This window comes from Arachis hypogaea, chromosome 15 (genome assembly GCF_003086295.3).
Source record: "Arachis hypogaea cultivar Tifrunner chromosome 15, arahy.Tifrunner.gnm2.J5K5, whole genome shotgun sequence".
NCBI lineage: Eukaryota > Viridiplantae > Streptophyta > Magnoliopsida > Fabales > Fabaceae > Arachis > Arachis hypogaea.
In genome coordinates this window covers 142,089,026-142,233,204 of record NC_092050.1, presented here as the reverse complement: position 1 = coordinate 142,233,204, position 144,179 = coordinate 142,089,026, and the positions used below count along the sequence as shown (strand labels likewise).

Genomic DNA, 144,179 nt, shown 5'->3' with positions numbered 1-144,179 from the left:
AGTTTGTTTAATTTGTAGCCCAAGGAAAAAATTAAGTTCACCCATCATACTCATATCAAATTTACTTGTCATGAGTTTTCCAAATTCAGAACAAAGAGATTCATTGGCTGATCCAAAAATAATGTCATCAACATATATTTGGACTAGAATGAAAGAATCATTAGAATTCTTGATAAATAGTGTAGTGCCTATGGTGCCTCTTTGAAAACCATTTTTTGAAAGAAAAGAGCTAAGTCTCTCATACCAAGCTCTAGGAGCTTGTCTCAAACCATAGAGAGCTTTTGATAATTTGAAAACATGGTTAGAAAGCTCTTTATTTTCAAAACCAAGTGGCTGCTCCACATACACTTCTCTATCTATCACACCATTCAAAAATGTACATTTCACATCCATTTGATATAATTTAAAACCACAAAAAATAGCATAAGCTAAGAGAAGTCTTATGGCTTCCATTCGGGCAATAGGGGCAAAGGATTCATCAAAGTCTATTCCTTCTTCTTGGTCATATCCTTGTGCCACTAGCCTTGCTTTGTTTCTTGCAATGCTACCATCCTCTCTTAGCTTGTTCCAAAATATCCACTTGGTGCTGGTCACTTTCTTTCCATTCGGCCTTGGAACCAATGTCCACACTTGGTTCTTCTCAAATTCAAGAAGCTCATCTTCCATTGCCTTTACCCAAGAAGGGTCGTTAAGGGCTTCTTTGACATTCTGAGGCTCCATTTGAGAGAGAAGGGCAATGTTTGTTTCTTTATTTGCCTTTCTAGATGAAGACCGAGTTTTAACCCCATGAGAGACATCCCCAATGACAAATTCTTTAGGATAATTCTTCAAGAATCTCCATTCACGAGGTCTGGTGGACTTGGAGGCAGATTCAGTTACCAAGGAATTCTGGGTACTGCTGGTTTCAAGATCTCTTTTAGATTCATGAGACAAAATAGAATTGTCTCTTAAATTTTTAGCAACTATAGTTTCAAGTTCAGGTTGACCAGAAGTTTCATTTTCATGATTTTGTGCAGTTTCACTATCCTTTTGAACTTGATTCCCTGCATCACAGTCTTCCAAAATACTTTGAACCAAGTTAGTTGATGAGCGGATATTTTATACGCTTTTTGGGGTTAATTTCATATAGTTTTTAGTATATTCTAGTTAGTTTTTAGTTTATTTCCATTAGTTTTTAGGAAAAATTCATATTTCTGGACTTTGCTATGAGTTGTGTGATTTTCTGTAATTTCAGGTATTTTTCTGGCTGAAATTGAGGGAGCTGAGTAAAAATCTAATTCAGGCTGAAAAAGGACTGCTAATGCTGTTGGATTCTGACCTCCCTGCACTCAAAGTGGGTTTTCTGGAGCTACAGAACTCGAAATGGCGCGCTTCCAATTGCGTTGGAAAGTAGACATCTAGAGCTTTCCAGCAATATATAATAGTCCATACTTTGCTCAAGGATAGACGACATAAACTGGCGTTCAACGCCAGTTCTCTGCCTAATTCTGGCGTCCAGCGCCAGAAAAGGATTAAAAGCTGGAGTTCAACGCCAGAAATGGATCCAAACCTGGCGTTGAATGCCCAAAACAGCCTTATGCACGTGAATTGTTTAAGTCTCAGCCCCAGCACACACCAAGTGGGCCCCAGAAGTGGATCTCTGCACCATCCGTCATAGTTTACTCACTTTTTGTAAACCTAGGCCACTAGTTTAGTATTTAAACAACTTTTAGAGACTTATTTTGTATCTCATGACATTTTCAGATCAAAAACTTTGTATTCTTTGACGGCATGAGTCTCTAAACTCCATTGTTGGGGGTGAGGAGCTCTGCTGTGTCTCGATGAATTAATGCAAGTATTTCTGTTTTCTATTCAAATATGCGTGTTCCTCTCTAAGATATCCATTCGCGCCTAACTGTGGAGAAGGTGATGATCAGTGACACTCATCACCTTCCTCAAACCATGAACGTGTGCCTGACAACCACCTCCGTTCTACATCAGATTGAATGAATGTCTCTTAGATTTCTTAATCGGAATCTTCGTGATGTAAGCTAGAATGATGGCGGCATTCAAGAGAATCCGGAAAGTCTAAACCTTGTCTATGGTATTCCGAGTAGGATTCAGTGATTGAATGACTGTGACGAGCTTCAAACTCGCGAGTGCTGGGCGTTAGTGACAGATGCAAAAGGAGGGTGAATCCTATTCCAGCATGATCGAGAACCGACAGATGAATAGCCGTGCCGTGACAGGGTGCGTTGACCATTTTCACTGAGAGGAGGGGATGTAGCCACTGACAATGGTGATGCCCTTGCATAAAGCCAGCCATAGGAGGACGTGCATGCATGAATCAAAAGACAGAGGAAAGCAGAGATTCAGAACACAAAGCATCTCCAAAACTCCAACATATTCTCCATTACTGCATAACAAGTAACCTTTAATTCATGCTCTCTCGTTTATTCGCAATTCAACTGATAAACATAATTGACTTCCTGACTAAGATTTACAAGATAACCATAAATTGCTTCAAACCAACAATCTCCGTGGGATTCGACCCTTACTCACGTAAGGTATTACTTGGACGACCCAGTGCACTTGCTGGTTAGTAGTACGCGTTGTGAAAAGTGTGATTCACAATTCGTGCACCAAGTTTTTGGCGCCGTTGCCGGGGATTGTTCGTGTTTAAACAACTGACGGTTTATTTTGTTGCTTAGATTAGGAAAATTTTTCTTTTTGGTTTAGAGTCTCTTATTATTGTTCTTGATTAAAAATATCCTTCTTCAAAACAAGTGTTACATTTACTGCCCAATTTGCTAGAGCGTTGGTCTAAGTCCGTGGTAGTTTGGTACACTCTTTTTAAAACCTTTTTCAAAAATAATATTTTCTCTATTAAATTTTGTGCCAAACTTTAAGTTAGGTGTTTTCTTGTGATTTCCCTTGATTTTCGAAAATTTTGGTTTGGTTTTCTAAAAATTTTAAGTTTGGTGTTCCTTCTTCATGATCTTGTGAGCCTTCAAAGTGTTCTTGAGTTTTTCTTGTGTCTTGATCTTAATATTTTTAAGTTTGGTGTTCCTTGGTGTTTTTCCTCCAAATTTTTCGAAAACAAGGAGCATTAGATCTAAAAATTTTAAATCTTGTGCTATTTTATTGTTTTTCTCTTTCCTCACTAAATTCAAAAATATCTTTTCTCTCTAATTTTAAAACAAATTTTCGAAAATTATTTTTAAAAATTCAAATTTTTTTCAAAAATTTAAAATCTTTTCCAAATCATATCTTTTTCAAAACTTTCTTACCACTTTCTCTCCCCTCATTTTTTTTTCGAAAATCTTCACCTATTTTTATTTATTTTGTTAATTTATTTTATTTTCGAAATAAATAAATAAAAAAAATATTTTCTCTATTTTACATCATCTCCCTTTCTCCATCATGGACCTAAGCGAAAATGAACAGTCTAGGAGGACTCTGGGGTCATATTCTAACCCCTCTACTGCTTCATATGGGAGTAGCATCTGCATACCCTCCATTGGAGTCAGTAGCTTTGAGTTGAATCCTCAGCTCATTATCATGGTGCAGCAAAGTTGCCAGTATTCCGGTCTTCCACAGGAAGAACCTACAGAGTCTCTGGCACAGTTTCTACAGATTGCTGACACAGTACATGATAAAGAAATAGATCAAGATGTCTACAGACTATTACTGTTTCCATTTGCTGTAAAAGATCAAGCTAAGAGGTGGTTGAATAACCAACCTAAGGCCAGCATAAGGACATGGAAACAGCTGACAAAAAAAATTCCTGAATCAATACTTTCCCCTAAAACGGATGACACAGCTAAGGCTGGACATCCAAGGCTTTAAACAAGGAGATAATGAATCTCTTTATGATGCTTGGGAGAGATACAGAGAGATGCTACGAAAATGCCGCTCTGAAATGTTTTCAGAGTGAGTTCAGTTAGACATCTTCTACTATGGGCTTGCAGAAGGAGCTTAGATGTCTCTAGATTACTCAGCTGGTGGATCTATCCACATGAGAAAGACAATTGAAGAGGCTCAAGAGCTCATTGATACAGTTGCCAGGAATCAGCATCTGTACCTAAGCAGTGACCCTTCCATGAAAGAAGAGGTTAAAACAGTAACTGCTGAACTCAGTCCTGTAAAACAAGCTGCTGAATTCAACCAGCAATTGGACTTTCTAACTAAGCAGCTAGCCGAATTTAAAGATAGGCTACAAGAGACAAGAGTGGCTAATATGCATATAGAAGAACAGTTTAGGCAAACAAAGCAGCAGCTGTCAAGACAAATAACAGAAGAATGCCAAGCAGTTCAATTAAGAAGTGAGAAAACATTAAATACCCCACCTCAAGGCAGCAAAAAGCCAAGAAATGAGCAAACCACCCAAAATTTACCTGAGGACAGTAAGAGCCCAGGGAAAAATAACTCTAGCGCTAAAACGCCAGAAATTTGGTGGAAGGCTGGCGCTGAACGCCCAGACCATGCCCAAGACTGGCGTTCAACGCCAGAAACAAGCAAGAACTGGCGTTCAACGCCAGAAATGGGCAAGGATCTAGCGCTGAACGCCCAAAATGGGCAGGATCTGGCGCTGAACGCACAAAATGGGCACAGTTCTGGCGTTCAGATGCCAGGAACAGACAAGGAGTTGGCATCTAACGTCACTCCAGTTTCTAACTCTGGCACTCAATTGCCAGTGAGGGATCAGACACACACAAGTGCTGATAACAACCCCTCTAAAAAGGCTTCTTTAACCACTAAGGTTGAGGAATATAAAGCCAAGATACCTTATCCTCAAAAACTCCAGAAAGAGGAGCAGGATAAGCAATTTGCTCGCTTTGCAGATTATCTTAGGACTCTTGAAATAAAGATTCCATTTGCAGAGGCACTTGAGCAAATACCTTCTTATGCCAAGTTCATGAAAGAGATCTTGAGTCATAAAAAGGATTGGAGAGAAACAGAAAGAGTTCTCCTCACTAAAGAATGCAGTGCAGTCATTCTGAAGAGCTTTCCTGAAAAGCTTAAAGACCCTGGGAGTTTTCTGATACCATGCACATTAGAAGGTAATTGCACCAAGACAGCTTTATGTGATCTTGGGGCAAGCATCAACCTAATACCTGCATCCACTATCAGAAAGCTTGGTTTAACTGAAGAAGTTAAACCAACCCGGATATGTCTTCAACTTGCTGATGACTCCACTAAATACCCATCAGGCGTGATTGAAGACATGATTGTCAGGGTTGGGCCATTCGCCTTTCCCACTGACTTTGTTGTGCTGGAAATAGAGGAGCACAAGAGTGCTACTCTCATTCTAGGAAGACCCTTCCTAGCAACTGGACGATCCCTCATTGACGTCCAACAGGGGAAAATAACCCTGAGAGTCAATGATGATGAGTTTAAGTTGAACGCTGTCAAAGCCATGCAGCATCCAGACACATCAACGGACTGCATGAAAGTTGATCTTATTGACTCCTTGGTGGAAGAGATCAACATGGCTGAGAGTCTCGAATCAGAGTTGGAAAATATCTTTAAAGATGTTCAGTCTGATTTAGAGGATTCAGAGGACACGAAAGAGCCTCTGAATTTCTTCTGGAAGAGGAAAAACCTCCTAAACCCGAGCTCAAGCCATTACCACCATCCTTGAAATATGCATTTCTGGGAGAAGGTGACACTTTTCCAGTGATCATAAGCTCTGCTTTAAATTCACAGGAAGAGGAAGCACTTATTCAAGTGTTAAGGACACACAAGACAGCTCTTGGGTGGTCCATAGGTGACCTTAAGGGCATAAGCCCAGCTAGATGCATGCACAAAATCTTATTGGAGGATAATGCTAAACCAGTGGTTCAACCACAGAGGCGGCTAAATCCAGCCATGAAAGAAGTGGTGCAGAAAGAGGTCACCAAACTACTAGAGGCTGGGATTATTTATCCTATTTCTGATAGCCCCTGGGTGAGCCCTATCCAAGTCGTCCCAAAAAAGGGAGGCATGACAGTGATTCATAATGAAAAAAATGAACTGGTTCCTACAAGAACAGTTACAGGGTGGCGCATGTGTATTGACTACAGAAGACTCAATACAGCCACCAGAAAGGATCATTTTCCTTTACCATTCATAGACCAGATGCTAGAAAGACTGGCAGGTCATGATTATTATTGCTTTTTGAATGGCTACTCAGGCTATAACCAGATTGCAGTAGATCCTCAGGATCAAGAGAAAACAGCATTCACATGTCCATCTGGAGTGTTTGCTTATAGAAGGATGCCATTTGGGCTGTGTAATGCGCCTGCAACCTTCCAGAGATGCATGCTCTCTATTTTCTCTGATATGGTGGAAAAATTTCTGGAAGTCTTCATGGATGACTTCTCAGTATATGGAGACTCATTCAGCTCCTGTCTTGATCACCTAAAACTTGTTCTGAAGAGATGCCAAGAGACCAACCTAGTTTTAAACTGGGAAAAATGTCACTTCATGGTGACTGAGGGGATTGTCCTTAGGCATAAAATCTCTAACAAGGGAATAGAGGTGGATCAAGCAAAAATAGAGGTAATTGAAAAATTACCACCACCTGCCAATGTTAAGGCAATCAGAAGCTTTCTGGGGCATGCAGGATTCTATAGAAGGTTTATAAAGGATTTTTCAAAAATCGCAAAATCTCTAAGCAATCTGCTGGCTGCTAACACGCCATTTGTGTTTGACACAGAGTGCCTGCATGCGTTTGAAACGCTGAAAGCTAAGGTGGTCACAGCACCAGTTATTTTTGCACCAGACTGGATATTACCATTTGAGCTAATGTGTGATGCCAGTGATCACGCCATTGGTGCAGTACTGGGACAGAGGCATGACAAGCTTCTGTATGTCATTTATTATGCTAGTCGCATTTTAAATGATGCCCAGAAAAATTACACAACCACAGAAAAAGAATTACTTGCAGTGGTTTACGCCATTGACAAGTTCAGATCATACTTAGTAGGATCAAAAGTGATTGTGTATACTGACCATGCTGCTCTTAAATATCTACTCACAAAGCAGGATTCAAAACCCAGGCTCATCAGATGGGTGTTGCTTATGCAAGAGTTTGATATAGAAATAAGAGACAGAAAAGGGACAGAGAACCAAGTGGCTGATCATCTGTCCCAGATAGAGCCAGCAGAAGGGACGCCCCTCCCCTCTCTTGAGATCTCTGAGACTTTTCCGGATGAGCATTTATTTGCCATTCAGGAAACACCATGGTTTGCCGATATTGCAAACTATAAAGCTGCAAGGTTCATACCCAAGGAGTACAACAGGATACAAAAGAAGAAATTAATTACTGATGTAAACTACTACTTGTGGGATGAACCCTATCTCTTTAAGAGATGTGCAGACGGAATAATCCGTAGGTGTGTGCCTAGAGAAGAAGCACAAAGGATCCTATGGCATTGCCATGGATCTCAATATGGAGGCCATTTCGGAGGTGAGCGAACAGCCACCAAGGTCCTCCAATGTGGCTTCTATTGGCCCACACTCTATAAAGATTCCCGAGAGTTTGTACGTAACTGCGACAGTTGCCAAAGAGCTGGTAATCTGCCTCATGGTTACGCCATGCCTCAACAAGGAATCTTGGAGATTGAGTTGTTTGACGTATGGGGAATTGACTTCATGGGACCTTTCCCACCGTCATTCTCAAACACTTATATTCTGGTGGCAGTTGACTATGTATCAAAATGGGTTGAGGCCATTGCCACACCCACCAGTGATACTAAAACAGTGCTGAAGTTCCTCCAGAAATATATCTTCAGCAGGTTTGGGGTCCCTAGAGTACTAATCAGTGATGGGGGCACTCAATTCTGCAACAAACAGCTTTACTCTGCCATGGTCCGGTATGGGATTCGCCACAAGGTGGCGACCCCATATCATCCACAGACTAATGGACAAGCTGAAGTCTCTAACAGAGAACTAAAAAGAATCCTAGAATGGACTGTAAATACCCGTAGAAATGATTGGGCAAGAAGCTTGGATGATGCTCTGTGGGCATACAGAACAGCATTCAACACTCCGATAGGGACCTCTCTATACCAACTGGTCTATGGTAAGGCATGTCACCTGCCCGTGGAACTGGAACATAAGGCCTACTGGGCAACCAGATTCCTAAATTTTGATGCCAAATTAGCAGGAGAAAAAAGATTGCTCCAGCTAAATGAGCTAGAGGAATTCAGATTCACAGCTTTCGAAAATGCCAAGCTTTATAAAGAAAAATAAAAAAAGTGGCATGACAGAAAGCTGTCATCTAGAATCTTTGAACCAGGACAGAAGGTTCTGCTGTTTAACTCTAGACTCAGGCTATTCCCCGGGAAATTGAAATCCCGGTGGAGGGGACCATACGTGATTACAAGTGTATCACCATATGGTTATGTGGAGCTTCAAGATATTGATTCTGATAAAAGGTTCATTGTCAATGGACAGAGAGTCAAGCACTACCTTGAAGGCAACGTTGAGCAAAACTGCTCAAGGCTGAAGCTAGATTAAAAGCTCAGCAAGGTCCAGCTAAAGACAATAAAGAAGCGCTTGCTGGGAGGCAACCCAGCCATGGGGCATCAATCCTCTAAGCATTTTGTCCTATTTTTATTTTTATTTGTTTATATAGAGTTCATTGATAACAAGGTAAATAATCAATTGCATAAGTTCACAGGGTTACAGAAGGAATCTGCACACAAAACAGAGAAAAAGAGCTCACTGGCAAGAAAACGCCAGTAAGGATAGCAATCTGGCGTTCAACGCCAGAAAAGGGCAACAACTGGGCGTTGAACGCCCAGGAGAGCAGCATTTGGGCGTTGAACGCCCAAAATAGGCAGTGTTTGGGCGTTCAAACGCCAGGATGATGGGGAGGAGGTAAAATCATTTTTCTTCATATTTTTCATTTTAAATTTTGATTTTCATGTTTCAATTCATGATTTTTTTTAAATATATCTTAATCCATAAGCACAAACCCTCTTTGCAAATTCAATCCAACTCTTTTCAAATCTTTTTAAAAACAAATCTATCTTTTCAACTCATCAATATCTTTTTCAAAATCTCCAATTTATCTTTTTCAAAATCTAGATCTATCTTTTTCAAAAATCTTTCATATCTTTTCAATTTTAAACTATATCCTCTCTTCTATCTTATCTTTTCCAAATCAATTTTTTTATCATATCTTCATCTCTTTTTTCGAAAACCCACCCTCCCTCCCTTTAAATTTGGGTTCGGCCTCCCTCCCCTTCCATCAACAATTGCACCTAGCCCTCCTTCTTTCCATCTCCTTTCTTTTCTTTTGCTTGAGGACAAGCAAACCTCTAAGTTTGGTGTGTTTATCCGCGATCACTAAGATCATGGCTCCTAAAGGAAAACAACCCACTCCAAGAGGAAAGAAAGAGAGCGTTCCAAAACCACTTTGGAATCAAGAGAAGTTCTTATCTAAAGAACATTCAGACCATTATAACAAAATAATGGGTCTGAGATCAGTGATCCCGGAAGTTAGATTCGATCTGAAAGAAGATGAATATCCGGAGATCCAGGAGCAAATTCGAATCAGGAACTGGGAAGTCCTAGCTAATCCTGAAACGAAGGTGGGAAGGAATATGATCCAGGAGTTCTATGCTAATATGTGGCAGACTGACAAGCAAAAACTATCTGGAACTGCTTTCTATGAATATCGGACCATGGTCAGAGGAAAGATTGTTCATACCACCCCTGACAAGATCAGAGAGATCTTAAAGCTACCTCAGCTGAAAGATGATCCAGACTCCTTCAACAGGAGAATGATGAGAACAAACAAAGGTTTGGATAAGATTCTAGAGGACATATGTATCCCTGGAGCCAGGTGGACCACCAACACAAAGGGTGTCCCAAATCAACTCAAAAGAGAAGATCTCACACCAGTCGCCAGAGGATGGCTGGACTTCATTGGGCATTCTCTGTTGCCCACTAGCAACCGTTCTGAAAGTCACTATTAAAAGAGCAGTGATGATCCATTGCATCATGATGGGAAAAGAAGTGGAAGTTCATCAGCTGATCTCAGCTGAACTCTACAAAATTGCTAACAAAAATTCTAAAGAGGTCAGGTTGGCTTATCCAAGCGTGATTTCTCTGCTCTGCAAGGACGCTGGAGTAAGGATGGGAATAACTGAGTATATCTCAGTTGAGAAACCAATCACCAAAGCATCAATGGACAAACAACAAGCACAAGATGATCCCATCAAGAAGAAAATGCAGGAATTTCTCCCAGAAATCCCTCAATCTAAATACTGGGAGTATCTCGAGACGTCTGTTACCAAGATACGGGAAGCTATGGAACAAATAATAAAAGAACAAAAGGAACACAGTCAAATTCTTGCCTATATGTTTAAAGAACAAGAGGAGCAAGGGCGTGACTGATAAACCCCATTTTTAGGGTTTATCTTGTATTGAATTTAGAGTATTTTGATGACCTTTTCCCGCATTTAACCTGTGAATTAGCATGGTTTTGTTATCTCTCCCGTATTTGTGCTTAAGTGTAAAAACATGCTTCTTAGGCCTTATTTTGATGAATTTTGATTTCTCCTTGATTCCATAAGAGGCCTTGATGTGTTTGCTAGTAATTCCAGGATTGAAATAGGCCAGGCATGGATCAAAGGAAGCAAGGAAGGAAGCATGCAAGTGGAGAGAAGCACAAAAAAAGCCAAAGAATTGATTACGGCCAAGCACGCGCACGCGCACAAGGCGCACGCGTGCACATTGCGGAATCAGCCAGGGACGCGCACGCGTACCGTACGCGCACGCGTCAATGTCTGCACATGACTTCATTAAGGCAACACGTGCCTGGCGATTTTGAGAGGTTTCTGAACCCATTTTTGGCGCCAATTGCTGATAGAAAGGAATAAAAGGATCAAGGCCTAAAGGGAAAAGAGAACAATGAAATTGGAAGTTAGTGATAGCTTTAGTTTTAAGTAGTTTTAGAGAGAGAAGCTCTCACTTCTCTCTAGGATTAGGATTAGATTTAGGTTAATATCCCTTCTTAGATCTAGGTTTAATTCATGCCTTAATTCAATTCTCCTTTGCCAATTCTTAATCTTCTCCTCTTCCTCTCCCTAGTTATGTACTTTAATTCTTGTAATTCTTCACTTTGTTTTGGATAGATTGTTGTTTCTTTTATTCCCCTTTAATAATGCCATTTGAGGTAATTTATGAAAATTGTGATTTCCTTGATTGTTGTTGTTGATTCTTTACATTCAATTGTAGTTAGAATTCATTCTTGTTGTGATTGACTATACTTTTCTTTTGTGCCTTCCAAGTGTTTGATTAAATGCTTGGTTGGATTTTTGTATAGATCTTGCTCCTCTTGGCCTAGGTAGAGTGATTAGTGACTCTTGAGTTATCTAATTCCTTTGTTGATTGATAGTTAGAGATTGCTAATTGATTTGAATGCCTCTAAAGCTAGTCTCTCCTTTAGGAGTTAATTAGGACTTGAGGAATCAAATTGATTCATCCACTTGACCTTCCGCCATGGTTAGAGGTTAACTAAGTGGAAGCAATGAACAATTCTCATCACAATTGAGAAGGATAACTAGGATAGGACTTCTAATTTTCATACCTTGCCAAGAGCCTTTTATAGTTGTTAGTTTATTTTCATTGTCATTTACATTTCATGTCTCTTATCCCAAAACCCCAAAATACAATCCATAACCAATAACAAGACACTTCATTACAATTCCTAGGGAGAACGACCCGAGGTTTAAATACTTCGGTTTATAGATTTTAGGGGTTTGTACTAGTGACAAACAAATTTTTGCATGAAAGGATTATTGTTGGTTTAGAAACTATACTTTACAATGAGATTTCATTTGAGAAATTCTAAACCCAACAATAATCCAATCATCAGTGACTTAAGGGACTTGAAGCGCCAGAAGTTATCTCTTGAAGGACCAAGCACTCCAAAGATCCGAGGAACACCCGTTCCCCAGAACAAAGGTTGTTAAATTCCAATTTCTGCTTTAACTCTTTGATAGTGTCATTATAGAAGTTTACCTTAGGAGTCATATAGTAGTAATTAGTATCTATTTTGATTTTATCTCCAATTAAGTTATAATTTATTTTTCTCATCATCAGCAAACATGAATAAAATAGTAGATCTTTTGAATAAGAGGCAATAAAATTTTGAGTTTTTAATAAGAAAAATTCTAATTAGTTACATGTGGTGGCAATGCTTTCTGTCTTCTGAATGAATGCTTGAACAGTGCATATGTCTTTTGAATTTGTTGTTTAAGACTGTTAAATATGTTGGCTCTTGAAAGAATGATGAACATGAGACATGTTATTGATAGTCTAAAAAATCATAAAATGATTCTTGAAGCAAGAAAAAGCAGCAAAAAAAAAAAAAAGCAGAAAAAGTCAATAACCCTTAAAACCAAAAGGCAAGGGTAATAAAAAGGATCCCAAGGCTTTGAGCATCAGTGGATAGGAGGGCCTAAGGGAATAAAATCCTGGCCTAAGCGGCTAAACCAAGCTGTCCCTAACCATGTGCTTGTGGCGTGAAGGTGTCAAGTGAAAACTTGAGACTGAGCGGTTAAAGTCAAGGTCCAAAGCAAAAAGAAGAGTATGCTTAAGAACTCTGGACACCTCTAATTGGGGACTTTAGCAAAGCTGAGTCACAATCTAAAAGGTTCACCCAATTATGTGTCTGTGGCATTTATGTATCCGGTGGTAATACTGGAAAACAAAGTGCTTAGGGCCACGGCCAAGACTCATGAAATAGCTGTGTTCAAGAATCATCATACTGAAATAGGAGAATCAATAACACTATCTGAATTCTAAGTTCCTATAGATGCCAATCACTCTGAGCTTCAATGGATAAAGCGAGATGCCAAAACTGTTCGGAAGCAAAAAGCTACTAGTCCCGCTCATCTAATTAGAATCTGAGCTTCACTCGAAAACTCTGAGATATTATTGCTTCTCAACCTATTAGTCTTCTATTTTATTTGTCTAGTTGCTTGAGGACAAGCAACAGTTTAAGTTTGGTGTTGTGATGAGCGGATATTTTATACGCTTTTTGGGGTTAATTTCATATAGTTTTTAGTATATTCTAGTTAGTTTTTAGTTTATTTCCATTAGTTTTTAGGAAAAATTCATATTTCTGGACTTTACTATGAGTTGTGTGATTTTCTGTAATTTTAGGTATTTTTCTGGCTGAAATTAAGGGAGCTGAGTAAAAATCTAATTCAGGCTAAAAAAGGACTGCTGATGCTGTTGGATTCTGACCTTCCTGCACTCAAAGTGGATTTTCTGGAGCTACAGAACTCGAAATGGCGCGCTTCCAATTGCGTTGGAAAGTAGACATCCAGGATTTCCAGCAATATATAATAGTCTATACTTTGCTCAAGGATAGATGACGTAAACTGGCGTTCAACGCCAGTTCTCTGCCCAATTCTGGCGTCCAGCGCCAGAAAAGGATTAAAAGCTGGAGTTCAACGCCAGAAATGGATCCAAACCTGGCGTTGAACGCCCAAAACAGCCTTATGCACGTGAATTGTTTAAGTCTCAGCCCCAGCACACACCAAGTGGGCCCCAGAAGTGGATCTCTGCACCATCCGTCATAGTCTACTCACTTTTTGTAAACCTAGGCCATTAGTTTAGTATTTAAACAACTTTTAGAGACTTATTTTGTATCTCATGACATTTTCAGATCAAAAACTTTGTATTCTTTGACGGCATGAGTCTCTAAACTCCATTGTTGGGGGTGAGGAGCTTTGCTGTGTCTCGATGAATTAATGCAAGTATTTCTGTTTTCTATTCAAATATGCGTGTTCCTCTCTAAGATATCCATTCGCGCCTAACTGTGGAGAAGGTGATGATCAGTGACACTCATCACCTTCCTCAAACCATGAACGTGTGCCTGACAACCACCTCCGTTCTACATCAGATTGAATGAATGTCTCTTAGATTTCTTAATCGGAATCTTCGTGGTGTAAGCTAGAATGATGGCGGCATTCAAGAGAATCCGGAAAGTCTAAACCTTGTCTGTGGTATTCTAAGTAGGATTCAGTGATTGAATGACTGTGACGAGCTTCAAACTCGCGAGTGCTGGGCGTTAGTGACAGACGCAAAAGGAGGGTGAATCCTATTCCAACATGATCGAGAACCGACAGATGAATAGCCGTGCCGTGACAGGGTGCGTTGACCATTTTCACTGAGAGGAGGGGATGTAGCCACTGACAGCGGTGATGCCCTTGCATAAAGCCAGCCATAGGAGGACGTGCATGCATGAATCAGAAGACAGAGGAAAGCAGAGATTCAGAACACAAAGCATCTCCAAAACTCCAACATATTCTCCATTACTGCATAACAAGTAACCTTTAATTCATGCTCTCTCGTTTATTCGCAATTCAACTGATAAACATAATTGACTTCCTGACTAAGATTTACAAGATAACCATAAATTGCTTCAAACCAATAATCTCCGTGGGATTCGACCCTTACTCACGTAAGGTATTACTTGGACGACCCAGTGCACTTGCTGGTTAGTAGTACGCGTTGTGAAAAGTGTGATTCACAATTCGTGCACCATTAGTATCATAAAATTTAACATGTATGGACTCCTCAATAATCCTATCATCTTGATGATAAACTCTATATGCTTTACTAGTTATGGAATATCCTACAAACAAGCACTCATACGCCTTTGGATCAAATTTACCCAAATTATCCTTGTTATTAAGAATAAAACATTTGCATCCAAAGATGTGCAAGTAATCCAAGTTTGGTGGGTAACCTTTCCAAAGCTCATAAGGGATTTTCTTCAAAAATTTCCCTATGATATTTCTATTCAAAATATGGCAAGCTGTGTTAACCGCTTCAGCCCAAAGGAATTTTGAAACATTGCTCTCACAAAGCATAGCTCTTGTCATTTCTTGTATGCTTCTATTTCTTCTTTCCACAACACCATTTTGTTGTGGTGTCCTTGGACAAGAGAAGTTCTGAGATATTCCAAATTCCTCACAAAATGATTCAAACAAATTGTTTTCAAATTCGGTTCCATGATCACTTCTTATAGAAGATATCTTTAAATCTTTTTCATTTTGAATTTTCTTGCAAAAGATTTCAAAGGCCGAAAAAGCTTCATTTTTGTGTGCAAGAAATAAAACCCAATCAAACCTAGAATAGTCATCCATAATCACTAAACCATAATGTTTACCACCTAGGCTTTGAGTTCTTGTTGGACCAAATAAATCAATGTGTAGCAACTCAAGTGGCCTTTTAGTAGAGATGTCTTCCTTTGGTTTAAAAGAACTTTTTGTTTGTTTTCCCATTTGGCAAGCATCACAAGTGATGTCTTTGTCAAACCTTATCAAAGGAAGACCTCTTACTAACCCTTTCTTTACAAGTTTGTTTATTTGAAACATACTTGCATGGCCTAATCTCTTGTGCCATAGCCACTTTTCAGATTCTTTAGAGTGAAAGCAAGTTACATTTTGATTCTTTAGTTCATCAAGGGTAAGTCCACACACATTATTGCAACGCTTGGCAACAAAAAGTACTTCATTAGTCTTTTCATTTACAACACAGCATTCAAGTCTTTTGAAAGTTACTAAATATCCTAAGTCACACAGCTGACTTATACTCAAAAGATTGTGCTTCAACCCACATACCAAAAATACATCATCAATGAAAGTAGAGTGTTCATTACCTACTTTTCCAACAGCCACTATTTTACCTTTTCCATCATCTCCAAAGGTCACAAAACCTCCATCATACTTGTTTAGTTTGATGAAGTAAGTTGACCTTCCAGTCATGTTCCTTGAGCATCCACTATCCAAGTACCACATATCTCTTTTATTCTTGGATGCTAGGCGAATCTGCATGAAAAACTTCAAGTAACCTTAGGTATCCAAATTAATTTGGATCCCTTGAAGTTAATCCATCTTGGTTGCCCAAGTGCATTGAAGTCACAAACAACATTGTAAATTTGGTTTCCCACAATTCACTTTTCAATGAAACATTGTAGATGTGAGTGACCAACTTTCTTGCTGTTAAAACAATAATTTTCTGGTGCATATTGCTAAAATTGAGGTGATTTGTTGTGCTAGAAGTGATTAAAGGACTGGAATTTTCTGGTTTTTGGAAGAGGTGCTTTCCTTTTGACAAACTGATTTTTGTTGAAATTGTTCCTCTTTGCAAAAGTGTTCCAACCAAAATTTTTTGAAACATTTGGACTTTTTGAATATGAGGTTTTGTTGTAAAATGGAAGATTTTTGAAAGCAACCTCATTATTCGAAATGTATCGCAGACCTGGCCTGTTTGATGAGGTTTCGATTTTTGAAAATGGCTCAGTTTCACTAGTGCAAAATTCATCAAATTCCTCCTCATGTGTGGGAGCATTTTCAAGACCAAATTTGTTGGAAGTGGATTTAATTTTTGATGAAGATGCCACAAATTTTATAGAGGAATCATTAAAAACTGCACTTTTCTTGGTTACATAACCTAAACTAGATTTTTCGAACAATGGTCTTTGACTTGCAAGTAATTTGTCCAAGTTACTAGAACTTTGAGCAAATTTTGTTAAGTCACCGTTCAGCCTCTTAATCATTTCGTTTAGTCTTTCATTTTCAGCAATAAGTTCATAAGAATGATCCATAATGTGCTTTCCTTTTAATTTTTCAAGTTCAGATTTTAGAAATCTGTTTTCTTCAATGATTTCTCTCAAAAAATCATTTTCAGCTTTCAACACTTCTTTTTCAGATTTACACTTAGTGTATTTATCCAACAGTTTTGAGGTGTTTAGTGTAAGATCATCAATTATAGCATGTAAATTATCTATAGATAAGTCATAGTAATTTACCTCATCAAGATGATTATTTCCAGCCATGAAGCAGTTTTATCTTCACCTTCAGAGTCTTCTTCCTCATTGGAGTCGTTCTCAAGATCCTCCCAAGTTGCCATGAGCATTCTCTTCTTTTCTTTCTTTTCTTTGTCCTCTTTCTTGAGTTTTGGACAGTTTTGCTTGAAATGTCCAGCCTCCTTGCAATGATGGCACGTCACCTTGCTCAAGTCCATCTTGTGTTCCTTTGAGCTTGAACCCTTATACTTGCCCTTATTCTTCATCATCCTTCTAAATCTCCTAACAAAAAACATAAGCTCATCATCTGAAATACCATCACTAGACTCACTCTCTTTTAATTCTATTTTTGACTTGAGGGTTATTCCCTTTTTCTTTGAGTCCGGGTTTGTGTGTGTGGTTTCATAGGTAAGGAGTTTTCCTCTCAGCTCATCATAGGTTATAGGGCTTAGCTTATTGCTCTTGGCTAGAACAATGGCAGTGGTTTCCCATTCTTTTGTGAGGCTTCTAAAAAGTTTTCTCACTAGGGTTTTGGTGCACGAAATTGTGATGTTCAGGCTCGAACAATCCCTGGTAATGGCTCCAAAGCTTGGTGCTTTGATCTTAATTCATAATTGTCACAACTTCGATACAACTAACCAGCAAGTGCACTGGGTCGTCCAAGTAATACCTTACGTGAGTAAGGGTCGAATCCCACGGAGATTGTTGGTATGAAGCAAGCTATGGTCACCTTGTAAATCTCAGTCAGGCAGATATAAAGTGATAATGGTGTTTTCGAATTTAATATAATAAAATAGGGGTAGAGATACTTATGTAAATCATTGGTAGGAATTTCAGATAAGCGAATGGAGACGCTTTTCGTTCCTCTGAACCTCTGCTTTCCTGCTATCTTCATCCAATCAGTCTTACTCCTTTCCATGGCTGGCTGTATGCAAGGGCATCACCGTTGTCAGTGGCTACATCCCCTCCTCTCAGTGAATAATATGCTCACACACCCTGTCACGGCACGACTATTCATCTGTCAATTCTCGATCATGCTGGAATAGGATTCACCCTCCTTTTGCGTCTGTCACTAACGCCCAGCACTCGCGAGTTTGAAGCTCGTCACAGTCATTCAATCACAGAATCCTACTCAGAATACCACAGACAAGGTTTAGACCTTCCGGATTCTCTTGAATGCCGCTATCATTCTAGCTTACGCCACGAAGATTCTGGTTAGGAGATCTAAGAGATATTCATTCTAGCTTAATTCATGTAGAACAGAAGTGTTTGTCAGGCACGCGTTCATAAGGGAGAAGGATGATGAGCGTCACACATAATCATCACCTTCATCACGTTCTTGGGTGCGAATGGATATCTTAGAAGCGAAATAAGAAGAATTGAATAGAAAACAGTAGTACTTTGCATTAATCTTTGAAGAACAGCAGAGCTCCACACCTTAATCTATGGAGTGTAGAAACTCTACCGTTGAAAATACATAAGTGAAGGTCCAGGCATGGCCGAGATGGCCAGCCCCCTAAAACGTGATCAAAGGATCATAAGGTAATCCAAAGATGGTCTAAAAGACGCCTAATACACTAGTAAGAGGTCCTATTTATAATAGACTAGTCACTAGGGTTTACATGAGTAAGTAATTGATGAATAAATCCACTTCCGGGGCCCACTTGGTGTGTGTTTGGGCTGAGCCTGAGTGTTGTACGTGCAGAGGCCATTTGTGGAGTTGAACGCCAGTTTCTGTGCCAGTTTGGGCGTTCAACTCTGGTTTTGGATCCTTTTCTGGCGCTGGACGCTAGATTTGGGCAGAAGGTTGACGTTGAACACCAGTTTACGTCGTCAATTCTTGGCCAAAGTATGAACTATTATATATTGCTGGAAAGCCCTGGATGTCTACTTTCCAACGCAATTGGAAGCGCGTCATTTCGAGTTCTGTAGCTCCAGAAAATCTACTTTGAGTGCAGGGAGGTCAGAATCCAACAGCATCAGCAGTCCTTCTTCAACCTCTGAATCTGATTTCTGCTCAAGTCCCTCAATTTCAGCCAGAAAATACCTGAAATCACAGAAAAACACACAAACTCATAGTAAAGTCCAGAAATGTGAATTTATCATAAAAACTAATGAAAACATCCCTAAAAGTAGCTAGATTCTACTAAAAACATACTAAAAGCAATGCCAAAAAGCGTATAAATTATCCGCTCATCACAACACCAAACTTAAATTGTTGCTTGTCCCCAAGCAACTGAAAATCAAATAGGATAAAAGGAAGAGAATATACTATAAATTCCAAACTATCAATGAAACATAGTTTCAATCATATGAGCGGGACTTATAGCTTTTTGCTTCTTGAATAGTTTTGGCATCTCACTTTATCCATTGAAGTTTAGAATGATTGGCATCTATAGGAGCTTCAGATTTCGAATAGTGTTATTGACTCTCCTAGTTCAATATGATGATTCTTGAACACAGCTTCTTTATGAGTCTTGGCCGTGGCCCTAAGCACTTTGTTTTCCAGTATTACCACCGGATACATAAATGCCACAGACACATAATTGGGTGAACCTTTTCAGATTGTGACTCAGCTTTGCTAAAGTCCCCAATTAGAGGTGTCCAGGGTTCTTAAGCACACTCTTTTTTTGCTTTTGGACCTTGACTTTAACCGCTCAGTCTCAAGTTTTCACTTGACACCTACACGCCACAAGCACATGGTTAGGAACAGCTTGGTTTAGCCGCTTAGACCAGGATTTTATTCCTTTAGGCCCTCCTATCCACTGATGCTCAAAGCCTTGGGATCCTTTTTATTTGCCCTTGCCTTTTGATTTTAAGGGTTATTGGCTTTTTGCTCTTGCCTCTTGGTTTTAAGAGCTTTTGGCTTTTTCTGCTTGCTTTTTCTCTTTATTTATTTATTATTTTTTTTTTCGCCTATTTTTTTTTCTGCAAGCTTTGTTCTTTGCTGCTTTTTCTTGCTTCAAGAATCATTTTTATGATTTTTCAGATTATCAAATAACATGTCTCCTAGTCATCATTCTTTCAAGAGCCAACATATTTAACATTCTTAAACAACAACTTCAAAAGACATATGCACTGTTCAAGCATACATTCAGAAAACAAGAAGCATTGTCACCACATCAATATAATTAAACTAAGTTCAAGGATAAATTCGAAACTCATGTACTTCTTGTTCTTTTGAATTAAAACAGTTTTAATTTAAGAGAGGTGATGGATTCATAGGACATTCATAACTTTAAGACATAGTTACTACTACTAATGATCATGTAATGAAGACACAAACATAGATAGGCACATAACATAGAAAACGAAAAACAGAAGAAAGAAGAACAAGGAATGAATCCACCTTAGTGATGGTGGCGTTTCCTTCTTGAGGAACCAATGATGTCCTTTAGCTCTTCTATGTCTCTTCCTTGTCTTTGTTGCTCCTCCCTCATTGCTTTTTGATCTTCTCTTATTTCATGAAGCATGATGGAGTGCTCTTGATGTTCCACCCTTAGTTGTCCCATATTGGAACTCAATTCTTCTAGGGAGGTGTTGATGTGCTCCCAATAGTTTTGTGGAGGAAAGTGCATTTGAGGCATCTCAGGGATCTCATGGAAATGAGCTTCTTGCGCCTCTTGAGCTCCATGACTGGGCTCTCTTGCTTGCTCCATCTTTTTCTTAGTGATGGGCTTGTCCTCTTTGATGAGGATATCTCCCTCTATGTCAATCCCAGCTGAATTGCATAGGTGGCAAATGAGGTGAGGAAAGGCTAACCTTGCCATAGTGGAGGACTTGTCAGCCACCTTGTAGAGTTCTTGAGGTATAATCTCATGAACTTCCACCTCTTCTCCAATCATGATGCTATGGATCATGATGGCCCGGTCTATAGTAACTTCAGACCGGTTGCTAGTGGGAATGATTGAGCATTGAATAAACTCCAACCATCCTCTAGCTATAGGCTTGAGGTCCAATCTTCTTAGTTGAACCGGCTTGCCTTTGGAGTCAATCTTCCATTGAGCTCCTTCTACACATATGTCCATAAGGACTTGGTCCAACCTTTGATCAAAGTTGACTCTCCTTGTGTAGGGGCGTGCGTTTTCTTCCATGTATGGCAAGTTGAACGCCAACCTCACATTCTCCGGACTAAAATCTAAGTATTTCCCCCGAACCATTGTAACATAGTTCTTTGGATCCGGGTTCTTACTTTGATCATGGTTCTTGGTGATCCATGCATTGGCATAGAACTCTTGAACCATTAGGATGCCGACTTGTTGGATGGGATTTGTTAGAACTTCCCAACCTCTTCTTTGAATTTCATGTCGGATCTCCGGATACTCATTTCTTTTGAGTTTAAAAGGGACCTCAGGGATCACCTTCTTCTTGGCCACAACATCATAGAAGTGGTCTTGATGGGCTTTAGAGATGAACCTTTCCATCTCCCATGACTCGGATGTGGAAGCTTTTGTCTTCCCTTTCCCTCTTCTAGAGGATTCTCCGGTCTTAGATGCCATCAATGGTAATGGAAAAACAAAAAAAGCTATGCTTTTACCACACCAAACTTAGAATATTGCTCGCCCTCGAGCAATAAACAAAAGAATAGAAGAAGAAGAAGAAGAAATATGGAGAGGGAGAGGGAGATGTGGTTTCGGCCAAGAAGAATGTAGAGGGGTGTGTTGTGTGAATTTGATGAAGAATGGAGGTCTTTATATAGGGAAGGGAGGGGGGTTAAGGTTCGACCATATGGGTGGGTTTGGGTGGGAAATTGGTTTTGAATTTTGAAGGTAGGTGGAGTTTTATGAGGTAGGTTTATGGGAAAGAGGAGATGGATGTGAGTGGTGAAGGTTTAGTGGGGAAGAGAGATTGAGGTGATTGGTGAGGGGTTTTTAAGGAAGAGTGTTTGTGGGGTTGTGTGAAAGAGAGTGGTGAGAAGGAGTGAGTGGAGGTAGGTGGGGATCCTGTGGGGTCCACAGATCCTGAGGTGTCAAGGCATTTACATCCCTGCATCCATTAGGCATGTAAAAATGCCTTTGTACCCAACTCTGGGCGTTCAGCGCCAGGTTGGTGGCCATTTTGGGCGTTCAACGCCCATTTGTGTGCCATTTCTGGCATTGAACGCCAGAACCATGCCTGTTCTGGCGTTCAGCGCCCAGAAGCTACCCATTTTGGGCGTTCAGCGCCAGAACCATGCTCTGTTCTGGCGCTGAACGCCAGACAGATGCTCCTCCAGGGTGTAATTTTTCTTCTGCTGTTTTTGATTCCGTTTTCAATTTTTTTTTTATTTATTTTGTGACTCCACATGATCATGAACCTAAGAAAACATGAAAAACAATAAAAATAAGAATTAGATAAACATTGGGTTGCCTCCCAACAAGCGCTTCTTTAATGTCAATAGCTTGACAGTGGGCTCTCATGGAGCCTCACAGATGTGCAGAGCTTTGTTGAGACTCTCTAACACCAAACTTAGAGTTTGGATATGGGAGTTCAACACCAAACTTAGAGTTTGGTTGTGGCCTCCCAACACCAAACTTAGAGTTTGACTGTGGGGGCTCTGGTTGACTCTGCTTGGAGAGAAGCTTTTTCTGCTTCCTCTCCATGGTTGCAGAGGGAGATCCTTGAGTTTTGAACACAAGGGAGTCCTCATTCCATTGAAGGACTATTTCACCTCTGTCAACATCAATCACAGCTCTTGTTGTGGCTAGGAAAGGTCTTCCCAGGATGATGGATTCATCCTCTTCCTTTCCAGTATCCAGGACTATGAAATCAGCAGGGATGTAAAGGCCTTCAACCTTTACTAATACATCTTCTACTTGTCCATAAGCCTGTTTTCTTGAGCTGTCTGCCATCTCTAGTGAGATTTTAGCAGCTTGTACCCCATAGATTCCCAGTTTCTCTATTACAGAGAGGGGCATGAGGTTTATCCCTGAACCAAGGTCACACAAAGCCTTAAAGATCATGGTACCTATGGTACAAGGGATTATGAACTTTCCAGGATCCTGTCTCTTCTGAGGCAATGTCAGTTGATCCAGATCACTTAGTTCATTGATGAACAAGGGAGGTTCAACTTCCCTAGCATCAATGCCAAATAATTTGGCATTCAGCTTCATGATTGCACCAAGAAACTTGGCAGTTTGCTCTTCAGTAACATCCTCATTCTCTTCAGAAGAGGAATACTCATCAGAGCTCATGAAGGGCATAAGGAGGGTTAATGGAATCTCTATGGTCTCTAGATGAGTCTCAGATTCCTTTGGTTCCTCAGAGGGAAGCTCCTTATTGATCACTGGACGTCCCAGGAGGTCTTCCTCCTTGGGATTCATGTCCTCTCCTCTCCTCACAGGTTCGGCCATGGCGCTTATGTCAATGGCCTTGCACTCTCCTTTTGGGTTCTCTTCTGTATTGCTTGGGAGAGTACTAGGAGGGATTTCAGTGATCCTTTTACTCAGCTGGCCCACTTGTGCTTCCAGATTTCTAATGGAAGACCTTGTTTCATTCATGAAACTTACAGTGGCCTTAGATAGATCAGAGACTAGATTTGCTAAATTAGAAGCATTTTGTTCAGAGTTCTCTGTCTGTTGCTGAGTTGATGATGGAAAAGGTTTGCTATTGCTAAACCTATTTCTTCCACCATTATTAAAGCCTTGTTGGGGCTTTTGATCCTTCCATGAGAAATTTGGATGATTTCTCCATGTTGAGTTATAGGTGCTTCCATAAGGTTCACCTAAGTAATTTACCTCTGCTATTGCAGGGTTCTCAGGATCATACGCTTCTTCTTCAGAAGATGCCTCTTGAGTACTGTTGGATGCAGCTTGCATTCCATTCAAACTCTGAGAAATCATATTGACTTGCTGAGTCAATATTTTATTCTGAGCCAATATGGCATTCAGAGTATCAACTTCAAGAACTCCCTTCTTCATAGGCGTCCCATTGCTCACAGGATTCCTTTCAGAAGTGTACATGAACTGGTTATTAGCAACCATGTCAATGAGTTCTTGAGCTTCTGCAGGCGTTTTCTTTAGGTGAATGGATCCACCTGCAGAAGTGTCCTGTGACATCTTTGATAGCTCAAATAAACCATCATAGAATATATCCAGGATGGTCCATTCTGAAAGCATGTCAGAAGGACACTTTTTGGTCAACTGTTTGTATCTTTCCCAAGCTTCATAGAGGGATTCACCTTCTTTCTGTCTGAAGGTTTGAACATCAGCTCTAAGCTTGCTCAGCTTTTGAGGAGGAAAGTACTTGGCTAAGAAAGCCGTGACCAGCTTATCCCAAGAGTTCAGGCTATCTTTAGGTTGAGAATCCAACCATAATCTAGCTCTGTCTCTTACAGCAAAAGGGAAAAGCATGAGCCTGTAGACTTCAGGATCTACTCCATTAGTCTTAACAGTATCACATATCTGCAAGAATTCAGTTAAGAACTGAAAAGGATCTTCAGATGGAAGTCCATGAAACTTGCAGTTCTGCTGCATCAGAGAAACTAATTGAGGTTTCAGCTCAAATTTGTTTGCTCCAATGGCAGGAATGGAGATGCTTCTTCCATGTAAATTGGAATTAGGTGCAGTAAAGTCACCAAGCATCTTCCTTACATTATTATTATTTTCGGCTGCCATCTCTTCTGCCTGTTCGAAAATTTCTGAAAGGTTATCTCTGGATTGTTGTATTTTAGCTTCTCTTAATTTTCTCTTCAGAGTTCTTTCAGGTTCTGGATCTGCTTCCACAAGAATGTTCTTATCCTTGCTCCTGCTCATATGACAAAGAAGAAGGCACAGAAAAATAATAATAATAATGGAGATCCTTTATACCACAGTATAGGGATTCCTGTGTGAGTGGAAGAAGAGGGGGAGACAAAGAATGTAATATAATGGAAGAAACACAACTGTGAGGATGGAAGAGAGGTGAGATGAGATGTTAGGATATGAATGAATAAATAGAATGAGATGGGGGAGGGATAATTTTTGAAAATTATTTTGAAAAAGAGTTAGTGATTTTCGAAAATGGTTTTTGAAAAATGTTAGTAATTTTCGAAAATTTTTGAAATCAAAAATAGAAAATAAAAATAATTAGTTAATTAAAAAGAAATTTTTGAAAAAGAGGGAAGATATTTTCGAAAATGAGAGAGAGAGAGTTAGTTAGGTGGTTTTGAAAAAGTTAAGAAACAAACAAAAAGTTAGTTAGTTAGTTGAAACAAATTTTGAAAAGATAGGAAGTTAGGAAGTTAGAGAAGATATTTTGAAAAGATATTTTTGAAAAAGATAAGATAAAAAGATATTTTAGAAAAGATATGATAAAATTAGTTTTGAAAAAGATTTGATTTTTAAAAAAATTTTGAAAAAGATAAGATTTTCAAATTGAAAATTTGATTTGACTCATGAGAAACAACTTGATTTTAAAAACTTTTGAAAAAGTCAACTCAATTTTCGAATTTGATGAGAGAAAAAGGGAAAGATATTTTTTTGATTTTTGAATTTTTTATGAAAAACATGAAAAATATGCAATGCATGAAATTTTTAGATCAAAACATGTGATGCATGCAAGAATGCTATGAATGTCAAGATGAACACCAAGAACACTATGAATGTCAAGATGAACATCATAGACACAATTTTGAAAAATTTTTAATGCAAAGAAAACATGCAAGACACCAAACTTAGAATTCTTTAATGCTTAAGCACTAAGAATTCAAGAATGCATATGATAAACATGAAAAGACACAAAACAAAAAATCATCAAGATCAAACTAGAAGACTTACCAAGAACAACTTGAAGATCATGAAGAACACTATGAATGCATGAAATTTTCGAAAAAATGCAAGATGCATATGCAATTGACACCAAACTTATAACATGACTCAAGACTCAAACAAGAAACATAAAGATATTTTTTATTTTTATGATTTTCTAATTTTTTTTGGATTTTTTTTTTCGAAAATTAATTGAAAAGGGAAAATAAGGATTCCAAAATTTTTAATATGAATTCCAGGAATCTTGCATTCTTAGTCTAAAGCTTCAGTCCAGGAATTAGACATGGCTCACTAGCCAGCCAAGCTTCCAAAGAAAGCTCCAGTCCAAAACACTAGACATGGCCAATGGCCAGCCAAGCTTCAGCATTTATGGATACTTTTCAAGTATAGAACAACTAAGTGTGTGAGAATCTCTTCTTTTGTGATGGTAAGTTGAAACCCCAGTCCAAAAGATTAGACATGGCTTACAGCCAGCCAGGATTCAACAAATCATCATGAAACACTAGAATTCATTCTTAAAAATTTTGAATAAAATTTTTTGAAAACATTTTTTTTTTTCGAAAACAATTGAGAAAATTTTAGAAATATTTTTGAAAAACTTTTGAAAATAAAATAAAAAGAAAATTACCTAATCTGAGCAACAAGATGAACCGTCAGTTGTCCAAACTCGAACGATCCCCGGCAACGGCGCCAAAAACTTGGTGTTGTTGCCGGATCAAAACTTGGAACTGGGCACTGTTGTTGCTGGACCAAAAGAGAATTTGGCACTGATGTTACCGGACCAAAAGCTTGCCGAAAACTCGAACAATCCCCGGCAACGGCGCCAAAAACTTGGTGCACGAAATTGTGATGTCCAGGCTCGAACAATCCCTGGTAATGGCTCCAAAGCTTGGTGCTTTGATCTTAATTCATAATTGTCACAACTTCGATACAACTAACCAGCAAGTGCACTGGGTCGTCCAAGTAATACCTTACGTGAGTAAGGGTCGAATCCCACGGAGATTGTTGGTATGAAGCAAGCTATGGTCACCTTGTAAATCTCAGTCAGGCAGATATAAAGTGATAATGGTGTTTTCGAATTTAATATAATAAAATAGGGGTAGAGATACTTATGTAAATCATTGGTAGGAATTTCAGATAAGCGAATGGAGACGCTTTTCGTTCCTCTGAACCTCTGCTTTCCTGCTATCTTCATCCAATCAGTCTTACTCCTTTCCATGGCTGGCTGTATGCAAGGGCATCACCGTTGTCAGTGGCTACATCCCCTCCTCTCAGTGAATAATATGCTCACACACCCTGTCACGGCACGGCTATTCATCTGTCGATTCTCGATCATGCTGGAATAGGATTCACCCTCCTTTTGCGTCTGTCACTAACGCCCAGCACTCGCGAGTTTGAAGCTCGTCACAGTCATTCAATCACAGAATCCTACTCAGAATACCACAGACAAGGTTTAGACCTTCCGGATTCTCTTGAATGCCGCTATCATTCTAGCTTACGCCACGAAGATTCTGGTTAGGAGATCTAAGAGATATTCATTCTAGCTTAATTCATGTAGAACAGAAGTGTTTGTCAGGCACGCGTTCATAAGGGAGAAGGATGATGAGTGTCACACATAATCATCACCTTCATCACGTTCTTGGGTGCGAATGGATATTTTAGAAGCGAAATAAGAAGAATTGAATAGAAAACAGTAGTACTTTGCATTAATCTTTGAAGAACAGCAGAGCTCCACACCTTAATCTATGGAGTGTAGAAACTCTACCGTTGAAAATACATAAGTGAAGGTCCAGGCATGGCCGAGATGGCCAGCCCCCTAAAACGTGATCAAAGGATCATAAGGTAATCCAAAGATGGTCTAAAAGACGCCTAATACACTAGTAAGAGGTCCTATTTATAATAGACTAGTCACTAGGGTTTACATGAGTAAGTAATTGATGAATAAATCCACTTTCGGGGCCCACTTGGTGTGTGTTTGGGCTGAGCCTGAGTGTTGTACGTGCAGAGGCCATTTGTGGAGTTGAACGCCAGTTTCTGTGCCAGTTTGGGCGTTCAACTCTGGTTTTGGATCCTTTTCTGGCGCTGGACGCTAGATTTGGGCAGAAGGCTGGCGTTGAACGCCAGTTTACGTCGTCAATTCTTGGCCAAAGTATGAACTATTATATATTTCTGGAAAGCCCTGGATGTCTACTTTCCAACGCAATTGGAAGCGCGTCATTTCGAGTTCTGTAGCTCCAGAAAATCCACTTTGAGTGCAGGGAGGTCAGAATCCAACAGCATCAGCAGTCCTTCTTCAACCTCTGAATCTGATTTCTGCTCAAGTCCCTCAATTTCAGCCAGAAAATACCTGAAATCACAGAAAAACACACAAACTTATAGTAAAGTCCAGAAATGTGAATTTATCATAAAAACTAATGAAAACATCCCTAAAAGTAGCTAGATTCTACTAAAAACATACTAAAAGCAATGCCAAAAAGCGTATAAATTATCCGCTCATCAGGTTTGTTCTAAGTAATTTGTACCCATAGCATCAAGGTTGTTGATTATGATTGAGAATCTCTCAAACACTTCATCAATGCTTTCTCCATCCTTCGTATTAAACATCTCGTACTCTTTTCGCAGCATATCAATCCTCGTTTCTTTGACCTGTTTAGTGCCTTCGTGTGTAACCTGGAGTTTCTCCCAGATTTCTTTGGCTGTCTTGCATCTAGACACCTTTCTTCTTATCGTCTTCATTCCATTCAGCTTCTTCTTTTGGAGTCACCACTCCATCAGCACTTGTTTTTGTTGAAATCTTGGGACCGCTTACAATAATCTTCTAAATGTTGTAGCCAATGGATTGGATGAAGATCCTCATCCTCTCTTTCCAGTAGGCATAGTTCTTCTCGTTGAAGAAAGGGGGCCGGTTGTTTGACTATCATTCAGTGAGGGTGTAGGCAACTGTGGTTGTGCCCAAGTTGTTCGCCATTGGATCTTTGCTCCAAGCAGTGAAGCATGATTCTTGAGACCTTAGCTCCTGATACCAATTGAAGGTTGTAGAAGGCTTAGAGAATGGGGTTGAATCTATGACATTCTTTTATGTTACTGAATTAACACTTTTAAGACAGACTTTCAATCTGAATCTGTTTGAACTTAGCAATGAAAAATTTATGAGACAATTTCATTTTGTCTCATGAATATCAGAAAATAGAACAGAGCAGAGAAGGAAGAAGCTAACACCACCATGTATCCTGGTTCGGTTGCCTTGTGCAATACAACCTACATTCAGTCTCCACCACAATAGTGGTGGAATTTCCACTATAGTCAAAGTATTACATACACCAATTCACAGGATTGACACAATCCTTTCACACTCAAGTTCTAACCTAACTTGACTTGGCTATGCTAATACCTAACTCTTCACTCTTAGTGCTAACCCAACTAAGAAATGGATACCTCACTGGTACAAGATACAAGACACTTAATCATCCTAAAGAAATCTGAAATAACTCTAGGCTTTTCACTCATGTGTATCTCTCTGCCTTTTTCCACTCTTAGGCTCTTTCAATGACTCTCTCATTCAGTCTTTTACCTCAACAAATTACAGAAAGATAAGCATTGAAAAGAAAAATACAATCTGTAAAACATGAAGGAGATTGATGCTTCAACAGCCTCTTTGCTATGTGATAAACCAGATTTGCTAGCCTCTGATTCAGTTCTTCATTCTAGCGGAATGCTCCTTTGACTAGGAAGCACTGTCCAAATGGATGAACTTCTTCAGAGAGCTCTTCTCAGAACATACACCTCTAGAACACTGGTTATCTCTCCTTGGCTTCTGAAGGATGAAAATTCTTCTTTTGTATCTCCTTGCATGTTGCTGAATTGCTCTTTCCTAGGTCAACTTCTTGAGCTGTGTGCTTTACCATCCTATCCTTTCACATTCTTCTATTTACCTCTAAAAATGGAATGCTAGAACAGACCTTTTTTTGCTTGACCGAAAGCCTTAGATCAGCAAAGATACAAGTTTCAAAGGTAAACTTGAATCTGATCCATTGAGCAAGTGATTTGTCCTCAAGAAACAATTTTTAGCCTTTGATTCACAGCAGTGATTATCAGAGAACACTTTTCCCATTTATCCAAAAATGGTAAAGTAGAAGATTTGAGATGAAGTGAAGAAAGTAAGTTGCATGCAAATAGAAATAAATCACCTTTTAATTTCTGACTTAGTTTAATATGGATTTATGTGGGTGATTAGACATTTGCTTTCTGAATAAGCTTTCTCTTTCTTTCTTCTCTGTTGAAATGAGTAGGAAGGACGATCTCTCTTTCTTGCGTTTTGTTGCTGACCGAAGCAATAAGAGAGAGTGAAGACTTCAATCTTGTATGAGAAGCTTGGTGGGATCAACTTGGGTGAGCAACTCAGGCTTGGGTTGGCTTTCTTCCTATTCAGCCCAAGTGATTTCTTTGCTTAACAACTTTGGGCTTTTAGTGTTTTATAGCCCACTTCGTTTCTGGTTTGATTTCCATCATGTTGGGCTGCTGCAACTATATTTCTTTGTTCTAAATTAATTTGGGCTTTATTTGAAAGTGTAGCACGCTATGAAAGCTTAAGATTTTTGTTCCATTTATTTGGGCTGTTGCATTATTGAAATTTAACCTGCATCACTTAAAACAAAATCATAAAAACTAATTGGGTAGTTGGCCCAATAAAATTAATGTTTGTCATCATCAATTATGTTAGTTAATTTCTTAACTCAACAACTTGCTCAGGTATACTTACACGACATTCATCTCTTAATCCATCTTGAACTTTTAGTAACTCACACAATCTTCCTAATGTATCTACGCTCATCCTTAATTCCCAAATGCAATTTATATCGCCCCCTCCTATTATGCAGTTTAATACATTTCGTCTTAAGAGATTAGTATTAATTTCTCTATTCCTAATCAACAAATGTCCTCTTCTCCTATTTCTCAAATACAAAAATGCAAACATCAAAACTAATATCGTAACAGATTCAAGTTCAGCCTGAATCATAGAATAAAAAAAATCATCTAAATTGCTCAAAGCAGTTCGATGGTTCCATTCTTCCTTGATCAACACATAAAAAATAACTTATATAATTAACACATACTAAAAGTATATTTGTGTCCAGTGGAGGCTGAAGTACCTGTGGTAGAAGGAGGAGGAGTGTCTTCTGGTTCATAGTCATCATCATCTTCATCAAGAACCACCCTTTCAGAACGAGTGGGTCCCTTTTTTCTGCTGTTTCACTGAACCACCTCCTTTTAGATATGAGTGTCAATTTCATATGACTCATTGGACAAATCAACACAAAAATGTTTCAAAAATACAAGTTAAGAACATGCCATAAAGAAGGGCTTTATCTTTCTCACTTCGAACAGAATCAAACATATATCTAACCATTAAATAAGCAAAAGAGATTTCTGTTGTTGTGAGAATAGCATACAAAACTAGAGTATCAGTGTAAGACACCCTTTGATATGAGACACCCTTTCATCCCATTTTTCAAATGTATAGGCGCATGCACCAACATCAGTGTATTTCAAAAAATCGCTGATGGTCTCATTATTCAGAATTATGTCACTGCCTTTTACATAGGAATGAATAGTCCCCTCATGGTAAGTCATGTTTGCATAAAATTCCTTGACTAAAAGTGGGTACACTGGCATTTTGATTTTAAAAGAGTGATTCCAGTCCAGAAATTCCAAGTTTTCAACAAAAAGAAAATCTTTCTTTTTCAGATTAGGTAAATCAACAAGAAAATTTGGACACAAGATGTGATGAGCAATAACCCCTTCATAGAAATCATTATTCAAAGACTTGACCTCACAAAAAGATGATTTGCTTTTTTTTTTAAAAAAAAAAAAGAAAGTAAAGCAGATTAATAATAAAATATGAAACATTTTCATTAATAGACAAAAAAATAAAAGTAACATGTGGACAATGTAACACTCATTTTGGACCTAGAGGTAGTTTGGATTAAGGAAACATATTGGACTACCCATGATCTGATTTTTTAGGTTGGCCCAAATAACTCTGCACTTGTAACAAAATCATCAAAACTAATTAGGTAGTTGGCCCAATAAAATTAATGTTTGTCATCATCAATCATGTTAGTTAATTTCTTAACTCAACAACTTGCTCTGGTATACTTACACGACATTCGTCTCTTAATCCATCTTGAACTTTTAGTAATTCACACAATCTTCCTAATGTATCTACGCTCATCCTTAATTCCCAAATGCAATTTCTATCGCCCCCTCCTATTATGCGGTTTAATACATTCCGTCTTAAGAGATTAGTATTAATATCTCTATTCCTAATCAACAAATGTCCTCTTCTCCTATTTCTCAATTACAAAAATTCAAACATCAAAACTAATATCGCAACAGCTTCAAGTTCAGCTTGAATCATAAAATAAAAAAAATCATCTAAATTGCTCAAAGCGGTCCGATGGTTCCATTCTTCCTTGATCAACACATAAAAAACAACTTATATAATTAACACATACTAAAAATTATCAACAATAATGAGCCCAGCAGCCATAAGAGTAACAACAACATAACTCACTAATTATTTTAATTTTTTAGTTCAAACTAATAACAAGAGACAAATTCAATACAATTTTTCCATTCATTCTTTCATTATGAACAAATACATCAACATATTAATAATTCAAAATTATTTTTTCATTTATTCATTCATACTATCATTGTAAACATTTAACATTTTGTCAAAGAAAAGAATGTAGCTCTTCTTATATGATTTTTAGATTGAAAAATCATAAAAAATTAAAAATAAAAAAATAAAGACAAAGCAGAACGAAATTTTTTTGAATAAAAAAATGAAAACAAAAATAAAAAACAATAAGGGAATAGGTAGAGTAATACCTAATTATGTGACTGATAAAGAGAAGAACAAGCTTCTGAAAATTGTAACAAGAACGAGCAGTAATTAGCTGCACAAAAAAAATCAATAAAAAATTAAAAAAAAAAAGATAAAAAGATACAAAATCAGAAGAGAGAAGAACCCTAAAAAAATCAAGAAAAGAATCAGAAAGAAAAAAGAAGATTAAGAATCAGGAACAAGAAGAAGAAAGAGAGACAGAAACAGAGAGCAAAAAGAAGATAAAGAATGAAAAGAGAGAGCAAGAAGAGAGAGTACCTGGAAACGATGGTAAAGAAAAGCTAAGGTTAGGATTTTTCACAAGATAATATAAGGGGTAATAGTAGAATAATAAAAAATAACCATGGACAAAAAGGAGAAAAGATTTTATTTAAAATCACGTGTCCACCATCTTATTTCTATATCCATCAGTGTCTTTCGTTTAGAAGTGGACACAAATTAAAAAAAAAATATCCCAAAAATACTGTGTTCAATGTCTATATCTCTCTGTCCAAACACATTTTACATGTGTACTATCTATATCTTTGTGTCCTGTCCACAGAAACAAACACAACCTAAATACTCTATTACAGTTGGCAAGGATCTTTAAAGTGCACCAATTGAACACATAACAAAATTTCGGTTTCTTTTATTTAACAAATGATGCCCCAATCATATTTTAATTAGCATCTCATCAATTTGTTGTTGTGGTGGCTTTACTTGTTTATTTTATCCTCTCATTTGTTTTTCTCAAAAAAAAATAGTATTTTTTATATTTTTTAATTAGTTTTTTTTCGATCATGTACACCATTTATCATATTTTTAAAAAGCTTGTCAGTTGCAATTAGAGATAGCAATAACTTTTTTTTTCAAAGGTAATGTGATATTTATTTATTAAAATAAAATAAATAAGAGATGTGGGTCCACCTTGGACAACCATACAGCAATGTAATAGAGGAAATTCCAAGCAATTAGCATTTCTTTAACTAAAGCATGACTAAACACACAACTAAACATATATTACGTCTCATTTGTCTTCTGCACCTCCTCCATGAACTCATGCGATGAAGTGATAATCGAATCTGGTGAAGTACTTTTATTTTCAAAGACACAAAGGTTCCTCGCGATCCAAATTTTTCATAGAATAACTGCTGCCAGTGCTGAGTTCTTCCTCCAATGGTGTCTTCGTCTTGCTCCTTCCATGAACTGGCTCCATCGCTCCCAAAATTCTCCTGAACTGTTTTGCATCAAGTAAGCTCCTAAATCTGACTTCTGCCAAACTTCTTGTGACCTTGGACAATCAATTAAGCAGTGATTTACATTTTTCCCTAAATTGTTGCATCTAGGGCAGATTTCTGAGACTGTTGGTATCCTTTCGTGAAGTCGAGTACGAACTGGGATGCCGTCATGAAGGGCTTTCCACAGGAATACCTTAATATTCGGCGGACATTGAAGTTCCCACAACGAATTCCAGAGTCTCTTTTCCCTGCACAAATCGGGTAATTGGCTGATTGGAGAATGCACCATTTGAAAAGCTGTATTATAGCCGGAAGCCACCGTGAACTTGCCGTCCCTCTCATTTTTTCAGGTAATCCGATCTTCTCCAACTTTCATAATAATAGTTTGTAAGATTTCTGATGCAATTTCTGAATTGAAATTATTTTTGATTATATCCTCCTTCCACTGTCTATTATGAATGAGAGTTGATTAACCCAAATCAAATTTGGGTCTGTAACTGTTTGCTGTTGTTCGGATATTGACTTCACATTTTTAAGCCACCAATCCTCCATAATTCTAATCTGACTGCCTCGTCCCACTTGCCAACGAGTACCTTGTTTGATAATTTTCCTTCCTTCTAGTAAGCTTCTCCAGGCCCAAGAAGGATTTCGCCCTGTATCAGCCCGTAGGAAAGAAGAAAATTTAAAATACTTACTTTTGTAAATTCTGCTTATTAGAGAATTAGGTTTCGTGATGATTCTCCAGCCTTGTTTAGCCAACATGGCTAGATTAAATGCTTTGAGGTCTTTAAAGCCTAATCCTCTATACTTCTTTTCTCTGCAAATTATATCCCACCTAATCCATTGTAATCTTCTTTTCGACCCCTTTTGTCCCCACCAGAAATTTATCATCTTTCTCTGAATCTCGTTTAGCAGTGTGTCTGGGAGCTTGAAACAGCTCAAAGTGTAGATCGGAACAGCCGTAGCTACTGCTTTAATTAAAACCTCTCTCCCACTGATCGACAATAATGATCGCTTCCAAATCTGTAGTTTCTTATCAACTTTCTCCTTTATAAAGTTAAAGGTCTGAGTTTTTGATCTATTAATCACTGCTGGCAGTCCTAAATACTTATTTTGTCTGCCTACTTGTGGAATCTGAAGTAGTTGATATAAGAATTCTCTGTTCGGATTAGGAGTGTTCTTGCTATAGAAAATAGATGACTTAGAGAAATTAATTGTCTGCCCACTAATATCACCGAGATAGCAATAACTTTATATTTGAATCCTCTAAATTTTGAATTCTATTTTAGAGGATAAAGTGTGATTTCTCACCATTGAATAATTTTTTTTTTATATTTTCTCTTAATCCCACCTATAAAATAAGATGTTTGTTTCGGTACGATGATAAATTCATATGTATCGATACGATAAAAATGTGGACAAATTAAAACTCAACACATAAATTACAATCTGACATATCAGCATTTAATTTTTATTTTTTTAAAATATATAATATAACATTATTTTTACTAAAACACCTCTATAATTTAATAAAAATAAAAAATAATTTTTATATAATTATACAAAAAACTTAAATATCCTTTTTTTTATATTGAATAAAAATTATCCTTTTAAATTAATTAAATTTTAACATTCAACTAACTTTAATTTTATATTTTAAAATTTTAAATAATTTAAAAAAACAAAACAAAAACACATGAAAAGAAAAAAATAAAATAAAAAAGAAGTTGTTCATTGTTCTTCGTCTCCTCCCTCCTCTTCCTTCTCTCTGCTAAAGGAGAAGAAGAAGAAGAAGAAGCCCTCTAACCCTAAACCTTTTTTCTCGAGCTCCAATCAGTACTGCGACGCCGGGGTCTTCTGCTTCCTCTCTTTTGTCAAAGCTGCTCACCATCTCCTCTAGTTGTGCGTGGTTCGAATCTGTTGCAGCTGCGAGAGACGAAGCCCGTCGTATACCACTGCTTGCTGCTTGCCGCTTGCCTGAAGCGCAGCAAGTCCATCGCCGTACCAAGAAGATCCAGCTCTCTCCTCGACCCCGCTATCTCTTCTGACTCCGTGATTGCAAATTGGGGCTGTGATTTTGTTAAATATTAGCATGCTTTAGCCTTGCTCATGCAATTATTAATTGGAATTTCTTCGAATGGAACATGATTTTAATCACATGATTGTCTGAATTTTAATCACTTTTTTTTTCTCTTTGGTTCAATCTCTTTATTTTGTTTCTTTGTTCTTGTCAATATAATGTATCAATGCCTCTGTTATTGGGATTTCTCTGTTTTGCCAAAAATCTGTAGTATGGTGAATTTTTTGGTTTCATGGATGCTTACCCTTTTTCATATTTTAATAAGTATTTATGTGCTTAGAAGAGCAATTGACTCTGGTTGCAAATTCGGATTGTTGGTGGAACGAATGCAAATTGGGACTGGTTTTCTAGTTGTTGGTGGACTAGCCTAGCTTGCTGGATTGATTAATTAATTAATAGAAGGGAGTGGTGTCATAATCTGCATTGACTCTGAAACAAGAAGTGATGTCTCGGTTCCTTCAGTTTCTTATATGGTTGGCGAACTAAGATGAAAATGACTCTCTTTAGAAGGCCATTTTATTGTTCCGTACTAGAGATTTCTGTGACTTATTTTGGGTTCATGGCTTGATGTTTTGAACTCATGAAGAAAAAAAACTTATAGGAGGTTTGCTTCTAAATATCCTTCTTTTGTTCCATGATTTTAAAATGTTATGATAAATTTTTCAAGTGGTACAAGGCTTTTAAAATGTTATGATAAATGTTATGATAAACTCCCATCCTTTTCGATTATTGTTATTGTTAGTCCTACAATACAAAATTTCAATGCTGCAGTTATCATGAAAGGCTTTTTCTGTTTTGAATAAATGATTGGAAAAGTAGAGCTTTTATGTAAGTATTAATTTTTTATTAGGCATAATCTATCATAGTGCATACAAATGTTTGCTTGACATGTTTTAGTTTGTGGAGTTTTCATTAGAAGTGTTAATATCTCTTATACAAGTCTTTTTTTTCCCCACTAAAATGCTTCCTAACTTATGTTTCTCTATTAAAAGTTTTATGCCTGTTAATGAAGAGTAATTTCTCTGATATATTTGTCATCTGTTTCTTTACAGATTTTGCAATAGGCACAGATGATGTGTACAGAACTGCAGAAGCAATCAAACTTGCTGGAGCAAAGATAAAGAATGCAAATTCCTTTGATAGTTAACATTCATATAAAATTTTATCAGCCTTTGAAGTTTTAATATAATGATATCTTCTACTGTTGGATAGCACAGTGACATTGTGCAAGCTCTCAGAAGGGGGGATCTTCGACATGCACTCCAAGATCATGGCTCTTGGAGGCTGCTCCATACTTCTACCAGCTACAACAATCTAATCCTCTCCACTAAATTGCCTTGGCCTTAATTATTGGAAATATCTGAGCCAAAGGGAAATGTTTTGCTAAGATATCAAGTCTGGTTCAAGTAGGACAGGTTAACTAGTGAGTAAAGGTAGAAATCCCTTTGAATGTCATTTTAAGATTTATTGTTAATGCTTCAAGCTCCCCAGTCCTAATTAGCCAGGTTGCGGTTTTAACCATTAACGCTCTATAGATTTTGTAAATTGTATTCAAGAATAACGAAAGGGAAGATTGGTTCCTGCTCATTTTTGAGAAAGTGCCATTTAAAGTGACATATAGAGATAATTAGATGAAGTTTCACTCTTCACCATACATTATTTTATATTTTTTCAACATTACAGTCTGATTGTATTTCGATCATTTTGCACATATATATTACACGTATATCCAAAAGAAAACACTGTCAAATCAAATTTTATAAACAGCACCAGTAGTTAAATTTGATTTATATTACGAAAAGGAAGTTAAATTTAAATACGTTTAGTTTCATTTCATATTGGAATTATATATTGAGAACATTATACCAAATACGAGGCATATTTAATTTCATTTTAAGTAACTTTAATTATTCTTTGTGAAATGTGAAGAAAGACAATGGAAAGAAAATGATAAAGGAGTACTTAACCCCCATATTTTGAGGAAATAACAAATTTAGTGACAATTTTGAAGAGTAAACAAAATTTCTAAAATGATTTCATCCCAAATAAGATTCCTCTTAATTCTTAAATAAAAATCATGCATTTTCACGCTACAAAACCCCTTGTAGGAACCAAGACTTGTGGAGTGTCATCGAATTTAAAATTTCATTACTAAGACTATAGAGCAACTATAGAATTACATGTAATGTAACCAAATTAAAAGTCTCAAATAAAATAAAACCATAACTATCGAAATTAAGATAGGTCAAATGAAATCCCCATGCAAGATTTCTTCTTATCTTTGATTTCCAGTTTCCTTGAATCCAAAGGCATGGTCTCCAATGTAACAAGTCCCTTCTATCTTTAATTCCGAGTTACCTTGGCCTCAACCAAGACTAGGAAACTATTCACTTTTTCTTAGCTTGTTAACATTGTTGGATTTCAAGCAGAAAACCATTATAAATGCATACTCATAATAGCCATTGTTACTGATTCACAGTTTCCTGCTAGAATCAAAGCTTCAAGCTAAGATCAAGGCCGTAGCGTCCTGCTTCGCGCCGCCCGAGATGTGATCCATCCAGGTGCATCCTTCCCCCACTCTGGATCCTTAACTTCTAAGAAGTTATAAAAAGGCTTATTGTCTGATGCATTTGATCCTGAACGATGGTTTGAGTCATCAGTACTATCCTATAAAGTTTCAAAACCAAATGTATAGTTAGACACAAACTATAATTAAGAAAATTGTTCTTCATTGTTCTAAACCTTTGGATAGATAGAAAATGTACAAATTTTATCTTATGAGAGGAGCATTTGTTTAATTATTTGCTTCATTCCTCAAAAAGATTGATAAAGTTACTAAACGGAACCAAAGAGTTAAGAATATTGACCTTCTGAAATTTCTTGCAACTTACTTCCATGACTTGGTTGTAAGTTAGCATATTGCCCTTGGAAAGAACACCTTGAAACAAATGCATAGGTAGTGCTGGTGGATGAACATCATGATGAGTCGCAAATGATGGAACATTTGCTTGGCCATGTACGCCAATGTCAGAATTGAACCTTTTGTTGTTGAGATCCAACAACAAAAATCAATAGCCAAGAACTGAATCAATAGCTCAGCAAAGAAATTTTTCCGGCAAATTCTTTTTGAAAAATCAATAGCTAAGAACTGAATCAATCATTGACCTTAATAGCATCAAGGCATCAACTATAACAAATCAAATGCCTATATGAAATTAAAGTAAAATATGCCTTACAAAACCTACTCAACTAGAAGAAAAAGTCAAGAAAGCATTAAATGTGTGTTTATAATAAGAACTTTTGTTTGAAGGGAGTTCTATATGATTGTGCAGTCCAAGTGGCAATGATCCTGAAGAGTAGTCAAGGATACCACCTCCAAGAAATTGATTCATCTGCAAGCATAGGTTTAAATTACACATGATACTTTCAAGTTTAATAGAGTAGCAAATAAATAAGTACTTCTCTATCTGATAGAAAAATGCCAAACTCACTTTCAAGTTCTACAATGCTGATTAAAAGAACTAATGCACCAACATAAAAGAAGTCAGAGAAATACTCAAGAGGCTGCTAGGTATTATAAATAAAATTCGTTACAACTGGCAGGTCATGGAGTTGCTGCTTATCAGTTTTGGCAAGAAAACTAAGTGGAACTATCTTGAATTAGAAAGATAGAAAGCAATAAACTATAGAAAAAAAGGAATTAAGTTTTGTGATTTGTTATTGATCATAAAAGAAGAAATCAGAATCATAGCCTTCTCTCTACAATGAGTTACACTATACATCAAGTGGCCTCTCTCTATTATATACTCTTCACAAAAATCTATGGTGCTATCATACAGTGTTAAAACTCACAATATAGGCACGGATAAAAAGAAAGAAAGAAAGCACATGCAGGAACAGAGAATGACACTTAAATAATTAAGTCTACGTCGGTTAACATCAAACGGAAAATTTTCAAGCACAGGGACCCTAGTTTGTTCAAAGGAATTAGATTAGTATATTAAGTATTTTTTGGTCTGCTCTATATAGCTGGAAATTATTTTTATTATTTTAAAAGCAAATTAAAGTTCCTCAACTCATTTTACAAAAAATAGCTAGATAGTGACATAAAGTATTACTTAAGTTCTTATATTCTGTGCACTTTGTACAGGGAATATAATCACTTGTAAACAATTAGGAACTTGGCCTTTTTGTCTGAAAGTTAGTTCTGCAGTAATAAAAACTTACAAACTAATTGAAATCACTTAGCACAAATGAATGAATCTTCATAAAAACAACTAAAAAATAAATGTGAAATTCAGACAGAGGATTGAATATGGACCACGGATTTGGGTTGAAATTCGGACGAGCGTTGAAATTTGGGGGAATTTGATTTTGAAACTAACAGAAACTAAGGCACTTCGGAAAAAAAAACAAAAATTAAGGAAAACACAGAGAATTGGAAGAAGAGTGAAAGCATACTTTCTCTTCTTCCTCCAGACTACCTTTTCACCAGTGGCGCGCCTCCTGTGCAAAGAATTCCTAAAAATACCTGAAACCCAAGCGATGAGCGACTCGGCGACGGCGAGGACCCGAAACCAGAAGACTACAAGCCACAACGACCCGACGAGTTGCTTCTGTCGCCGACGACGAGAAGCCCAGGGAAGGCCGCAACGAGACCCCAGCGATGAGGCGAGGCGAACGACGAGGCGCCAGCAAGTGTGACTGAGACAGACTCCAGTGAGACAGAGAGACTCTAGTGGGCTAGTGGAAGTGAAAGTGAAAGAGAAGAGAGAGTTTGAGTCTCAGAATTGAGAGTGAGAGACGTTTGAGAGTGGTAAAAAAATCCAGTCAAGATGAAGAACATTTTTTTTTTTACTTTTTTAGATGCTTTTTCTTTTTTGTATGAATGAGTATAAGAGATTAGGGTTCATGGAAAGTATTAATAAAATTGAAAAAAAAAAAGTAATTACCCAAACCAGTTCCCGAGGATTTTAGAATCGGACATTTTAGTCCCCAAGGAAAATTAATACATAGATCAATCCCCAAGGTTTTACTCCGGCAGACAAATCAGTCCCCATTTCATTTTTCGGCAGAGTCAGTCCCCAAAGATTTTAAAAATGGACATTTTAGTCCCCAAAAAAAACTAATGTACAAATCAATCCCCAACGTTTCTTTCTGTTAGACATAATAGTCCTCCTTCCAAAAATAAAATAAAATTATTATTATTATTATTATTATTATTATTATTATTATTATTAATTGCACAATAATATTGTACTATATTTTTTTGTATTTTTTGGACAAAAATAATGATACATTTATTCATTAAATTCTTATATATATATATATAGTCACTCAATAATAATAATAAAATTATTAGAGATTATTTTACAAAAAATTCAAAATTAAAATTATTTAATATTTTTGTATTTAATATAATCAAAAGATGTCTTAGGTAAAAGAAAATATACATTTGTATTAAAAAATATGTATTAAAAGAAAATATTTTAATTTAAATTTATATTAAATACATATTTTTTTAATACAAACATATTTTTTAAAATAGTACGTCTTTTGATTATATTAAATACAAAAATACCAAATAGTTTTAATCTTGAATTTTTTGTAAAATAATCTCTAACAATTTTATTGATTATTATTATTATTATTATTATTATTATTATTATTATTATTATTATTATTATTATTATTATTATTATTATTAATCTCATAATAATATTATACCATGATTTTTTGTATTTTCTAGATAGAAATAATGATAAATTTATTTATTAGATTCTTTTATATATATATATAGTCACTCAATAATAATAATAATAATAATAACAATAATCATTAAAATTATTAGAAATTATTTTACAAGAAATTCAAGGTTAAAATTATTTGATATTTTTGTATTTAATATAATCAAAAAATGTATTATTTTAAAAAATATGTTTGTCTTAAAAAAATATGTATTTAATATAAATACAAATTAAAATATTTTCTTTTAATACATATTTTTTAATACAAACATATATTTTTTTTACATAGGACATCTTTTGATTATATTAAATACAAAAGCATCAAATAGTTTTAACCTTGAATTTCTTATAAAATAATCTTTATTATTATTATTATTATTATTATTATTATTATTATTATTATTATTATTATTATTATTATTATTATTATTATTGAGTGAATATATATATATATATATATATATATAAGAATTTAATGAATAAATTTATCATTATTTTTGTCCAAAAAACACAAAAAATATAGTACAATATTATTGTGTAATTAATAATAATAATAATTATTTTATTTTATTTTATTTTATTTTTGGATGGAGGACTATTATGTCTAACAGAGAAAAATATTGGGGATTGATTTGTACATTAGTTTTTCTTAGGGACTAAAATGTCCGTTTTTAAAATCTTTGGGGACTGATCTGGGTAATTACTCTGCCGGAAAATGAATTGGGGACTGATTTGTCTGCCGGAGTAAAACATTGGGGATTGATCTGTGTATTAATTTTTTTTGGGGACTAAAATGTCCAATTCTAAAATCCTTGGAGACTGATTTGGATAATTACTCAAAAAAAATTTTAGTATAGATGAATAATCAGATGGATTTTTGTATATTTTTTAAATTATTTAAGATTTTAAAATATAAGATTAAAGTTAGTTGAATGTTAAAATTTAATTAATTTAAAAAGATGATTTTTATTCAATATAAAAAGAAGAATATTTAAGGGTTTGTTTGGTGTCATTCTAAAAAAAAAAATTTTTTAAATAATTTTTTTTAAAAGAATTTTTACAAAAATAAAAATAATTTTATGTTTGGATATTTTAATTAAAAGTACTTATTTAAAAAATGTTATTGTTTGAACACAAAAGTACTTTTAGAATAATAAAATTACTTAAAAGGACATTCAGGCTCAAGAATTTGGATATAGGAAAGCTGGTGGTGATTTGGCTAGAAATGGAAGAATCATGTGTATTACTACTTTGTGGACGTCTGTAAAGCAAGGCCAACATGCAGAGGGCGTGTTGCCTGCTACACGCCGGGGGCATGAAGAAACGTGGCGCAACGTCGTTGGTCGGAGCTGGAATCACGCCGGGGGCGTGTTGACTCAGCACGGGGGGGGGGCGTGCTGACCTGGCCCTAGCACGTGGGAGGCGTGATGACACGTGGCGACACTTGATTGGCTGCGGCAGGCAGCACGTGGGGGGCGTGGTGAATGCTCCCATCTATATATAGGCAGAGCTGGGCTGCATTTTTATTTTGAGTAAGAGTGTGTGAGTGTTCTTTGAGTGTTCTGTGAGTGTTGGTAGTGCAATTGAGGGTACTGCAAACTTGGTGGTGTATCGCAACGGTGAAATAATACGCAATACTCATGAGGGAGTGAGGTTTGTCTGCCAGAATTCATTTTCGTTTGTGGTTCCATGCACCATGACGTTAATGGAGCTTCAGAACGGTCTCTGTCAAAGCATGGAGAACGGTACGTTAATGAGAGTGAGCAGAATTTTGTACCGGAATCCAGTTGTAGTTTTTGGTGGTCTAATACAGTTTGATACCATGCCAATCACTGACGAAGGGAGTATGCAGAATATGTTTCAAATTTACCGGCAGACTCAGATGCGACAGCCACAGATTGAGCTATATGTTGAGTTTGAAAGCGTAGAGACAGAAGGGATTCAAAATGTTTTAGATATAGAGGACGATAGAGCTACAGTGTACGAGGGAATGAATAGTGACAGCGAAGAGGACTTCGAAGCCACTTATGAAGCCGGCGATGAAGACGAGGATGGTGATGTGGGAGTTGAGACAGCAACGGAGAATATAGTGGTTCATCCCTCGAGCAGTCAACCGATGAACGTGCCACCATTCATGCGTGAGTTGGATCTCGATGCCATGCATGCACCGGAATTTCTGGAATATACAAACATAGGTACGTCATGCATGAATAATATGTTTTTGTTAATTGATACTTTTGGAATGCTTAATGAACGATGATTTTCCGCTTTCTGTAGGCGTTGCTGATCCTGAGGACGGAGAGTTCCGGATTGGAATGGAATACAGTTCCAGAAAGTCGGTGGTGGCTGCAATTAGAAGATACACTATCGTTAGAGGAGTTGACTACGAAATGTATGAGTCTGAGCCACAGACCTTCTATGCAAAATGCAAGATGTATGGGCGTGGGTACGACTGGCTTATCCGAGCCAGCTTGATACGGAAGAAAGATTGTTGGGAGATACGCAGATACAATGGAAGGCACACGTGCACAATGGGAATGATTTCACAGGATCATTCCAAGTTGGACTCGGATACCGTTGCTGATAGTATAATGCCGTTAATCGAGACTGACCCGTCAATCAAGGTGAAATCTATAATAGCAGAAGTCCAGTCAAGGTTCAACTATACCATCAGTTACCGAAAGGCTTGGTTGGCAAAGCAGAAATCCATAGTGAAAGTTTTCGGTGGTTGGGAAGATTCTTACCAAGCCTTGCCATGGTGGCTCTCGGTCATGGTTCAGAAGATACCTGGGTCAGTTGTGCAAATAGAAACACGCCCACTGTACAACGGGAATGAGGAGGCGCAAGGTGTAAAAATACTTCATCGCGTATTTTGGAGCTTCAATCCATGCGTTAGGGCATTTAGGCATTGCAAGCCTCTAGTTCAGGTGGACGGCACACACCTATATGGAAAATACAAAGGAACACTCCTGGTCGCTGTTGCACAAGATGGGAACCAGAACATTGTGCCTATAGCTTTTGCGCTGGTGGAAGGGGAGACAGCTGATGCGTGGCACTTCTTTCTCAGAAATCTGCGAATGCATGTTGTCAGAAAAGACGGTGTGGGTATGATTTCAGATCGGCATGAGTCAATTCGAGCAGCAGTAAATCGTTCCGGAGGTGACTGACAACCTCCAAGAGCATGGTGGATGTTTTGTATAAGGCACATCGGCAGCAATTTCCTAAGAGCATTCAAAGTCCCTCACTTGCAGAAGCTTGTTGTCAACATTGGGTATTCAAGAACGGTGGAGGAGTACAACATCAACTATAAGAGGCTGGGAGAGCGAGGCGAGGCATATGCCAGGTGGTGCGATGCCATTGGACTCAGACATTGGGTGTTGGCATTCGACGAGGGGCATCGATGGGGCCATATGACGACCAACCTTGTCGAGTGCATTAACTCAGTGTTGAAGGGTGCCCGTAATCTACCTGTGCTGGCGCTGGTCCGAGCAACATATTATCGGTTAAATGAACTTTTTACACGGAAGAGTGCCGAGGCTCACGAACGCAAGCGTGCTAGGTTTACTTACTCCGTATTTGCACAACAGCGGATAGAGGCAAATATGCAACAGGCTGGGAATATAGTAGTGCACCGGTTTGACAGACAAAATGAGGTGTTTGAGGTGCGCGACATGGCTAGCGGGAAGGTGTCAGTTGTTGACCTTGCGCGACGGACGTGTGACTGCGGGCACTTTCAGGTGGAACGACTACCTTGTCGCCATGTTATTGCTTGCTGTGCTAACCAGTGTCTCGATTGGCAGCTGTATCTGCATGACGTGTACAAGATGACAGAGATTCGTAAGGTATATAAATTTGAGTTCACACCGTTAGGTGATCCCGAGACATGGCCCGCATATGAGGGACCCACATTGGTCGCTAATCCCACCTTGAGACGAACGTCGAAAGGTCGCCCCAAATTGACCCGGTACTTGAATGAGATGGATTCACGTGACATGCGTGGTCCTCGAATATGCCGCCTCTGTGGTGCTCAGGGTTATTGTCGGAGTCGATGTCCTCAGCGTGCTGGACCGAGTGGTGGGGGTGAATGACGTTTAATTTTTTCGTGTTTGTAAGCTGATATTTTTCATAGTAGTCGTGTTTGTATTTTTAAATTTCATAGTAGTTGTGTTTGTATTTTTAAATTTGTTTTGTGTAAGCTGATGATTTTCATACTAGTCGTCTTTGTATTTTTATTATTATCATTTGCTACCTTCGTGAAGTAAACATACAAAACGTTAACTACGTTTTACATAGGTCAACATACAGAACATACGAATTACATTAGCTTAATTCTTACAAGTAAATCTAAAAACCCTAAATCCAAGCTCACTTCTTTCCAGCCATCCAATTCAGTCCCTTACCCATGATGCCCTGACCAAATCGAGACGGAGTATACCTATCAGGTGGATTTCGCTCCGTCCGTAGGTCATACGGGTGACCCGGAGCGGCCAAACCACCTCCTTCTGCCGGAGCAACCGACCCACCTGCCTCGCCCAGATCGCGTGACCCACCTGCCTCTGCCGGAGTGGAGGACCCACCTGCCTCTGTCGGAGCGAATGCACCTGGGTTGTAGTCATCAACAACTGTGTAATCCCGCCGATGGAAACCACTATCACATGACGCAGTCGCTGACGAGGGGTCGGAACCATGACCCTGCAAACCATGGCCCGTACCTACTGATGCCCCATGTGGAGCAGCCGGATGTCACTACAGTATTCGATGACCACGCTGTGGTGCGCGCCGAATGACTCTACCTGAAACATGATTCGTTGAAAAGATTTACATATGTAACCCTAAATCAAACATGCATCGTGAATATAACACATGACTAAAATAAGACTTATTACCTCTTTGCAACTGGTATCTCAGCGGGTGGAATGGTGTTCCTCGGTACGGGCGCAATACATGGCATTTGCTCCCATGCCCAAACAAACAACAAATTAAGAGGTCCATCCATCTCCTTTGTATCAAATCGTGATGCACGGCATAATGTTCTATAAAGATGTGCAAGACATGCTGACCCCCAACTATAAGTATGGATCCGGTCGAAATCTCGAAGCAACGGTAGATACTTCGCGTGGGCGTATGCGGTCGACTTATCCGCGAATAAGGTCGACCCCAACAAACAGAAGATATGACATCTGACATATCGCCTAACAGAATCCTCAGTGTCTAACGGCTCCGCGTCTCTGACACGTCTTACCCAAGCCAGCTTTATATAGGATTTTGAAGAATTACTGACTTCTGGCTCCCGACCGAATATCGCGTAGCTCTGGCTTTGCACGAAGTCGCCACTACTATCTGTCCATCCACTCACAGCCTCTCCGTCAATGGGTAGGCCAAATATATAAGCGACATCTTCCAATGTCGCTGCAACCTCACCCACCGGCAATACGAAGGTGTGAGTCTCTGGCCCCCACCTTTCGACCAGAGCAGCTAATAACGGGTGAAATCCACGTATTACCCCAATTTTAGAGACGTGGTAGAATCCCGTGGCGCGTAGGTAGTTTTCCACCATCGGATTCCACGTCTGTGGCGGATCCAGTTTACGCACCAACAAATTCCTGTTAGGCTGCATTAAAAAAATGTTAGTTTAAATAGGTTATATATATTACAAAAAAATTTGTTATTAATATTTATTAAATTTCAAATTGTTTGCTAACCACATGAAATAATTCCATTTTAAGAAAAGTTATTAAAAAAAATATATATTAACATTTATTTATTTCTTTATCTACTGTAAAAAAAATTATTGAATTAAAATAAATAAATAAATAAATGTTAATAAATACATTAAATTATTTATTCACTGAACTACATATTTTCTTTGTTTACTGCCAATCATTTTTTTTAAAATAAATAAATATATAATTCTTTTCTTTTTTTTACATAAATAAATAATATTTTTAATATTATTTATTTTTTCAATGATAGTTCACAGAGCTAGTTCATACATATTTATTTATCTATTTATTCTTATTAATATTTTATAAATACCGAAAAAATTATTTAATCTTAAAAAATTCAAATATTTATTATTTATGCATTACTTTCATTAATAATCATAACAAAATTTATATATTCAAAAATAAAAAAAATATATGATAATACTAAAAAAAATTATATACAAAAAATTATAATTATATTTTACAGATTCAAATTTTATTCTAACACAGTCGTAAAATATAAAAAGAAATAGACCTTCTTCTATATATTTATAAAATACTAACAACAACAATATTTAAAAAACTTCAGTATATAATAAATTAAAATTTATCAACTTACATAAATTGGATGCTCCAAATAGTTGATAATATGTTCTTCAGGCGCCGCATAATTACATACCATTTTTTTAAATTTCTACAATTTTTTTTTATTTTTTTTCCTACAAGCACCCCAACTGATTACACCTTCACTACCACTACTATTACTCAAGCTACCCACACTCTATTTTAACACTCACACTCACTCAAATACGCTGCCTTTTTTTTTTTTTTTTTCCTTTCTTGCTTCATGCCACACTCTCTGTTCTTCAATGGAGGAAGAAGCTGAATTTATAGGGGCTGGCCGCTGGTTACCGGGGAGGGGGGTGTTCCCTGCATGTAGGCAGGCCTGCAACACGCTCCCGCGTGATGCTGCCACACGGAACCCAGCAAGCTTCACGGATTACACCGCTTCTCGCCGCCCCCGGTGCTGTCAGCGCGCTTTCTTTTCGCTAGCTCATCACGCCCCCGGCGTGTTGTCCCTGACACCACCCTCCCGGAAAACACCTCTCTCACCCATATCGGGCCAATACACCAACAATGTTTCCATAAAGAAAATAATTTCTGGGACATTCAATCATAAAAGAGTTTATTAATAATAATAAAAGAAAAATAATTATTTATACTAATTTATTTGATCCGATAATTGATTATTTCTTCCATTGCCTGAACATCTTCTTGTGTTGGTTCTTCCCATTCATTAATTTCAGAATTTGTTGATCCATTTTTTATAGTAGTACTGTCATCTTCATTGGCTTGTAACGAAACAATATCTTCAAACTTTTACAAAATACTTATGTCATCAGAATCCATCATTCTTATAAAATTATGAAAGGTGAAAGATGCAACAATAATATCACGCTGGGTTTTAAATTTGGCTCTTAATGACATGTTTTGTAGTATCTTCCATCTTGCTTTGCATACTCTAAAAGTCCTTTCAATTACTGTCCTTAAACTTAAATGACAATAGTTAAACTTTTCATTGTTTGATCTAAAATTTGGCATTAGTCTAAATTGTGGAATATGATATCTTGTATGACGATAAAGTCCTAAAAATTCCTTAAAAATTGGATAACCAGCATCAATTAAGTAATATTTACCTGAAATACATTAAAAAGTATACAAAAATCAAGTCAGTTCTACGATTTGAATTGGAACCTAGTTCTGAGGTTCAAGATATGAAGGAGATATTGAATGTACAAAATAATATTGCTATATTTACTTTACATTGCAGGGATGAGATTAAATAATCTGGAGGTGCTTGACTTAGGAGATAACTCATTGAATACTTCCACTACCATTCTATCATGTGTGGATGGCTTTTCATCTCTCAAGTCTTTATCATTAGCTTCAAATTGGTTCGAGGCAACTTCTTCCACATATGACATGCAGCTTTTCAAACACTCTCATCGAATTTGCTTAGTCTAAAGGTTCTTGATGTGAGTGGTAATCATTTGAGTAATGACATGCTTCCACCTCTGGCATAAGCATATCACACATTTGTATAGTAGGCATGTAAAAAGCACAGTTTAGTGCCCAAGTATTTGGCGTTGATGTACATTCATCCATGAAATAAAAGAGTAAAAAATGTCTTTTTAAAATTTTAGTAAGGATATTTTTGTTTATCAATGATTATAAAATATTTTTTTAAAGAAAAAAGATCTTTTAAAAAAAAATGTAAATTGTAGTTTTTTAAAAAAGATAATTTTTTTTTATTTTTTTAATATTTTTACTTTTATTATTAGAAATTTGTCAAAGATACTACAAAATAAAAAAAAAATCTTTTTTATTGAAAAAAAACTTTTTTTATTAAAATAATGGTACCCAAATATGTACTAAATCTTTTTGTATATTATATAAAAAATATTTTTTATTTTTATTAAATTATAAGAGTGTTTTAGTAAAAATAATACTATAATATATATTTTAAAAAAATAAAAATTAAATGCTGATATAGAAATTATAATTTACATGTCATGTTTTAATTTGTCCACATTTTTATCATACTAATACATATAAATTTATCATCACACCGAAGCAAACACCATAAAATAAATAATAAAAGTTCATATTTTATTCTTTAAAATAAAAATATAAAATTTAAAAGATCTAAATTTAATAACTTTGGTCTTTCAAAACTTTAAAGAATTATTGATATATAAATTAGTGTGTTTTAATTTACATAGAACAACTAAATCTGGTCATTCAATTTACATAAAAAAAATTGAAAAGATTCATATAATATTTTTTTATTTAGATAAATTATGTAATATTAAATTGGATTTGGTTTAACTGTCTATTTTACCCCAAAACTTACTAATTCTTTAGTTTTGGCAAATTAAAGAAATCAAATAAGCTTGATATCGCTCTCACTCTCTCAGGTGGAAGCACTCTTCAATTCATTCCCTTTTACAATACTCCACTTGATTGCAAGAAAAGAATGTTGTCATTGTTCTCTTCCTCAGCAATCAAATTAAGGTATGCTTTTCAATTCCCAAATTCTGTTTCCCACTCCGCTCTCCGTCTTTGCTTCCCTTCAACTTCATCCCTACACTCTCCCTCTCACTCTCAGCCCCAATCACTTGATGAAGCTGTTGATTCCTTCACTCGCATGCTCTCTATGCGTCGCCCTCCGTCCATCTTCCAATTCACCAAGATTTTGGGATCTCTTGCCAAGACCAACCATTTTCCCACCGCCATTTCCCTTTTTCAGCAATTGCAAGCCAGGGGAATTGCTCCCAACTTATTTACTTTGAATATCTTAATCAATTGTTGCTGTGGCATGGGTCGTATGACGCTTGCTTTCTCTGTATTGGCCAAGATTTTTAGGATGGGTTTTCAACCTAATGCCGTAACGTTGACAACAATCCTGAAAGGCCTCTGTCTTTCTGGTAATGTTGAAAAAGCACTGCACTTTCATGCCACAATGCTGGCTCATGGATTTCAGTTTAATCAAGTCACTTATGGGACCTTGATTAATGGACTCTGTAAGACCGGACACACATCTGCTGCTATTCAAGTTTTGAGAAAGATCCCACAGTATGGAATTGTTCCTGATGTCGTAATGTACAGCGCAATTATTGATAGCCTCTGCAAGGTTGCGCTTGTAAGTGATGCTTTTCATTTATATTCTGAAATGCTTGCTAAGGGAATTTCTCCCAATGTTATCACTTACAACACTCTAATTTATGGATTGTGCCTTGCGGGTCAACTCAAGGAAGCCGTTCTTTTGCTAAATGATATGATTCTCATAAACATTACTCCTGATGTTTATACTTATAATACTTTGATCGATGGGCTATGCAAGGAAGGAAAGATCAAAGATGCTAAGAATGTGTTGGGCTTGATGACAAAACATGGTGTGAAACCAAATGTGGTCACTTATAACAGCTTAATGGATGGGCATTGTCTGGTTAATGAGGTAAATAAGGCAAAATTTGTATTCAACACTATGGCCCAAAGCAGAGTGTCACTTAATGTTCGAAGTTACAGTATCATGATTAATGGCTTGTGCAAAAGTAAAATGGTCGATGAAGCCTTGAATCTCTTTGAAGAAATGCGTCGTAAGTACTTGGTTCCAAACACGGTAACTTACAACACTCTAATTGATGGCTTGGGAAAATCAGGGAGAATCCTTTGTGCCTTTGAGCTTCTTGAAAAGATGCATGATCGAGGTCAACTTGCTAATATAGTCACTTACAGTTCTTTGCTGGATGCTTTGTTCAATATCAAACAACATGACAAGGCACTTATGTTATTCAATCAAATGAAAGAGAGTGGCATTGATCCAGATATATATACATACAGCATACTTCTAGATGGCCTGTGCAAAAGTGGAAGACTTCAAAATGCAAAAGAGATATTTCAAGATCTTTTCATTAAAGGCTATCGTCCAAATGTGCGGACATACACCATTATGATCAATGGGCTTTGCAAAGAGGGTCTGCTTCACGAAGCATTGGCACTCATGACAAAAATGGAAGACAATGGTTGCTTACCAGATGCTGTGACTTATGAAACAATCATTCGTGCTCTTTTTGGAAACGGTGAAAATGATAAAGCGGAGAAACTTCTTCGTGAAATGATATCTAGAGGCCTATTGCAAGGATAAAAGTTGGTGAGATTCTTCTTGTTAGACATCACAAAATGTTGTTTGTATCTCTTTCTTTTTAACTTGTGTTTTGTTACCTTCTTCAGGATATCCATTACATATTAATGCTTTTAGATCTTGACATGATTGTTACTCTTTATTCTGCTTTATCCACCCTAAGCGTTTGCTTTGTCATTGCTTATTTTATGGCATTTTCAGTGACTAGATGGTTGTCATACGTTTCTTGTGGGCATCTATCATTATTTCCTTTTTCTTTTTTGTAATTATATAAATGCATTGATGTTAATTTTTCACTAAGCTGAAATGGTTCTGATTTCATCATTGAAGGGGAATCACGTGTTAATAGTGAAGCTTTCCTGCACTCTTATTGTCTTTCAATCTTTTCATTTCCCCCACATTTAAGGTAAACTCCCATGCAGCACAAACTGGCTGATGTAGCTTTAGATGAAATCTCAAATGTTATTTTGCAAACATCTTCTCATTTTTCTGTGTTCATGCAGTTATACATGAGGCATAATGTACCAAAACAATTAACATGACAAAGAAGGTAACTGATTTTCTTGTTATATAGAGTAAATAAATTTTGCTATTAATTCAAGGTACAAATATCCGTGGGTAACAAAACCAAGCTTGATTGATTGGCAATTTGGCATATATAGAACAAAGGAAAGAAGGGGCAGAACAATTGCTCTCCCCAAGCCCCAGCTAGGAAGGGTTGCACATCAGCCAGGGGGATAATCATGGACGACCCGCTTAGCAGTTTCGTCGACAAAGGGCAGCCATCCTGGCAAGTAGAAGGAGATAGTCAATAGCAGTCAAACGGACCTGTGGAACTGCGATTCAAACTTCAAAGTTTAAGGATTTTGATCAAACACCAGCCTCTTGTGCAATCTCCAAGCACCCCAAAGAGTAGCAAGAAACATTTGCACATGTTAATGCTCACAAAAGTTGGAACACTTCATCATCAATTGCATGTTCCCATATAGTCATGTTAAGAAAAATAATATGATCAATCTGATTTTAATGAAGTTTATTCACTTCTTTTTGTCATACTGATCTTACAAAGACAAGTTGTATGCACATATTATGTTACAAGATTAATAATGGCCTATTAGATTTTATCATGGTAATTTTATATGATAGGGATTGTTCAGTGGGGAGTATTTTGATTTGTTAGCTGAGCTAAACTTGTAGGTTGATGGCTTGATAACTTTCATCTTTATGATGGCTCTACCATAGATCAAATGATTCATTTGAAACGTTCTTGAAGTTATCATGAAAAACATTGTTCCATTTGTTTGTTTGTTTTCTTTTTTCAGGAAAAAAATATCGACATTAAAAATTTTGAAAAAAAGGCAGTTATGATTTGTTTTTTGAGGGGTTTTCTTTAATGTAGAAATAGAAAATAACTAGTTTTTCTAAAAAAAAATGAAGTATATAAAGAACTGAAAACAGAGGGTTCAATTTGAAATATTATTACTAAAATCTATTCCCCTTTCGGCTCTCCGTCTTTGCTTCCTTTCAACTTCATCCCTACACTCTCACTCGCAGTCCCAATCACTTGATGAAGCTGTTGATTCCTTCACTCGCAGCATATGCTCTCTGCGTCGTACTCCATCCATAATCCAATTCACCAAGAGTAGAGTTTGAAGAAAAGTGCTCAGCAATTGAAAATGAGAATCAAGCTAGGATTAAAGTGGCAGAAGAATATTGTTCCTCAAACACAAAATTAACAATATAAAATTGATGCAGACACATAAGTGCATGTCAAGGAAACCAACTTGTGAATATCAAGGCAGTTCAAATTTCCAATCCAACATGAACAATATAAATTCAGTATCTGCCTACTACACTTACATACATGCAAATATGTACCAAACTAAGAATCTATTGTTCCTCAAACACAAATCTGTTGTTAGCAGACGAACCTAATGAGACTTACCTAAACAAGTGGAAATGTAGATTTTCCTCTTTCCGTGAGTTTGTAGTAGTGACTAGTAAGCATGCAATGCTTTTTATGTGTTCAACCTTTATGATATTTGCTTTACCTACTATGCAGATGCTGAAGATAGTAGTGAATCATTATGGACATGCATATGTGATACCAATGATTTCCCTAAGGTGGCAGTTGGTGGCTGTAGCTCTAGTTACTTTAATCCTGCAACTGCATCTAGGGTATCTTCCTTTTTCCTTTTTGCTTCCTTCTGCTAGTATGGCTTTGCATACCATAATTAGAAACCCTTTGCTTAATTTTAGCTATGTAGATTTAAATAATGATTTGAATCCCTTTATTTTCAACATATTTGATTTCATGGCAACTATAACTAAATGGTGATGATCAGTATATAAAATTATAAATTCATTTTGTGTTTGAGGAATAGATTCTTAGTCTTTATGTATAACTATATAAGAAAGCATGCAAGTGTAATAGGTAAATACTGAATATTACTGGGTTAGACTACACAAAATGTGGATATTATTGTTCATATTGGATTGAAAATTTGAAATGGCTTGACGTTCACAAGTTCATTTCCCTGGCATGCACATATGCATTTGAGCGGTGTTAAGATAGTTCGAGGCAGGTGTTGTGCAGCTGTTTGTGTAAGATCAAGCTTTGCACTTTTAGTTTTGTTCCATTTATATCTTTGTACCCTTTATTGCTGAGATTGTTAATTTATCCATCAGTGGCATTTATTTTTGTACTTAAAGATTGATTAATAAATATAATGATAGTTGCTGAATGACAATTTTAAGTGCATTTAGGTGAGGGAATGATGAGGAGTTTATGTGAATCCATTGGTGGATATCAAAGATTGAAAGAGTGTTAAACATCACATGCTGATGATGCTGCTGCTGGAATTGACATATAATCATAGTCGACGCATTGCCTTAATTTGTTGTTGTTAGGTGTATCGTGTTTCTGTAGTGTCTCTGCAACGGCTTTGATTGGTTCTTGCAGCTGTAATGCTTTTTCACTTATCTCGACGGCTTATTAGGCGAAATGCTCTCTTTTGTTTTTTTTTTTTTTTTGGGGTGGGGAGGTATAAAAGAATTATGCTTGAGATTAAGTATGATTTGGTACTGTTTGATTTTTTATTTTTACATGGATAATTTGGAGATGTAATATATTTTTACTTTATTTAACTAATTTTAAAATTTATTATTTACATTATTCACAAAAATCATTATCTATATAACAAAATCTGTTTTCTTTAATAAAATATGATAGTATATATAAATGTGTAACCGATAATGCGCTGCAAAAAGTTGTCTCAGACATACCCAACAAAATTGAGAGAACTATTTCCGCAGAGATAGCAACGTCTAGTCGTCTACGTCTTGGACCAGAGAGCAGACAGCACTCCCTCTAACTTAACAGCCAAAGTGCGAATCACTAAAATGTTGTCATCCTCAACCTCAACGATCATTTTTAGGTATTCTCTTCTCCAAATCCCTAATTTTGTTTCCTTCCCTTCCTCTTCATCTTCATTCTCATCCCTTCACTCTCATTCTACTCGTCAAGTTGATCAAGCTGTTGATTCCTTCACTCGCATGCTCTCTATGCGTCGTACTCCTCCCATCATCCAATTTAACAAGATTTTGGGATCCCTTTCCAAGACGAACCATTTCCACGCCGCCGTTTCCCTTTTTCAGCAATTGCAAGCCAGAGGAATCGCGCCCAGCATAGTTACTTTGAGCATTGTAATTAATTGTTGTTGCGGCATGGGTTGTATGAAGCTTGCTTTCTCTGTATTGGCCAATATTTTCAGAATGGATTATCAACCTAATACGGTAACATTGACAACAATCCTGAAAGGTCTCTGTCTCTGTGGTAGTGTTGAAAAAGCAGTGCGCTTTCATGACAGACTGCTGGCTCATGGATTTCACTTTAATCAAGTCACTTATGGGACCTTCAATGGTCTCTGTAAGTCCGGACACACATCAGCTGCTATTCAAGTGTTGAGAAAGATCCCACAGTATGGCATTGCTCCTGATGTCGTCATGTACAGCTCAATTATTGATAGCTTGTGCAAGGATACACTTGTAAGTCAGGCTTTTCATTTATATTCTGAAATGCTTGCTAACTGCTAAGGGAATTTCTCCCGATGTTATCACATACAGTTCTCTCATTTTTGGGATTGTGTCTTGCGGGTCAATATAAGGAAGCCATTGATTTGTTAAGTGATATGGTACCTAGAAACATTACTCCAACATTACTCCAGATGTTCATACCTATAGTATTTTGATCGATGGGCTATGCAAGGAAGGAAAGATCAAAGATGCTAAGAATGTGTTGGCTGTGATGACAAAACATGGTGTGAAACCAGATGTGGTTACTTATAACTGCTTAATGGACGGATATTGTTTGGTTAATCAGGTAAATAAGGCAAAATATGTATTCAACACAATGGCCGAGAGTAGACCGTTTCCTAATGTTCGGAGTTACAATATCATGATTAATGGCTTTTGTAAGAGTAAAATGATCGATGACGCCTTGAATCTCTTCGAAGAGATGCGTCGCAAGAACTTGGTTCATGACACGGTAACTTACAATACACTAGTTGATGGCTTGGGAAAATCAAGGAGAATCCTTTGTGCCTTGGAGCTTCTTGAAAAGATGCATGATCGAGGTCAACCTGCTGATATAGTCACTTACAATTCTTTGCTGGATGCTTTGTTCAATATCAAACAACATGACAAGGCACTTATGTTATTCAATCAAATGAAAGAGTGTGGCATTGATCCAGATATATATACATACACCATACTTATAGATGCCATGTGCAAAAGTGGAAGACTTAAAAATGCAAAAGAGATTTTTCAAGATCTTTCTATTAAAGGCTATCGTCCAGACGTGAGGACATACACTATTATGATCAATGGGCTTTGCAAGGAGGGCCTACTTCATGAAGCATTGGCTTTCTTGTCAAAAATGGAAGACAATGGTTGCTTACCAAATGCTGTGACTTATGAAATAATCATTCGTGCTCTGTTTGAAAAAGGTGAAAATGATAACGCGGAGAAACTTCTTCGTGAAATGATATCTAGAGGCCTATTGCAAGGATAAAAGTTGGTGAGATTCTTCTTGTTAGACATCACAAAATCTTCTTTGTATCCCTTTCTTTTTAACTTGTGTTTTGTTCTCAATCATCTTTCGATTCCATATTAATGCTTTTAGATCTTCACATGATTGTGATTCTTTATTCTACCCACACCTAAGTGTTTTCTTTGTCGTTGCTTATTATATGGCATTTTCGGTGACTAGCTGTTATATGTGGCTTGTCGGATCTATCATTATATCCTTTTTTGTTTTTGTAATTATATATGTGCATTGATGTTAATTTATTCCTAAGCTGAAATGGTTGTGATTTTCATCATTCAAAGGGAATCCTTGTTAGTTGTAAAGCTTCCCTGCACTCTTACTGTCTTTCGATCTTTTCATTTCCCCCATAATTAAAGTAAACTCTCATGCAGCAGCATATTGTCTGATGTAGCCTTAGATGAAATCTCAAATGTTATTTTGCAAACATCTTCTCATTTTTCTGTGTTCATGCAGTTATACGTGAAGCATACTGTACCAAAGCAATCAACTTAATAAAAAAAGTTACTGATTCAAACTTCAAAGCCAAAGGATTTTGATCAAACAGTAGCCTCTTGCGCAATCTCCAAGCACCCCAAAGAGTAGCAAGAAACATTTGCACAGGTTAATGCTCAAGAAAATAACTAGTTTACAAGGGCAAGCAGTAGCAGAAAGCCAATGGATTTTATTCAGATGCCATTAAACTAAGCAGCAAGAATGCAACATACTACAGTAATAGGGCCCAAGCATCTAAGTCTTTATGTATTAGAAAGCATACAAGTCTAGTAGGTAGATACTGAATATTACTAGCTTAGACTATACGAGATGTGGATATTACGTTGATCATATTGGATTGAAAATTTGAAATGGCTTGACATTCACAAGTTCATTTCCCTGCTGACATGCAGATATGCAGCTGAGCGGTGTTAAGGTAGTTCGAGGCAGGTGTTGTGCAGCTGTTTGTGTAAGATCAAGCTTTGCTCTTTTAGTTTTGTTCCATTTATATCTTTGTACCCTTTATTGCTGAGATTGTTAATTTATCCATCAGTGCATTTATTTTTGTACTTAAAGATTGATTAATAAATATAATGATAGTTGTTGAATGACAATTTTAAGTGCCTTTAGGTGAGGGAATGATGAGGAGTTTATGTGAATCCATTGGTGGATATCAAAGATTTTCAGAGTGTAAACATCACATGCTGATGCTGCTGCTGCTGGAATTGACATATAATCATAGTCGATGCATTGCCTTAATTTGTTGTTGTTAGGTCTATTGTGTTTCTGTAGTGTCTCTGCAACGGCTTTGATTGGTTCTTGTAATGCTTTTTCACTTATATATCTCGACGGCTTATTAGGCGAAATGCTCTTTTGTGGGGGGAAAATTATAGTTAAAGAATTATGTTGGAGATTAAGTAGGATTTGGTCTGGTTTAATATTTTAGTAACATTCAAACGTTATATATTAAAAAAAATTACATTTGATATTTTCAATCAGAAAATGAATGAAGTTGTCATGATGTCCCCTCTCTTCAAGCCCGGGTCTTCTCCTGGGGTTTTGAAGAGTGTAGTCAGTTCTTGTGTCCGTACCACATCGTGAAACCAAGCCTTCTTGGATCGTGTAGTCTGTGTACCACAAAAAACACAGAACAACAAAATCAAACAAAACAAAATACTAGATCTCATTACTCGCAAACTAAGCACACATCAAGTTATCGATGGAGCAAGAAGACAAGTCCCTGCATAATGAAGACAATGAAACAGTAGATACGGTTGATGAAGAAGAGCTGATAGTATATGGAGAAGAGGATGTTACTGAAGGGGTCCAGAACTGTCAAACAAGCATCATAGGAAAAATCATCATAGATAAAAACATCAACCTGACATGGATCCAAACTGCAATGTCGAACATCTGGAAAAGTCCAGAGGGTTTTAGAGTAACAGAAGTGAGACCGAAGATGGACCAGTTTTTCTTCAAAAGAGAATCAGATCTGGAGAAAGCCTTAGAAGGATCACCATGGTTATTCAGAAACGCGTGATTGCTGGTGAGGAGATGGGAAAGAGACGGGGGAAGTGGAGAGAAAGACTAGAAAAAGCAGAGGTAAAAATGCAGATTTGGGGACTCTCTGAGCACTGCAAAACACCCAAACTAGGGAAAAAAATTGCATCTTGTATGGAAAAGTAATGGAATGCGAAATCTTTGGGCAGGAAGAGAGCAAGAGAGATTTGTTAAGGCTAAGGTGAAAATGAAAGTAGACACAGCTTTCAAGAAGGGGATCAATGTAGGAAGCAAGGAAGATGGGCTAACCTGGGTGGATTTCAAATATGAACGCCTCCCAACCTTCTACTACTACTGCGGTAGAACTAGACATGAAGAAAATACGTGCGAGGAAGTTGCAAGAGATGAAGAGGAAGGCAAGACCAGATCAAAAGAACTTGGACCATGGCTCAAGGCAGAACAAACAGGGAGAAGAATAAGCCAAGGAACCACAAAGAGCAAGGCAGAAAAGGGGGAGAAGAGGAATGAAGAAAAGAGAAAAGAAAAGCTAGCAGAGAAACTTATGAAAAAATTGGCAAGCCTGTCAATGTCGGACACTAATGTGTCTGATTCTAAGGCTCAAGCCAACCCCTGCGATAGTTGAAACAGAAACTTCCCATCAAAGGAAGGATCTGATTCTAGTTAACAAAAATGAGCAAGATAACCAAAACAAAGAGAAAGATCAAACACAACAGACACTGGCAGAAGCAGAAATAGAGAAGGGAGAGGAAAACAAAGTAGTAGAAGAGAAAACACAAGATGAAAGAGCAAAAGGGACAAATAAGAAAGAGGAGGAATGAGAACAAAATAAGAAAAATTTCACCACATTCCTTGACATCACAAACCATGAGTCAGAGGGAAAAAAGTCAACTGTTAAAAAATGGAAGAGACAAGCATGGGAAACAACATACAGTCTGGAGCTAACACAGGAACCAACAAAAACAAAACCAAAAAGGAAAAATAACCCAGAGGAGGATGAGACCATGGAGGAGGCAAAACCACAAAAGAAGAAGCTAGCCAACAAATCTGGAAGAGAAACGGCAGAGGCTGCTGGGCAGCCCTGCCGAGACCTATGAAAATACTAAGCTGGAATTGCCGTGGGCTTAGGAACCCATGGGCAATGAGAGCTTTGCACAAGCTCATCAAACAGAAAGTTCCCAACCTTGTTTTCTTAATAGAGACAAGGAAAAAGGCAATAGAGATTATGAGGATGAGATACAAAGGAGGATTACAAAATGTGATAGGGGTGGATTGTAGCGGAGAAGGAAGACAAAAAGGAGGAGGATTGGCCTGTATGTGGGATGATTCAGTGGAGGTAAACATAATCTCTCTATCCCCAAACCATATCGACATAAAGGTAAGGATAACTGAGAGTAACCAAAAATGGCGACTGACCGGCTTTTATGGTTATCTAGAGAGTCAGAATAAACAAGTAAGATGGGATCTATTGAATACTCTTGGTTCTGTTTCAGACTTACCCTGGGTAGTTTTTGGTGACTTTAATAAGGTAATAACACAGCAGAAAAAATTGGGGGGAGGGGGTGGGCAGGGGGTAATCCAATAGCATTCTCCCAAGTGAAAGGGTTCCAAGAAGCAATCCAAAATAACCAGCTAATGGACTTAGGTTTTTTGGGACACCCTTTTACTTGGTCTAATGGACAAGCAAGTGAAAGGAACATACAAGAAAGGTTAGATCGAGCTCTTGCAACCCTTGAATGGAAGGAGTGGTTTCCGAGGACAACAGTCCAACATCTAAGCCAATTCAAATCAAATCATAGCCCACTGTTAATCAACTTAGCGGGAGGAAATGGAACTGGAAGGAAGAGGGAACACATGTTCAGATTTGAGGAGTTGTGGTTCTCAAATGGAGATTGTGAAAAAGTTGTTAAAGAAGCTTGGGGAGATCGGGCAGAGACCATTCAGAAAAGGATAAGTCACTGTGCTGGAAAATTGGATAAATGGGGAGGAGAAACGTTTGGGAACATCCATAAGAGAATTAGAAAGGTACAATAGGCCATAAGCAAACTAAACTCCTCCCAACAAACTGAAGAAACACTGTAGCGAACCAAAGCAGCAGAAGCAGAGTTGGATGAACTCTTGAAGGCAGAAGAGATATGGTGGAGTCAAAGGTCAAGAGTTGCGTGGCTAAAGCACGGGGATAAAAACACGAGATTCTTTCACCACAAAGCATCACAAAGGAAGAGGAGGAATCGGGTTGAAGCCATAGTGGATGACCGGGGGGTTAAGTATGAAGATGAAGAGCAGATTGAAAAAGTTATGAGGGAATTTTTTGAAAAATTATTCTCAATTGAAGAAACCATGGAAGTGGAAAAACTGGTGGAAGTAGTTCGAGGTCGGATAAACTAAGAGAGATTTAAGAAGCTTAACAAGGATTTCATCAAAGAAAAAGTGTCCTAAGCCCTCTATCAAATGCACCCAACCAAAGCCCCAGGCCTGAATGGACTACCAGCATTATTCTACCAAAGATTGTGGCCGGTGGTAGGCGAGGAGGCAACAAAAATAGTGCTAGATATTCTAAATAAGGAAGCGGACCCAAAACCCCTAAACCACACCTTTATATGCTTGATCCCCAAAGTGCACAAGCCAAGACACACGAGAGAATTTAGACTGATTTTCCTATGTAATGTGATTTTCAAGCTAGCTACGAAGACTATGGCAAATCGACTAAAGGTGATCCTTCCCCAAATCGTTGGTGAGTATCAAAGTGCTTTCATCCCAGGTAGATTGATAACGGACAATGATCTAATAGCTTTTGACATTTTCCACTACATGAAAAATAAAACAATGGGAAATAAAGGATACGTGGGCTTAAAACTGGATATAAAGAAAGCGTACGATAGAGTTGAATGGAATTTTTTAAGGGAAGTCCTAAAAGCTATGGGATTTTCAAATAGGTAGGTGCAAACAATCTGGAACTGTGTGAGCTTGACATCCTTTTCTATTCTCCTAAATGGTGTCCCGAGCAAAATTTTTCAACCCTCAAAAGGATTAAGACAAGGGGATCCGCTGTTCCCTTATCTTTTCATCCTTTGTGCAGAAGTGTTTTCCGGGCTACTAACAAAGGTGTAGGAAAGCAAGATTATAAAAGGTATAAAGATAACAAGAAACAGTCCAGAAATCAACCATCTTTTTTTTTGCAGATGATAGTATTCTTTTTACTAGAGCTTCAGACCAGTCTCTAATGGCGGTAAGGGACTCCCTTATTGCATACCAAAATGCATTAGGACAATGCATTAACCTGGAGAAGTCAGGAATGTCTTTTAGCCGAAATGTTCCTTCTAACAGACAGATCATCATTCATGATTGGCTGGGTTTCAAGTCTGTAGAAAGACATTCCAAGTACCTAGGACTCCCAACCTGTGTGGGCAAGTCCAAGAAACAGGTTTTTGACTACGTCCAAGAACACGTATGGAAAAAGCTCAAGAGATGGAAAGAGAAACTACTCTCAAGGGCTGGAAAGGAAGCACTCATTAAATCAGTAGCACAGGCTATACCCACTTACATAATGGGCTGTTTCAAGCTCCCAACGAGCCTCTACCAGCATATCAACTCGATGATAAATCGTTTCTATTGGGGAGCCAAAAATAGAGAGAAGAGAATCCACTGGGTGAAATGGGATAAGATGTGTCTTCTAAAACAAAATGGAGATCTGGGCTTCAGGGACATATAGGCTTTCAACCGAGCGCTACTAGCAAAACAGAGATGGAGATTAGTGAAGAATCTAGAGTCTCTAGCAGCTAAAACTTTAGTAAGCAAATACTACAAAAGGACAAGCTACCTACAATTAAATTTGAGTTTTACTCCAAGCTACACATGGAGGAGCATTTGGCAAGTTAAAGATATAATTGAGAAAGGAGGCTACTGGAGAATAGGAAATGGGCAAACCAGAATTTGGGGAGATCCATGGATCCCAACCCAGAACGGGTCAAAACCGTGGAGCCCCCCTTCAACAATTGAACCAAATGCAACAGTTTCTGAGCTGATTCTCGATGAGAAAAACAGATGGAATGTACAGCTCATCAACCAAATCTTCATCCAGTTTGAAGCAAAACAAATTTTGGAAATTCCCCTACTAAGTACCGACCAGCTAGATAAGTTCATATGGAAGGATATAAGGGACGGAGAATTTAAAGTGAGAAGAGCTTATCACGAAATTAAATCACAACACCAGAACCAATCAAGCCTCACAAATAGGGGAGAAGAGGAAAAGAATACCTAGAGAGAAATATGGAGAATCAAAGCCCCGCCGAGGATCATTAATTTTTTCTGGAGAGTAATGCACAATTCCCTCCCAACGAAGAGAAGTCTGACTAGAAGAGGAATCAATGACTCGCCTAGATGTACCAGATGTTCGACGGAGGACGAAACTGAGAGCCACCTTCTAAGAGACTACAACTTTGCCAGAAGATTCTAGTTTGCATCCCAATTCACCCTGCGCACAGAAACAACCCAAGAAATTGACGTGAGAGATTGGATAATTCGCATGTTGGAAAAACTGGAAGAAAAGGAGAAATTGATGTTCTGTTTCCTACTGAATCAACTATGAAGAGCAAGGAACATCCTGGTGTTCGAAGGCAGAGAGAGATTGATAGGGAAGGAAATCGAAAATGCGGTGAAAACCTGTGAGAAATTTTGGGCAGTGCACGCAAAAGAAGAAGAGAGAAAATTGCAACAACATCCTATGGTTCAAATTAGGCAAAATTAGGAAGCTCCACCAACAAAGCTGATCAAAATTAATACGGATACTGCAACTACCAAACGGAGTAATGGAGGGGCTGGGGCAGTGGCAAGAGATCATTTGGGTCGTATTCTAGCGTCAACATCCTAGAAGATCCTCTTTCCATTGGAAGCCCGTATGGCTAAGGCCTATGCAGTGTACCTTGGAATAAGCCTAGCCAAGGACTGCTGCTTCACACAAGTTATTTTGGAGAGTGATAATTTGGATGTAGTAAATGCACTCAAACAAAGCAAAATTGATTACACTTGTTTTGGTTCATTCATAGCAGACACCGTATCTCTTATTGAAAGTTTTAGGAATGTATCTTGTAGTCATGTAAAAAGAATGGGAAATAGGGTTGCCCATGAACTAGCCCAATTGACACTAACCAATCCAAATCTAGTGTGGATGAAAGATACTCCAAACAATGTTCAAAATCTAGCTTGACTAGATATTCTAGGCCTAATGGAATGATATACTCATTTTATTGTCAAAAAAAAAAGAAAATGAATGAAGTTAAAAAAATATGGTCCGAAATAATCTACATTTCGCATAATAGGGGAAAAAGAGAAAATAAAAATGAATTGATTTAAGAAAAATAAATTATTGAATAAATTAATGAGAAATGATTCAGTAATTTGACTATGAAAAAATAAAGAAATAGTAAGAACATTAAATAGTATCTTTACTAGCCTAATAATTTGTATGCTATGCTTCTATTTGTTCTTGCGTTTAAAATAAGGTATGTAACAAGTCGATTGAGCCATTAACTTAGTAAGATCACGAATATTTTTTTTTTGGTTTTTTATGGTGAAATATAAGGATTTTTTTTAATAAATAAAAAAAATCATATTAACTCTTAAATATTTTTTCAATTTTTACCGTTTTAAACATTCACTAACAATTTCGTAAGCAAGCTATACTATAGACATGGACTGTAATATAACCTAAAAATCTTATAGTGCACACATTGCGCAATGACGGTAGACGTTACTATTGCGTGTGAAATTGTCATGAAGGATTGTCTTTCATCTATTCTTTTTTCTTTCTCACAAAGATAAATTCTCCAAATGACTACTGAATGTTTAGTTGTTGTTGTTTATCTGAATGCAACAATATCACGTAAAGATGATGGTGCACATTTAGAAAGCAGTGATTCTATTGTTATGCATACTTGGTGATTGCATTCGTTGATAGAACTTAAAAGTTCAATTTTGGTCAACATGGGAATGCTTGGAATTAAGCATGTTAGAAAAATTAGGTATCGATACATTTCATTGGATGCCATAAGGAATAATCAATATAAGGTATTGTGCTTAAAGGATGATGATCATCATGTGCGAGTTATGTTTGATTGCCATGGAAAGATTATGACTGAACAAGTGATGAAACTTTACATTGAGTTGGTGGACGTTGGTAATAGTTCTTCCTCCTCACTTGCAGTCCCAACTCCCAACAGCTTGTGCAGTAGGACCAAGTTAGGTGGAAAGAACTGAATCCTACACAAGAATTCATTCTTCTCTCCAAATGATGAATCTGATGTTGATTTGGTTTCTGAAGAGTTCAAGTAAAATGAGGAGTGAGTCCAATCTAATTTTGATAGTAATAGCAATGACAATATAGAGCTTGTCCCAAAAACTCAACATATATTGCCACCGCCATTACCACTTCCTAGCCGAGCCCAAGTTCCAAGCCATTATTCGACATTGGACCTAGATGCTATATAAGTGAAGCCGATGTCTTTTGGTTAGGGGGCACTCATGACTATAAAACAAATGGGAGTGTGAAGCTGAAGGTTGGCCATAGATTCTACGGTAGAGAGCATATTCACCTTGCCATCAAGAACTACAACATTTGTTGGAGTGTAGAGTATCGGGTGGTTGAATATGATTATTTGAAGTATCATTGTCAGTACAGAGATTATGTTGTAGGTTGTTGGTGGAGCATTCGGATTGAATATTGACAAAATCTTGATTATTGGAATGTTCATAAATACGAGGCTATGCACACGTGTTTACGCCAACAATGTCTCAAGATCATTCAAATTTCGACAATAATCTTTATCTGCAGAGTTATCTTTTCCATGATAGAAAGTAAATTTTTTAAACTTTTTCATCTGTTTTTGGAAAAATAGTTACATATTTATCACGTTATTGTTGTAAGATTTCTAAAAATGATTGACATATTAATCAGTTAAGTAATCCTTCCATTCTGATTAGAATACTACATGGGTCAAGGGATAGTGGAATAGAGCTACAGATTTAAGCTGTCGTACAGGAAGGTTTAGATGGCGAAGCAAAAAGCAATTGCTCAAATTAATGGGGATTGGGAAGAGTTGTACAACCAACTTCTGAGGTTGCTAAATGCGATTGAGCAATGTTTGCCTCATCTAGTTCATGATATCAAGCTTGTGCCACATTATGAAGGCATGCTTCGAGACTTTGGTTCTATGCAGTTTGATAAGGTATTTTGGACATTTCCTCCCTACATTGAAGCCTTCAAGTAGTAAGCCTCTAGTATCTATTGATGGTACACTTTTGTATGGGCGATACGAAAGGGTTGTTAATGGCCATTGCACAAGACGGCAACTCAAACATTCTTTCCATTGCTTTTGCATTGGTTAAGTCAAAGTCAACAAAGTCTTGGTCATTCTTTATAAGGAATTTGTGGTAGCATGTGACTCCCTAAGAAGATAGTCTTGCCATATCTGATAGAGCTAAAGGCATACATGTTGTAATGGAAGAAAAGGGTAGTGGATGGCATCCTCTAGGGGAATATCATGCTTATTATATCTGTCATATGGATGCTAATTTCATGAATCAGTTCAAGTGTAAAGAAGGAAAACGAGCCTTGATCAATGCATCATATTCCCCAAATGAGGAGCAATACTTGGCATACATGAAAGTACTAAGAGATCTCGAATCGGAATTTGTAACGTTGACAAATATGTTTTGCAAAGAGGTATGGCTAGCACACTATGATTCTGGCCGAAGGTTTGGCCACATGATTACCAACTTATCTAAGTGCATCATCAATATTGTGCTAAGGGGGACGTGTAACCTTCCCGTCGCAACCATTATTCAGTCCACGTATATGCGGCTGCAAAACTTGTTTGTTAGGAATGGCCGACAAACATTTGCTAAACTTAGTCGGGGTAACGTGTTTTCGTAGTACCTAACAAAAAATGTTCAAAAAAACATAAATGCTATTCCCAAGATGGCCATGCGGAAATGCAATCTTTTCGCTTCCTTTTTTGATGTCGAGGAAATGGATTTGGTTGATAGATTTTACCCATGCACATTTAGGATTTATTTGGAAACTAATAGTTGTGACTGCTAGCTCTTTCAAGCCATCCATTATCCATGCCATCATGCTTTAGTGGCATGTGCTTTTGCAAGACTCGATTAGACCAGGTTTGCTCATCTAGCATATCGCATGGAGAGTGTGTTTAAAGTATATGAAATGGAGTTTTCACCTATCCCTAATGAGCAAGCTAATGCCCATGGGGCCTCTTGAGGAACATCATCCAACAACACATGTAATAGGTGAGTGTCGCGTTGTGACAAGAAATGACTACAAGACATTTGGGACTACCATGTAAAATAGGCTTGCGAAGGTCGTAGGTTCGTCGTGGGTAACACTATCGTCTGTCGTAGAGGCTCAAAACAGTCTCTTCATGAAGAGTATCGCAATGCAAGCTCCGTCGACCACCATTCATCCTTTAGTCTGAGGGTCAAGGTAAGTAGCCCGTCAATGTTTACCAGCAGCTCCAGTATATGCTGTGCACCCCTGAACTGTCGAATAACTCAATCTGAGTGATGGAACTTGACAAAATGAAAACAGATCAAAGACACTACTGCAGTATGCATCAACTTCTCTTTGTTGCTACACATCCATTGAGGAATGATATCGTACAACGGCTATATGTCATAAGGCGTCCACCAGAACTACAAAGAACATACACATATATATTTAGGTCAAATTAGTGATGAGAATAAGTAAACATAATTTACTAAGTACTTTATATGTAAACTTAAGTATCCTATCATAAGGGACCAAGTCCAATTGCTACCTCCATTGCAATAGCCTTTGAATCATGTCATCTCTATGCTGTTGTGGCGGCCCAACCAACCTGCAGATGCAAAACAAAACAATATGTTCAGTAACAAAATAAAAAAATAGCAACTACAAAAAAAAGCATTGTATACATAAAGACCTCGCAGCTAATGAAAAATCCACCATGTCCCTACTTTGAGGGAACCAATCCGAAAATCTGTGGTAATTCCAAAAAAGCATAAGTGGGCTGCATCAAGCCAAGTCACCCATTGATAGCCATGCATAAATAGTGGTAAGTCCAGGCGAGCATAATAGAACCCCACGAGTACTACTTGCATCTCTCAAAATCAACAATCAATGAAATCCATCTAGCATGTACGATGCCACTAGATTTATCTGTCATCAGTAGCCCACCGATCAATCTAAATATGTAACAGTGTGCATAGTGCCAGAGTACATCTGGTGCAACGTCAGCTGGCAGCTATATCAAATGAGCCTTCAACCATGTCAATATGTCATCTTAATGGTAAAAGATTCGGCGTACCGCACACCCTTTGCAGCTCTTGACGCGGTGACTACGCTCCAAGTGCCTCCCCTACCATTTCCATGTGTCATGACCATAATAAGTCTAAAAATATCGACTACAACCACCTACTAACTCCCCATGTGTCTGCAAGTGAAAGTAATAACCAACATCGTGATAAGTGATGGTACACTCACTCCATGACATGTGGAACGAATGAGTCTCCAGATACCATATCTCACAAAGGCCGACAAGAGCGAGTTGTCGAAGTGAAAATCTATAACTTGAGCTACGTGGGCGAAACCAGCGTCCTCTAAATAGCGCAACAACAAATCAGGTGGTCTCTTCACTCCTTAGTCCATATTCATCCGTGGAAATAGGACTCGTCGACTCTATGTAATTCGACATTAAGTTCAATTTAAACCACCACTCATCTCAATCATAATAAACTACAATAGTTAGCCTAAATCCAAAGATTTCTACATTAAGTTTTAACCAATATTACCAATAACACCTATTATATAAAGCATTTCTAAAACTCTATCAATCATAAATCAACATTTATCTCATTCATAATAATTTACACTGTGTAGCCTAAATCCAAAGATTTCTATATTAAGTTTAAAAGTCTCCCTAATTTATATATTATAAATGTCTATTCCCTAATATATTAAAGGTTAAATTACACAGTTGGTCCCTACACTTTTAGTAAAATTACAAATTGATCCCTACACTTTAAAAGTTTGTAATTAGGTCTCTAAAGAGAATTAAAATTTGCAATTTAGTCCCCGCCGATCAAAAAGTATTGATTTAACAGAATATTCTCAGAATATGCTAAAAATTTAACCTTTAGAAAATATTTTCTCCAAATGTGGATACAAGGGGAAAGGGCTTCCCTGGAGTATACAACCTTTATCCTTGTTTCTAGGAAAAGGAATACAAAAATATCATAGAAGGACAGAAATAGATGTTGAACATAATATAAATAATTTAGTAAATTCAAAGTTCAAACTAGAAAACCAACCTTCAAATATGCAGCTAGAATTTCTTTGTTGTCCACAACCACACATTGTTTCACATCATCCCATCCGAAACCGCTACAGGCTGCCATGTCAGCTGCAAATTGATAGTTCTCTTTTAGCCTTTTACCCTTATTCTTGCAATGACTTATTTGAAAGCTACCATCTGAAAATTTCTCATTCATTTTTGTAGCAAGCTTCTCAAAAGATCTAGGTCTAAACTAACCCGCATCAGCTCTTCTTCCTTCAATGATAAGCTCCTCCATAAAATCGACAAATGCCTCTGTCTCTTTGTCAGTCCAGACATGTCTGTCTATTTTTTCCTATAATCTACATTAACTCAATCAAAATTCAAATAAACATTGCATATACATGATGTCATCATTGTAATAACTTAGAAAATATAATATATTTAAGAGAAAAAGACAAATCTGTCCCTGACCTTTTTTTAGAAGACATTTTCGTCCTTGATGATTGCAAAATACAATGATGTCCCTGACCCTTCAAATTTTTGGACAAATCTATCCCCCCGTTATTCTCAGCCCGTTAGCCTCACCGGAAAGTGCTGAGTTGGCTGCCGTGGCTCTGACGTGGATGTAATGGGGGGACACGTTAGCATGACTTTCTGAAAATAAGACAGATTAGTCCCCAGCCCCCTTAAACGACGCCGTTTCTCCCCCACCCCCAATCCTTCAAAATCTTGAACCCTATTTCCTCGTCTGCACAGGAAGGGCGAAGGTGGTGAACGAAGAAAGGGAGCATGGCATCAGATGGGGTATCATCTTGCTCCCGAAGGAGTGGAGGTGTAGGAAGAGAAGAGCAATTCGCGGAAGGTTCTGGTCGTAAGGGGAAGGATGGCAAAGATGGGGTGTCACCGAAGTGCTTCTGTGGAGAACATGCCATCATGTTCATGTCGAAGACGAGTAGCAACCCTAACAGATTATTTCTCGGATGTCCGTTTTATAAGGTATGTATAATTGTGGGAATCTGTTAGTGTTAGGGTTTTGGGTAACCCAGGTTTTCATGGTGATATATGTGGAATGAATATGTGCAGGTGAGACAACCCCATTGCAAGTTTTTTTTTTGTGGTTAGATGAGCACATTGGAAGGCTTGGGTTGAGTGATTCAAGGTTCCAGGCAGAGAAGGAATTAGGTGACATTGAAGAGGATGAATGGAAGCATGACATGGAGAAAAAGATCATTTGTTTAGAGAAGAGGATTGTAGCTTTAGAATCCAAAAAAAATCCAGTTAGATGGTGTATGTATGTGATTATAATTGTCCTGATTGCTGGTATTTTACGTTGTAAGAACTGAGTGATGGTTGAATATGATAAATTTTGTTACGTGTTGCCTGGAAAAATTTGAACATATTCTTTCTAGAAATGTATGAATCTTGTACCCTGTATATTGCAATGTAATGCAGAAAATGAAAGCTGGCAATAACACAGGTAATTAAACACTGAGTAACTGCATTAAACCTTTGAACCCAAACATTGTTCATTGTAACTGACAATCCAAAAAAAAAAAAGGACGACTACTTGGCTAGTAATGTCTGCACATGTATGGCATGTAGCCAGTGACAAGTTTTTACTTAACCAGAAACATGTAACCAAAAAAACTGGCTAATACCCAACAAAAAGAGAGTTATATCTGGGTAAAACAAAAAACATTTACAGCAGGACATATTTGCCACAAAATAACATAAGACATGAGTTGCTTCATTCGTTGGACTCCTTCGATGCTGAGACAGTTGGTTTATCTGCTTGTGGGGGTGGGAGCTGCTGAGGCTGTGCAGCTGCCTGCGTGCTAGATGGGGCTTGGTGAGTTGCGTCTTGGTGCTGTGTGCTAGAAGGTGGTGGCCCTTGAGCAAGTGGAGTAGGTGGCCTGAAAATCTTCTGTTTTGGTCTGAACTTTGGCTGTTTATGGCGAGCTGTGCTGGTGACCATGGATGGAGCATTTCCTGGGGGCATGAAGGGCTGGTTTAAATTTGGGGTGGATGGCCTGGCACTGGAACCCGTTGGGGCAGGTGGTCCTAATACAATTGTTGATCTTGTAACTCTTGCTGGAGCAGGGGCAACAGTCGTCGCAGTTGGAACCTGCCATATAAGATGCCAACATAATCAAGCAGTATGTACTCAGAGCATATTCTAAGCAGCTTATAAAGCGCAAAAATTTAAACAGTTACAGTAGGTTGTTGCTGCTGTGGTGTTGCGCTGGGTGGTTGGCTGTGTGAAGGATCCTAGATATGAAGGGTAAATTAGTTGACAATTTAATGTTAGGACATATAAGTCCCTCAGGATTCATATACTAATACAAATCAATCCTTCAAGATTCAGTTACTAAGACATACAAATCCCTGGGGTTTAAAGTACTAAGACATTTTAAAGTCTGAACTACAATCACTAGGGACACAGTAGTTGCTGGATCTTATAAGCAAATATACCATTATTAACCAAATAATTTTACCTCTGGTTGTGGAGCAGACTGTGACAAAGGGAGACATACAAGTGCTTGGGATGTGCTCTCTTTCTTCTTCTTAGGCTTTTTGGTCTTCGGTTTCCAATTCGGGTTCGATGGTGCCCCTTTGCAAGTTTTGTAATTATGGCCCTTCTCACCACACTTGCTGCATGACACAGAGAATGACTTCTTCAGCTTACCCCCTTGCATCATTGGTTCTGCAGGGTCTTTCTGCCGATTATGCACCTTTGGGCGCCCAATCCCTCTTTTGATGATTGGTGGGTCTGGCTGTGTGAACTCAGTTCTGGCCCAGAACTCTGAACTTGGCACTGGTTGAATGCAATGTGCATAAGTCCTCCTTATTGACTCCATACACATTCCTTGAATTCTGCAATGGTTGTGCATCTAGCACACTCCCACACAACCTCCCTAATGTACAAGTCTTTGAAGCGATTGATAAAATTCTTCCACATGTGCATCACACAATTGCGGAGTTTTACATGTGGCATAACCTCCTTTAGCGCAGGCAATAAACTCTGCACCATAAGAAGGACATTAAGGAATGTTAGTTGAAATTAAACAGTAGATATCTGAAACTAAACTAATTGACTAATCATAATTAAAGCTTACTTTTTGTTGGTCTGATATGAAGGTCCACCCATGGCTGGCACTGTCACCAATGTCTTCCTGGAGATTAGTCAGGAACCATTTCCAAGCTTCTTTGGTCTCACCCCTAACAACTCCATATGCAACAACGTAGAACTGATTGTTGGCATCTTGGGCAACTGCTGCTAGAAGCCAGCCCATGTAGTAGGTCTTCAAGAAACACCCATCAAGGTGCAACAAAGGTCTGCACCCATCCTTGAACCCTTTCTTACAGGCGTCCAAGCAGATGTATAACTTATCAAATACGGGAGGTGATTCTGGAACTGGCATAAGCTCCAACCTGGCCGTCGAACCTGGATTGCTTAACAGAATCTGCTCACAATAGTCTCTGCTCCGTTTGTATTGGTCCCTCTCATTGCCCATGATCTTCTCCCTGGCCTCAACTACTGCTCTGTACACCATCTTAGGGTGGGGACATAATGAAAAATCCTCTCTCAGAAAGTCAGTTGCCTCCTTCGTGTTCATGTGGGGTTGGGTTGCCATCCTCTTTTCAATCTTCTTGCTCAGCCAATGCTGGTCAGCTGCATTGCTCCCTAAATCCCTTGCACGAGTATGTTCTTGCACATATGTCTTTACTTGATAGCACTGCAGGGTTTTGTTATAGGACAAATGAACCAGGAATGGACACTCCTCATCCTTGCAACCCACCCTTACCCTCTCCTTGTCATTCTTTATCCACTTCAGCTCCCTCCCTTCAGCTATGAAGGAATCCTTCACCACCTCCTTAAACCTTTCAACAGTAGCGAATCTGGTTCCCAACTCAAACCTCCCCTCACCGTGAGCATAGTCATCATCAAATTCAGGAAATTTCCTGCTGCTACCTTCATCATCAGATGAAATGGGTGTATGCAACTCCTCGGATTCATACTCAAATACGATTTCTTCCATTTCTGATGGCAACTCACTAATGTAGAAACCCCCAACCTCTGCATTGTTCGGCTCAACACCAGGATTACCACTGCCTCCTCCTTCATCATTCGGCCGAGCAGCCCCCTGACCACCAGCCTTAACCCCTGAACTATTTTCTCCCCTAACATTCACCCTAGCCCTTTTATGAACCTTCCTCTGTTCAACCTTAGCCTTTCCCTTTGACCTTTGCCCCCTTGCAGCTGGCTTCTTGGGGGTGACAATCTTTTTTCTACCCTGTGTTGGTCTTTTTCTCTTGCAACTTGCTTCTTTTTCACTCTCAGAACTAGAGGTCTCCACTCCAGCTGGTGGAGGTTTGTACAGCACATCCTCCATGCTTTCATACCCGTCATCTGATGAAGAGGATGTCTTCAGTTCCTCTAATATCTCATCCACATCCACCTCCACATCGGCTGCCCCATCAGCATCCCTTCCAGCATCCTCAACAACCTCAGGAACATCTACTCCATGATCAAAGTATATATGAAATTCAGCAGAGTTTTGGTTCTTCGATATGTTTTCTCGCATTGCATTTATCCCAGCATCCCCAATTAGCTTGTTCAATCCCGACTCAATGTCGCTACTTGTGGGATCATACCAGTATACTTTCCTGTATGACTGGTATCCCAAACCCTTGAACAACGTAACAAGGTCTCCAAAGTTCACAAAGTCCAGGTCCATCTCAGGGAACCTCTCTTCCTTCCCATTTTCATAAACCAGGGCTCCATCAATCCCTCTGACAAACTTCCCTCCATGGTGAAAAACCGGCACCACAAAAACGTCTACCATCTAAAACTAACTAATGATCAACAACGTCTCAGTCCATAAACAGTTACCAAAATTTTGAACGAAACCCCTTTGCCCGAACAAGTTCCCCCCTACTGATCATACACACAACGTTTTCAAAAGAAACAAACCACTACATTATACCCCTGTTTCCCACACTCTCAACATGCACACACACTGCATTCACCCTTTCTTCCCACACAATAACTAAAACTTAAACGAAGAGGGTCACGATCTTACCTTCTAAGGAAGACAGCAACTACGCCCTCAACGAAACCCTCCTTGTTGGCCTCCCACAGCAACTCCACGACGAACCGATTGCTCTTCCACGTAGTGCAATTTTTGGAGGGAGAAACAGGGGTGGGGGAAAACTTTGATCGTTGCTCTTCTAGGGTTTTCAGTAATTCAGAGTAGAAAGCATGGGTGTTATGGGTATTGCATATGGGAATTAAAATGTGTTTTGAGGGGTGGGGGAGAAACGGCGTCGTTTAAGGGGGCTGGGGACTAATCTGTCTCATTTTCAGAAAGTCATGCCAACGTGTCCCCCCATTACATCCATGTCAGAGCCACGACAGCCAACTCAGCACTTTCCGACGAGGCTAATGGGCTGAGATTAACGGGGGATAGATTTGTCCAAAAATTTGAAGGGTTAGGGACATCATTGTATTTTGCATTCATCAAGGACGAAAATGTCTTCTAAAAAAAAGGTTAGGGACGGATTTGTCATTTTTTCTATATTTAATAAAGTGTTACATGTAGTTCACATAATTAAAGTTTTACAATTAGCTCTTACAACAAATGTCCAACCAAACAAATTGAAAGAATCTAATAAAACACACATACAAAAAAGAAATTAACTAATTGATTTGAGAATTCATCCACTCGTTGTACATTTCGTTTGCTAAATTGTCTCGCCAAGCAGCCCAGTCATTGCTACCCTCTATATTCTCAATCATGTCATCATCGCCATCTTCGTTACCACCATGATCCTCTCCAATAAGCACATGCTCCTCATCAAGTAGTGTATCCTCTTCAGGGTTGAATTCCATATTAAGTCGAATAAAGTTTTGCAGTAGACAACAAGCAATAATTATTCTATTTTGTGTCTTAATTTTGTAAAAATAATGACTCCTCAAAATTGCACATCTCTTCTTCAGTAAACCAGAACAACGCTCAATAATGTTCCTAGCTGAAGAGTGCTTCTTGTTAAAATATTCTCGAAAATTCCTAGGAGCATTTCTACCATGAGCCCATTCTTATACGTGGTATCGAGTATGCCTATATGGTGCTAGAAATCCCTTGCAATTAGTATAACCCGCATCCACTAAATAATAATTTCCTATAAATCGAAAGAGATACATTATGAGGACTAAGGAATTTGAATGAACTAAAAATATTGAAATATTTTTATTACCTAAAAATTAAGAACTACATATCAATTGGTATCTTGAGGTTATTATGACGTGAAATGGCATCTCTAAGGATTCTTGAATCCAAAGCGGAAGTACGTAAACGAAATTCATATCTCGATTGCATACGCCTAGGACATTAGTTGATATCTTACTTTTTCTTGTTCGGTATCTTGATTTATCTTTTTCAGGGACAACCACATCTATATATGTTCCATCTAATGCTCCTAGACAATCCTAAACCAATGAAATTGAAGTATCAAGACTAATTCTATACAAAATTATAGATTATACAAAATCACTACCTCAATTATTTACTACATCTACCTTGAACCACTTTCATATGGGATCTATGCAATCATATGGAATAGGAACAACTTTTGCAAACAATAGACTTTGGACACGTATGACCGAGGATAACACTTTATTGAAATACCTACTTATTGTTTCTTCTGACCTATAAAATCTAACTTGAAGTGTGTGATTCTTTTTATGATGAGCTAGTATTATTAAAAACGTAATCACTTGCTCAGGTATACTTATACGACATTCATCTCTTAATCCACCTTGAACTTTTAGTAACTCACACAATCTTTCTAATGTATCTACGCTCATCCTTAATTCTCAAATGCAATTTTTATCGCCCCCTCCTATTATGCGGTTTAATACATTCCGTCTTAAGGGATTAGTATTAATTTTTCTATTCCTAATCAACAAATATCCTCTTCTCCTATTTCTCAAATACAAAAATGCAAACATCAAAACTAATATCGTAACAGTTTCAAGTTCATCCTGAATCATAAAATAAAAAAAAAATCGTCTAAATTGCTCAGAGCGGTCCGATGGTTCCATTCTTCCCTGATCAACACATAAAAAACAACTTATATAATTAACACATACTATGATACTAAAAATTATCAGCAATAATGAGCACAGTAGCCATAAGAGTAATAACAACATAACTCACTAATTATTTTATTTCAAACTAATAACAAGAGACAAATTCAATACAATTTTTTCATTTGTTCTTTCATTATGAACAAATACATCAACATATTAAAACTCAAAATTATTTTTTCATTCATTCATTCATACTATCATTGTAAATATTTAACATTTTGTCAAAGAAAAGAATGTAGCTCTTCTTCTTATGTGATTTTTAGATTGAAAAATCATAAAAAATTAAAAACAAAAAAATAAAGACAAAACAGAACGAAATTCTTTTGAATAGAAAAATAAAATAAAAATAAGAAACAATAAGGGAATAGGCAGAGTAATACCTGATTATGTGACTGATAAAGATAAGAACAAGCTTTCGAAAATTGTAACAAGAACGAGCAGTAATTAGCTGCACAAAAAAATTAATAAAAAAAAAGATAAGAAGATACAAAATCAGAAGAGAGAAGAATCCTAAAAAAATCAAGAAAAGAATCAGAAATAAAAAAGAAGATTAAGAATTAGGAAAAAGAAGAAGAAGAAAGAGAGATAGAAACAAAGAGCAAGAAGAAGATATTACTGTGAAAAAAGAGGAAGAACAGATCGAAGTAGAAGACGACGACAAAAAAAGCAAGAAGAAGATGAAGAATGAAAAGAGAGGGCAAGAAGAGAGAGTACCTGAAAACAACGGTGAAGAAAAGCTAAGGATAGGATTTTTCACAAGATAATATAAGGGATAATAGAGAAATAATGAAAAATAACCATAGACAAAAAAGAGAAAAGATTTTATTTAAAATTTCGTGTCCACCATCTTATTTCTGTGTTCATCCGTGTCTTTCGTTTAGAAGTGAACACAAAAATAAAAAAAATATATCCCAAAGACACGGTATCCAGTGTCCATATCTTTCTATCCAAACATATTTTACTGTCCATATCTCTCTGTCCTGTCCACGAAAACAAACACAACCCAAATACTCTATTACAGTTAACAAAGATCTTTAACGTGCACCAATTGAACACAACAAAATTTCGGTTTCTTTTATTTAACAAATGATGCCCCAAACATATTTTAATTAGCATCTCATCAAGTTGTTGTGGTGGTTTTAATTGTTTATTTTATTTTTATCCTCTCATTTGTTTTTCTCAAAAAATAATATTTTTTATATTTTTTAATTTTTTTTTCGATCATGTACAACATTTATCATATTTTTAAAAAGCTTGTCAGTTGCAATTAGAGATAGATTTAAAGAGAGCAAGTAATAACTTTATATTTGAATTCTCTAAATTTTGAATTTTATTTTAGAGGATAAAATATAATTTTTTAACATTAAATAGTTTTTCTCTCATATTTTTTTTTAGTCCCACCTATAAAATAAATGGTAAGAGATCATATTTTATCCTCTAAAATAAAAATCTAAAATTTAGAAGATCCAAATTCAATAACTTTGGTCTCTCAAAACTTTAAAAAATTATTGATATATGAAATATGTATTTGATCAAATAAAATTTTTTATTTAATTAAATAGTTTTATATGTAAATATTTTTAAATATACCATGGATTTAAGTTTTAATTATTTTTTTATTAATATTTTTACTTAACTAATTTAATATTATACATTTAAACTTTTATACTTGCTTTTAAATTAATTTTTATATGCTTATTTTTATATCTATGTTTTAATAATATTAGAATATTAACTATTTAACATTAACATTATTATATAAAAAATTTACAATGATTTACTAGGTTTATTAGATTTAGCCCTATCTTTATAAATCTAATAGTACTATTCGAATTATATAAGGATAATATTAGGACTAAATTAAAATAGTACATGTATGCATAAATTGAAATAGTGTATTTCGATTTACATAAAACAACTAAATCTAATCATTCAGTTTACATAAAAAATAAAAAATAAAAAAATTCATGTAATATTTTTTTATTTAGATAAATTATATAATATTAAATTGGATTTAGTTTAACGGTGTATTTTAAACCTAAAACTTACTAATTCTTTAGTTTTGGCAAATTAAAGAAATCAAATAAGCTTGATATCGCTCTCACTCTCTCAGGTGGAAGCACTCTTCAATTCATTCCCTATTGCAAGAAAAGAATGTTGTCATTGTTCTCATCCTCACAAATCAAATTAAGATATGCTTTTCAATTCCCAAATTCTGTTCCCCACTCCGCTCTCCCTCTTTGCTTCCCTTCAACTTCATCCCTACACTCTCCCTCTCGGTCCCAATCACTTGATGAAGCTGTTGATTCCTTCACTCGCATGCTCTCTATGCGTCACCCTCCGTCCATCATCCAATTCACCAAGATTTTGGGATCTCTTGCCAAGACCAACCATTTCCTCACCGCCATTTCCCTTTTTCAGCAATTGCAAGCCAGGGGAATCGCTCCCAACTTGTTTACTTTGAACATGTTAATCAATTGTTGTTGCGGCATGAGTCGTATGACGCTTGCTTTCTCTGCTTTCGCCAAGATTTTCAGGATGGGTTTTCAGCCTGATGCCGTAACCTTGACAACAATCCTGAAAGGCCTCTGTCTCTCTGGTAATGTTGAAAAAGCACTGCACTTTCATGCCACAGTGCTGGCTTATGGATATCACTTCGACCAAGTCACTTATGGAACCTTGATCAATGGGCTCTGTAAGGCCGGACACACATCAACTGCTATTCATGTGTTGAGAAAGATCGCACGGCATGGAATTGTTCCTAATGTCGTAATGTACAGCGCAATTATTGATAGCCTCTGCAAGGTTGCGCTTGTAAGTGAAGCTTTTCATTTATATTCTGAAATGCTTGCTAAGGGAATTTGTCCCAATGTTATCACGTACAACACTCTAATTTATGGATTGTGCCTTGCGGGTCAACTCAAGGAAGCCGTTCTTTTGCTAAATGATATGATTCTCATAAACATTACTCCAGATGTTTATACTTATAATACTTTGATCGATGGACTATGCAAGGAAGGAAAGATCAAAGATGCTAAGAATGTGTTGGGCTTGATGACAAAACATGGTGTGAAACCAAATGTGGTCACTTATAACAGCTTAATGGATGGGCATTGTCTGGTTAATGAGGTAAATAAGGCAAAATTTGTATTCAACACTATGGCCCAAAGCAGAGTGTCACTTAATGTTCGAAGTTACAGTATCATGATTAATGGCTTGTGCAAAAGTAAAATGGTCGATGAAGCCTTGAATCTCTTTGAAGAAATGCATCGTAAGTACTTGGTTCCAAACACGGTAACTTACAACACTCTTATTGATGGCTTGAGCAAATCAAAGAGAATCTCTTGTGCTTTGGAGCTTCTTGTCGAGATGCATGAAAGAGGTCAACCCATTAATGTAGTCACTTATAATTCCTTGTTGGATGGGATGTTCAATATCAAACGAGTTGACAAAGCATTTATGTTATTCGAGCAAATGAAAGAGAGTGGCATTGATCCAGATATATATACATACAGCATACTTATAGATGGCCTGTGCAAAAGTGGAAGACTTCAAAATGCAAAAGAGATATTTCAAGATCTTTCCATTAAAGGCTATTGTCCAAATGTGCGGACATACACCATTATGATCAATGGGCTTTGCAAAGAGGGTCTGCTTCACGAAGCAGTGGCACTCATGACAAAAATGGAAGACAATGGTTGCTTACCAGATGCTGTGACTTATGAAACAATCATTCGTGCTCTATTTGAAAACGGTGAAAATGATAAAGCAGAGAAACTTCTTCGTGAAATGATATCTAGAGGCCTGTTGCAAGGATAAAAGTAGATGAGATTCTTCTTGTTAGACATCACAAATGTTGTTTGTATCTCTTTCTTTTTAACTTGTGTTTTGTTACCTTCTTCAGGATCATATATCCATTACATATTAATGCTTTTGGATCTTGACATGATTGTTACTCTTTATTCTGCTTTATCCACCCTAAGCGTTTTCTTTGTCATTACTTATTTTATGGCATTTTCAGTGACTAGATGGTTGTCATACGTTTCTTGTGAGCATGTATCATTATTTCCTTTTTTCTTCTTTGTAATTTTATAAATGCATTGATGTTAATTTAGCACTAAGCTGAAATGGTTCTGATTTCATCATTGAAAGGGAATCACGTGTTAGTTGTGAAGCTTCCCTTCACTCTTATTGTCTTTCAATCTTTTCATTTCCCCCACATTTAAAGTAAACTCCCATGCAGCACAAACTGGCTGATGTAGCTTTAGATGAAATCTCAAAATGTTATTTTGCAAACATCTTCTCATTTTTCTGTGTTCATGCAGTTATACCTGAGGGCTGAGGCATAATGTACCAAAGCAATTAACATGACAAAGAAGGTAACTGATTTTCTTGTTATATAGAGTAAATAAATTTTGCTTTTAATTCAAGGTATAAATATCCGTGGGTAACAAAACCAAGCTTGATTGAACTACTATTGATTGGCAATTTGGCATATATGGAACAAAGGAAAGAAGAGGCAGAACAATTTCTCTCCCCAAGCCCCAGCTAGGAAGGGTTGCACATCAGCCAGGGGGATAATCATGGACCACCCGCATAGCAGTTTCGTCGACAAAGGGCAGCCATCCTGCCAAGTAGAAGGAGATGGTCAATAGCAGTCAAAGGGACCTGTTTGAAAGCATGTATATAAAGGAACTGCGATTCAAACTTCAAAGTCAAAGGATTTTGATCAAACACCAGCCTCTTGTGCAATCTCCAAGCACCCCAAAAAGTAGCAAGAAACATTTGCACAGGTTAATGCTCACAAAAGTTGGAAGACTTCATCATCAATTGCATGTTCCCATATAATCATGTTAAGAAAAATGATAAACCTATAAACTTTACAATAAAATGAGAAATTTTGGTGGTATACTCGAGCTTTTAAGTTCGAATCTCATTACAGTTAAAATATTGTGTTAAAAAACAATTATGTGATCAATCTGATTTTAATTAAGTTTATTCACTTCTTTTTGTCATACTGATCTTACAAAGTTGTATGCGCATATTATGTTACAAGATGAATAATGACATTAGCCTAAATTTGCTTTAAATCCCGCAATTCACCGTCCCTGGTGATTTCGGATTAAACCCCCACATCCTGCGTTGTCGGAGTTTCCTATATAGCAGCTCCATCAATATTTATTTTTAACCATCCTTCTCATGGGCTCTCCCAAGCTATGTGGATTTCTGTTTTGGCAGCTCTTTATTGAGAAAATTTTATAATGAGAAAATTTTTAAGAGTAAAATTATAAAAAAATAAATTTATTTAGAATAAAATTAATGTGATTAAGTATAATTTACTTATATTTGATTAAAAAATAATTAAATAACTATGTACCGTAAAAAAATGATATTATTGAAGGATAAAATTAAAATTTATTTTTATGTATCGTTTTTGTCTCCAATTGTCCTATTTAAGTCCCTAATGTTTTAAAATCGTCTCAATTTTGTCCCGCCGTCAATTCCGTTAAGAGATTCCTAACGGTAGGACAACATTGAGTCAATTTTGAAACGTTAAGGACTTAAATAGGACGATTCAAACGTTAGAGACAACTTTAAGACTTACTCCAAACGTTGGGGATAAAAACAATACTTTTTTTTTTTTTTACCAAAGATAGGAGACTCGAACCCGCAACCTCTTAATTGAGTATGGGAGACTATGCCATTTGAGCTATTACTTATTGACAAAATTTGGAAAGATAGGAGACTCGAACCCGCAACATCTTAATTGAGTATGGGGAGTCTGTGTCATTTAAGATATTACTTATTGGCGATAAAAACAATACTTTACTCTTAGCAGAAATATGTTTTCAAATAGAGAAACATGAATTTGTTTAGAATTTGGATATATACTTCTAACATATATATAATAGAATATGAGAGAGATTTGGTATATAATTTTATTTTAATATTTTTTATCATATATAATCTCTAAAAAATAGGGTGGATATCTATCCAGATTGTTAACAATTTTTTTAAAAAATTACAAGGTTCTCAGGAAAAAAAATATCATTTTCAACTCTTGGTTTTTAACTCTGAAAAATTAGTTAGCTTTTTTTTGTGAATAATCATTTTCTTGAGTTAGTATGTGATACATAAATTAGTTAATTTATCCGTTAAGTGCTAGTTAAGATTGACAGATTTTTTTTGTTAAGACTTTGTTGTCTTTTAAGATAAATATAAAGAGTTATTTAAACTTTTTTTCCCTACTTTTTGTTATTTTTTTTATATACATTGGCTAAATTTGTTGTGCGAGAATTGAGAAATATTAATAATTTTTAATTTTGTTTTCTATTTATAGAAATTGAATATAGGAGATACATATTAATAACAATGACATTATTAATTATTATTACCAGTCTTATCTATTTGTTATTAGTTATTCTAAAATGTTAAAGTTTCAATCTTTGATGTTATATTTACATGATTAGTTGACATAAATATTCTTATTTGTTGTATTTATTTTAACTAAAATATTATGTTACTTTTTTTATTATCTATTATAAAATAGAATATATACTTCTTCTAATAATAATAAATTTATGTAATTTATGATGGTTAATTTAAATTGAGTACACCTAAAACTTAACATATTCTTAATAATATAATATCTTAAAAGCCTTTTTTAAATAACTAAGAAAAAATTAAAAAAAGGTATTCTCCATTCAATTTTTGTAAGTAAAAAAATTTAAAAATTACTAAATTTCTCAATTTTTTACAAGTAAATTTAGGCAACGTATATAAAAAAATAACAAAAAATAAAAAAATTCTAAACAACTTCTTGACAATTTGACCATTAACCCTAAAAGATATCGAGGCCTTCAATAAAGAAGTCAATCAATTTTAATTATTATTTAATGGACAAATCAACCATTTAACATATATTAGGTATGTTCTATTAACTCAGAACAAAAAAATTGATAAAAGAGCTAATCAACCTCAAAAAATAGATAAATGACTAAAAAGAGATTTTTTTTTTTTTATTAAAAACTTTGTTATCTTTTAGAGTAAGTATCATGAATTATTTAAAATTTTTTCTCTAAAAAATATAAATTTTATTTATAATTTTTTTCTAAAAAAATATAAATTGCAATGTCTAAATCTTGAACGCATGATCTTTTAATTTAGGGTAAAGTATACTTTTTGTCCCTAAAGTTTAGTAAAAGTTTTAAAAATATTCTTAAGTTTTATTTTGTTTCAATTTTCTCCCAAAAAATTTTTATTTGCATCAAATATACTCTCGACGGCTAAATTTTCAAAAATTTTAAGACCAATCTAACAATAATACATGAAAATTATACTTGATTTGCTTGTGTTGAGGGTTTGTTCTTATGAAATTGTTGTTGAATTGATCTTAAATTTTTTGAAAAATTAGCCGTTAGGGGTATATTTGATGCAAATAAAAAACTTTTGGGATAAAATTGAAACAAAATAAAACTTATTTTTATCAAACTTTAGGGACAACAAATATACTTTACCTTTAATTTAAGTATGAAATACTTCCCAATCTAATTAGCATCACATTTTTTTCACTATTATTACACATCTATTCTATTATATAAAAATAAAATTTTTATATTTAACTAGTGTATATTTTTATATTCTGTACGGAATAATACATAACATTATATAAAGATTTTTATTAAAAAAAAATAAATAAAAATATATATAATAATAATTATTATAAATATTTTACAAAATTATCATTAAAATCAAACTCTAAGAATTTTTAATATTAAAAATAATTAGTATTTGTCTTAATCAATTTGAGTTTGTTGAGTAATCATCTCACTTATCCAATTAAGCAAGTATTAAGAGGTTCGAATTTTGCCTTGCATACATAGCAATCCATTAACTAGCGGTTGACCCTTAATAAATAGAGTATCAATACATGGTTAGACTTGGCAGGAATACCAAAACTCGCGAGTACCCGATCCATCCCTACCCGGTCAGGATGAGTAATAACCCAACCTGAAGCAGGACGGGCTTTGTTCGGGACGAGTGTTCGAGCGAGGCAGAACGGAATTGGGTTTAGGGTGTATCCACCCAAGGTATATATATAAGGTTAATAGCCAAATTCGTCCCTCAAAGATCATCCATTCTTTAAATTAGTCTTCAAAATATTTTTTTAGTCATATTAGTCCTTGAAAGATAAAACGTAAATCAAATTGATCATTCTCATTAGTTAAATGATGATGTGTCACGTTAAGTGCAATGTGGCATGATGGTAGTAGGTTAATGCCACGTGTCACAAGATGATTGGTTGATGTGTCATGTCAGTGACACCTAGCACGCCACGTGTCACTTGACATGTAAAAAAATTATTTATAATCAAAATAATTTCTGAAAATCTAGATGTAAGTCATTTTCATTCCTAAAATTTTAAAATTAATCAAGTTAATCCTTATGTAATTTTTTTATTTTTTTCATAATATTAAATTTAAAATTTTTTTGATAGTACTAATTTTAATATTATTTCTTAGACCTTAAAAAACAAAATTCTCTTTACATAAAATAATAAAAATAATTAAATTATTATAAAATTATTTTGTCATTTGTAGTTTAAAAATTTATATTTTCAAATTCTAATTTTTTTTATAGTAAAATTTTTTTATTTAGAGTTTATCAAATTATTATTGATTATATATTTAAAATTTTAATATTTTAAATTTCACTAAATAATATGATAGTTATTTTAAAATTTAAAAAATCTTTTAAATTTTTAAAATTATAATTTTTATTATTGTTTAATTTATATGATATAACTCAATAATTAAAAAATTGATTTGTGAGATCACTTATTGAATCTTACTATTTTAATATAATTTTTTTTAAAATAACTACTATATTTATTTAGTGACATCTAAAAGATTAAAACTTTTAGCATATAACTAGTTTTAATATTTTGGATTTCACTAAATAAATATACAAAAATGCTAAGTGTCAAAGTGTTTTCATTAACCAAGTTAACCAAGTTATTGAAATTTGGGTTATGTTAGGTAACGAATGACTTTTTTGAACAACATGAACAACTACCAATCAAATAAAAACACACCACTTCCAAATTACCCACGTAAATCTTAATATTAGAATAACCATCCGTACACCTAGTGAAATGAACATCCGATATATCTATTGTTCACATTGTTTAGTATTTTCATTGTCTACTTATACTTTTCCTTAAAATTTAAACTTTAGTCACGCACCCTCCTCCTTCTCCTCTTCCTCCTCCTCCAACATCGTCATCATCACTGCTATCGCCACCACCACCACCGTCGTCGTCAATGTTGCTGCTGTTACCGTTGTCGCCCACTGTCACCACCACCGTCATCATTGCTGCTGCTATCACCATTGTCGTCATCATCATCATCATCTTCTTCTTCTTCCTTCTTCAACGTCTTGTTATTATTGTTGTTGTTCTTATTATTATTATTATTATTATTATTATTATTATTGTGCTCCTTCTTCAACGTCTTGCTGTTGTTGTTTAATTTCTTTTTTTTTTGTGAATTTGATGTATCTTTTTTATTGAGTGAAATTGAAAATGTACGAATGCCTTTTATATTGTTTCTATACTCAATATTTATGTGCTATAAATGTGAATTTGTATACTATACTGAACAAAAATGTATGTTATGCTTAAATATTTGTGTGCGATAATAAACCAAAATTTGTTTAATGATTTCTGACAAATTAGTGTGAGTTACCAAGCTATTAACTTCGATTACTTGTGTTATTTTTCTATACTCGATATTTGTGTGCTATTGTGTGTGTATATATATATTTTCTTGATTATGGTTATTTATGATGATCTTAGTTTTCTTTAATTGAGTTGTTTGAAAAATTAGTGTTATTTTATGATTTTAGTTTTTGTGCCATATGTGCAAATTTGTGCTATGTTGAACAAAAATGTGTGCTACGCTTAAATATTTATGTGCTATGATAAATCAGAATTTGTTTAATGATATATGTCAAATTAGTGTGATCAAGTTATTAGCTTCGATTACTTGTGTGCTGTGAAAATGAAGGAGTGTGTGTTTTTTCACTTTGTTTGATTTACACATGTAATGTGATACAGTGTTTATGGACAACTGCAAGAAAGACGAGGCGATTGCTGAACTTTTCAAAAACCATTGCATTTAAAGTTGATTTGCACCTCTTGCATCTAAAGACAACATTCCATGAACACAAAAGAGATGAGTCATGATGACATATTTAAAAAGAGTGTCAACAACACCTTTTTGTGTGTGTGTGTGTGTGTTTTTTTTTTTTTTTTTGAAAATAGAACCTGTAATATAACATTGGCTTACAATGAATGGTAATCAGTTTACACACCATGAAAAAAAAAGAGAGAAAAATAAATGTGTAGCAGAACTCAATAAAAGAATATATACATAAATTTTGGTGTAGCAAAAATTTGTGTGTGGTATTTTGAAAATTTGTGTACTATATTTATGTGCAAAAATTTGTGTGCTATATCAATAAGTTTGTCGAGAGCATCTTTTTGTGTGTATGTGTGTGTTTTGAAAATAGAACCGGAATGTAATATTGACTTACAATGAATAGTGATTGGTTTATATACCATGAAAAAAAGAGAGAGAAAAAATAAATGTGTAAAAGAATTCAATAAAAGAATATACACACTTAAATTCTGTACAACAAAACTTTGTGTACTGTGCTTCAAAAATTTGTGTACTATAGCTAAAAAATTTGTGTGTTACGTGTAAAAATTTATGTGTATATTGATAAATTTGTGTTATGTGTAAATTTTTGTGTGATATACTTTAAATAATAATAAAAATTATAATTTAAAAAAATTTAAAAGATTTAAATTTTAAAAGAATTATTATATTATTTAGTGAGATTTAAAATATTAAATTTTTAAATATATAATCAATAATAATTTGATAAATTCGTTTAAATAAAAAATTATTATAAAAAATTATAATTTAAAAATATAAAATTTTAAAATAAAAACGATAAAATAAATTTATAATAATTTAATTATTTTTATTATTTTATATAAAGAGTATTTTGTTTATTAAAGTCTAAAAGATAATATTAAAATTAGTATTATAAAAAAATATTGTAAATTTAATATTATAATGAAAAAAATAAAAGAAATTTATATAAAAACTAATTTAATTAATTTTTAAAATTTTAAGAATGAAAATGACTTATATCTATATTTTTAAGGACTATTTTGATTACAAAAAACTTTTTTATATGTCCAGTGATACGTAACATATTATGTGTTACTGACACGTCAACCAATCATCATGGCACTTAACGTGACTGTCATCGTCTAACTAACTAACGGAAAAATCAATTTGATTTATGTTTTAAGGACTCATATAAATAAAAAAGTCTTACTAATTTAAAGAATAAATGGTCTTTAAAGAACGAATTTAACTATTAACAAAGCAAATTTTTCTTTCTTTTTTTTGATATCGAAACAAAAATTTTTTTTTTCCTATTCCTTTTCTTTCTCATTTTCTCTCGTACCAAACATAGTGCAAAGGTCGAAGAAGAGGAGAACTCTTCAATACAGCACATTCCTCTTGAATCTTGATTGCAAACATGTTGTCATCGTTCTCATCCTCACCAATCAAACTGAGGTATGCTATTCAAATCCCAAAGCGCTCTCCTTATTCTGTTCCGCACTCTGCTCTCCGTCTTTGCTTCCTTTCAACTTCATCCCTACACTCTCACTCTCAGCCCCAATCACTTGATGAAGCTGTTGATTACTTCACTCGCATGCTCTCTATGCGTCGTATTCCTCCCATCATCCAGTTTAACAAGATTTTGGGATCCCTTTCCAAGACGAAGCATTTCCACGCCGCCGTTTCCCTTTTTCAGCAATTGCAAGCCAGAGGAATCGCTCCCGACTTATTTACTTTAAACATCTTAATCAATTGTTGTTGCGGCATGGCTTATATGACGCTTGCTTTCTCTGTATTGGGCAAGATTTTCAGAATGGATTATCAACCTAATACGGTAACATTGACAACAATCCTGAAAGGTCTCTGTTTCTGTGGTAATGTTGAAAAAGCTGTGCGCTTTCATGACAGACTGCTGGCTCATGGATTTCACTTTAATCAAGTCACTTATGGGACCTTGATCAATGGCCTCTGTAAGTCCGGACACACATCAGCTGCTATTCAAATGTTGAGAAAGATCCCACGGTATGGCATTGCTCCTGATGTCGTCATGTACAGCGCAATTATTGATAGCCTCTGCAAGGATACACTTGTAAGTCAGGCTTTTCATTTATTTTCTGAAATGCTTGCTAAGGGAATTTCTCCCGATGTTACCACATACAGTTCTCTCATTTTTGGATTGTGTCTTGTGGGTCAATATAAGGAAGCCGTTGATTTACTAAATCATATGATGCTTAAAAACATTACTCCTAATGTTTATACCTATAGTACTTTGATCGATGGACTATGCAAGGAAGGAAAGATCAAAGATGCTAAGAATGTGTTGGCTGTGATGACAAAACATGGTGTGAAACCAAATGTGGTTACTTATAACAGCTTAATGGACGGATATTGTTTGGTTAATCAGGTAAATAAGGCAAAATATGTATTCGACACAATGGGGGAGAGTAGAGCGTTTCCTAATGTTCGGAGTTACAATATCATGATTAATGGCTTTTGTAAGAGTAAAATGATCGATGATGCCTTGAATCTCTTCGAAGAAATGCGTCGCAAGAACTTGGTTCCTGACATGGTAACTTACAGTACTCTAGTTGATGGCTTGGGAAAATCAAGGAGAATATCTTGTGCCTTGGAGCTTCTTGAAAAGATGCAGGATCGAGGTCAACCTGCTGATATAGTCACTTACAGTTCTTTACTGGATGCTTTGTTCAATATCAAACAACATGACAAGGCACTTATGTTATTCAATCAAATGAAAGAGTGTGGCATTGATCTAGATATATATACATACACCATACTTATAGATGGCCTGTGCAAAAGTGGAAGACTTAAAAATGCAAAAGAGATTTTTCAAGATCTTTCCATTAAAGGCTATCATCTAGACGTGAGAACATACACTGTTATGATAAACAGGCTCTGCAAAGAGGGCCTACTTGATGAAGCATTGGCCTTAATGTCTGAAATGGAAGACCATGGTTGCTCTCCGAATGCTGTAACTTATGAAACAACTATTCGTGCTCTGTTGGAAAAAGGTGAAAATGATCAAGCTCTGAAACATCTTCGTGAAATGATTGCTAGAGGCTTATGGAAAAGGCAAGAGGAGAAATAAATCAACTCAAATTAATAGATTTTCTGTTGTAACTGGTGGGTTAGTGCTTAAGATTTGTTGATAGTAATTAAGAGCTCATGATTGGTCTGGTGAGCAACTGTGCTTTATTTAACTGAATCTTCCTAGAATTCTTCTGAAAGATATGCAGTGGCAAGATTAATGACGTAGATATATGATTTTCACTGCCATCTTTGAAACAAATACATCTACTAAATGCATGGTACCACTTTTTTTTTGTTGACAATTTCAACATTTTATTATATTTCAAAGTCTGATCACAGCTGAAGAAACCTGTATACTAAGTATATGATTACACTTGATGTTTCAAAAAAAAAAAAGGCTGTGCAAGAAGGAATTTCTAGGAATTTGGCTAATATGGTTCAAATGTGAATTATCTTAAAACCTTTGTTCATTTTCATAATTGATGTTACTGAGCCGTAATTCTTAGAAATCAGTTGAAAATATGTACATTATGTTGATTTTCATAATTAATGTTACTTAGTTGTAATTAATGGTATCTTAAAACCTTTGTTCATTTTCATAATAATGTTACTCAGCAGTTAATGCTTAGTTGAATTATTTCATTATTTCTTGTTGCAAAATCCCATATAGGGATTATTATATTCTTGTTTAAAATCATGTTGAAAAGGTTTTATTATTAAAACATGGTTTGGAGTTTTGTTGTCTGTTATTAGCTACTCCTGTCATAAAAGATTTGGGGATTCTAATTCCAAGTACAATTGTTTCTTCACCTGTTTCTTTGGTTTTTCTAAATCTTCTCTGAAGTGATGACTGGGGTTAGAATAAAGAATTAAAAGTGAAACAATGTTGTACAGTTTGAAATTGCATTTGTTCTTGAAGAATATCTTTGAATGTTAGTACAATTTCTTTTGGGATCAAAAGTTGAACTATTATATAGCCTTACTGCTTAAGTGCTGATTAAGTATTTTGCATTGGTTGTTGAGTATTTTGGATTCTTGACATGGATTTCATCTTTGTTCCATGCTTTCTGATTGCTAGGTGCACTCAAGCATGTTAAGTTGCAGCATGGCAAAGACAATATTGAAGTTCTCTAGAATTTTCCTTTATACTTGGATTTCAGTTTCTCCCTTTGAAATAATTGCGAGACACTTGATTTAATATTTTCTCAGCTTATTTGATTTCTAGTTGAACCCACCATTGGATTTTAAGCTTCAAAATCAGTTTTAAATGGAAGTGAATAATAGCTGCTTTCACAAAAATCACTCTTCAGACTGCACTAATAAACATAAAATGAATTGATCTCAAACTAGATAGAATATGGTTGATGCTGCTATAAACTTTGAGGAATCAATCTTAGCATTATAATGAAATTAGGTTCTTCATGTACTATTTATTGTGTGGGGATAAAGTATTATTTTAGTCTCCAACGTTTGGGCTAAGTCGTAATTTGGTTCCTAATATTTCAAATTTCATATTTCAGTCCCTAACATACACTGTTATGATCAAAGGGCTCTGCAAAGAGAGCTTGTTTGAAGAAGCATTGGCCCTGTTGTCGGAAATGGAAGACAATGATTGCTTACCAAATATTGTGACTTTTGAAACTGTTATTCGTGCTTTGTTTGAAAAAGATGAGAATGACATGGCAAAGAAACTTCTTTGGTGATTGCTAGAGGCTTATTGGATGGTTTGAAGAAGCATTGGCATTCTTGTCAAAAATGGAAGACAATGATAAAGCAGAGAAACTTTGTGGTAAAAAGATATCTAGAGGCCTACTGCAAGGGATATATTGTTATTTCCTTTTTTATTATATTTGTGCATTAATGTTAATTTATTCCTAAGCTAACTTTATTTTGATTTAATCCTTTAAAAAGTGAATCACTTGTTAAGCTTCCCTGCACTCTTGTTATTGTCTTTGAATCTCTTCATTTACCCATGCGGCAACATACTTGCTGATGTAGCCTTCTAATGTATTTTGGATCGTCTCCAAAGTTAGTTTGCAAACATATTCACATTTTGTGTTCATGCAGTTGCATATGTAAAGCTTTGCCTGAGGCATATTCTACAGATGCGATTAACTTGGACAAAACAAGATCATTAGTTTTCTTGTCATATAGAGTAAATGATTTTTTTTTAAAATAAATTCAAGGTCCAATATCTGTAGGTTTCGAAAACCAAGCTTTGATTGAACTTCTATTGATTGACATATATGAAACACACAAACTGTTTGCTTTCTGATATTTAAAGTATGTAACTATGTATACACTTTATATGAAGCTCCATCTAACTTTTTTCACATTCCGGTTATTCTATATTTCTTTGGATCTGATAACTGCATCTTATCATTTATAAATAGAAATGCGGAATTAGAGATAAGAACCTGATGTGCTTGTTTATCTGAATTCTAGTTTTTTTTTTTTTTTCTCTCAAGTATTTCAAAGTTTCCTCTTAGATTCTGACATTTTAATTTGCTAAAACACTCTTGGACTTTCCAAAACTATGTAGTCATTCAAATAAATTGTAATAATATTTGGCTATATCGTATGAGTGTTAGATGCCAATGAGTTTATAATGATCATATTCCTTTTTTCTTTGTTTTAAGTTGTTGTTGTAATATATGAAAAATTTGCTATTGTTGAAATCATAGGTGATCATTTTTCTTTGCAGATTTTCAACGTGCCATAGTACAGGTACTTGAACCAACCAACAAAGATTGAGGAAGCTATTGCGCTGGATATATGTTTCCGTACAAAATATTTGAGGGGTGGATTGATTGTAATTAGAAAAAGTCTAGGAACCAACTACAATGTAAGCCAATTCAATCAATTTTCTTTTTTTTTTTTCAATTTTGAAATTCAAAAATTTTGGGTAGTGGGGGGTTGGCTTGCATTTTTTCTGTAATTAACCTATTTTTCAACTAATTGGCTCTAATTTGCTACACTCCTAGTTAGTTCTCTAGCGAAATCGAATTAATTATTCTTTCTCCTTTATATTTTGAAATTCAAGTTAGATGGTCCTCATTTACCTTTGATGATTGAAAGTACCCTATGGTAAGCTTTTTCCTTTGGAAAAGGGATGTATTTTATGTTATATGAAGTTACTTCATGTGAGTTCAAAGGGTTTTCTAGTTTCTTTGGTGTTTTTCCTTAAATGGATATATTCAAATCAATATAATACAAATTCCAGTTGTTGAATCAAATTAGACTAGATTGAAAAATAAAAACAAATACAATTTAAATCATAATAAATTATATCAATTTTATTTTTTAAATTGATACAAAATGTATTATCAACATTTTTTTAGTTGTCTAATAGCTTGATTTAATTGTCATTGTTCGCATATCTCGTTTAAAAGAGAGAAATAATATAATTTAGTTTTTAATAGCTTGATTTAATTGCTGAGCTTTTTTTTTCTTCTCACCTTTATAGTGATTTTGCAGTATTATGTTTTTTTTTTTTATTCTTGTTAAGAGAATAAAACAAGAAGAATTAAGAGAAGGTAAAACAAGAATGGAAAAGATGAATAAGAAAAGAAAAAGAATATGATGATGATAATAAAGAAGAAGAATGAGGGGCCAGGAGAAATTTGTTTGAGTGTCATTATTATTAAGTAATTTCGGTGCATTCTGGATTTAAATAAGGTGCACTTGATCTGTACTTGTTTTGAACTGAGTTTGTTTGTGTGTCGTCATCATTAAGTAATTTTGGTATATTCTGGATTTAAATAAGATGCACTAGGTCTGTTCTTGTTTTAAACTGAGTTTGCTTATGTGTCATCATCATTAAATAATTTTAGTTTATTTTGAATTTAAATAAGATGCATTTAGTCTGTACTTGTTTTGAACTGAGTTTGTTTGTGTGTCGTTATCAATAAGTAATTTCGATACATTCTGAATTTAAATAATGTGCACTTGGTCTGTGCCTGTTTTGAATATGGGTTTGTTTGTGTGTTGTTATAATTAAATACTTTTAGTGTATTTTAGATTTGAATTGTTATACGTATAAAAAAAGACGACGATGATGACAATAACAATAACAATAACAATAACAATGATGATGAAAAAAAAAAAGAAAAAGATCAAAGAAATTCAAATGAGAAAAGAAGGAATAAGAGGAGAAGGAGATGAAGGTGGTCAGAGACGGATTTACTTGCAAGTATGTGGAGCAATTGCCCCTATTAAATTTTTAAAGCCAAATAGTAAGTATATATATAAGTATAAAATACCCCTTTAAAATAATAGGTTTGCCTCCATAATTTTCTTTTAAATTTATGTGTGAAAAATCTAAGTTATTAAATAACAACACAATGATAAAAAATTATCGAATTATATAAATTTAATCTATTTATATTAAAAAAACAAATATGCTCGAATAAATAATAATAATAATAATAATAATAATAATAATAATAATAATAATAATAATAATAATAATAATAATAATAATAATAATAATTATTGAAGGATTACTATGTGTTCATTACACACGCAGCGGAAAAAAAATAAAGTAATCCTTAAAGATCTATTTTGTGCTTAAATTTTATTCTAATAATTTAATATATAGATCAGATCTAAATACCTTTAGACGCTTTAGTAAAAATCACTTTCTCCTTCGATAGTACGAAGGCGCTATGCGTATCCACACTAAGACCAACATTTGCTGTCAACTCCTTGACTAATGGACATCTGATCTAAATTGAGAAACCTCTTGCAACTCTTTGCACGCCATTAAATTCTTCTCCAAGAATCAGGCTCACATACATTTATGTGTGTAGAGGTAAAGGAATAACAACCCTTGTTATTCTCTCTGTCTTTCTTATGTTTTCTTCTATTCTTGGCATACATATATATAGTATGAGATTTGTTTCTGATTTTAAATTTGAATTTCAATTCAAATTTAAATCATATCTTGTTATTTTAAAGTTGAATCTTTCAAATTTTTGAATCATATCATAACTCAATTTAAAACAGAATCAGTTAGAATCTCATCTAAATTTAGAATTCAAGTTTAGAAATAGAATAACTAATTATTCTCAAATCTCATATAATATTCTCAATTATCATACTATTATTATATTCTTGGTGCTAGCAAAAAATATAATAATATTCCATTTGAATTAATATAATTATTTATTTGATCAAATCAAATTAATAATTAAATAATTCTACAGCAAAGATTAGAACACTCGTTAGTGTGTGACCCCATAGGTTCAATACTAAGCGGGTAGTAAATTAGTCATACTAAATTTACTAATCAAGGTTGGCGTCTAGCAACACTCCTCAACGACCCAATAGTATGAAGTAATACATTTTTACTAAAAACCTTAGAAGAACAAAGTATAATTCCTTCCATCTTTTCAGCTTTTGGTTAACCCTTAGAGTATGGTTTAATTGTCAAACTCTAACTTGTTACCATTATTATAATGAACTGTGAATGACCTAAGAAACTCATTTCTTCATTCATTCAATCCCCTTGGCCAAGGTTCTATTCATCTCAGTCATTATAATCATAGAGCTCAAACTCTTTATCGAGAGTTAACGGATTCCTTATTGACTAATCACTAATTCTACAAGTATTTAAATCATACCCAATATCCATTCAACTAGCACCCTAGGGTATTAGGTGTCCCGAATCAAAGTATAATAAATACATTGTTAATTACTATGACAGTCGCAGGTCAAAGGAAACTCTATTACTGTGTTCATCTTGAGAATATCCTATTGACAAATATACGTAATTATAACCATTAGGAATTCTCAAAGTGAGTCAGTTCAATGGTCATATCTCTATATGCACCATCTATATATATAATTTAATAAACGAGATCTATTAATCTTCATCCAATGAAGACCATTATATATATATTGATCTTTCCGGATTATTAATGTCCTTTTTAATAATCCTATGACCAAGAACAATTTAGATTAAATTATAAAAGATTTATCCCTTAATATTATGATCACTATCACAATGATAAATCTCTAAATTTAATCAAGGACCTTATTATATTAACATTTTAATATAATAACAATAACGAATTATTTGACACGTGATTGATTGGATTGTGGTCATACTACTTATTCCCAACAACAATAATAATAATAATAATAATTTAATTAGTTAATTATCCAAAGTCAAATTTAGTTTCTCAAATAAAAATGACACTATTAGTATTTAATAGTTTTTCAATTTAATTGAGAAAATATATTATATATCGTTATAATTTTTACTATTTTATTATAATTAATTTTGTCTTAATTTTTTACTATGAATATTATAGAGTGTCAACTCTCTAATTAAATAATAAAAAATATTTGAATAATTATTTAATAGAAAAAATTATTTATATCTATATATAAAAAAAATTGTGGTAGTTTGATTTAAAATTTTATTTTTTTAATTATTTTTGTATTTTTTCTTTAGTCTTATATTTTTTATAAATTATTTAATTATTAAGCTATAATTTTTTTGTGTTTTATAAAAAATAATCAATAAAATATGAGTTGATGAATATAGAGGATATTTGACAAAAAAAAATACTTTTAAATTAGTATAGAAATTAAAAAAATACTTTTAAATTAATATACTTTTTGATGTGTTAATTAAATTATTTAAAGTTTGATTAATATATTTTGAATTTTTAATATTTAAATATATTTATGTTAATTTTTTATTATTTTTATATGTTATTTTTGTCCCCACTATTAAAATTTTTTAGATTCATCACCGGCAGAAGGTAATGGTGTGGTGATAGTGGTGACGACGATGATAATGAAAGAAAAATATGAAAAAAAAAAAAAAAGAAAGAAGAGAACAACACGTACAACAAACAATACAACATAATTTTAGATCCTTAATTCTAAATTCTAGACACTAAACTAATACTAAAAAAAAGTTCACAAATTTAGAGATTAGAATTTAAGATTTTACGCATAAGATTTATGTTTTACGATATCTGAATTAAACTTTACGGATTATGATTTATGTGTTATGGTTTATAAATTTAAGGTATATCGATTTATGGTTTACAATTTAGTGTTTATTATTTAGGTTATTGGGTTCATGGTTTGCAGAATAGAGTTTACAATTTATCTTTAACAAAATTATTGTTTATGCTTTAGAACTTAGAATTTACGATTATATATTTTTGATTTATAAATGATAATATATGATTTATGGTTATTAGTTTCGTGTTATCAGGTGTCATATTATACAGTTTATGTGTTATAGTTAAAAAATTTGTGTGCTATGTATAAAAATTTATATGCTATATTGATAAATAAATTTGTGTTATGTGCAAATTTTAGTGGGCTATACTTTAAAAATTTATATGCTATGCTTCAAAATTTGTGTGCTCTCCAACAAAAATTTGTGTGTTGTAAAAAGTGTAGAAGCAAACTATTTAAATTGTGCTCTAGTAAAGCACTGGAGCGTGCATCACGCGTTTCATTTTGAGAGTAATTTCTATTGTAGTTGAGTCAATTTGGTTGAATTTGGTTGCGAAAATGACTTGTATATATAGTATTTTTTTAAAAAATATATTAAAATATTAAGATTCAACAAGTAATTCTACAAATCGATTTTTCAATTATTGAGTTCTACCATATAAATTAAACAATAATAAAAGTTATAATTTTAAAAAATTTAAATCTTTTAAATTTTAAAATAACTACTATATTATTCAGTGAGATTTAAAATATTAAAATTTTAAATATATAATCAACAATAATTTGATAAACTCATTTAAATAAAAAAAATTACTATAAAAAAACAATTTGAAAATATAAAATTTTAAAATATAAATAATAAAATAATTTTATAATAATTTAATTATTTTTATTATTTTATGTAAAGAGAATTTTATTTATTAAGATCTAAAAAATAATATTAAAATTAATATTATTAAAAAATATTGTAAATTTAATATTATAAAAAAATAAAAAAATTTATATAAAAATTAATTTGATTAATTTTTAAAATTTTAGGAATGAAAAATAAATTATGTCTAGACTTTCAAAGGTATTTTGATTATAAAAAATTTCTTTATATGTCAAGTGACATGTGTCGTCTTAGGTGTCCCTGACATGTCAACTAATCACCTTAAGACACGTGACATTAACTTATTACATCATCATGTCACGTGACACTTAACATGATACGTTATTATCTAATTAATAAAAGCATCAATTTGACTTATGTTTTATTTTTAAAGACTAATATGACTAAAAAAATCTTTTAAAAACAAATTTAAAAAATAAATCATCTTTCTATGACGAATTTAATCATAGTTGTCAGAACCGAACTGGTGAAGTTATTGGGTCACTGGTTCAACCGGTTGGTCACTGGTCGAACCGATTAACTCGGTATAATTAAATAATTATATAAAATTTAATTATCTTTTTATTATTAGTATTTTTATAAAAATAATTATTATTTTTAAATTTTAATAATTTATTAATTAGTTTATATTTATTTTATTATTATATTATTATAGGTGAAAAGTCACATACAATTGTTTTTTTGTGAAGTTGATATTTAAGAACCGTTGACTAGTTTAACTAAATATCATCTAGCGATATTCAACTATCAACTTCATATGAATACAAAAAATAAAATAATATATTAAAAAAATAATATTAATAGATATCAATTATCATATAATCATGAAAAAAATTGTGATTAATTAAATTTTTTGTTTATCTTTTTAATTTGTATATATTTAATAAAATTTATAGTTAAATAAAATGTAATTGATTTAAAAATGAGTGACTTTGAAATTAAAATAAATTGAATATAAGTGAAAAGAAAGAATGCTATATGTATTATAATTTGTATATTAATTGATGAGAATCGCTTCAACTTGGTGGTAGAAGCATGCTTGCTTTATGCTGTAGGAAGGGTTTAGAACCCCTATGGAAGCATTTTGAAAAATTTTTCAAAAATTATCACAAGCCTTGACGCCTTGACACTTGGCAACGTTGGAGGGTTTAGAGCACAATAGAGTTGCAGATCGATAGTCCATTGTAGATTTACTTTCAAACCGAGCAGCTCGGATCGGTCCGGTTTTTACCAGTTCACACCGGATTTGACCGATTCTCTACCTTAGACGGTTAAAAATTTAGATCGGACCAATATTAAATTCAGTTTATTAATTTTTCCGGTCGAACCGGCCGATCCGATCCGATTCTGACAACTATGAATTTAATTATTAACCCAAAAAAATTTCTCTTTTTTATTTTTTTATATCCAAACAAAAAAAATTTATTTTCTATTCATTTTCTTTCTCTCATTTTCTCTTGAACCAAACATAGGGCAAAGGTCGAATAAGTGAAGAAGTCTTCAATACAGCACATTCCTCTTGAATCTTGATTGCAAACATGTTGTCATCGTTCTCATCCTCACCAATCAAATTAAGGTATGCTCTTCAAATCCCAAAGCACTCTCCATATTCTGTTCCCCACTCTGCTCTCCGTCTTTGCTTCCCTTCCACTTCATCCGTACCCTCTCATTCTCAGCCCCAATCACTTGATGAAGCTGTTGATTCCTTCACTCGCATGCTCTCTATGCGTCGTACTCCTCCCATCATCCAATTTAACAAGATTTTGGGATCCCTTTCTAAGACGAAGCATTTCCACGCCGCCGTTTCCCTTTTTCAGCAATTGCAAGCCAGGGGAATTGCGCCCAGCATAGTCACTTTGAATATCTTAATCAATTGTTGCTGCGGCATGGGTCGTATGACGCTTGCTTTCTCTGTGTTGGCCAAGATTTTCAGAATGGATTATCAACCTGATACGGTAACATTCACAACAATCCTGAAAGGTCTCTGTCTGTGGTAGTGTTGAAAAAGCAGTGTGCTTTCATGACACAGTGCTGGCTCATGGATTTCACTTCGACCAAGTCACTTATGGGACCTTGATTAATGGGCTCTGTAAGACCGGACACACATCAGCTGCTATTCAAGTGTTGAGAAAGATCCCACGGTATGGCATTGCTCCTAATGTCTTCATGTACAGCTCAATTATTGATAGCCTCTGCAAGGATACACTTGTAAGTCAGGCTTTTCATTTATTTTCTGAAATGCTTGCTAAGGGAATTTCTCCCGATGTTATCACATACAGTCCTCTCATTTTTGGATTGTGTCTTGTGGGTCAATACAACGAAGCCGTTGATTTACTAAATCATATGATGCTTAAAAACATTACTCCAAATGTTTATACCTATAGTACTTTGATCGATGGGCTATGCAAGGAAGGAAGGATCAAAGATGCTAAGAATGTGTTGGCTGTGATGACAAAACATGGTGTCAAACCTGATGTGGTTACTTATAACAGCTTAATGGATGGGCATTGTTTGGTTAACGAGGTAAATAAGGCAAAATATGTATTCAACACAATGGCTGAGAGTAGAGTGTTTCCTAATGTTCAGAGTTACAATATCTTGATTAATGGCTTCTGCAAAAGTAAAATGGTCGATGAAGCCTTGAATCTCTTTGAAGAAATGCGTGGCAAGAACTTGGTTGCAGACACGGTAACTTACAACACTCTTATTGATGGCTTGAGCAAATCAAAGAGAATCTCTTGTGCTCTGGAGCTTCTTGTCGAGATGCATGAAAGAGGTCAACCCGCTAATGTAGTCACTTACAATTCCTTGTTGGATGGGATATTCAATATCAAACGAGTTGACAAGGCGCTTATGTTATTCAAGGAAATGAAAGAGAGTGGCATTGATCCAGATATATATACATACAACATACTTATAGATGGCTTGTGCAAAAGTGGAAGACTTAAAAATGCAAAAGAGATATTTCAAGATCTTTCAATTAAAGGCTGTTCTCCAAATGTGAGGACTTACAATATTATGATCCATGGGCTCTGCAAAGAGGGATTGTTTGAAGAAGCAGTGGCCCTACTGTCGGAAATGGAAGACATTGGTTGCTTGCCAAATGCTGTGACTTTTGAAACTGTTATTCGTGCTTCGTTTGAAAAAGATGAGAATGACATGGCGGAAAAACTTCTTCGGGAAATGGTTGCTAGAGGCTTATTGAATTGATAAAAGAAGGTAATATACATCAACTCAAATTGAAATTACATCTCATTGTTGCTGAATATGTATCATAGTTTTGTAAATTCTGTGTCTGTTGGGTCAGAGGACTTTGGCAATGCCATAACATTAATTAATTTTGCACTTTCGATTTTTGCAATTGCTATCATCCTTTTGAATTCCACTACTTTATTGATTCTTTAGTTGATATTCCTAGTTATAGCTTACAGATTTAGTGTTTAAGATCTCTTTATAGCAATAGTGTTCTTTACTGTTATTCTATGAGATCATGTATTTATCATGCTACAAACTAAGCAAAACTAAAAAGATTGAAAATTTGTTTTGTTGTTTGTTGTTTGTTCTCTGCTATTCTGTTGTGCAACTTATTTTTCCGTATCTTTGTAGGTACCATATATATATATATATATATATATATATATATATATATATATCAAACTAATTCCTATGACTTTTTATCATAAGCAACCATGAGCTATTGTTTATTTGATTGAATCCTCTGGGAATTGTTGTAAAAGGAATTTAAATAGGTACTAAGGATTTATTTTTAGGCTATATAGTTTTCACTTCCATCTTAAAAATAAACCCACCTTCTAAAATGCATGTCCCCTCTTTTCATCAACCTAAGCAACATCGAGTCAAGGTTAATATGGTTCAGTTATTTCAAGATTTTTGGCCATTTTCTTAATTAATGCTACTCAGTTGTATTGCTTGGAAATTGCTTCTGCTGAAAATATGTACATTATGAAATACTTTTTCGGAGAATGTTTTTCTGTTAATTCTTAGATAAATTACTTCATTATTTCTTGTGTAGATATTATTCCATTGTCTCTAAGTCTCTGTTTATTAGCATTTTAAAAGAAGTTACTGGCTTGGAGTTTTGTTATGTGGTGTTTGTGATGGGGGTGTTAAAAGTGAAACAATACAGAATTCTCTGAGTTTTCGCTAATATTTGCCTCCAAATACTAATTTTCCCTGCACATATCCTTCCAATTCCTAATTTTCGATCATCATCATTCAATCATAATTTTTCTCTCAAATGAATTTTTTTATTACCATCATTCAACAATAGCGAACACTTTCAGGACTCCAATAATAGTACGATAGCTCCAGCATCGTTGTACTTGTTTTGTTCTTATCAAATTTAACACTCATGCTTTACTTTAAAATTTTTTGTTTGGTAAAGTTTTATTTCAGAAGTCAATTACATTATTTTTTGTCAATGTGACTTCTTCAGCCATCATAACCTATACGTATAATATACATGTTATGTAATTTTTTTGTCATTATAGTACAAATTCTATGTTATTATTTTTATCGTATTTGTTACGTATATAAGGGCATTTAAGTAAATTCTTCTTCACGGGAATTTCACATGTTTCCGTTGAGCGGGTACCTCAATCCCAAAAGTAGAGTGTCAAAATATATATTCAACACAATGACCCAAAGTAGAGTGTCACTTGATGTTCAAAGTTACAATGTCATGATTAATGGCTTGTGCAAAAGTAAAATGGTAGATGACACCTTGAATCTCTTTGAAAAAATGCGTCGCAAGGACTTGGTTCCAGACACGATAACTTTTAGTATTCTTATTGATGGCTTGTGCTAATTAGGGAGAATATCTTGTGCTTCAAAGCTTCTTGTTGAGATGCATGATAAAGGTATATAATCACATACAATTCCTTTCTTGATGCTTTATGCAAAAACCATCATGTTGACAAAGCACTTGTTTTATTCAACACAATTAAGATCAAGGCATTCGCCCAAATATATGTACATACAACATACTTATAGATGGCTTGTGAAAAAGTGGAAGATTTAAAAATGTAAAAGATTTTTCAAGATCTTTCTGTTAAAGGCTATCATCCAAATGTGTGGACATACACCATTATGATCAATGGGCTTTGCAAAGAGGGCCTGCTTCATGAAGCATTGGCTTTCTTGTCAAAAATGGAAGATAATGGTTGCTTACCAAATGCTGTGACTTATGAAATAATCATTCGTGCTTTGTTTGAAAAAGGTGAAAATGATCATGCGGAGAAACTTCTTCGTGAAATGATATCTAGAGGCCTATTGCAAGGAGAAAAGTAGGTGAGATTCTTCTTGTTAGACATCACAGAAGGTTGTTTGTATCTCTTTCTTTTTAACTTGTCTTTTGTTACCTTCTTGCTAATCATCTATCTATTCCATATTATTGATGCTTCTGATTCTTTCTCTACATGATGGTGATTTTTTGTTCTGTTTAGCCACACTGATATTTTCTGTCATTGCTTATTTGATGTCTTTTTGTGTCAAGGTGGTTGTCACATGTGTCTTGTTGGGGGGGGGGGGGGTATATTGTTATTTCCTTTTTTATTATATTTGTGCTTTGATGTTAAGTTATTCCTAACTAAGTTTGTTTTGATTTCATTATTCAAAGGGAATCACTTGTTAAGTTTCTCTACACTCTTGTTATTGTCTTCCATTCTTTTCATTTTCCCATGCAGCAATATACTTGCAGATGTAGCCATCTAATGTATTTTGCTGATGTGTTTTAGTGATTATTAGTTTACAGAGGTTTTCTACTTAGTTTTTGCTTCTTCTTGTTGTTAGTAGATTAACCTTCTGAGACTTACCTAAACAAGTGAAAATGTAGATGTTCTTTCAAGAGTTTGTAGTAACTAGCATGCAATGCTTTTTTATGTGTTCAACCTTTATCGTATTTGCTTTAGCTCTACTATGCAGATGGTGAAGATAGAGAATCATTATGGACATGCGTATGTGATACCAATGGATTCCCTAAAGCGGCAGTAGGTGTTCATAGCTCTAGTTGCTTTAATCTTGCAACTGCACCTGGGGTGTCTTCCTTATTCCGTTTTGCTTCCAACTTGAAAGCTTTTCAATGCTGCTACTGCTAAACCAATTATTATATGAATTAAAGACATCATAGCGACGTGTGGTCATGCATTGGGATGCGACATTGTTTTATATTGGTTGTTGCAGACTAAATAACGCTCTTCATTTTTTTGGATTTGGGATGTAAACATAAGCCAAATTAAATTATCATATAAATTAGAAATAATTAAATAATTTTATTTTTAAAAAAATAATTAAAATATCTAAAGAATTGCTCGTCAGGCCAACAATATTTGTGTTCTACTTTCATGTTCTTATGTTTAAAATAAAGTACACACAAATCTCATTCGTATAAAGTTATGGACCTAGTAAGAACATTAAGAATATTTCTTTTTCGGTTTTCTAAGAAAAAAACACAATGACTAATCTTTTTGCTACAAATCATCCTATTAAGAACAAATGACTAATTACAAGATGCTTTTCTAACTTCTTAATCAAGGGACCGAATGATAAAATACGAAACAGTTATATCACCAATAATATGATCACACATAGCAATGTAATGTCCAAATAATCCATATCACATTTATATCACTTATAATAAGCGAGACTTCTCCCATATGAAAGTCTTGTGATTTTGGACAATACGGGGTGTTAGAATATTTGACACCACACTCAGTTAAAAGTTAGAACATTGTTTAGCTCGTGTTTTGTTGCTTCTACGGGTTTGTTTGCTTTTATAAATATGTAACACAAAATTTTATTGAAATTTTTGCTCATGATTGTTTAATATCAATATAGGCTTTTAATTTTAAATTATTTGGGACTATTCACTAGGATCAATTTCACATCATCTTGAGTTTTCTGCTATTTAATTAATAAAATCCTAAGCTATGGTCTAAATAGAATAAATTGTTCTTTAATGATTTTGCTAAAAATGTTTTTTTTTTCATGTATATTAGCCCGCAAAATACAAGTGTTACAATGGATAAACATTCGTTTCTAATTAAATATTTTTGTGAACCACCAGCCTCATTTTCCTCAATTCCATTTCTTCAGTTGTTATACAATGCTCTCTGGATGAAACTGCACCTCCTGCAATTTTAAAGACTAAAACTTTAGCCTAGACTTACCAGTTAATAAAAGTAGTGAATTCCTACTTTGATAATCCGAAAAATGCTCTATCTTTTCCTTTCGCATCATAATACACCGAAGAACTTACATAACAATTAGTCTAGTTAAGAAATTTACATCATAACAATTCATTAATAAACATGATTGATATTATGTCATTCTCAATATACTAGTTGACCTTGAAGAAGCTAAATGACAAGATATTGCAAAATTATAAAACACTTTAGAAGAAATGCAAGGTCAGCTAGATGAAGGCAACAAAACTAGCAATTGAGCAAGCACCACAGTAATTAAATAGGATTCTATTGTGGACAATACTAAGCTAGAGTTACTGGCAAATAAAAGTGAGGAATAGAGGTAAGTATAAACTTCTGTCTTAAAATGGTATGTTTTATTGTCAGAGAAAAATGGTGAAAACAATAGAATTATTTTAAAAGTTCCAATACATTTTGCAGATAAAATTTTCACCCAAAAAATTATATTATATTTTTAAATAATATAATTTAAAGAGAGGAGTATACTTTTAACTTTGTTTTTAAAAAGAATGTTATGCCATTTATTACTCGAAATTTAAATTACAAAAAATAGAAGCAAATGTGGGGAATGAAAATTATAAAAGGATTCCCCATGAAATAAAATTGATGATTATTTACAGAAGAATAGAATTACAGAAGAATATAAATTCCAATCCAACATGAATAATATCAAATTCAATATCTGTCTACTATACTTACATATATGCAAATATGTACCAAACTAAGAATCTATTGATCCTCAAACACAATATGAATTTATATACTTATCATCATCATTTAGTTATAGCCACCATGAAATCAATCGATCAATTACCTATCCACATCGTCAAAAACAAGACGTAATTTCTAATTACAAGAACTTCATCAAGACTCCATGTAGTTTTCATAGAAAAAGCGAAAAAAATGGAACCTGATGTGTTTGGAGTAGGTGCCAGAGGTAGAGGCGGAGGAAAAAGGAATGAAGTCAGAGTTGGTGGCGAGGAAGAGAAACAGGGCGATGACAGCGACACACATTGCACAAACAGCTGCGGAAGAAGACAGACTGCCCAAAACGTGAAGAAGCCTAGCAGAATTACAAATTATGTTTAAGGGTGGAGAGGGGAAATTTGGAAACTAAAAATCATAGGGGTAAATGTAGAATTACAAAAAAAGAAAACAGAGGGTTCAATTTGAAATTACTAAAATCCGTGGCCTAAATAAAGATAGTAAAAGCAGAAACAATAACCTCGAACAAGCTTGATTCTACCCTCACTCTGTTGGTGGTTGCAAGAATGTTGTCATTCCTCTCATTCTCACGAATCATGTTAAGGTATGCTCTTCAAATCCCAAATCCCTCTCCTTATTGTGTTCCCTATTCCGCTCTCCGTCTTTGCTTCCCTTCAACTTCATCCCTACACTCTCACTCTCACTCTCAGCCCCAATCACTTGATGAAGCTGTTGATTCCTTCACTCGCATGCTCTCTATGCGTCGCCCTCCATCCATCATTCAATTCACCAAGATTTTGGGATCTCTTGCCAAGACCAACCATTTCCCCACCGCCATTTCCCTTTTCCAGCAATTGCAACCCAGGGGAATCGCTCCCAACTTATTTACTTTGAATATCTTAATCAATTGTTGCTGCGGAATGGGCTGGATCACTCTTGCTTTCTCTGCTTTGGCAAAGATTTTCAGGATGGGTTTTCAGCCTGATACCGTTACGTTGAATACACTCATCAAAGGTCTCTGTCTCAGTGGTAAGATTGAAAAAGCACTGCACTTTCATGATAGAGTGTTGGCTCATGGATTTCACTTCGACCAAGTCACTTATGGGACATTGATCAATGGGCTCTGTAAGACCGGACACACATCAGCTGCTATTCAAGTGTTGAGAAAGATCCCACGGTATGGCATTGCTCCTGATGTCTTCATGTACAGCGCAATTATTGATAGCCTCTGCAAGGATACACTTGTATGTCAGGCTTTTCATTTATTTTCTGAGATGCTTGCTAAGGGAATTTCTCCCGATGTTACCACATACAGTCCCCTCATTTTTGGATTGTGTCTTGTGGGTCAATATAAGGAAGCCGTTGATTTGTTAAGTGATATGGTTCTTAGAAACATTACTCCTGATGTTAGTACCTATAGTATTTTGATCGATGGGTTATGCAAGGAAGGAAAGATCAAAGATGCTAAGAATGTGTTGGCTGTGATGACAAAACATGGTGTTAAACCAAATGTGGTTACTTATAACAGCTTAATGGGCGGATATTGTTTGGTTAATCAGGTAAATAAGGCAAAATATGTATTCAACACAATGGCCGAGAGTAGAGCGTTTCCTAATGTACGGAGTTACAATATCATGATTAATGGCTTTTGTAAGAGTGAAATGATCGATGACGCCTTGAATCTCTTCGAAGAGATGCGTCGCAAGAACTTGGTTCCTGACACGGTAACTTACAATACTCTAGTTGATGGCTTAGGAAAATCAAGGAGAATTCTTTGTGCCTTGGAGCTTCTTGAAAAGATGCATGATCGAGGTCAACCTGCTGATATAGTCACTTACAGTTCTTTGCTGGATGCTTTGTTCAATATCAAACAACATGACAAGGCACTTATGTTATTCAATCAAATGAAAGAGTGTGGCATTGATCCAGATATGTATACATACAACATACTTATAGATGGCCTGTGCAAAAGTGGAAGACTTAAAAATGCAAAAGAGATTTTTCAAGATCTTTCCATTAAAGGCTATCGTCCAGACGTGAGGACATACACTATTATGATAAATGGGCTGTGCAAAGAGGGCCTACTTCATGAAGCATTGGCTTTCTTGTCAAAAATGGAAGACAATGGTTGCTTACCAAATGCTATGACTTATGAAATAATCATTCGTGCTCTGTTTGAAAAAGGTGAAAATGATAACGCGGAGAAACTTCTTCGTGAAATGATATCTAGAGGCCTATTGTAAGGATAAAAGTAGGTGAGATTCTTCTTGTTAGCATCACAAAATGTTGTTTGTATCTCTTTCTTTTTAACTTGTGTTTTGTTCTCGATCATCTTTCGATTCCATATTAATGCTTTTAGATCTTCACATGATTGTGATTCTTTATTCTGCTTTACCCACACCTAAGTGTTTTCTTTGTTGTTGCTTATTTTATGGCATTTTCGGTGACTAGATGGCTGTTATATGTGGCTTGTCGGATCTATCATTATTTCCTTTTTTATTTTTGTAATTATATATGTGCATTGATGTTAATTTATTCTTAAGCTGAAATGGTTGTGATTTTCATCATTCAAAGGGAATCCTTGTTAGTTGTGAAGCTTCCCTGCACTCTTATTGTCTTTCGATCTTTTCATTTCTCCCATATTTAAATTAAACTCCCATGCAGCAGCATATTGTCTGATGTAGCCTTAGATGAAATCTCAAATGTTATTTTGCAAACATCTTGTCATTTTTCTGCGTTCATGCAGTTATACCTGAAGCATATTGTACCAAAGCAATCAACTTGATAAAAAAGATTACTGATTCAAACTTCAAAGCCAAAGGATTTTGATCAAACACTAGCCTCTTGCGCATTCTCCAAGCACCCCAAAGAGTAGCAAGAAACATTTGCACAGGTTAATGCTCAAAAAAGTTGGAATACTCTATCATGAATTGCATGTTCCCATATAATCATGTTGAGAAAAATAATAAACCTATAAACTTTACAATTTAAATGGGAAACTTTGGTGGTATATCCGGGCTTTTAAGTTCGAATCTCAATAAAGCTAAAATACTGTGTTAAGAAACATTTGTGTGATCAAATCTGGCTTTAATGAAACAATTATGGTAATTTTATATGATAGGAATTGTTCAGTAGAGAGTATTTTCATTTGTTAGCTGAGCTAAACTTTCATCTTTATGCTGGCTCTACCATAGATCAATTGATTCATTTGAAGCGTTCTTGGAGTTATCATGAAAAACGTTGGTCCATTTGTTTGTTGTTTTTCTTTTTCACAAAAAAAAAATGACATTAAAAATTTTGAAAAAATGGCATTTATCATTGTCTTTTTGAGGTTTTTTTTTTTTTTTTTATAAAGATGGAAATAGAAAATAACTAGTTTGTTTACAAGGGCAAGCAATAGCAGAAAGCCATTGGATTTTATTCAGATGCCATTAAACTAAGCAGCAAGAATGCAACATCCTACAGTAATAGGGCCCAAGCATCTAAGTCTTTATGTATTAGAAAGCATCTAAGTCTAGTAGGTAGATACTGAATATTACTAGCTTAGACTATACAAGATGTGGATATTACGTTTATCATATTGGATTGAAAATTTGAAATGGCTTAACATTCACAAGTTCATTTCCCTGACATGCACATATGCAGTTGAGCAGTGTTAAGGTAGTTCGAGGCAGGTGTTGTGCAGCTGTTTGTGTAAGATCAAGCTTTGCACTTTTAGTTTTGTTCCATTTATATCTTTGTACCCTTTATTGCTGAGATTGTTAATTTATCCATCAGTGGCATTTATTTTTGTAATTAAAGATTGATTAATAAATATGATGATAGTTGCTGAATGACAATTTTAAGTGCATTTAGGTGAGGGAATGATGAGGAGCTTATGTGAATCCATTGGTGGATATCAAAGATTGAAAGAGTGTTAAACATCACATGCTGCTGCTGCTGGAATTGACATATAATCATAGCTACACTCTCACTCTCACTACACTCTCACTACCCTTCCACTTCATCCCTACACACTCACTCTCAGCCCCAATCACTTGATGAAGCTGTTGATTCCTTCATTCACATGCTCTCTATGCGTCGTACTCCTCCCATCATCCAATTTAACAAGATTTTGGGATCCCTTTCCAAGACGAAGCATTTCCACGCCGCCGTTTCCCTTTTTCAGCAATTGCAAGCCAGAGGAATCGCTCCCGACTTATTTACTTTGAACATCTTAATCAATTGTTGTTGCGGCATGGCTTGTATGACGCTTGCTTTCTCTGTATTGGCCAAGATTTTCTTTGTGTCAGAGTGGTTGTCATGTGTCTTGTCGGGATATATTGTTATTTCCTTTTGAGAAAATTCGACTCCCCTATGCGAAATGCTAAAATGACACTTCTCTCTATTTTATAAATGTACATTTTTCTTTTTTTTAATTTTTAAAAAACCTCCTCTTTAATTCATTTAAATTTTTTATGTTAATTAATATTAACTTTATCCATTTTTTAAGAAAAAATAAATTATTTTTTGAAAAAATATCCATTAACAAAAATTTTATTTTTTATCATTAAATTTTGTTTATCAAAATATCTTTTTAATAAATTATTTTTTTATTGATTAAATTATATTTTTATTAAAATATTTTTAAAAAAATTAATAATTAAATTATTTTTTTCTAAGATACTTACCTTTCAATAATTTTTTAATTATTAAATTGTGATTTTATCAAAATTTTTGTTAATAATTATTTTTTTTTACCAAAGATAAGAGACTCAAACCCGCAACCTCTTAATTAAATATGGAGAGACTATGCCATTTGAGTTATAACTCATTGGCATTGTTAATAATTATTTTTATATTAAATAAAAAAACGTACTACTGTTAATATATATATATATAACAATTAATATATATTGATATTGAAAAATAATGTTACTAAAATTTTTTATTTAATTTTAAAATAATATATATAGATATTGAAAAATTAATAGTAAAATATAAAAAAATTGTTAACAAAAATTTTGGTAAAATTATAATTTAATAATTAAAAATTATTAAAGGGTATTTTAGAAAAAAATTTATATAATTATTAAATTTTTAAAAAAATACAATTTAATCAATAAAAGAATAATTTATTAAAGAATATTTTGGTAAGCAAAATTTAATGATAAAAAATAAAATTTTACTAATGGGTATTTTTAAAAAAAATAATTTATTTTTTCTTAAAAAATAGATAAAGTTAACATTAGTTAACACAAAAAGTTTAAAATGGATTAAAGATGAGATTTTTTAAAAGTTAAAAAGGAGAGAAATGTACATTTATAAAATAGAGGGGGAGGAGAGTGTCTTGCAGGAGAGGGGAGTGTAATTTTCTCTTTCCTTTTTTATTATATTTGTGCATTAATGTTAATTTATTCCTAAGCTAACTTTATTTTGATTTCATCCTTTAAAGTGAATCACTTGTTAAGCTTCCCTGCACTCTTGTTATTGTCTTTGAATCTCTTCATTTACCCATGCGGCAACATACTTGCTGATGTAGCCTTCTAATGTATTTTGGATCGTCTCCAAAGTTAGTTTGCAAACATATTCACATTTTGTGTTCATGCAGTTGCATATGTAAAGCTTTGCCTGAGGCATATTCTACAAATGTGATTAACTTCGACAAAACATGATCATTAGATTTCTTGTCCTATATAGAGTAAATGAATTTTTTCAAAAAAAAATTCATGGTCCAAATATCTGTAGGTTTCGAAAACCAAGCTTTGATTGAACTTCTATTGATTGACATATATGAAACACACAAACTGTTTGCTTTCTGATATTTAAAGTATGTATCCACTTTATATGAAGCTCCATCTAACTTTTTTCACATTCCGGTTATTCTATATTTATTTGGATCTGATAACTGCATCTTATCATATATAAATAGAAATGCGGAATTAGAGATAAGAACTTGATGCGGAATTCTATATATTTCTCATTTTTCTAGTCCCTTCACCAAACTAGTAATGAGAAAAAATTGGTGAAGGGACTAGTTTGGTGCACGACATTCAATTTTAGGGACTAAAATGAGTCACTTAATGTAAAGTGAGGGACTAATTTGGTGCATATACAACGATGGCATAATGGATGACACGTGGACGAATACTGTTGCGACACGTGGCACAACTGGACACGTGGCCAAATAACATTGTGACACGTGGCACAACTATCCACGTCAGCATGCCACGTGTCACTGGTCACCACATCATCCTACCATTACACGTGGCCAAATCATGAAGTGACACGTGTCACTTACAGTCCACGTCACCATGCCATGTCATCACGTCGTTAATGAAAAATGGATCAGGGACTACTATGGTGCATTTTTTTCAATCTCAGGGACGTAATTGGTGCAATTGGAATCTCAGGGACGATTTCAGTGCAAAACGCCAATCTCAGGGACCATTTTGGGGTTTAACTCGGTAAACACCTCCTACTCTTTCACATAATAAATGGACTTATTTATATTTTACCAAAAAAAAAAGGACTTATTTATAACAAAAGAATTATATATTTTCAATGCTTGTAAGTTGTAAGGTGTAGCCAGTGAAAACCAATTAGCGGCTTATTAACAACCAAAGTCTAACAATATTTATTTTATAAATGGAATTTAATTTTGATATACGAGTATCCAATTATACAATGTTATATTAGTAAAAATAATTTTTATTTACATTAACCATGTAAATGGTAATCCAAAAAATAAATATAATTGTAAAATTGTATAAAATATTTTAAATTGTCAGTGCATAAAAATTAAACTCTTATAAATAACTATCAACATTTCGTTAAAGGTTCTTTGCTGCAGTTTCTACCGTAATTCATTCGACACAAAAACAATAAAGTAACAATTCTAAGCGTTAATTTTTCATACTCCAAAATCCAAATACCTTCCAAACGTATTCCCCTATTATACATTCAGTAACATAATTACCTAAGCTATATGCGCTCCTATGAATTAAATGTTAATCTCTCTTTTTTTAATTAGTCTTGAAGATTTTTCTTTCGTTCTTTATTATAATTTTTTTTTTGTCTTTGATGTTTTCCTTTCTAGACCAGAGCCCACAAATCCATTTCACAGAAAAATCAATCCGAAACAACGCTTGAAAGAAATAACGGAAAAAAAGAACAAAAAACAGCACACAAACAGAGAGAAAACTGAAAATGAAAAATGAATCAAAAACAGATATATCCTCTCTTATCATATCATAAAGTCGTAGTAACTGAAAAAACCGACAAAACACACGTTACGTGAGAAGACCGAACTACGTTGTATTCTCGTGATTCCTACTTCTATATACGACAAACCCTAACTCCGGTTGGCCCCACACGCTTCTCTCTTTTTACTTTTTCTTTTGCACAGTTTTCTTCTGAATATTCTTCAGTTCCACCTCAGATTCATTCAAATTAAAGTATTAAATTTAAACCCCTTCATCATCACATAATTGATAATTGTGGAGTTGCATTTTCTTTTCGTGATTTTTGAATTTTTGATTCGCGGTGGTCACGGTGTTCCTGTTCCAGACTCAGATTACATAGTATCCGTATAATATAATATAATATAATATTTTAATATTAAATAGAATTAGTATTTAATTATCAATTTTGCGGAGTTGATAATATAAATTTATAAAGGGAAAAAAGATAAATGGGGGAAACAAATGCACGGTCAAATTCGCATAAGCATTGGCGTTTTGGTACGAATTCGCAGCAGAATATTCAGTTGCGTTCACGGTCGAGTTCGAATTCGAGATCTTCGTCACCGGAATCACCACCAAAGTCTCTGATGGAGAACCTTATGGGACTTCTTAGGGTTCGAATCAAGCGTGGCGTCAACCTCGCCGTTCGTGATGTTCGTAGTAGCGATCCCTATGTTGTCATCAAGATGGGTAAACAGGTACCGTCATCATCATAAATTTTTTCCTTTTTTTGCTTCCTTTAATTTCAGTTTGCTTTGTTACAATTCATTCACCAACCAAAGTTTCTATTTTTGTTTTTGTCTTTGTATTTTTTCCTCTATGTCTTAACTACGGTACACTTTCCTTGGCCTTGTTTCTAATTCCAGGATGATTTTTTTTCTTAAAAGGAATTGATGAAAAAGTTGTTATTTTTATGTTGTCCAGCTATGGGAAGTTCTTGATTTTGGAGGAACCCTTGTGGGTTTCAAATTATTGACTATAAGAACATGACATATTAGGCACAAATTTTACTAGCTGTTTTATGAAATTTCCTAATTTTTCGTATTTTGGCTTTGTTCATGCTTAAATTGGTGGGGTTTCTTTTTTTTTTTTTTTCAACTTGTTTAATTCTATGGTTTTATCGATGTTTACTTGCATAATAGCTTGGGTGATAGGAACAATATAAATGCAAACATTTTATGATATTAAACTAAAGTGGTGTCAAATTATGCACTCTCATGATCATGACCTGTGTTTGTTGTTTTTCGGTTTCAGAAACTTAAGACTCGTGTGATTAAAAGGGATGTTAATCCTGAGTGGAATGAGGACCTCACGCTTTCTGTTGTAGATCCGCATGCTTCAGTCTCACTGGTAAGTGAATTTGTTCAATTACTTAATGCCACATTTTCTCTCTAGTTAGAGGATGCAAAGGCATGTTCAACATATATATTGAGAATTGATGCTTCATTATGCTGGTTGAAATGTATATTTTGAGCCAAAAAATATGTGACAACAAAAAAAAGTAAGGATGAGATCAGAGTCTACATATCACACAGATACATGTGAACAATGTTGCCATGTTGGACTATCTATAATTGAATTATTGAACTACCATATGTATAGCATTTCCTGAATTGCTCTACTTTAACGCAGTAAATTTCATCAACTATACATATCTGCTTTCAGAAGTAGGAGGCTTTTGTGTCATGAGAGGGGTAGTGGCCACCCCCAAATTTTTGCAATTACTTTGGAAGCTCTTGTTCTTTCTCATTTTCTCAGACATGCTAATTAAAACCAAATCTTAAATTAGGGGGAAATTCTGATGGATAAGGTCTATGTATAATTAAACTAATCCACGAAAATTTCCGCCTCATTTTACTCTCCAACCAAACATGCCCTTAACGGTAAACTGTTGTAGTATGATCTTCATAAAGCTGGATACTGGAAGCCATAACTTTGTGTTATTACTTATTAATCAATTGGTATGAATGTAGTATGGATGCTGTGCTTTGTTTAATCAGTTGGAAAACGCAAAACCAAACTAAAATTATGAACTTTTTCGATATTTATTTCTAGTAGCTCTGCAGTGACAAGGTCAAAAAATGTGCAGTGATTTTGTTGGTAGTTGTTTATCTCTGATTTTGCGCTACATCGATTTGTGTATTGGATTGCTAATTCCGAGTCTATCCTTTCCGACTGCAGACTATATATGACCACGATACTTTTAGCAAAGATGACAAAATGGGAGATGCAGAGTTTGAAATCTTACCATTTATAGAAGCCTTGAAGATGAATGTGACAGGCCTGCCAAATGGTACTGTGGTCAAAAGAATACAACAAAGCCGGGATAACTATCTCGCAGATGAGAGCCGCATCACTTATATCAACGGTAAGCTTGTTCAAGATATGATCCTTAGACTGCGAAACGTGGAATGTGGTGAACTGGAAATCCAGCTAAATTGGATTGATCTTCCTGGGTCCAAGGGTTTATGATCTTGTTGGATTGTTGTCTATTAGCAACTCCATGCATATGAGCTGGCTAGTTTAATTCCCTAATATGACATTAAAGTCTGATGAGGCTTTACCTAAGGCTTCTGAGGAACAGAACTGATATATTCAAACTCTGCATATTTTAGTGTGGCCTGTAGTAGCATTTGTACAGTTGAGACAGAGACCTTTTTTTTATGATACTTGTTATTTTGGAGTGCTTTGGTTCTCAATGAGTTAGTTCTATAAAGTTTTGATTGGGCAATTATTATTATCATCATCATTAGTACTGTTCGATTTTTTTGAATCTTGTGCTCCAAAAATGTGTTTAGAAGTACATATTTCAACAAACGATAGTTTTTATGACTTACGACTCTCACAAGAAATTATCTAATCATCTTGATCAGGGGAAAACAATCAAAACATATTTTCCAAGCAGTGACTTATCGGTGCAATAATAGGTGTTACTCATTTTTCAAAAATAAACAAATATATGATTTGGAATAAAATATATATGTAATAATTGGTGTTAAGAACCTAATTAATCACTTCGAAAATTGAAAGATGACGTAAAAACTATTATATGATGAAGATACTTCAATTACTACAATGATGCCAAAGCTAAAAGATTGGTGGGACAAAATTTTCTATGCTAATCAACACCAAGAAGGCAAGTCCAAACATGGCACCAAAGGGCATAAGTTATAAGCAAATGAAATTCAACATTCTCCAAAAACAGTAACATGACAAATAAGATTTCAACAGTTAAAATTGCCCTCCATGGCTTACCAATCATCTTAACTTTTTGATTTCTTCTTCTTCTTTGTTTCACTTGCAGCCTCCACCATTTCCCCATTTTCATCCTTTTTATCCTTTTTTTTCTTCTTTTTAACTTCTCCATCGGCAACACCATTGATAACATTTTGTTCAGCCTCTTGGTCCAATTTCCTCTTTTCTTTCTTTTTCTTCTTCTTTTCTGATTTTTGATCTTCCAATGCATCACCATTTGTGGTTTCTACAGCCATGTCATCACCTTCATCTGCAGCTTTTTGCTTCTTCTTCTTGGCTTTCTTGCCTGAAGCTTCGACAGGCACTTCTTCTGTTTCCATCTCCATATCTGTAAAATTACAATGAATAAGCAAATATCCCCCATTACAAAAGTAGTAAGTATTATATACAACATATACATGGCTTTAGTTTTTTTTTTACCCCATAAAAATAGGCTCATTATATTTTGAAACTATAATCACTGCTAAATGCATATATAATCCATTCAGTCCCACCTTTGTTATCAGCACTTTCAATGGCAGACTTCATAACATCTATGTTCTTACGAGGGGCAACTCCCTTGTCATAAAAATCAAGTCGCTCCTCAACTTGCTCGCGAAGCTTCTCCCCAAATGCAGTAGTTCCCCTTTCTGCATCAGTGTAATGATATAATTTTTACATGCGGCAAGATGTTATGTAACGCATAATATTTCTATAATTAACACTTAGAATAACAAACCAGAAAAGCAGTCAATCCGTGATGCAATAGAACATTTATTTGCAAGATAGCGAGCCATTCGGCCCTTGTTTTTAGCGGATGCTCGACCAATGAAAGAGGAGTGGAATATCAAACCATATTTGGGAGTGTTTCCTCTTGTCTTTAGAGCCCTGAAAACATGCAAAGATGTTTTAACTTACAAGTAATGGTGACACAATAATCATAGCAAAGATATTCCAAACTCAAACTAGCCCCTTTCTTGGCACGTCAAAATGCATATGGGGACTTATGGAGGGAGAACTATTTCCTAAACAGTGATGCAATGATTTATTTATGGAGAACTATCTGACACTGAATTTAACGTGTACAAGTTTAAAAGAAAATGAAAAAGGAAGTACAAGGGATTGTGCCACAATGCCCTAATTTAACTTGCGCCATTGAAAGAGACTAACCAGCCGTACCAGAAACAACAATGGTAAACAACAAACTATTTTCAGTTTTACAACATAAAAAGGGCCTTATTCTTCTTCTATGACCAAGTAGTCCGTTCCAACTTGGAAGGAAACTAACAAGTAGAGATAAAAACCTGAACAATGCCTTCTCAGCACCAAGAATTTGAAGAGTTGAAGAAGGACACTTGGCTAAATTTGTGAGACTACCAGCATGTGAAATTAAACGTGCACCAACAACTTCACCAATCAAAGAAGCCAAATTTGGTGCAATGTCATTCATTTTAGCAACCAAGTAATCATACAGCTTCCGCCTGTACTCAGATAGGTCCATTACCCGCTGTGCAAATTGGTGGACATTAATCAAGTCCACTGGGGACAAATCCTGCCCTGAAAATAAGGAAAAAAGAAGATTTAGATAAAGAATGAAACATAAGTTAAATATGCTATACAAGTGAGAGTTCTACCCATGGAGGCCTTGGCAGCTTCCACAATCTCCTTCGCTTTATCTTCATCTCCAACAATGTCAGTCAACTCTGGAATCTTGTCCTCAGCCAACTTTGCTTTATCCTCAATAAACTTTGCAACTTTTGCATACAGATAATTATCATTTACAATCTTCACCAATTCAGGGAAATGCCAAGAGTACCATTCTCTACACATTATTGGCAAACGACCGAGATAATTAAGCACCTCAAGTTTATTAATTCTATTAAAAGAAGTGAAGTACTTTAATATCTATAACTCTAGATTTAAGATTTTCCGATTCACTGTCACAAAACTACCTGACTCTCATTGAGAATGAATTGATATCCTTATCAAGTGTATCGAGAAGGAAGATTGCTTGAATGACCATATTGTCGACTCGATTAACATTGAATTTCACCTTTGCTCTACTATAACTATGCCCCAGACCAAGTTGTGCCTTTTCCAAATCTCCTGTCTGCATTATTCAAGTAGGGGCAAAAATAATATGAACAAAAATACCAAGAAAAAAAATTTCCAATTGAAATGCATATCCAGCTCATGCATGCAAAAGCACACAAAGAAATGGAAGCAACAGCAAATGCTAACCTTGAGATCACCAACAAACTTATCAAAGTGGAGCCGCACGCCACGAAGCAGCTCACTGACAAACTCATTGCTTTGACAAGGGATTTTAGTCACTTCAGCTATCTGTGAACCAATCTTAGGATCTGACACGCCTAAACTAAACTTTGACTTCTTACCTTCCTTGACTTTAGGTAAGTTAGTCTCCAAAACAGTTCTCAACTCATCGGTCAGCAAGCCTGAACACCAAAGACAACAACGAACATGTGCATGATAACAACAACAGCGTGATAGAATCTTACTCTAAATAACACTCATAACCATAGCTTGAAAATGTGTGTTTTATTAATTAATTAATAGCTCTGTATAATCAATCTTCTATGATCACTGAAGGGAAAAATTATATTTTGAAGAAACCCAATACAATATAAAGCAAGATCATGAAAACTCAGTGAGTCAGCGAAGCGAAGCTGAACCACTATAGCATTTTATTCGAAGATGAACACCGCATTACTTAAAACTTCGCAGAGCATTCATTTTAGCTTTTAAGAAAAGGGGAAGCGGTTATTTTGTTTACCTTCAGAAATGGCGTTGCACTGTTTCAGGGCATCGAGTGCAGAAGTAAAAGGGTTGAAAGAACGAAGCTTGACCACTTTCCCGAACCGGTTCAGATCAGAAACGGAGTTCCGAACCGCTTCAGTATTCTGCCCTATTTCGTCGAGGCCATGAGCTTCGAAGAGCGCGTAACCCGACGCGGATTCGTAGAGAAGGAACAGCGCCATTGAAAGACACGCGGAGAAGGAGAAAGAAAGAGGAACGGAAGAAACCCTACTACTGAGGAAGACGACTTTGAAGATAGCTGCTGACTAGGGTTTTAGTGGAGAAAATTTTTTCTTTTTTTGATAAACCCTAAATTTTGATTTGGATCTGCTGGACATTAATATGCTTATAGGCCTTTTGGAGATTATGGAATTTGGGCCCCTGAGAAATACATTTGGTAATGAATGGTAGACCTTGGTTGTTCAGATTAAAATCTTTTGGCAAGACCAAAAATATACTAAACTGTTTCGGTAGTTAGAGGATTCGATTCATAACCAAAAAACATAAAAGGATTCGATTTGATGATAGGTCCGTCATCCAAAACATTACGAACCCCTAACTATCCATCAAAGAGCAAAAAACAAGAAATAAATCTAAATAGCTACACTCGACCAAAAAAAAAAAAAATCTAAATAGCTACACCAAAAATTAACCGACCAGAAACAAGCTATCCATCAATTTTCAAGGCAATCAGTATGCAATTTGCCGCAAATCTTGTAACCAGCTCTCACCATCTTGGGTTAATTAGCTTACCTCTCCCTTTAAATAATTATTGAGGGTTTAAATTTGATTTTGTATATATAACTATTCATTGATCTGTAGTAAATATTTTAAATGGAGTTTAGATTTATGATGAATTAATTGAGAAATAAAAAATTTGCAACCAGCTCTATTTTCAGAAAAATGATAAATTTTGATGGAGCAAGAATTAGTTACTATTAGTTTATTAGTTTATTCTCAAGAATTATTATTGTTCCGGTCCAGCCCAACAAAAATTTTAATTCGACTGTAAATCGGTGACCCACCGAGTTACTCGATCCAAATCTAAGGGTGATCCGCGCACTACCTCACACTCTACTGAGAAGACCTGGATAGCTAGCAAAAGCTTTCAGACAGATGGGTTCAAGTGAAGGGGTCCACCCGAATTCAAAGTATAAATTAGGAGGGACATATCCCTCCCTAGAAGTACGCCACCTTTTTACCCTAATCAGCCGCCTCAATACGGACACTAACTTTATCATCGGAATGTCCTTGCAAGTGGCTCCACCCGTCGACTCACTGACGATTTAGACAGTCATCTTCCTTGAGAAGCTCGCGCTTAAATCCAGATACTCTACCTCACCCAATTGCTCAATTTCAGATTTTATTCGCACTGTCATTCATCTGAACAACCGAACAACTGGCAAACGATCCAAAAAATATATTTACCTGCGGAAAAAAAGTGTACTAAAGCTTGAAATAATGTATGGGATAAAATATTATCTAATGAATAATTTTTGTCTTTTTACATGGTTTCTCTCTACTAAGAAATGTGATCTTGGTATAATTGTCTTTGTACATTAATTTGATTATCTACAATTCTACATTGATTCTAATCCTATTAGTCTGTTACATTTGGTATGGTCTCGCTTGATGTAGAACCCTATATGAATAATAGTCAACAAAATCTTAAGCAAAGTCAACATTGGATATTGTGTTTGCAAGTTACTTATGTGGATCCACACAAATTTGTATGCTTTTTATCACCTCTACATTCAATCCGATTTCAATTGAAACTGGTCATAGTATTAAGGAGATTTGTAGTAACAGTTATCTTCACTGTCTTAGTTGCCCTTTTTCTTTCCCCAAAAATTGGTTTCCTTATCTGATCTAATGGAATAATGGTTCATCAAAACCACAGCAGAAACATGTCTCCAACAGAATTTATCCCACTGCTTCCTTGTTTTCTGTCTCATTGAATCTCTTCCTGTTTCCTTCCTAAGATGATTTGGGGAACTGTTGGGAGAACACAGGAAAATAGAAATTACATTAATTATATGCCTATTTTGTCTATGTCAACTCTTACATTCATTCATTATTTGTACTAATGGTGTAATCATTGTGTAAGGAAAAAAATTTGAGAGAATACAAAATCAGTCTAAAGCAACACATTATTAATATTGCATATTTTAATTACAATGCAAATATTAATAAAGTTGAAGTTGAAGGAGCACCTCTAAAACAAGTCCAATAATTTTGTGCACATTTGATGTACCATTTTTTATGAATCATTAAATTTTATTTGAAAAATATTATAAAATGAGAGTATTAATAGACTTTAATGCATATATATTTTAATATATAATATTTTAAAAATGACAAGTGTAATCTTTGCTTTAAAATTAATAAATATAAAGCATATAAATATATACACAAATATTTTTTTATTAATATTAATTATTGTACAATAAATTATATTTTATATTAATTGAAAATAATTAGATTATCATTAAAAAATTAAAAAACATTGTAATAGTTAATTTTTAAAAAATATATCATTTTATAATATAATTTTTTTATCCAAATATTTGTAAACATGTATTTTATTTAAAATATTATATACAATCCATGAAAATATTATTTTTTATTTTTCTCGCTTATAAATAAATATTTTTTTATTTATACTCTTAAAAGTTAGAAATAGAAAATAAACATTATTTTTACTTTTTAAATATAAATAAAATATATTTCTACAAAAATAAAAAATTGTGGAATGACATGAAAATTATATAATTATAATTAACATTTTTGTATAATTATATATATAATCTTTATATAATTACATATAGTTTTATTTTCATGAATTTTTTTTTCTTTACATGAAATCGATGTTTAATTTCAACTATTACTACAAAATAAAATCCAAAAAAGGTAAAACTAATTATTTAGCTATAATTTAATAAATAATTGATAACTTTAATAAAAAGAAGTTAAAAATGCATTCAAATATTTCTTTTTTTTTCTTCATTTGTTGTAAATACTACTCATCGTGACTGATACGAGATCTATCTAAGAGACAGAGAATTGTTGTAGTCACCCACACTCATGAAGGGCATAAACTAGTGGGTGTACATATATAAAGGTCCATAACCATGAGTTCGTTTATATATATAATCTTCAGAAGTAATTTTTTACCTATACTTGAAAAAAATCAAAATAATGTGAATCGTTTATTTTCTTTTTTATTTTCTAAGAATATAAATAAAGAAATTCAAAATACTTGTTTAAAAGTGTGAAATAAATAAATAAAAAATCAATGTTTTCATGTATTATATATAATTTTGAGGGCAAATGACGCATATAAACCAAGTATAGGGTGGTTTTACACAATTCTACCAAAGCAAAAAACGTTACAAGGTTCTACCAAGAGCAGTTTTCTATATAGTTCGAATTGGTGCATGTCGAATTACACATGCATAGTAATTTGAATCACATACTTATTCGAATTACATACACTAATACGAATCAACCTGATTCGAATTACACACACTAACACACACTAATTCGAATCACTTTGATTCAAATTAGTCAATTTGTCGTGCCCATAGTAATTCGAAACAGGCTATTTCGAATTACTCCCTATTTTGCATATATAAGTAGTTTGAAGTAACCTCATTCGAACTACTATTCCAAATCTATACCCCCACCAAATTCCAGAGAAAACGACCCAGTACGACTTCAACAAAGGCTTGAGCAGAATATTTAGCTGATGGGGGATAATCCGGACCGACTTTATCGTTTGGATGGAGTAGCACATATAGGTGGTGTCATCAATAAAGAGGTTAGTGCAAACTTGTTCTTTTAAAATAGGAGTGAATAACTTTTTTTAATATATATATTTTTTATATATTTTGTTAGTGGTTTTGATAGTGAATGATGTTAGTGGTTTTGTTAGTGAATGATGTTAGGGGTTTTGTTAGTGGTTTTGATAGTAAATGATGTTAGTGGTTTTGTTAGGGACTTTGTTAGTGGTTTTGGGGGTGAATGATGTTAGTAGTTTTGTTATTGGTTTTGTTAGTGGTTTTGTTAGTGAATGATGTTAGTGATTTTGTTAGTGAATGATGTTAGTGGTTTTGTTAGTGGTTTTTCTAGGGTACTGTTTCATGGCATCCAAGTCCAAAGATGAAAAGTGCGGAAGGTATTGCTGACTCCCAGAGCTAGAACCACCACCAGCCCCAGTTGGATTACTCGCTGCAATGTCATCGCCACTGTCATCAGCAATGAGGTCAGGCTCCACATCATTATCATCCAGCAATGCATCACCTATCCCAGCCGGTGTCCCACACTGCAAAGAACTCGGCACCCTCTCCACGATACCAACCTCTCCGCCACCACTGCAGTTGAGATCAACGACGAACGACGGGGACGCGACAGGCTAGTCCCTAGGTGCATTCACGGGCACGGACGAACATGCACCAACGGGTCTTGAGCTAGAACCGGCTACCGTGCCTAGAGTTTGGGTATTCCGGTTCGAACCTCCTGTGCTAGATACCACATCAACCAACTTTGCCAACAGCTCAGGTGTCCTGACCTCGGAAAACTGCCGGCGACAATGGAACAGGACCTGCAAATTCTCGTCACTCCCTATAATGAAAGAATCGTACTTCGCGTCATCTCCAAGCACTGAGATCGGAATGTGATAGATTAACTTCTGAACCTATTTCATGCCTTGCAGCCCAAGTTTCTGTATTATAGAATTCAAGAAGTCATCGAATCTCGTCGTAGGTCTCATAAAAATACTCAGAGGATCTTTATCAGTGAACTTCACACTGGAGCGTGTCTTTCTCTTAATCGACCCTCTATAATGCGCCAACACTACAAAAGCTCTCCTCACTAGCCATTTTGTCTCACTCAAATGAATTCAACTTACATTCACACCATATTTATACACGTCTGGGGCTTCCTAATTCGAAATAGCCAATTTTGAATTACATACACATAATTCGAATCAGCTAAATTCGAACTATAATTCGAATTCCTCTCCATATAATTCGAATCAGTTAGATTCGAACTGCCCATGCATAATTCGAATTGGGGTGATTCGAACTACCCCTGCATGATTCGAATCAGCACGATTCGAACTATCAAGAATGCAAACTCCCTCACTAATTCAAAGAGCATTGATTCGAATTACTAAGCTTTTTAGTTCGAACAGATTGATTCGAATTACATAGAGACATGCTTTTGGTTGATCCATATTTCTTTTTTCCGTTTGGCTTAATCATGTAATATCTCATACAAGCTGACTTAATACTGCCATTTGCCTTAATTTTGTAAAACATATATTAATATCAAAGGATAACTTTGTACACATTAAAAAATATATTATTATATAATAGTTAATTTTACTAAAATAATATTATATATAACATTTTGAATAAAATTCAATGTTTACAAATATTTGAATAAAAAGTATATTATATTGTTTAACAAAATTAACTATTACAATGTTTTTAATATTTTTTAAGGAATAATTTAATTATTTTCAAGTAATATAAAATAATTTAATTATTTTCAAATAATATAAAGTAATTTTATTATTTATATTTTGTTACTAAAAATAATACTACATAATAATTAATAATAATAAATAAAAATATTTTTATATATATTTTATATTTATTTATTTCAAAGAAAAAGATTATATTTTTATTTTTAAAATATTATATATTAAAATGTATTTATATATATGCATATATATGTATTAATATGTTTTATTTTTATAAAGTCTATAAATACTTTTCATTTATAACATCTTTTGATGTTTATTTAATAGAATTTAATAATTTCTAAAAAGTAGCGTATATAATATATACAAAATTATTAGACTCGTTTTAGTCGGCCCAACTTAAATCATTAAAAGCCCATTGTTACTTACCATATCTCACTGATTTCAATCAATTCCAATTAATTCAATATTTGTTTATTTGTTCAACATCATCAATTGCCCATTATATTTTCATATCTCTTCTTTTGCATCCATTAGTATTTTCTTTCTTTTACAACCTTTAATTTCAGAAATACCCTTAAAGAAATAAATAAAAAGAACGATAATTGAAATATATAACAATTTTTGTATTGGACATTTTTGTCTCTAAAAATTTTTTATTACATTGAGTTTTTTAAACTTTACAAAGTAAGATATATAAGTTCCTACCTTAGTCAGACTCATTATTTTTATTTGGACAAATAAATTTTTAAAAGTGTGACAAAAATTTCTATTAATTGTGTTTGCTTCTACTGAAATCAATACTGAAATACTGTGGTATAGGATTGAAAAGAGACAGGCTGAAATGAGCGTTAAAGAAACTTGGGTTGATGGATCATTGGTTAGTGAAGGGTTTAGCTTACATTATCCTGTTTTGGATTATTAATATAACTAGGGTTGCACATGGATCGAATAATTATCCGCATCCAATCCGAATTTTGTGGATATTATCCGATTCGCACTATGATATGATCAGATAGAGGATTTGGCAGTGATACCCGCGGATCCGATCCACAAATCCGCATATCCATATATCATATAAATAGCCTAGTTTCACCAAGTGTTGTGCTATGAATTTTAGCGTGTTGTCATGAATTTTATGATATCTTGTTTTTAGTTTTTTATGTTGTACTTCAACTTAGAACAATTAAACTTAGATCTTGTGTTATTATTATTATTATTTTTTTTGTTATTCAAGAGAACTTTTATTGATAATATTTTAGGAGTAAATAGGCTTAAACAGGTGAAAAAATAGATTTTCTAGACATTTTGAAAAACAGCCAAACAGGGCCTTAAATCAATTTTCTGAATTATGTGAATATAGCCGATATCCGATCCGACCTGAAAAAACGCAGATATCATATCCGATCCGATCCGATAGGAGTAGTACGGATCAGATAGAATTTTAGGCTATATTTGATCTGATCTGATCCGTGTGCAGCTCTAAGTATAACCTTAGTCTTAGATCTTAATTGTTTGGAGTTTAGAATTGTCTATTGGGTTTGTGAGATTTTACCTCGTCTTTATTTGGAACTTTTACCCTCCTGGGAACCTTTTTGGTTCTTACCCGTTTCAAAAATTTGCTGTTTTTCAGATAGAGGACGTGATGCATCTCATTGAGCGTGTTGGATGCTCTCCTAGAAGCGAAGATTTATTTTAGGAGTTGTATTTTGTACTTAGTTTATATATATATATATCCTCCACTTTTGTATATTAATTTGTATATCCCTTTTAGAGGTTGATTTTGGAGAACTAGAATTTATGTTTATGGTTGTTAGTCGTTTGAGGTTGTACATGTATATTTCTAGCCAGCCTTTGCTTTGTAGGTCAAGACTAGAGTTTGTTATGTCAGGAAATTATTTAATTTTCTAATTTATTTGTGGACAATACATATATTAATTATAATCATAAATTACGCTATTTCAAATTAAATGACTTATATAATGATGATCTCATTTATTGTTATAAATATTAAATTGAATAAGTCATAATTACTTTTGATTTGGAATTAAATGAGAATAAAACCAGATATTGTCTTTTGTTCTTTAGATAATTATCTTTTGTATTTTAGATATATTATCTTTTGGACTTTAGATACTATTTTATTTGGGCTTTAGGGTTTAATGGGTGCCATGCTCAAATATAAATAGTGCCTTTAGGGTTTCGGTCCTCAATATACCAAAGCCGCCTCTACAACTCTTTCTCCATCAGAGGAGTTGTAATTCAGCCGCCTAGGAATACAGAAGGCTTTGGTTGAGGAAGATCGAAAGAACCACAAGATCTAAATTCTTCCATCAATTTCTGACTTTTATGAGTAAAGGTACGCTTCCGCATTATGATATATTTTTGGTGATTCAATATGGATGATCTGGGTTAATAAAATTATTTATTCCAACAAGTGGTATCAGAGCCATCCATAATTTAGTCATAAAAATATTTGATTTTATTTTGTTGGATCAATATATATACATATGCGTTGTTTACATTATATATGAAATTGTTGCACGCTTAATGAAATTGTTCCTGATTGTGTGTGTAACACCCTACCACACAGAGCCTTATGCTTAAGTCATAAGACAAAGGTGGCGAGGTATTATGACCTCTAAAAGTAAAATTTAGTATATATATAGTATTGTGAAAAATGTTGATAACTAGGAGCCTTTGAAGAAAAAGGGATAAAACAAAAACCGTTAAATTGAAAAGCGCAACACTCCGATCGATAGCGTAACAAGACCGACAAAGGATAAACTAACGCAAATCCATAAACAAAAGAGTGCCAAAGATATGAATATCAAGACTCAAGACCCGATTTGTGAAGATAACAGGTCCGAGCATAAAGTATATACAAATATATAAAGCAAGAAACCCAAAGGAAACCCAAAGGGCGAAATACAAAACCTATTCTCCAAAACAACCTCTAAGAGGAGTCAAAACAGTATATATATATATATATATATATATATATATATATATATATATATATATATATATATATATATATATATTTAGTGGAGATAAAATTATTTAAGTGAAAATATGAAGCCAAAGTAAGTCCCAAAAACAAGGATCTTCGCTAATCCGGAAGTCTCCAACATGCCTCAGCGAGAAGCCTCACGTCTTGCATCTGAAAACCACAAAATCCGCATGGGTGAGAACCAGAGGTTCTTAGTATGGTAACAGTGCCCACATATCTAACATGTAATGTCATGGGAAAGCCGAAGGCAATCCTAGAACTTCCACCAGATAATTCAAAGCTTATAAACAGACTAAACCATAAATGGCGACTGACTAAAAATCTTCAGTCTAACTAACATTCTCCTTTCCAAATCCTACAAACCTCCCAACCACCAGCAGTAATATAATATGGCAAACACAATTATATCAGACAAGGAGATATACAAATAGGAAGCAGATATAACATTTAGACAATTAGTAGGTAATATGCAGTCAATTAGGCAATTTCAAACAATTCACATAATATGCATATGATGAATGCCTGTCCTAATGGCTGATGAGTCTCATCTGTCGGTTATAAGGCCAATCCGATAAGTCCTGGTAGCTAACCATTGGACTGTCCCTCTGTCGTGCATCCCCAACTAGAGTTATACTCAATCATAAATCATAATTCATATCCAACACCCTCACTGGTGTATATTCACGGGGGCAAGCTCATCCGAAACTTTCAGTGTCCGGCCACACTTACGACATAGGGTCAGCAGAGTATCAAGTCTCCACCTGGAGCACATGGTGGCTAGCCACTGCTTTCTCCCAGGGAAACTCGTATCTCAGATAGTGGAAGTGCAACATTCACAGTTCATTCAATAAGCATATATGCAATCATAATACGGCAATAACTCAGCCATCCGGCTCATAATTCAACCCATAACTAGCCAATTCATTAACAATTACAGCCCTTCAGCTCATGGCATATCAAGCACTTCCACATTCATCCTCCGTATCTCATACAATGATCCTTGATCATCATTCATCATTAATTCTCCCCTTTCTTCATTCATAAGCTACCACATTTGCTACCCCTTCTCATTGCTAGGCATATCATCAAGTTTTAAGACATAAGGGGTGAGATCGGAGGCTTAGAAGTCTGAAATTTGGCTTTAAAACTCAAAAATCAACTTTGGGATGAACACAGGGTCACGCTTGTGCGTCGCCCATGCGCACGCGTGGAGTGCCTCAAGACACAATGATGCGTACGCATCCCACACGCGCACACAAGGATAGGTGAAAAACCAAGTGACGCCTACGCGTCAGCCATGCGTACGCGTGGGTGCGTTTTGTGCCCCAAGCACAAAACCAGTACAACTCAGGCACAACTCCTTGGAATTTGGCTGGGCAAATTGAATTCGCTCATCGACGCGTACGCATAAGCCACGTGCACGCGTGGGTAGTGAAACTTTGAAAATGACGCGTGCGCGTCTGCCACGCCTAGCGTGGGAGTGCATTCTGCCAAAAATTTTACTAAGTTAAAAAGCTGCAGAATTCACAGTTTCAAACTCCAATCTTCCGACGGGCATAACTTCTTCGTTTGAAATCATTTTTTACCCGTTTATTGAACGTCATAAACATCCCGGATCCAATATCATTTCTAAATAAGTTTGGCACAAAACGGGAATCTGGAGTCCAAGTTATACTCCATCAAAGTATGACCAAAAATCACATTTTCATACAAAACCACAAAGTGCCATTTTCAAAACAAATCAATTCCAACCCCTTTTGAAATCAACCAAAACATACCAAAAATCAACTTCAAGCCTCCTCAACTCAAATGTTAACATTTTTATCAAAATTATAACCATCAACCCACTATATCAACCAATCTCATCACATAATCCAATTTAAAACACAATACCAGGTCATATATATTTTCCTCATTCCAATTTCCAACAATCAATCATCAATACATAAATCTTCACCACCCTCATTCTCAACATGGTTTCACCCACATTTCAACCTCAACCAATCATCAATCATATATCAAAGCATGCATATCTCTCATGCATCACACCACCAAATTATCAATATTCATAATCACATATACGACCATACAATTTATTTCAACCATTCAACAACATCAACCATTCAAATCCTATCTTAGGGCCTCTAGCCTAAGTTTTCACACCACATTACATTTTAGATACAGGAAACTGAGACCATACCTTAGCCGATTTCCCTGCTCAATCCGGAGCACTTCCAAATCACTTTTTCACAAGCTCACCAAGCTTCAACACCTCCAAGAACAGATTTTTATCACACCAAAACCTTTTTCTAAGCTTTCTAAAATCTCAATCAAGCTTCAATATCCACATACACACTACCTAAGCCACAAATATCACATTTAAACACAACAACTCAATACCCAACATCATAAACCAACAAGTTCCACTAGAGTTGAGAATCTTACCGCACTCAAGGGTCAAGGAGACAAGATTACTCTTCTTCTTCAAGCTAGTTGGGTCCTATAACATCAAAGAGCCTAAAATCTCAACACTTTTCACCCAAAAATTCGAATTTAAGGGACGAGGAACTGAACCAAAATCGTGGATTACCTCAAGAACAAGGTAGTGGATTTTGTAGAGCTCTTCGCGGTGAACACGTGGATGCAAACGGTGCGGCAATCGGAGCTTCGGATCAAAAGTTATGGTGGTTTGAAGATCAAACAAGGGTAGAACTTTGGAGAAGTGTTCTTCCCCTTTCCATTTCTTTTTTCAGCGTGGGTGAGTGCTTTGTGAGGAGAGAAAGTGCTAAAATGAGGGTTTTAGGTTTAGTTTGATTGGGCTAAGGGCCCAATATGGGTCCGGTTAGCCCGGTTTGGCCCGTTCAGTCCAATCTTGGGTCGATTTCTATAAAATTGGTATCAAAATTCTTGTCTCAATCTCCTCTATCATATTAAGCCATAAAAAAATCACATTTTTGGATTTCTAGAATAAATTCTCATTTATGGGCTATTTAGTCGTTAATTAATCAGGTTTTACATTCTACCCACCTAATTGGGAATTTTGCCCACAAAATTCGAATTCAATTACCTGAGAATAAGTGTGGATAGTCAGTTCGCATCTCCGACTCAAGTTCCCAAGTGTGGTCCTCAACACCGGCTCGACTCCATGCCACTTTGACTAATGAAACTTCTTTTCCACGTAAATGTTTGATACTTGTATCGTCAATTCTGACCGGAGTTACCGGAAGCGTCAAATTTTCCTTTAACTAAACAGACTCAGGTTCTAACAAATGGCTAGCATCAGGAGTATATTTCTGAAGCTACGACACGTGAAATACGTCGTGCAGGCTCGAAAGGTGGGGTGGTAGAGCCATCCGATATGCCACTGGCCCAACCCTCTCCAGGATCTGAAACGGACCGATGTATCGAGGATTCAACTTCTTCGCTTTAATTGCTCTACCTACTCCTGTGGTTGGAGTAACTTTAAGGAAAACATGGTCTCTCCTCAAATTCCAAGGGCTTCCGCTTCTGGCTGGTGTAACTTTTCTGACAACTCTGTGCAATGAGTATCCTATCTCGGATTTTCTTGACTCGTTCGGTAGTCTCAGCTATCATCTCCGGCCCCAACAAGCTTTTCTCCCCAGCTCCATACCAACATAGCGAAGATTGACTTTTCCTCCCATACAAGGCCTCATACGAAGCCATTTCGATGCTCGCATGGTAGCTATTATTGTATGCAAACTCTACTAACAGCATATACCGATCCCAACTCGCTGGTTGGTCCAAAACACAAGCCCTCAACATATCCTCTAGTGTTTGGATCGTCCTCTCGGATTGACCATCTATTTGAGGATGGTAAGCCGTACTCAAGCTTAATCGGGTTCTGAAAGCCTTCTGAAATGCACCCCAGAACCTTGAAGTGAAACGAGAATCTCGATCATAAATTATAGTAGTAGGCACACCGTGAAGTCTCACAATCTCCTTTATGTACAAGCATGCTAACTCCTCAAGAGTGTAGTTCATCCGAATGGATAGGAAGTGAGCCGACTTCGTCAATCGGTCCACAATCACCCAGACAGCATCAAAACCAGCCTAGTCCTTGGCAATCCAGACACAAAGTCCATCACAATGCTCTCCCACTTCCATTGCGGAACTTCTAAAGGTTGCAACGTCCTTGAAGGTCTCTGATGTTCGATCTTCACCTTCTGACAAGTTAAGCACTTTGAGATGTATTCTGCCATATCATTCTTTATACCCGGCCACCAAAACATCGCCTTTAAATCATGGTACATCTTAGTACTCCCCGGGTGAATAGAGAATCCGCTTTTGTGTGCCTCCTTTAAGATATCTTGTCGCAAAGTGCCAACATCCGGCACAATGATCCTATCCTTGAATCTTCATAGCCCATCTTGATCCCCTGACACTCTCCACCACTTTCCTTGCTCAATAGCTGGCAACACCTTCGATAACACGTCATCGTTTTCATGAGTCTTTAGGAGTTCGGATTTAAAGTCACTTGAGATCTGCAATCGAGTCAAACATAGAGTTCCAGACACTTCTTGAACACCAATCTTCAGAATCTCGAATTCCTTGAGTAACTTCTCTTCTTGAAGCATCATCCAAGAAGCGTACAACGACTTCCGACTTAACGCATCCGCCACTACATTGGCTTTTCCCAGATGGTAATTCAACTCAAAGTCGTAGTCCTTCAATAACTCCATCTACCTCCTCTGTTGCATATTGAGCTTTTTCTGATCAAAGAGATATTTCAAACTCTTGTGATCAGAGAAAACTTGGAACTTAACCCCATAGAGGTAATGCCTCCACACCTTTAGCGCAAACACAACCGCAGCAAGCTCCAAATCGTGCGTAGGGTAATTAACTTCATGAGGTCTCAACTGCTGTGAGGCATACGCCACCACATTATGATGCTGCATCAGCACGCACCCTAAACCCTTCAGTGAGGCATCATAGTACACCTCAAATGATTCGTTTGGCTCAGGTACCACCAACACAGGCGCAGTGGTCAATTTTTGCTTCAATGCTTGAAAGCTCTCCTCACACTCAGGAGTCCAAACAAACGGTGCATCCTTGTGGGTTAACTTTGTTAATGGCAAAGCTATTTGTGAAAAGCTTTTGATGAATCTTTGGTAGTAGCTAGCTAAGCCCAGAAAACTCCTTATCTCAATAACTGAGGTTGGTTACTGCCATTCCATCACTGCTTCCACCTTAGAAGGATCTACAGTTATCCTCTGTTTACTCACCACGTGACCCAGAAACTTCACCTCACTCTTCTAGAATTCATATTTAGACAATTTCGCATAGAGTTTCTTTTTCTTCAGTATCTGCAACACGGTCCTCAAGTGTTCCGTATGCTCCTCTTCAGTCTTAGAATAAATCAGTATGTCGTCAATGAAGACAACAACGAATTTATCCAGAAACGGACGGAAGACTCTATTCATATAGTCCATAAACACTGCAGGAGCATTTGTCATCCCAAAAGACATTACAGTGTACTCGTAATGACCATAACGAGTCCTGAAAGCGGTCTTAGGGATGTCCTCACCTCTCACCCTTATCTGGTGATAACCGGATCACAAATCGATCTTGGAGAAAACCCCAGCTCCTTATAACTGATCCATGAGATCGTCAATTCTTGGCAATGGATACTTATTCTTTATTGTGACCTTGTTCAGCTATCAGTAATCCACACAAGGTCGCATACTCTCATCTTTCTTCTTCACCAGCAACGCTGGTGCTCCTCACGGAGAAACACTTGGTCGGATGAAGTTCTTACCCAACAGATCCTCTAACTGAGACTTTAGCTCGACCATTTCCAGTGGTGACATCCTATAAAGAGCACTCGAGATTGGGCCAGCCCCAGGCACCAAGTCAATAGCAAACTCAACCTCTCGATTAGGTGGAAATTCATCAATATCGTCAGGAAACACCTCCGGAAACTCACACACAACCGTAATTTGTTCCAATCTTTGATCATCACCCGAAACACCCGCGGTTAATAACAGAATACCCTGACATTCGGTTCTAGAATAATATACCATTATAGAGTTCAAGTAATAATTATTCAACACAACCGGCCCTTCTGTATCTTCCGGCATAAAGTACACCGACTTTGCAGAACAGTCGAGCAAAACATGGTTCTTAGATAACCAATCCAAACCCAAGATAAGATCAAGACCGGTCATCGGCAAACAGATTAAATCATGGACAAAATCACGTTGCTGGACCCTAAATGAGACTTGCGGGCACCCTAGCCTAGTTATCATGGCTTCATGGGTAACATTATACACCTTTAGGTCATAACCTAAGACTACAATCTTCAATCCTAACTCGCTAGCTTTTTCAAATGCAATGAATGAATGCGTTGCTGCCAAATCAAATAAAGCATTTAAAACTTGACCAGCCATTTCACAGTTACCTCGGATAAGTGTCTCAGATCCCTCGGCACCAACAGCTGAGGTGGTGAACACCCGACCAGGCTGCTGTGCTCTCCCTGCACCTTGCTTCTGCTTTTCTGGACAGTTTACAGCCTTATGTCCCGCCTTACAACAAGAATAGCACAAGCCACATCTGGCCTTGCACGAGGCTCCCGGATGGTGACTTCTGCACCTAGCACAAGTTTGCTCATTCTGAGACTGCTTCCCAAACCTTTTCCCTTGGGAGTTGTTGTTGTTGCTGTTGGGCCTCCTGAAAGAGCCTCCCCGCTTGAAAGGCGAACCTCTAGGAGCAAGGCTCTTCCCTCGGTTCTGTGGAATGGTCCCCTATGGCTTCCTCTCTCAGCAGCTTCTTTTTTCACACACTCTTCAGCAACTCTGCTCTTGTTTACTAACTCTGAGAAAGTTTTGATCTCCATTGGTCCCACTGAGCTAAAGATGTCGCTCCGGAGTCTTCCTTCATACTTAATGTACTTCCATTCCTCAAAGTCTCCCAGAGCTCCCTGACACATACGGGAAAACCTGAATAGCTCCTCAAACTTGTTAGTATACTCAGATACGGACATAGCACCCTGCTTCAGCTGCAGTAACTCGAGTTCCTTGGCCGTCCTGGCAGAATTGGGAAAGTACTTCTTATAGAACTCCTCCTGGAAGGCATCCCAGGTGATAGGGTCATCACCCTGCTGCAGGAGACGTCGAACTCCTTGCCACCAATGCGATGCTTCCCCAGTGAGCAAATAGGTAGCAAATTCAACACATTGCCTTTCAGGTACCATTTGCGCTTGCAATGCTTGCTCCATACCCTGAAACCAGGTATCGGCTTCAGTCGGGTTAGTGGTTCTATTGAACTTAGGTGGATTAATCTTCAAGAAGGTTGCCAGTGTCATCGGGCCCTGAGCTTCACTTCCGTCATGGCCATGGTTGTTCATCTATTGCCCAAGGGCCGCAGCAGTGGCCTGCATAGCAGCAGCCATATTCTCCAACACCACCATAAAATCTACCAGGTTATTTGGGTTAGCTCCCGGTCCCTAAGTACTAGTACGACCTCTCCCGCAACCTCGACCGCATCCACGAGGCACCATCTGGTTCCTATACACACCAAACAATCTATATTAAGTTGATCAATCTCAATATCGGAAGTCTAGTGCTTCAAAGTCCCAAATGCATGCTTATGAACGTTTATGCCAGTTATATCAATTAGATATCCTAATAGCACATAACACACATACAGAGAATGCACAGAAGCATAGTCAGTCCATCCCTCAGGCTCTACAAGAACGAACTGCTCTAATACCATAATGTAACACCCTACCACACAGAGCCTTATGCTTAAGTCATAAGACAAAGGTGGCGAGGTATTACGACCTCTAAAAGTAAAATTTAGTATATATACAGTATTGTGAAAAATGTTGATAACTAGGAGCCTTTGAAGAAAAAGGGATAAAACAAAAACCGTTAAATTGAAAAGCGCAACACTCCGATCGATAGCGTAACAAGACCGACAAAGGATAAACTAACGCGAACCCATAAACAAAAGAGTGCCAAATATATGAATATCAAGACTCAAGACCCAGTTTGCGAAGATAACCGGTCTGAGCATAAAAGTATATACAAATATATAAAGCAAGAAACCCAAAGAAAACCCAAAGGGCGAAATACAAAACCTATTCTCCAAAACAACCTCTAAGAGGAGTCAAAACAGTATATTTATATACATTTTTAGTGGAGATAAAGGTATTTAAGTGAAAATATGAAGCCAAAGTAAGTCCAAAAAACAAGGATCTTCGCTAATCCGGAAGTTCCCAGCATGCCTCAGCGAGAAGCCTTACGTCCTGCATATGAAAATCACAAAATTCGCATGGGTGAGAACCGGAGGTTCTCAGTATGGTAACAGTGCCCACATATCTAACATGTAATGTCCTGGAAAAGCCGAAGGCAATGCTAGAACTTCCACCAGATAATTTAAAGCTTATAAACAGACTAAACCATAAATGGCGACTGACTAAAGATCTTCAGTCTAACTAACATTTCTCTTTCCAAATCCTGCAAACCTCCCAACCACCAGCAGTAATATAATATGGCAAACACAATTATATCAGACAAGGAGATATACAAATAGGAAGCAGATATAACATTTAGACAATTAGCAGGTAATATGCAGTCAATTAGGCAATTCCAAATAATTCACATAATATACATCTGATGAATGCCTGTCCTAATGGCTGATGAGTCTCATCTGTCGGTTATAAGACCAACCTGACAAGTCCTGGTAGCTAACCATTGGACTGTCCCTCTGTTGTGCATCCCCAACTCGAGTTATACTCAATCAAAAATCATAATTCATATCCAACACCCTCGCTGGTGTATATTCACGGGGGCGAGCTCATCCGGAACTTTCACAGTGTCCGGCCACACTTACGACATAGAGTCAGCAGAGTATCGAGTCTCCACCTGGAGCACATGGTGGCTAGCCATTGTTTTCTCCCAGAGAAACTCATATCTCAGATGGTGGAAGTGCAACATTCACAGTTCATTCAATAAGCATATATGCAATCATACTCAACCATAATTCAATAATAGCTCAGCCATAATACGGCAATAACTCAGCCATCCAGCGCATAATTCAACCCATAACGAGCCAATTCATTAACAATTACAGCCCTTCGACTCATGGAATATCAAGCACTTCCATATTCATCCTCCGTATCTCATACAATGATCCTTGATAATCATTCATCATTAATTCTCCCCTTTCTTCATTCACAAGCTACTACATTTGCTAGCCCTTCTTATTGCTAGGCATATCATCAAGTTTTAAGACATAAGGAGTGAGATCAGAGGTTTAGAAGTCTGAAATTTGGCTTTAAAAACTCAAAAATCAACTTTGGGATGAAAACAGGGTCACGCTTGCGGGTCGCCCACGCGCACGCGTGGAATGCCTCAAGACACAGCGACGTGTACGCGTCCCTCCACGCAAACGTGGATAGGAGAAAAACCAAGTGACGCCTACGCGTCAGCCACGCGTACGCGTGGGTGCGTTTTGTGCCCCAGGCACAAAACCAGCACAACTCAGACACAACTCTCTGGAATTTGGCTGGGCCAATTGAATTCGCTCATCGACGCGTACGCGTGGGCCACGCACACACGTGGGTAGTGAAACTTTGAAAACAACGCGTGCGCGCTGGCCACGCTTACGCGTGGGAGTGCATTCTGCCAAAAATTTTACTAAGTTAAAAAAGCTGCAGAATTCACAATTTCAAACCCCAATCTTCCGACGGGAATAACTTCTTCGTTTCAAATCATTTTTCACCCGTTCTTCAAACGACCTAAACATCCCGGATCCAATTTTATTTCTAAATAAGTTTGGCATAAAACGAGGATCCGGAGTCCAAGTTATGCTCCGTCAAAGTATGCTCAAAAACCACATTTTCATACAAAACTACAAAGTGCCATTTTCAAAACCAACCAATTCCAACCCCTTTTGAAATCAACCAAAACATACCAAAAATCAACTTCAAGCCTCCTCAACTCAAATGTTAACATTTTTATCAAAATCATAACCATCAACCCACTATATCAACCAATCTCATCACATAATCCAATTTAAAACACAATACCATGTCATATATATTTTCCTCATTCCAATTTCCAACAACACCATTTCCAATCAATTATCAATACATACATTCATCACCACCCTCATTCTCAACATGGTTTCACCAACATTTCAACCTCAACCAATCATCAATCATATATCAGAGCATGCATATCTCTCATGCATCACACCACCAAATTATCAATATTCATAATCACATATACGACCATACAATTTATTTCAACCATTCAACAACATCAACCATTCAAATCCTATCTTAGGGCCTCTAGCCTAAGTTTTCACACCACATTACATTTTAGATACAGGAAACCGAGATCATACCTTAGCCGATTTTTTCGCTCAACCCGGAGCACTTCCAAATCACTTTTTCACAAGCTCACCAAGCTTCAACACCTCCAAGAACAGATTTTTATCACACCAAAGCCCTTTTTCAAGCTTTCCAAAATCTCAATCAAGATTCAATATCCATATACACACTACCTAAGACACAAATATCACATTCAAATACAACAACTCAATACCCAACATCATAAGCCAACAAGTTTCACTAGGGTTGAGAATCTTACCGCATCCAAGGGTCAAGGAGACAAGATTACTCTTCTCCTTCAAGCTAGTTGGGTCCTATAACATCAAAGAGCCCAAAATCTCAACACTTTTAACCCAAAAATATGAATTTAAGGGATGAGGAACTGAACCAAAATCGTGGCTTACCTCAAGAACAAGGTAGTGGGTTTTGTAGAGCTCTTTGCGGCAATTGGAGCTCCGGATCAAAAGTTATGGTGGTTTGAAGATCAAACAAGGGTAGAACTTTGGAGAAGTGTTCTTTCCCTTTCCATTTCTTTTTTCAGCATGGGTGAGTACTTTTTGAGGAGAGAGAGTGCTGAAATAAGGGTTTTAGGTTTAGTTTGGTTAGGCTAAGGGCCCAATATAGGTTCGATTGGCCTGGTTTGGCCCGTTTGGTCCAATCTTCGGCCGATTTCTATAAAATTGATATCGAAATTCTCGTCTCAATCTCCTCTATCATATTAAGCCATAATAATCACATTTTTGGCTTTCTAAAATAAATTCTTATTTATAAACTATTTAGTCGTTAATTAACCAGGTTTTACAGTGTGTGCATCAATACATATATATACATTATATATGAAACATATTCCTTCCATACCGTTTTGGATTGCTTTTATATATATTACATGTTATGCATATATGTATACTGTTGGCCATTTATTATACACATATATATTATTATTCTTTCGATATATATATATATATATATATTTTGATACTCATGAAATTAATGATTTATTCTAAAACATTAATAAAATATTGCTAAATTTGGATTGTCTAAAGATTTAAATTGTGTGTGTCAATAATTTGCTGTAAAGTTAATTGATCATCTTTTAGGATATAAAGATTATTATGTATATGTCACTTATGCGAATATTAATCTATTCAAAGAAAGATTTATATTTGGCCAAGTTATGGGTACATATTAATAATATTTAGAAGATAATGCTCATTAATTTTATCGGATCAAGAATTTTTGGCACATGAGTTATAATCATATTTTCTTTAAGGTCTGAAAAGACACTATTAAGATTTAATTCCTTTTGGGATTTAAGCATTTTTTTTATTGTTACATAAGAAAACTAGTAAAAATTTGGATTATTATACCCACCTATTTTATAAATATTTAGTTTTGGAATAAATTGATTGAAAATTATGTTGCCAAAGTAGCCCATTTTGTGAAAATTGATTTATTTAAAACATTAGAAATATGGTGATATGTAATTCATGCGAATATTGGTCAATCCAAAAGAAAGTCTATATTTGGCCGATTTACATACACATATTAATGGTAAATATATGTTTGGGTAACTAATTAAGAATAAAGTAATGCTTATTATTTATGCGGACAATAATCGACCCAAAGGAAGTTTATTGTTCGGCCAAATAATAAGCATTGCACACTTCTGTTTATTTTTTATTAATTATGCGATCAATAATCGGCTCAAAGGAAGGTTATTGTTTGGCCAATTAATAGAAAATATATGCGGTAATAAATAGGTTGCGAAGTTTAAGTTTCCATGTGCGCATTCAGTCGGTACAAAGAAAGGCTTAATGTATGACAGAAATTTTGACAATATTTGATTACTGCAATGAGAGTATCACTTACAGTTAATTTTCTATCCAAAGATAAAAATTAATGTTGTTCTAGATATCTCAATATGGATTTTTCTCATTATTTAACTAATATTTACTGCATGTTCTTTTGTTCTAATACAGAAACTATGTTTTCAGCTACCAATGATTCTGCACAAATTAGCAGTATTCCTATGTTGAATGGTTCAAAATTTAAGGTTTGGAAGGATACCGTGAAGATTGTCCTCGGTTGTATGGATCTGAATATAGCTCTTTGAGAGAAGAAACCTACTTCTACTCCGAAAAATCTCAATGAGGTTAAAATAGAGAAGTGGGAGAGATCCAATCAAATGAGCATTATGATCATGAAGCGCTCAATGCCTGAGGCGTTTTGGGGCTCAATTACTGAGGATAAAGATACTAAACAGTTCTTAAAAGATGTTGAAAAATTCTTTACTAGTAATGAAAAGACGGATGCAAGTAGCCTTTTGAGCAAACTTGTCTCCATGAGGTATAAAGGTAAAAGGAACATAAGGGAGTATATTATGGAAATGTCTCATCTTACTTCAAAATTGAAAGCACTAAAGTTAGAGTTGTCTGAATATTTACTCGTGCATTTCATTTTGATCTTCCTTCTTGCACACTTTGGGTAATTCAAAGTGAGTTATAATACTATGAAGGACACTTGGTCCTTAAATGAGCTTATATCTCACTGTGTGAAGAAGAAGAGAGGCTACAGCAAGATAAGACTGAAAGTGCTCACATGGCTTCAACTTCTCATTATAAAAGAAAGCGTGATACTACTGCGGATGTACCTTCTCAGCAGAAAAAGGCTAAGAAATAGGATCAAGTTTCAACCTGTTTTTTCTGTAAGAAGGTGGGACACATGAAGAAGGATTGTACCAAATATGCCACCTGGTGTGTAAAGAAAGGTATAATTCTTACTTTCGTTTATTGTGAGGCTAGTTTAAGTTATGCACCGGTTAATACTTGGTGGGTAGATTCTGCTGCTACTACTCATGTAAGTATTACTATGTAGGGTTGCCTGTGGAGCCGACTGCCAAGTGATGCTGAAAGACACATCTATGTGACAGACGACAATATAGTTGCAGTCGAAGCTATATGAACCTTTAGATTATATTCCACGAGTGGATTTCACTTAGATTTATTAGAGACATTTTATGTAACGTCATTTAGACAAAATTTGGTTTCTGTTTCTTGTTTGGACAAATCAAGTTATTTTTGTTCGTTAGGAGACAATAAAGTCAGTCTCTTTTATAATTCGAATAATATTTGCTCTGGTCATTTGGTGGATAATCTATATAGGCTTGACCTAAATTCCTATAATAATGAAATACTGCAAACAGGTACAAAACGAAAACTAAATGAGAATTCGGCATCATTATAGCACAAATGCCTAGGTCACATCTCTAAACAGAGAATTCAAAGGCTCGTATCGGATGGAATTCTTGGACCCCTAAATTTGGCAAATTTTGAAGTTTGCATTGAGTGCATAAAGGGAAAAAGGACAAACGAAAGGAAATTAGGTGCTGAGAGAGTTAAAGATGTCTTAGAACTGATACATACCGATATATGTGGTCCATTCCCTACTGTCTCTTGGAATGGATAACAATACTTTATTATGTTCATAAATGATTACTCTCGTTACGGGTATCTGTATTTAATTCATGAAAAGTCCCAAGCCTTGGATGTTTTCAAGTCTTTCAAAGCTGAAGTTGAACTTCAACTTGAAAAGAAAATTAAAGCTGTCAAATCTGATCGTGGTGGTGAATACTATGGAAGATGCGACGGTTCAGGTGAGCAACATCCTGGACCTTTTGCTCTTTTCCTAGAGGAGTGTGGTATTGTTCCGCAATACACCATGCCAGGCAAACCTAGCATGAATGGTTGCAGAGTGAAGGAACCGAACTCTTAAGGACATGGTGAGAAGTATAATTAGTCATTTTTCCTTGTTTGAATCACTTTGGAGAGAAGTCTTAAAGACCGCAGTGCACGTCCTTAATAGGATGCCAAGCAAAGCAGTTAACAAAACTCCATATGAAATTTAGACTGGGAAAAGGCCCAGTATAAAGCATTTGCATATTTGGGGATGTCCAGCTGAGGCGCGACCTTATAGGCTGCATGAAAGAAAATTGGACTCAAGGATAATTAGTTGCTAGTTGTTGGTTACGCTGAGCGTTCACGGAGGTACAAGTTTTACAATCCTACATGAAGGTCTATTTTTTAAAATGGTAAATGCGAGATTTCTTGAGGATGTTGAGTTTGGGGGGAGGGGGGAAGAAAATACTAGGAATGTTGCTTTTGATGAGGATTTTATAACTGATAATGATCCGGTCTTTGTACCTATTATTATTCAAGACACAGTTATAGTATAAGAGCACAATGAGAATCCTACTGTAGATCCAGTTACAATACTATAGAACAATGAGAATATCATTGTTGCTCAAGATACTGCTACAAGACAGCAAAATAATGAGAATCCTCCTCAATCCCAACCCATATAGCAAGCTCAACAACCTCAAGAAGTGACATTAAGGAGATCCAACAGAGAAAGAAAAAAAATCCATCTATGGTCTCAAACAAGCTTCCTGCCAATGGTGTCACAAGTTTAATCAAGTCATTATCTCATATAATTTTGAGGTAAATATTATAGATAAATGTGTATACCGTAAGTTCAGTAGGAGTAAATACATATTTTGGTCTTATATGTTGATGACATTCTACTTGCCAGTAATGATATAGGCTTGTCGCTTGAAACTAAGAAATTTCTATCGAACAAATTCGAAATGAAAGATCTTAGTGATGTCTCTTTTGTATTAGGAATCAAGATACTAAGAGATCGCTCTCAAGGTATTCTTGGATTATCACAAAAGAACTATATCAAAAAAGATTTTAAGTAGATATGTCATGAAAAGTTGTAGACCAATGGACACACCCGTAGCTATAAGAGACAAGTTTAGTCTCAAGCAATGCCCCAAAAATGATATTGAGAAGACACCAATGCATGATAAACCTTATGTATCAGCATTAGAAAATTTAATGTATGCTCAAGTCTGCACACATCCCGATATATCATTTACAGTGGGAGTGTTGGGTAGATACTTGAGCAATCCGGGCATAGATCATTGAATAGCTGTTAAACGCGTAATGCGTTATCTAAAGAAAACAAAGGATTGCATGCTTACTTATCGGAGATCAGAAAAATTTTGGAGATCATTGGGTACTCTAATTCCAATTTCATGGCATATAGTTGTGAAACTTTGTCATTGAGCTTCGTATAATAGATGACATTGAAAGGCCATTAAAGATATTTTGTGACAATAAGTCAACAATATTATACTCCAACAACAATAAGAACTTGATAAAATCGCAAGTTCTTAGTTGTCAAGGAGAAAGGTTAAGAAAAACATATTTCTATAGAACATTGATAAGAGAATTATTGTCGTTTTAGAATCAATCAAAACAAGAATCAATTCGTTGGTAGCATAGTCCAAACCAATAATGAATTCTCCTAATCAAATGTCAAATATTCAAATTCAAAGTAACCAAGATCAAGAGTAATTCAACCTTGGGTCGTTCTTCCCTAGGAGTTGTAATGAAATGTACAATTATTGGCTATGAGAGAGAGCAGGGGGATTGGGAATGAAAGCAAGAGCAAGAAATGTAAATAGCAATGAATTGAAACAAGCATGCAAGGAATTTAAAGGAAGGCAATTAAAGGACTCTTGGCAAGAAGTGGGTAATCTAGGTTTCCTATCCTAGTTGTGGACCACAAACATGGTAATTGTGTGGAATCAATCCAAACTAGTCAATCCTCCTTGAAAATTTGTCAAAAGAGCATAATTGATCTCAATCCGTAAGTTCTAGTCAACTCACTAATTACTTAGTGAAAGACTAGCATTAATGAAAACCAAACCAATTAACTATTTTCACACAATGCGGAATGGATATCCACAACTCAATTCCACCCAAACACCCAATTTCTTAACCAAGAGTGAGAAAACTTAACATGCAAGAAATTAAAAGTCAAAAGCAATAAAAGTCAAAGCAAGTAAAATTAAAGTGCAAGAAACCTCTTGGCAAGTAATTGAGAACTAAGGCTACCTATCCTAATCATTGACCACAAACATATGATGATTATGAAGAGTTAATCCTACTTAGTCAACCTTACATCGAAGATAAGTCAAATAGGCATAGTTAATTTCAATCCCTAAGTCCTATGTTAACACTAAGGGGTCACATAGAGTCAAGGGAGACCAAATCAACTAACTACTCTAATGTATCAAACAAGAATGGACATCAATGACTCAAGGATCACCAAAGTCAACAATTTCAAGCCAAGAGTGAAGAAAAACTAAGTAAAGACTAAGCCAAGCATTTTATCAAATACTTGGTGTGCATGAAAATAAAATGATATTTAATTACATTAAAAATAAATTCTATCACTACCAAAGCAAGAAAATAGCAATAACAACTAAAGAAAGCAATAAATGACATGGAAACATAAATTTGTATTAAATGTAAATTAAAATAACAAGAGTGTCATAAAACATAAAAAGGACAAAATAAAGAAAATAATAAGAGAAATGAAGAACAAAGAAGCAATAACAATAAATGACAAGGAAAAGTAAATAAAAACAAGAATTAAAAGTAGAAATTACAAGAA

The 144,179-nt window shown here is 35.4% G+C and overlaps 9 protein-coding genes, 3 long non-coding RNA genes and 1 other non-coding gene across 30 annotated transcripts; 10 read left to right on the top strand and 3 right to left on the bottom strand.

The window, feature by feature from the left end:
• The first annotated feature begins 23,895 nt into the window (after window positions 1-23,895).
• LOC112752556 (small nucleolar RNA R71) lies at window positions 23,896-24,003 on the top strand. Its single transcript, XR_003176987.1, has one exon. It is a non-coding gene; the product is annotated as a small nucleolar RNA R71 (small nucleolar RNA).
• An 11,337-nt stretch (window positions 24,004-35,340) lies between these two features.
• On the top strand, window positions 35,341-37,389 carry LOC112750998 (uncharacterized). The gene is made up of 2 exons (XR_003176145.3): window positions 35,341-36,341; window positions 36,790-37,389. It is a non-coding gene; the product is annotated as an uncharacterized lncRNA (long non-coding RNA).
• A 474-nt stretch (window positions 37,390-37,863) lies between these two features.
• Window positions 37,864-40,633, bottom strand: LOC112750997 (uncharacterized). 3 transcript variants are annotated; one of them, XR_003176144.3, is made up of 3 exons: window positions 40,199-40,633; window positions 38,605-39,129; window positions 37,864-38,404 (listed from the first exon to the last, which is right to left on the bottom strand). It is a non-coding gene; the product is annotated as an uncharacterized lncRNA (long non-coding RNA). The 3 variants fall into 3 exon arrangements; XR_003176143.3 differs by having other exon boundaries at window positions 40,222-40,633; XR_011872401.1 differs by having other exon boundaries at window positions 40,269-40,535.
• Window positions 40,634-43,189: 2,556 nt separating this feature from the next.
• LOC112749099 (uncharacterized) lies at window positions 43,190-44,651 on the top strand. Its single transcript, XM_025797366.1, has 2 exons — window positions 43,190-43,679; window positions 43,762-44,651. The coding sequence occupies exons 1-2, from the start codon at window positions 43,190-43,192 to the stop codon at window positions 44,649-44,651; spliced, it is 1,380 nt and encodes a 459-aa protein (XP_025653151.1).
• A 21-nt stretch (window positions 44,652-44,672) lies between these two features.
• Window positions 44,673-45,572, top strand: LOC114925373 (uncharacterized). The gene has a single exon (XM_029292993.1). It carries the CDS (start codon window positions 44,673-44,675, stop codon window positions 45,570-45,572), a length of 900 nt encoding a protein of 299 aa, XP_029148826.1.
• Window positions 45,573-50,127: 4,555 nt separating this feature from the next.
• LOC112749098 (uncharacterized) lies at window positions 50,128-57,599 on the top strand. The gene is made up of 6 exons (XM_029293342.2): window positions 50,128-51,895; window positions 53,957-54,072; window positions 54,824-54,858; window positions 55,332-55,941; window positions 56,096-56,971; window positions 57,455-57,599. Exons 1-5 carry the CDS (start codon window positions 50,227-50,229, stop codon window positions 56,963-56,965), a joined length of 3,300 nt encoding a protein of 1,099 aa, XP_029149175.2. The 5' UTR covers window positions 50,128-50,226; the 3' UTR covers window positions 56,966-56,971; window positions 57,455-57,599.
• A 763-nt stretch (window positions 57,600-58,362) lies between these two features.
• LOC114925420 (uncharacterized) lies at window positions 58,363-64,052 on the bottom strand. Its single transcript, XR_003814441.2, has 3 exons — window positions 63,565-64,052; window positions 63,248-63,464; window positions 58,363-58,599 (listed from the first exon to the last, which is right to left on the bottom strand). It is a non-coding gene; the product is annotated as an uncharacterized lncRNA (long non-coding RNA).
• Window positions 64,053-78,550: 14,498 nt separating this feature from the next.
• LOC112750994 (uncharacterized) lies at window positions 78,551-81,486 on the top strand. The gene is made up of 3 exons (XM_072217051.1): window positions 78,551-80,225; window positions 80,797-80,850; window positions 80,981-81,486. Exons 1-2 carry the CDS (start codon window positions 78,626-78,628, stop codon window positions 80,811-80,813), a joined length of 1,617 nt encoding a protein of 538 aa, XP_072073152.1. The 5' UTR covers window positions 78,551-78,625; the 3' UTR covers window positions 80,814-80,850; window positions 80,981-81,486.
• A 6,451-nt stretch (window positions 81,487-87,937) lies between these two features.
• Window positions 87,938-92,698, top strand: LOC112750993 (uncharacterized). Of its 4 annotated transcripts, none has more exons than XR_003814435.2 (3): window positions 87,938-89,763; window positions 91,242-91,510; window positions 92,426-92,698. XR_003814435.2 is itself a non-coding variant. In XM_029293341.2 (2 exons), the coding sequence occupies exons 1-2, from the start codon at window positions 88,091-88,093 to the stop codon at window positions 91,292-91,294; spliced, it is 1,665 nt and encodes a 554-aa protein (XP_029149174.1). In that variant the 5' UTR covers window positions 87,942-88,090; the 3' UTR covers window positions 91,295-91,652. The 4 variants fall into 4 exon arrangements, 1 of the variants encoding a protein (XP_029149174.1); XR_003814434.2 differs by having other exon boundaries at window positions 87,938-89,868; XR_003814436.2 differs by having other exon boundaries at window positions 87,942-89,702.
• Window positions 92,699-99,048: 6,350 nt separating this feature from the next.
• On the top strand, window positions 99,049-103,902 carry LOC112749097 (uncharacterized). Of its 3 annotated transcripts, none has more exons than XM_029293338.2 (3): window positions 99,049-99,173; window positions 99,274-100,816; window positions 102,837-103,902. In XM_029293338.2, the coding sequence occupies exon 2, from the start codon at window positions 99,764-99,766 to the stop codon at window positions 100,805-100,807; it is 1,044 nt and encodes a 347-aa protein (XP_029149171.1). In that variant the 5' UTR covers window positions 99,049-99,173; window positions 99,274-99,763; the 3' UTR covers window positions 100,808-100,816; window positions 102,837-103,902. The 3 variants fall into 3 exon arrangements, 2 of the variants coding, with proteins under 2 accessions (XP_029149171.1, XP_029149172.1); XR_003814433.2 differs by having other exon boundaries at window positions 99,130-100,816; window positions 102,837-102,907; window positions 103,528-103,902; XM_029293339.2 differs by having other exon boundaries at window positions 99,062-100,816; window positions 103,528-103,902.
• A 2,110-nt stretch (window positions 103,903-106,012) lies between these two features.
• Window positions 106,013-109,912, top strand: LOC112750989 (uncharacterized). Of its 11 annotated transcripts, none has more exons than XR_011872400.1 (4): window positions 106,013-106,129; window positions 106,236-107,780; window positions 108,272-108,418; window positions 109,381-109,912. XR_011872400.1 is itself a non-coding variant. In XM_072217048.1 (3 exons), exon 2 carries the CDS (start codon window positions 106,275-106,277, stop codon window positions 107,766-107,768), a length of 1,494 nt encoding a protein of 497 aa, XP_072073149.1. In that variant the 5' UTR covers window positions 106,013-106,129; window positions 106,236-106,274; the 3' UTR covers window positions 107,769-107,780; window positions 109,381-109,912. The 11 variants fall into 11 exon arrangements, 5 of the variants coding, with proteins under 5 accessions (XP_072073149.1, XP_072073150.1, XP_025655730.1 ...); XR_011872396.1 differs by adding an exon at window positions 109,171-109,218 and having other exon boundaries at window positions 106,018-107,780; XR_011872399.1 differs by having other exon boundaries at window positions 106,236-108,418.
• Window positions 109,913-112,632: 2,720 nt separating this feature from the next.
• Window positions 112,633-115,447, top strand: LOC112750992 (protein C2-DOMAIN ABA-RELATED 4). The gene is made up of 3 exons (XM_025799950.3): window positions 112,633-113,446; window positions 114,003-114,098; window positions 114,930-115,447. The coding sequence occupies exons 1-3, from the start codon at window positions 113,198-113,200 to the stop codon at window positions 115,218-115,220; spliced, it is 636 nt and encodes a 211-aa protein (XP_025655735.1). The 5' UTR covers window positions 112,633-113,197; the 3' UTR covers window positions 115,221-115,447.
• Window positions 115,448-115,771: 324 nt separating this feature from the next.
• Window positions 115,772-119,449, bottom strand: LOC112750991 (nucleolar protein 56). Its single transcript, XM_025799949.3, has 8 exons — window positions 118,777-119,449; window positions 118,224-118,438; window positions 117,935-118,092; window positions 117,617-117,804; window positions 117,287-117,539; window positions 116,722-116,870; window positions 116,498-116,632; window positions 115,772-116,331 (listed from the first exon to the last, which is right to left on the bottom strand). Exons 1-8 carry the CDS (start codon window positions 118,979-118,981, stop codon window positions 116,012-116,014), a joined length of 1,623 nt encoding a protein of 540 aa, XP_025655734.1. The 5' UTR covers window positions 118,982-119,449; the 3' UTR covers window positions 115,772-116,011.
• Window positions 119,450-144,179: the final 24,730 nt, after the last annotated feature.

Bases quoted from the DNA above. Each gene is read 5' to 3' on its own strand.
- LOC112749099 (XM_025797366.1), top strand. From the start codon at position 43,190: ATGGAGCTTCAGAACGGTCTCTGTCAAAGCATGGAGAACGGTACGTTA. The intron at 43,680-43,761 runs GTACGTCATGCA...CGCTTTCTGTAG, and splicing joins TCTGGAATATACAAACATAG to GCGTTGCTGATCCTGAGGAC.
- LOC114925373 (XM_029292993.1), top strand. From the start codon at position 44,673: ATGTTTTGTATAAGGCACATCGGCAGCAATTTCCTAAGAGCATTCAAA.
- LOC112749098 (XM_029293342.2), top strand. From the start codon at position 50,227: ATGTTGTCATTGTTCTCTTCCTCAGCAATCAAATTAAGGTATGCTTTT. The intron at 54,073-54,823 runs GTATCTTCCTTT...GTGTTTCTGTAG, and splicing joins ATCCTGCAACTGCATCTAGG to TGTCTCTGCAACGGCTTTGA. The intron at 55,942-56,095 runs GTAAGTCAGGCT...TATGGTACCTAG, and splicing joins GCTTGTGCAAGGATACACTT to AAACATTACTCCAACATTAC.
- LOC112750994 (XM_072217051.1), top strand. From the start codon at position 78,626: ATGTTGTCATTGTTCTCATCCTCACAAATCAAATTAAGATATGCTTTT.
- LOC112750993 (XM_029293341.2), top strand. From the start codon at position 88,091: ATGTTGTCATCGTTCTCATCCTCACCAATCAAACTGAGGTATGCTATT. The intron at 89,703-91,241 runs GTGAAAATGATC...TTCATATTTCAG, and splicing joins TCGTGCTCTGTTGGAAAAAG to TCCCTAACATACACTGTTAT.
- LOC112749097 (XM_029293338.2), top strand. From the start codon at position 99,764: ATGTACAGCTCAATTATTGATAGCCTCTGCAAGGATACACTTGTAAGT.
- LOC112750989 (XM_025799945.3), top strand. From the start codon at position 106,092: ATGTTGTCATTCCTCTCATTCTCACGAATCATGTTAAGGTATGCTCTT.
- LOC112750992 (XM_025799950.3), top strand. From the start codon at position 113,198: ATGGGGGAAACAAATGCACGGTCAAATTCGCATAAGCATTGGCGTTTT. The intron at 113,447-114,002 runs GTACCGTCATCA...TTTCGGTTTCAG, and splicing joins TCATCAAGATGGGTAAACAG to AAACTTAAGACTCGTGTGAT. The intron at 114,099-114,929 runs GTAAGTGAATTT...TTCCGACTGCAG, and splicing joins CGCATGCTTCAGTCTCACTG to ACTATATATGACCACGATAC.
- LOC112750991 (XM_025799949.3), bottom strand. From the start codon at position 118,981: ATGGCGCTGTTCCTTCTCTACGAATCCGCGTCGGGTTACGCGCTCTTC. The intron at 118,093-118,223 runs GTTAGCATTTGC...TGAATAATGCAG, and splicing joins AGTTTGTTGGTGATCTCAAG to ACAGGAGATTTGGAAAAGGC. The intron at 117,540-117,616 runs GTAGAACTCTCA...CCTTATTTTCAG, and splicing joins AGCTGCCAAGGCCTCCATGG to GGCAGGATTTGTCCCCAGTG.